Source organism: Medicago sativa, chromosome 1 (genome assembly GCF_051527215.1).
Source record: "Medicago sativa cultivar Bolivia chromosome 1, Bolivia_mono, whole genome shotgun sequence".
In the NCBI taxonomy this organism is placed as follows: Eukaryota; Viridiplantae; Streptophyta; class Magnoliopsida; order Fabales; family Fabaceae; genus Medicago; species Medicago sativa.
In genome coordinates, this window is record NC_140749.1 from 74,441,234 (window position 1) to 74,585,412 (window position 144,179).

Genomic DNA, 144,179 nt, shown 5'->3' on the forward strand with positions numbered 1-144,179 from the left:
GTGTAAAAACGAAAATGATAAGGGAAAGATAAAAATGGGTGGTTTAAGGAAAATAATGGGGGAGTTAATGTGAGTTAGTGGCCTTGGGATGTGTAACTGCCCAACTGAGCTTACTCGCCTCGCGAGCAACACTACTCGCTGTGGCGAGTGATTTGGTCGTTTGACCCATTTTGACTACCTGCATGCTCGCAGTGGCGAGCAGACTTACTCGCCTCGCGAGTGATGACAATTTTGAATTTTTGGTTTTCTTTTTGGCTCCTGCTTTAGATGGTTTGATGTATGCACATGATCCTAATAAATAATATGCCTAGAAAGCAGTAAAAAGACTTACAACGTTGGGTTGCCTCCCAACTAGCGCTTGTTTTACGTCGTTAGCTCGACGCCTTTTTGGTTAGGGCGGCCAAAATGAAACGGAAAGCACATCATCTTTTGTACTCCTTCGCTTTGGGAGAAATTCCATGAACTTTAGGAACAAATGATTTGGAGTCCATGACCTCCCTAGCTTTGGTTTATTGAACAAGGTGCAAATTTCATCAATGACTCGATCGATTTCAACCTTGTTCATCTTCTTCCCTCTTGTTACCATTAAATCTTCCTTGATTTGTAACCGTTCCTTTTCCTCAACCACCATTGCTTCTTCAATATCAACATTTGTAAATACCTCATTTTGAACAACAACTTCTTCAACAATCTCTCCGACTCTCTCAAACATGTTTGGATTATTTTCTTGTTCTCTAAGAGTGGATTGATTGTTGGCTTGGCTATCCATGATTTGTGCTTGAATCAACCCAATTTGAAGTGATAAAGTCTTCAATCTTTGGTTGGTGTCTTGCATGTTTATCATGGATTGTTGCATGAAGACATTCAAAGTATTTTCTATCACCTTGTATCTCTCATCTTCATAAGAATGTTGCTGATACTGCGGATAGGATTCATACTCGGGTGGAGTATAGAAGTTGAAGTAACCATGATCAGCCATGATTTTGGCTAGGTGGTGATCCAACGGACACAACTTACAAGAAACTTTTCTTTGTTTATCAACAAGGGGTTAATACAAACAACTATCAAATAAAGAAAACTATTTACGGATTATATACAAATACTTAAAACGATAAATCAATAGTACTATCTATGATAACTAAACACCATTCCCCGGCAACGGCGCCATTTTGATGTAAGTCATTTCTTAGCATCAAACGAGATAAGTATTTGTGTATCGTCTCCACAGGGAATAGTGCGTTATCAATGACAGATTAACATCGATTATCATTCAAAGTATTAAGAGTACTTGTTTGTTTGAATTGAAATGTAACTAGCTAAACTAATTGCAATAAGTAAAAGTTGAGATAAATAAGGATTGAAACTTGTTAGGAGTAGCGTTCCTTAACCAAGCGTCACACGTAACCTAATGATCCATACGAATTCTAGCTTTGTAAACAACATTATCACAATCAATTCTAAACTATCCTTCGTGTCCAAAGTGATATAATTATTTCTAAGTTATCGTTTAAACATTCGTGTCCAAATCCCTTAAACGATAACAAAGTCGATCGGATAACTTAATCGACCGTGTCCAGCCTGATTAAGCATCTGAAAGCATTAAACTCTTGATTAAGGTGATTATCACAAGATTAACAAAGTTGTCAAAGAAGTTAACCTAAGATATGTTGCTACCCTAGCTCTAGATTCAAGAGTTTGTGTCCAAATCATCTTGAATCTTATTGAAAGCATTAACACAAGAATAACAACAATATTGAATATAAATTGCTAGAATCATATATTGCAAGATCAAAAGGTTACATGTTTAGCAAAGATCAAGTACCTCTCATCCCAACAAAGGGTATTTAGCTACACATCATCATGGAAGCCTTGCAAGGATGGATTGAAAAGGAAAGATTCATTACACCTTGTGATGTCTCAACAAAGTATTAAGATCCAACTTCCAAAACCAATCTCACTCAATGAAGAACTACCTTACTTCTCTCTATGAAAATATCTAAACTAAAACCTAAGAGAAGCTAAGAAAATATCAAGCTAAGATATGATAAGATATTTACAAAGAATAGCAAGTGGGCTATTTATAGAATTCCCACTATGCTTGAGCTCGCCTCGCGAGCAACCTTACTCGCCATGGCGAGTGCTGTTTCCTGCACCGTTAAGATTCTGCCACGTCACCCTGGGAGGGTCAAACCGCCCTTACTCGCAACGGCGAGTAGATATGCTCGCCTCGCGAGCAAGTGGGTGCTTTCGACTTTTTGGCTTGAATTGGTGCTCGCCACTGCGAGCGGATGTGCTCGCCTCGCGAGTTGTGTAGTACCTGCGGCCCTTTTGCACTTTTCTTGGCTTTTTCATGCTTGCTTAGTGTCTTGAGGTCAAATCCTGCACAATTGGGTAAAGTAAGGCAATTAAAGCGTAATAAGGCAATTATCACTTTTATCTCGGCTTTTCCCTAAATTACTTGCAAAACAAGTAACAAAAGTGCTTAAAATATAACATGAAAATATCACTTCCTAGCACTTATCAGATTAGGAATGGATTTCAAATTGGTTCTTCATAGGACAACAACCAAATCAGGCAAAAGATCATTGGTGAAAGATCAAGCTTCACAACGTCTCTTTCACACCTCTATATAAAGGAGTGAAGACTTAGAGATTTGGTAATGCTGAACGAAAGACTCACAACATTTTTACAAGTGTCAAACCTCTGCTGAAATTGTTCTGCATTCACTTAGAATTTCTGTTCCTCAAGTTCTAGTCTTAGAAATTCTTAAGTCTTAGAGTTTGTATCTGATTGTATTGTGAGCACATCTGATTGTATATCAAGTGTTCAATCTCAAACATTATTCTTTGTAATCTTGTTTGTTTAGAAGTCTCTTGCAGTTGTGCTTGAGCATAGAAGTCTCTTGATTGTGTTCTTGAGCATAGGAAGACTCTTGCAAAGTGTGCTTGACCAAAGGAAGTCTCTTGCTGTGTGCTTGAGCAATTGTAATCAGATATTACATTCTAGTGAAATCTCCTTGGAAGTGCAAGGGGGACTGGACTACTTCCGGATTGTGGAAGGAACCAGTATAATTGTTTTGTGTCTTTCTTCTTCTTCTCTCTGTTTTATTCCGCTGCGTTCAGATTCTGTTTATCACCTCAGAAGCTGTCTCACTTAGCTTCTGATCAGTGTGTTCAGTTTTTAGAAGAGAAACGAAGAATTTTTCAAAACACAATTCAACCCCCCCTTCTTGTGTTTTTCTCACCTTCAGTGTTCCTATTGGATATAGTATAACACTGATGGTGCTCTTTTTGGGATATATTGTGTATGTAATTGACTAATCATCACTCTCTTAATCGTCAATATTATTTATATTTATGTTGATGTGCTACGAGCCTATGACTGATTTCTTTTGTTTGTTAATATATTTGCATATTAAAAAAATGGTTATAATTATATTCTACATTTAATTATATAATTTTTTTATTAACGTATTCCAACCGTATCATATCTTGATTTTTGAAATTTTTCCGTATCGACGTATCGGTGTAGTATCGTATCCGTATCGTATCTCGTATCTGGGCTTGACAGGACCACACTCATGTATATAGTGTGTATTTTTTGTTTTTTAGGAAAAAAAAACACATTATTTGTGGGCTTTCGTTTCTTCTTTTTCCCTCTCTAAGTCACCACATTTCACATGCATCCATGTGCCTCCATTTAAGAAGCCGTCTCTCTCTCTTTCCTTTTCTTGTTTTCTTCTTTCTCTTTATTTTATTGTTTAGAGATTTTTTTTCTCATGTTTATCTTTTTTTAATCTTTTACTTTTCACGACAAAACATAACTCAAATTTATGAGTTTAGATTTGGTGAATAACTTATATAACTATATTACTCAATTTTCAATCTTAGTTGTTTTTTTGTGCGATCTCAAATGTTTTATATGAAATGAATAGTCGAAATCGTTCAAAGATTGTTTTGTTACTGTTTAATCTTAACCTTCTAATTTCATATTAATTACCGAGATTGTTTAATATGTAAAAACAAATTACTTATTACTTTTCCACTTTAGAAAACCTGGATCTCACATTTAGAGGCGAGACATTGAAGGAATATTGAAATCAAGTATTTGATCATGTTTCAATTGTAGTGGAATTGTGAAAAGAACTCGAGTTCAATCTTTGATTGAAATAATTAATAAACTGACTTTACATAATCTTCCACAAGGGGAAATACTGAAAGAGCAAAATAATTTTGTTAAAATTTTATATATCTTCTAAACATTACATGGGAAGTTGAAAGTCATGTGTTTAAACTCGGGTAAAGAAAAAAAAGAAAATATAAAACAACTTATTACTAGCTAATATTTATCATTCAGCAAAATAATATATCTTCTAAACATTTTTTCTTAAACGAAATTGATAGTTAACGTGAGCCCTTAACAAAATGAACGACTCACAGCAATCCTTGGATTTTTGTCTCTCAACATTAAAGAAACGTGACTCAACCATAGAACAATTTTGAATTTATCTGTTGATTGTTTGTGGATATCAGGTGTCCATGCATTCAAGTAGATGAAAAATATGCCTCGAAAACAAGTTATAATAGATTGTTTGATAAGAAAACTTGCCCTATTCGAACAATGAATGTACACGGATCTTTTCCACATTCTAATAGTGTGGTCCATTTTGTAACATAGTTAGGTTAGGTAGGTGTGGTTTGTAACTTTGTACATTACATAAAATTTAAGCTTGTTACATCAATGTCTTTGAATTGAGTTTATTTTATGTCCTATTATACACCGGAGTAATTTCATCAAGGTATATGGACCCGGGTTTTTTATATGAATGAATCTATTCTTTTTATTAAAAGAGCTTACTCGCATCGCATGGGTATAGTGCTAAGAAATAACGAATTGCGTTTGAATTTGATTTCCAACATATCAAATGTTTCTGCATATATCATTTGAGGTATACTTATGGGGAGATTAATCTACTTTTTATAATATATATATATATATATATATATATATATATATATATAAGCAGCTTATCGGGAGGAGATTGTCTCTAGTGGTTTCTCTCTCATGTGTAATACAGGTACTCCATTAAATAGGTGAAATAATGTGTTGTAATATTAAAAAGGGAGAGAGAGTGTAATTAAAGTTGGATGATGAGTCACTGCAGAAAACAGGAGAGATCTCCACCGGAGAGGATCCACTCCCCAGCTTACCTTAATGTAATCATTGTGTCTTGGTTTCAAAAATTTGAATTGTGCTCCAAGCGTTTCACTTTAATTTGGTACCCATTATTTTCATTCAAGCGGGTAATCATATGCTAATGAGCATTTTTATACTAATTCTAAAACATAATATAATTTGAGTACTGGCCCATGGTTTTTCTTGTCTCGTCAAGGAGGATCATCAAATGACATTGTTCTCCAACTCTTTGCTTATTTAATTAAGTTAATTTTTGCTTGTGTGTGTTTTTCCCAATATCTTGCAGTCAATATTGAAGTTTTGTCCAAGGAATAATTATACTATCGTTTTTTTTTAATCTAAGTCTTTGAAATATCTTCATTACCCATATGAATAGCACTTGGGTAACATTGTGGCCAGGATAGCACTTGGGTGACATTGTGGTTGGTGACATTGATCAACTACAATGTCACAAGTTGTTTTCTTCTTTCTCTCTCACAAGGATGTTTTGATATTTTGTACACTTGCGACATTGTGGTTGGTCAATGTCATCAATATCACCAACCAGAATGACAACCAAGTACTACCCCTTCGTATATAGCTATTACTATCATAAATAATGCCGTCTAATTAATTTGTTCTTGAAAAAGTTATTGAGTTCATCAATCTACAACAACTCTATGATCTCGGATTAAATATTTTTTTGTATTTGTTTTGTGGAAAAGCACTAGATATTTTTATTTTTTTAGTTTATAATAAATTACAATGCATATGTATACAGAAAAACCCTGTTTTCTGGGGTGTCGTTTTCTGTTGAGATAATGTAACCTGAATCTGTAATTGAATAACTGGATGCATGTGTTGCCAAATGACATGTCATATTTTGATCAAAAGTGTTCGCATATTCTTCAATACCGAGCCAACCATAGAAGCAATATGCAATATTCTAACTATTTATTTATGATTCTTTTGTTTTTTTCCCAACTTCTTTGGTCTTATCAAAATCATGGCAATAGGCCAAAAGTGAAAACAAAAATACAACAATCACCCTTTCAATTCAACACCTTAATTATTGAACATCTACGTGCCTGCTAGTACAATTTAGATATATATCTTGAAGTTAGACTTAGATTTTATTATTAAATAAAAGGAATAACTTTTCAATTAGGAGAAGGTTAAGATAAACTATCAATATCGTTGTACCTAAACGTTGATAGACCCAATTAAAGCTATATTCGAATGTAGTAGTCACTGAAAAACACAGCGCAACTTAAACACAAAACGCATGCATATGATAAATCTAAATTTTTTATGGTAAATCAATTATTTAAAAGGGACATTGATAAGTAATATGTGATGCCACAAGACTTAAGAGTCTATATTAACATTAATAGAGACTATTCGTACAACTGCAACCACATATGACTTGTTTGGTTGGTTTGCTTAGTGATAAGTGGCAGTTAAGCCAAGCTTTTTAATAAAGAGTAGAATTTAGATTGTGGAAAGGAAATTAGGGCAACCACAAAACGACAATATAAGAGCTGTAGCTTTTGAGTTGTCAGGATCCAATGAAATGAATGACGGTACACTTAGAGAATTTTTTTTTTCTACCCTACTTTTATGCCAAAAATCCAAAATTACCCTACTTTTAAAAAAATTTCCATAAATGCCCTACTTTTGCTGTGTCACCTGACACCCCACAACTCCAAGTTGTGGGGTACCCTGAAAGTTGGTGAAAATTTTGTCTTTATTATACCCCACAACTCCAAGTTGTGAGGTACTTTATTTTTTTTTTTAATTTTTTAAATACCCCACAAGTCAAGATTGTGTGGTATTTTTAGGTTTATTTAAAAAAAAAAAATTAAATACCCCACAACTCCAAGTTGTGAGGTATCTTGAGGTGCCGAAAAAAAATGTCTCCCAAATTTTTTTTTCTTCAAATTTTTTATAATATGATAAAAAAAAAATCAGAAAAAACATAATTTCCTAAAAAAAAAAATATAACAAATAAAATTACAATTATTATATAAAAAATGTCCTGTTCCCAAACCTTCTTCTTGCGACTTGCCATGGATCATTACGACGCTGTTTGGGAAATGTTAGACGACGATTTTTTATGATGATTTACTATATGATCATGTTGGGCTTCGTCATTGTTATCTGTAGTTGATAAAAAAAAACTTAATTGGAATAGACTAATTAAATTATATAACATATAAAATTACAATAATATGCTTAAAAAAACAATAAAATCTACAATAATTATAAAAAATGTCCTGTTCCACACCTTCGTCTTGTGACTCGACGGCGATTTCTTTCACGATGAATTTCTTGAGGGTCATGTTGGTCTTCATCATCGTTATCTGTAGTTGGTTGTATTTGCGTACTATGACCCAACGTCAATGACACATCGTGTTCTCTTGTAGGCCATCCCAAATCCAGAAATTGCTCATTAGAGTTCATCGACAAGCGACCCAAAGACAGATTACCGTAGTCGGTTTGATTGCCAGGATTATCAAAATTAAAGTCAATACCTGGAGAAAAATGAGATAGTAGGTTTGTTGGTGTTGGTGGGCGGTTGTAGTTTGGGTTGTTGTACATTGGGTTGTCATATTGTGGGTTGTTGTTGGTGGGGTAATTAGTGTTGGATGGTCCAGCTTGGTTTGGGTCATGAAATGAGGAGTAGTTGGTGTTGGATGGGCCAGCTTGGTTTGGGTCATTGTAACCAAAGTTTAGCATTGAATTTTCTTGGCAAGTTGACTGATAATGGGGCATGTATGCATTTCTCGGGGTAGTATATGGTGGTGGTTGAATGATATTTTGTTGTGGGGTGTCGAGAAATTCATACATTATAGAACCATGAATGTTTTGTGTTGCGGTGGTTGTTGTTTGGTTTGTAGGTGGTTGGGATTGAGGCACGACTACAAGTCATTGCCGCATGTTCTAGCTTTAGGCACGACTACAAGACTTTTGTCGATAAAAAGTTCACGAATGAGTGTGTATACGCCGTATACAACATCCATTTCGACGTGGTTCACCACCAACAATATTGGCCTGAACATGTAGGACTAAAGGTGGTTCCTAACAAGTCCATGCGCAGGGCAAAGAAAGGGCGTCCACCAATTACACGCATTAGGACCGAGATGGACGATGAGGAAACTGAGAGAAGATGCGGCGTGTGTAGAATGCCTGGACATTCCCGCAAAGATTGCATTAATATTACACATCAGTAGCAAGCTAGTCTTTATTTATTTTTTTTGTATTTGGTATGTTTTTTTATAAATATTATGATTATTATTATAATTACTTTATTATAAATGTCTAAATTAACATTATTAATATATTGTCCAAAATAATGCAACAAATTATAAAAAATACTTGCTATTAAAATGTAAATAACATTTTTTTTAACTATATTAAAATGAAAATTACACATTGCAACATTAATTAGATGAAATAACATATTTTAATTTATTTATTAAAACTAAATTTCATATTTTTTGGTAAAATGGCGTGGGGCAAGTTAATGGTACCTCACAACTTGGAGTTGTGGGGTATTTAATTTTTTTTTAAATAAACCTAAAAATACCAAACAATCTTGACTTGTGGGGTATTTAAAAAATTAAAAAAATAAAATAAAGTACCTCACAACTTGGAGTTGTGGGGTATAATAAAGACAAAATTTTCACCAACTTTCAGGGTACCCCACAACTTGGAGTTGTGGGGTGTCAGGTGACACAGCAAAAGTAGGGCATTTATGGAAAAAAATTTAAAAGTAGGGTAATTTTGGATTTTTGGCATAAAAGTAGGGTAGAAAAAAAAAAATTCGTACACTTAAGCAAAGAGAGGTCACATTGGGTTGGGTCCAAACCCAGTATGCGACAAAATGCGTGTCAAACAAAGGAACTTCACCCATTTACACATTCAATGAACACAACATCATAGTTTGTCCCAAAATAAATAAGAGGATTGTGATGTTTTGAGAGTGTTCAGGACGTTTCTCTCCGCAAAAGTACCCTGGTTTAATTTTTGAAATCGTTCATTTGAGAGGTAATGTTTAACCTCATTAAAAGGAAAGAAAAAAAACAAGTGTCTCATTGTTTGTTGATTTGAGAATTAGTTTCATTACGTGTCTAATAACTTGAGATGTTTATTGAGGATCAAAACCCTAATTATGATAGTTATAGGAAAAAAATATAAGTGTTCTATCGTGGTGATGCCATGGCACTCCCAACACTGCCTATTTATAGATTTGTCTACTATAACATGATATATATATATATATATATATATATATATATATATATATATATATATATGTATGTATGTATGTATGTACACTTTATAACTTCTGATCTGTTCTAGCGTCAAACAAAAAACTTTTTCTCAACTAGACTACGAGAAACAAATGAATTAAAAAATTAACATGAAAATAAGTTATTGTACCCAAAAAAACATGGAAAAAATAAGTGTCGGTCTAACATATATATTATATAACAAAATTTTAGTTATTATATGGATTTATAGGATTATTGTTAGTGTAAATAAACTTTAAGCTGACATCTAAAATCCACAATTTTGTAACATCACCATATACATGTAAATAGCATAAGTTTTGTGAGCATTTTTTTTTTCTTCTGAAAACAAATACCAATGTCTTTTTTTTTGAGAGAAAATATTAAATAAAATAAAATACCAATGTCTATTTGTAACCAAAAAATATCAATGTCAATACCTTTACAAGATTTATATGTATATAATTTTGCATGATAACATAAGCTGCCATATGTAGTTTTATTAATTTTTGAAGTTCTAGTATAGAAACAAAACTACTAAATATTGTAAAAAAATATATTAAAATAATTGAACTTGTTGGTCGATGGTGTTGTTAATCGTAGTTTAGAAAAGGCAAAGAGAGAAAAAAGGGAAACCAATAAAGGGAAGAGCTGTTGTTGTACAGATACAACAACTACTACTTTGGGACCAGGCCCCAAATATCACTCCACACGTGTCCTTTAATGTAGAATGGACAAAAGTTCTCAAAGAAGAGGGTACCATTTAAGTTGAACCATATATATGCCCCTAGGCTGACCCGCCACCTCTGTTGATGTACCTGTCCTAATTCCTGTCATTATATGGAAGGGATTTGGATTCATTGATGCTATGATGGGAAATTCACGATGACTTTTGTGTATTTTGGTTCATTTTACGAAAGGGAGAAATTTTAAAGAAAAATGATAGATAAAGAAAGAGTGAGAACAATATAAAAGAGATACGAACATAATTTAAATCACCGTAACAAATCTAAATCCATATGGAAGGTGTCTAGTTCTTTGATCATAGTTTAAAAACATGTCTCACTGCTCACATTTTTATATAATTATATATACCAGAAGATCATTACAGTGATATTTTAGGATAAAAAATGAGGATTCAAATCAACAAACATCGATACTATCTATACCATTCTTGTATATTGATATAGCTAGGCCTTCAACAAGACAAAGGAGTAGTGGTGTCCCTTGTATTGGAGATATGAAATGACTGGTGCAAATGAATAATAAAATAAAATAAAATAAAATAAAATAAAATAAAATGGGACGTATCCAGAGCCAATGACTTCCGTTTTACATGCCAAATTAAGTATTGTCATTCTTCAATTCCCAAATTTTAAACACAGGCTGAAAATTGCTCTATTCACAAGGGGTCAAAATTGGGCGGTATTAAGCCAATGACCAATCTTTATCACAAAGAGGAAAACAAAAAAAATGAATACTGTATATTCTGTCTGAAATATGGAAAACTCAATCTATAAAAGATGTGCATGTGATAAAGATCAAAACTAATCACAATATTCAAATATCCAAATTTCATGTTAAAGGTTGCATTTGACTAGGTGAATAATCAATAAGCACTTGCAAGTTGCACTAGTAATAATGTAAATAAACACTAACAAAATAGAGGAAAAAGGATTACGTGTTTGCAAGGAATAACTAAAGAGTTTGAGTGTACGATATCTGGATCTTTCATTGGGTCTGCCGGTCGAAAATTGTTCTTCCTTTCAAAATTGCTCGTTCTCTTAATTCGCATGAGTTAGCTTATGCTCGACATTTTTCGGTGTGAGTTAATTCACCCTGACACTTTTAAGATCGGTTGAACCGGTTTAAAAAATTATCGAACCGATCTTAAAAGTGTCAGCGTGAGTTAACTCGCGCTGAAAAATGTCGAACGCGAATTAACTCACGCTAAATAAAGAGAATGAGCAAAAACAAAAGTGGAAAGAGCAATTTTCCTACCGGTCTGGCTATGACGGCCCAAATATGCAATTAGGCCCTCGATATACATCAAGCTAGTCTCAACTCTCATGGCAGAGAATTATTAAATGTACCCCCGCAAAAATATACTGGCCCTGCATTTTTCACTTTCGATAAAAGTATCCTTCTTTAATTTTTTTTTTTGCCTAACACCCTAACGTTTCTGTTCTGGCCTTCTGGGTGGATGCTCTTCCACTTAGAATCCAAGACCCAGATTTTTTTTTTTATTGAGAGCAAAATAAAAATGTAACAATTGGATTAATTGTGAGTTTAAAAATTGAAGCATCTCAATGTACAATAATCGAACTTGAGTTTTTTTTTTTTTTCTTAACTGATTCCTTTAGTATTGTGTGTTGTGACAAGCGAGTTAGAAGTCTTTCATTGAATGGAAAATGAGCGGTTGACAATATATAAGTGAGAGAACTCATAAATCTAATTTCTTAAAGTGTTGGATAAAGATATAGTGTCAAACTTATTGATGTGGTTGCTCCATCAGACTTATACATGACCAAACCAAACATTGTGAAACGATAAGGGTGTGAGCTCATTCTCTGAACCTTGTAACTTTGGCTATTCAGTATATATTGTATTTGTCTCATGTTGCATCAACACTTAAAATCACACTTTTATGTTTTAGCAATAAACTACATAGTTCTTCTTGTTGTAGCCGTCTCAAACATTTTGGAGGTCATCTTTTAATTTTGAACCCTTAAAATTTTGGATGGAGGGATTTGTTTTTGAAGGAATTTGATCCCTTGAAAATGATATATGCAAGAATTTGGACCCTTAAACATAATTAACGTTCAAATATTTACATGTTACAATTGTTGACCTAGTTAGTTATGAGTTCTCCTTTCTGCTAAGAGGATCCCGGATAAACGACAATTTTTTCTTTTGCGAACTTTAAATGTTGTTATAACGACAAAAATTCAAAATCATCTAAACCGGAAATCAAACACCCGACCTAGGTTTGTTGCGCACACTCAATATCAAGTTGAACCTCATCACTTAAGTATCTACGCCCATCCAAAAAACAAACATAGATTTTGTCAACATAGTTTTGTCCGAAGAATGAAGTACGAGTACCACAAACACAATCCAGATCCCCCTAAAATCCATGAATCTCATAAGCAGATTATTATGCCACGCCTGTACTTTAAATTACTAGATTTTTTAGGGTTGGGACAATTCAAAAATTGTTATATATGTTCCTGACAACTCCTTTTCTTTCCATAAAAATATGTACTCAAATAAAAGCCAATGTCCAATTACGTTGATACAAAATCAAAAAAATGCAGAAAATTCATAAGAATCTTTGCAACAAACAATTTTTTTAACCACTAGGTGCAAATCCTCTTCTATTATCATCGTTCAAAATTTTCAATTACAATCAACAACTAGAATACAAAAAAAAAAAAAAGAAACAATTAAGAAACTAATTCACCCAATACAAGTTATAAAGGGGAAAAACTACTCAAGAGAAGAAACGCCAGATTCACGTGCATCAACAACAACTTCTTGATGTTATGTATCAGATTCAGATGGTGCAGCCATAGGACAGGAGGAAGAAGCAGAGCATAGAGACGAGAGCGACAGACTCGAACGCCGTAACGATTCCCCACACAAATTCATCAACAATGGAGATGTTCATGAGCTCCGACCACCGCGTTGCTGATAATTTCATCATTACCCTACGGAATACTGATGCCATCACTGCCTCTCTTTTCTTTTCTTTCTGTTGTGTGCAGAATAATAGGGATGAGATATTTGGGTATTTATTTGAAGATTTCAATCACCGCCGTAATAATGGTTGTAAATGGTTAAATTATTACTACACTGTGTTGGCATTGGCATGTGATGCTAGTACTATAAGTCAAGGAAAAGGAAATGGAGTGGGGTCTACTTCCATATAGGCGGTAAAGACCATTTTTTGAACTGAAACAAGGACTTTTTCAAAATGTGATTGCGATTTTTCAACTTTTAAATAGAAAAATTCACATATTTTTTTTCATCAACCATAAATTGATTTAAGTGGTAAGAGATTTATACCTTTAAAAAAGTGATCATGAGTTTGATATATAATTCTTGCGTACAAAGAAAATCATGTTGCAAGCATAATTTGAGTTGATACTTGTGGAATTATATTATACTAGCAGAAAGACTTACATTATATAAAATTGTAGTTAGGATTCTTGAGAAATTGTAGCGGAAAGAAGCACAATTTTAACTATTAGATAAAAGAATCATATGAATTTGAGATAATGATACCAACTTTTATCTATCTTTTTTTTTTTTTTACTGTGGAATCCGTTAATTATTGAAGAGATAAAATCCTTGTATAATTGCCGGTAATTAATAAGTATTTATCTTTTTCCACCTCCGATAAAGATGTTTAAAAAGACTCCCCATTGGAGTTAGAGATGCTCCAAGGATATACTATTCAATATTCATCAAGAAAAAATGTCCTATAAAAAATTAGTTAATAAATAATAGTTAAGTTTTGAATTACCTTAAGAGCATCTACAATGGTAGTAAACTAATAACAATTTGGGTGGCATTTACCATGGGAAAGGTGAATCCTTTCCCACCATGGGAAAGGTTGCCTTTTGACCTTAGATATAATAATAAAAAATTTGAATGGTTTAGATTTGATACTTGCTACCCTTTTCTAACTTTTTGGTTTTGCAATTGAAACAAAAATTCAGACCCCACATACAAATTAAATAAAATATATTTGATTGGGCTGTTTTTTATTATTGAATGGACCTTATTTTGATAGGTTTATTAGAATCCGAAAATAATTTGAAATTTGATAAATACTAATTAAAAAATCTTAAACGCATACGCAACGTAGTTTATGTTTTATTTTGTTATCGTAGATATTGATTTATGAGTTCATGGTGTTTTTTACCTCCCATATGCGCTGATACTTCTTTGAAAAACAAAATAAATATGCGCTAATACTTAATGGTGTTATATAATTTTTTTTAGGGGAATATTACGGAACAAAAATGTTTCAATATGCGTGAAACATGTAAAATAGTAAAAAGAAAACTGATAAATAATTTTGAAAAGATTAAAAACCAATGAATAATAGATTGATGTAATATATCATATCAGAGGAGGTGTACAAAGAAATGTGTTTTAACAGAGGAGGTGTAATTCATGTTTTAGTTTAATATTGCATTTAATTTTGTTTGTCCAAACTAGAAAACCAAACAAAACCTTTAGCAACCTGTTTGATTGCCACATGTAGGTAAAAATGCATATTTTCTATGGTGGGAAAGGATTCACCTTTCCCATGGTAAATGCCACCAACAATTTGTCCCCGTGAACTTATCTTTATTGAAAAGTACTTAAACAGTTCTCAATAACTTTACATCATTATACAAATGTAATATATTTCTTATTTTAAAAGTGAGACTCACTTGTACATATTTTATAAAAGTGAGAATCACTTGTACATATTTTATTGCATTTTTAAATGTAAGATCCGTTAGTTGCTCAGAAGAAAGTCCTAATATAATTGTATGTTAACTAATACTCCCTCTGGTCCTATTTATAAGAGAAATTTAAGTCAACAAAAGTGAATGTATCTGGACTAAATTTTTAACTAGATACATCAACTTTTGTTGACCCAAATTTCTCTTGTAAATATGACCGGAGGGAGTAGATACCCATTTTTTATTCCTCCAATATATGTCATTAATAGAAAGTGGTTTGTTAAGTAAATGAACTCCGCACTACCAAAAAAAAAGTAAATGAACTCCGGCTGAACTCCACCGAAAGTGCTCTAATATAATAGTATATAAATTTTTATTTTTTTTCATTATATAGTTCTCCTTTAAAAACATGCTAATGCTAGCGTTAAATTGGACATCTACTTTGTAACAAACGACCAGCCAGAGTTCCTTTTTTTCAGCTTGCAATCACATCAAGTTGGTAATGAGACGAAGATATGAAAGGCCTAAAGTCTTTTTCATTTTGGAGGGAGTTTTAACTTTAAAATTTTAAACAAATTTATGTATAGGCTAATGTTTTAAATGCCACCAACTATATTTTAGTGATTGATTTATGGTTCATGGAGTCAGAGTTTTCAAAAACTTTAACCGTGGCAACTGTACATGTAAAATTATGTATTATTGATTTCATGCTTGATTTTCAAGTTGATATGATATGATCAAAGCTAAGGTTTTTTCTCTTCCCCAATTAAGATTGATTAAACCGGTAACAAATTGACCCATATATGACAAGAGTGTGAATTCAGTTTATAAGCTTTGTGAAACTCGTTGATAAATAATTTGTAAGTGCTTATGTTGATTTCATATGATAAATGTAGTTGAATGCATTGGGTGCTAGTGTCCCTATTTAGTTATTGAAATTTTGGATAGTTACTAATTTGTGATCCATTGCGCATGCTTTGAATGTAAATGTTGTTTAGACTAGGTATAAGTTTAATGTCGTAGTTTAACCGTCTGTTTGGAATGGGTGAAATAAGGGAGAGAGAAGTTAGGGAGAGAGAAGTAGAAGAGAAAGATTAAACTTCTCTTGTTTGGTTTGAAGAGAAGTGAGAAAGAGAGAAGACTGAAACATGGGACCCACATGTTTTTTATTTCTTCGCGGATGAGCGAAGAAAGAGCAGAGAAAGTGTCTCTTTTCCATATTTTACATTTTTGCCCTTGTCTTCTTTCTCCAATTCAGATCTCAAAATTGCAGAAGATTCTAAAACATCTCTCAATCATATTAGGCATGTCGGCTTCTGCACAACCTCCTGCTAATTAATCTACTGGAACAATTCTTTCTATTTAATTATTGTATTTGTTCTCAACTTCTCAGTAAATTTATTTGTCTCAATTGAAACTTTCATCAATGATATATAAATACATACAGATGGTGACAATTGATTTAAGGGAGAAGGGAACTCAAAACTCTTTTTTTTCTTATACGGAAAACTCAAGACTGATATTCAAGCTAAATTCACATGTGATAATAGAGTGAAAGATTATGGGGGTGGGGAACAACGGCATGAACAACATGTGGGAGAGAAGGAGAACAAAATGGGTTTTTGATTGATAAAACAAAGCTTATGAATGGGTGGGTCGGTAACTTATGGAATTAATTAAACTATTTTTTTTGTTTTGAGATTTTTTATGTCAAGGGTATTTTTGTCCTTTCAAATATAATCAACACTTCTCTCTTCTCTATTTCTCTACTCTTTCTCTTATATCAAACAATCCATTAAATCTACTCTATTTCTCACATATTTCTCTCTTCTTATATTCTCTCTTACATACTTCTCTCTTCACAACTTCTCTCCTCTACCAAACACACCCTAACACTTCGTTTGGTTCTAGGGAAAGAGGGTGGAAGGAAAGTAGCAAGGAAAGAAAGTTCATTGAAAAATGTGTTTCCATCGTTTGGATGTTCTGTCAGAGAGAAAAGAAAGTGTAATGATTGTGTAATTTAGGTGGGTCCCACGTTAAAAAACTTTCCTCCCTAAGGCTTTGTTTGGTTGTTCAAAGAAAGTAGAAGGAAAGAAAGTTAAAGGAAAGATTGTGTAAGGAAAGAATGAGAGTAGAAAGTGAGATGATTTTACTAGTTGTTTGGTACAAGAGAAAGAGATAGGAAAGAAAGATAAAAAATAAAAAACAAAAAAATGTTAGATTTAGTAAATTACATAACTACCCATATATTAAATTGATATGTATTTACTTATATGAATATATATAATATAATACCTTCCTAAAAAAATATATAATATAATACCAAAAAAAAATGTACCAAAAAAAGAACATAGGAACAGCAAAAAGAAAACCTCCACAAGAAAACTACTCACCTAAAAAAACCTAGCGCTGGAAGGGAAAAAAGAAGAAGATGATAAACATTTATAAAAGTAATAAAACAAGGGTATTTATGACTTTTCATCATATGAATGAGTTTCTCCCCCACTTTCTGCTCTAACCAGTGCGGAAACAATTTCAGGTGTGGGGCCCATCAATATTCTTCTTTCCTATGTCTTTCTATGGTATTCCAAACAATGGAAACCTCTCCTTTCCACTTTCTTTCTTTCCACTCACAATCTTTCCTTCCTCCATCAGTTGAAACAAACAGACCATAAAATAAGAAGAAAGCATGAAACAAGAATCTAATGTGGTAAAATGACAATATGGCCCTCACTTTTTGAAGTATATCCACACATGCTTATTTGCTAAAAATTCATTCACGTCAATTTCAAGGCACCTATTGTTTAAAATTTATTTAATTTCATACTGTTACTTTTTTAGCCAATATCGTCCTTTTGTTTATGAAAATCACTATTTTATTTTTTTTAAAGGGAAAATCACTAATTTATACTATTTCATTTCAATGCAGGGCATTTTTGTCATTTGATATGTATATATATCTTTATTTCCTTTCAGTTTCTTCTCACTTTCATTTGTATCAAACAACTAAAAAAATCATCTCACTTTCCATTCACTTTCTATCCACTTTCATTCCTTCAGCAATCTTTCCTCTCACTATCTTTCCTCTTACTTTCTTTGATCATCCAAACATACCCTAAAAGTTGAAATAACACAAAGAAACAATGTTATGTATTTTATATTCAAAGTGCTTGATTGAATGTTTTAATAAATTTTTTATTGTGTACATATGTCTGACAACTTATATATGCACATACTTGCCAAAGTGAAGATACTCTTTAGTGCACAGGGGGAGAGGCAACAATTGAGGAGGTATTAGTTTTAAGTATACTTGTTTTTGGATCTTTGGTGGTAAATAAATTTTATTTTTTTTACCACAAATCCCAAAAAGTTTTTAATGTTACTTGAATCTTGTTGAGGACAAAATCCTTATTTGATGTTTTAAAGATTACAAACATTTAATACTTGTTTTTTAACTTGTTATCTACTAATGAATTTTGTGAGAAATGTTTCATGAGAATATTCTTAATATAAGAAGAAGGTTTTTTGCTCACAAGACAAGTTAAAAACGTCCTTATCAAAGCAATTAAGCAAAAGGACATAATTGGACTTTTTAGAACAAATTCAAGAAGCAAAATATTCTCTATGTCTCACCAAAAGAAGATACTCTGGATATATGACATAAATGGAAGGAATATCAAATGATTACATAAAGGCCATTGCATTTAAAAATGAATTGGAAAAGCACGTGCCTTAAAGAAAGAAGAACAAAATTGTTTTACAAAGAAATAATGTTCTTGAAAACATTATGGTGAAACTACAAATATGGATAAGGATGATGTCATTCGATCACAACCAATTACAACTCATACACAACTGTACTACAACCTCACGTGGGCTGTCTCAAATGGCTAGAAAGAAGAGAATGTTCTTCAGAACATTCTTCACTTGGAATAACACATTTTTTGCAACACTTGTGCATCAAGCAACAAAAGCAAGAGCACATGGGCTGTTTTTTCGTACAAGCCTAACAACTGTATGTTCATGTACATTTCAAGTGAGCTTCAAAGAAACAAGCCTCTATAAATACAAGCACATAGCAAGGCAATTCTTAAGAGCTTACACACAAAGAATTCAATTCTCTCATTCACGTGAATATTCAAAGAAGTATTCATAAAGCTCTTCAACAACAACAAAGCAAGCTTCAAATATTTTTCTTCTCTTGTAGCTAAGATATATCTGAAAGTTTGTATTGATAATATCTCCAAGTTGGGATATTATTTAAAATATCTCTTTGAGATATTATTTTGAAATCTCTACGTGAGATACTTTAGAAATCTCCAAGTGAGATACCATATTCTACAAACACCCACCACCATACAAATTGTAACTAGATCTCAAGTCTATTGGGCTTAATAGTTTGAGATAAAACTTTTCTTGTGTGATCAAGAATCGTAGAAGCCTGCTGAGGTTGATAATACAGAGTGTAGCGGACTGATCTGGTGTGATCAACATATTATAGTGCTATTCAGAAGTTTCTGATAGCAGGATACTATAATGGATAATCTCACACGTAGTGTGGGGTCTGGACGTAGCCGGTTAGGCGAACCAGGATAAAACTCTTGTTGTTCTCTCTCTTCTCTCATCTCTTAATTTCTTGTCCTCACATATAACAAATAACTAACTATATTAATTTTCCAGAGTACTCTGGTCCTTAAACTAAAATTAAATAATTAACCAACTACTTAATAATTATCCAGAACTTTATGGTCCTCTTTATCTTATTCTTAATATCTCCTAAGTTCTCTGGTCCTTTACTGCTTTATTTATTTCAGTTATATATCCAGAGTTTTCTGGTCCTTTACTGCTTTATTTATTTCAGTATTTTATTCCAGAACTTTCTGATCCTTTTATTTATTTTATTATCGAGAGTTCTCTAGTCCTAATATTATAATTATCATTCACTTAACACTAACCAAAAATTTTCTTGAGCTTATATACTTATTTAAGTTTCAGGAATAAATTTTAAAAAGGTCACAATTCAAACCCCCCTTCTTGTGACGTTTATTGCTACTTCAAATTTTTCTTTTGATAACAAAATACTAAATCTTACCCTTCTTTTTTTTCCCGATCTTACGCACTCACACATACATACAAATGTAACCGATTCTTCACATTTCCTCTCAAAGTTATAATTTATTATATTTTTTTCCCAAAGATTTTAACCTTGTGAAAAAAACCAATGATTTTATCCAATGAATTTTTCGTGGAACATATTTGGGAATGTTTTGGGCGTTATGGTCACTAAAATTAATTAATGTTTTAATTTTGAAATTTTTTTTATTTTTCATATGCTGTCAAAAAAGAAACTTGTCATCATTTTAAATAAAATGCAATCCATGAAATTAGCATTTTTCTTTTGTAATTTTTAATTGTTAAAAAATTTTGCGAAAACAAATTAATTGTTTTTGAATACTAATGTAAAATCATTAGTGGGACTCATTTAACAATTTTTTACAGGTTGTTGGATTGAAGTGAATAAATTCTTTTTAGGCATTACCTTTTAAAATTGATTGAAGTGTACGGGTACTTTAACAATTTAGCTACATCTTAATAAGAGAATCATTGAAGATGCTCTTAGAAGCTAAATTTCTTATGTACCTTTATTTATTATGAGAGAGAATATTAAAAATACTCCCTCCGTCCCAAACTGTATGGAAAAAAAATCAAATCACATTTATTAAAAAAACTAAAACATAAGAATTTGGAGTATAGTTTTTTGTGTTTTCTTTGAAATAAGTTTCATGGAAAGATGTAAAAACAATTTTCATTGGCTATTGATTATGGAGAAAATGGAAGAGAGAGAAAATTGAATGTAATTTGCATTTAATTTTACGAGAATAAGCAAAAGTTTGTTTTTTGAAAAATATGGTTTTTTTAAAAAAACAAAATTAAATAGGATAAAAGTTTATCTTTCTCTTGACCAAAAAAAAAAGTTTGTCTTTCTTGCTTATATTTTGTGACAAAGAAAATGAGTTGTTTTTGTTTACATTTTAGGATGGAGGGAATATGTAAATTAGTGAAATATAGAGTAAGTAAGTTAATTGTAGTTAATGAAGTGAAATTTAACAAATAAAAGTATATTAGTGGCAAAAAACAATAAATACTATATTGATATTTTTTTTTAAGGAAAGGTAACTCATTTCATTTCATCTAAAATATTAGAATGAATACAATCGGGAGGATGCAAGAAAATACTGGGATTAAAATGTAATATAGACGCTCGAGCAAGGTAATGAGCGACTATATTAGCTTGTCTCCTAACATAAGCTAGAGCATAACTAGCATTAGATAAAAGCAAAGTCCTACAATTAGAGAGTAAACTTCCTAGTTCATTCATATATGCGCTATTATTAAAGACTGCATTCACAACTAGTTGACAATCACTTTTGAATACTACCCGATTCAGGCCAAGGTCAGGAGCAATTTGGACGGCTTGTTGTAGAGCGGTAGCTTCACACTCAGCTGCGGTAGTAAGAAAAGGAAAGACCATAGAGTTTACTTGGATAAGATGTCCAAGGCTGTCTCAAAAACAGATGCCAACACCAAATTTTCCTTCGACTTCGAAAAGGGCACAATCAACGTTACACTTGATCCAATCTATCTGTGATTTAGACCAAACTGGAGTAGCAGACTCCACATCATCGTTGAGACGGTGACACCACATGTAATCATGAACCGTATCAAGGGCCAGGACACAAGATGCATGTGCATTGACAGGTTTTTGCTCCCATAAACAAGCATTACGCGCGCGCCAAATACTCCATAAAATAGCAACAAATCTAGCACGATTGTCCACTTCAAGCGTTAATGGAAAAGATAATAGATGAAAATCTACCACTTGACATCATGTACGACTCTATCTTGCTCCATAAATTTGCCTCTTTCCAACAATCGGTGGCAAACTTGCAGTGCATAAACATGTGCATTTCATCTTTGAGGTCATTTCATTATTGCAAACCACACAAGATGAATGGCAATGTGTTTCAAAATAACAGTTATTTTAAATAAAAAAATATTAAAACGAAACATATGTTGTATTTTCAATGTGTTTCATTCGTCTGAATTTTCTAAAATGGGCATTAAATATTTTATTTTGTAAAAATCAGAGCTGAAATATTAGGGTGTGTTTGTTTCAAGTGTAGCAAATTTATTCCTAGGAATAACATTCCTTGAAATATAAAGATATCTTATTTCAAGGTATTCAGAAAAAAGATGTTTGGTTAACATTATAATATTCCAAGGAACCTTAAAAATAGGGAATATAATAGGTAATTACATATAATTTTATTCTCATCTCCATGAAAACTTTATTCCCACCATTTTCTTTGGGAAAACTTTTAAATTCCCAGGAATATTTTATACGGGAATAAAATTTAGTAAACTTGTAACAAAAGTAGGTATATGCATTTTCATGATTATAGTAGGAGAACTAGAAATATAACTTGAATAAAACACACCCACTCAGCTAATTATACATGACGACACCGCCTCTCCCTCAGCTGTAGAACTAAGCGATCCATAAACCCTGAACTCCAAAATCCACCGGAAACCATGTCCGACGACAAAACCACCAACCAATACGGCGTTCTCCTCTACTACAAGTATGTCGATATTCCAAACCTCAACGACCTCCTCACTTTCTACCGCTCCAACTGCTCTTCCCTCTCCCTCCTCGGCCGCGTTCGTCTCTCTTCCAACGGCGTCAATGTCACCGTAAATTCAAACCCCCACCCCCTTCTCCTTCTCCTTAATCATCTTCATTAATTTCAAATTCATTCTCACCTCCTTTCATCTGAACAGGTTGGTGGCAATTTATCCTCTTTGGAACGACACATTCAAGACCTCAAAGCCAACAGTAACTTATTTGATGGGACTGATTTCAAGCTTGCAACTTGTCATCAGCCGTTAAACGACGATGTTGCGAAGGAGTGTGGATTCACTTCACTCTCCATTCGAATCGTTAAGGTTGTTATTATTTTATTGATTTTTGCTTTACTCCATGTTTATTTGTGTACTTATATACTTACTATTGATGTGTTTGTAGGAACTGGTTACTTTGAGTTCTCATCCATTATTGAAGTCACCAGAAATATCAAATGCTGGAAGACATTTATCTGCACTTGAGTTCCATTCTACCATTCACAATGCTAGTAAGTTTCTGTAACTTGACATAAATACAATTGATTTATGTATTTTAACGATGATGTTACGATGTGTGGTAAGACTAGACATGATATGATTAGAAATTTAGAAATTACAACATTAGAAAGAGAGTTGGGGCGGCGCCTATCGTAGAAAAGATGGTGGAAACTCGACCTAAGTGGTTTCAACATGGAAAGAGAATGCCTTTAGATTCTATAGTAAGAAGAGTAGATCAAATGGAGGGTAGTCAAATTATTAGTGGCAAGGAAGACCTGGAAAAACTATTAAGAAAAAATCTAGAGATTAATGAGTTGGATAGAGATATATATAAGATAGAACATTATGATGTCGTTTGATCCATGTAAGTAACCCCACTTAGTGGAATACAGCTTAGTTGTTGTTGTTGCAATCTATTATATTGTTTTATTTTACTTTGGCCGTGTTTGGATAAACAACTTAATTCAGCTTATGCTATAAGCAATTATCATATTGGTGCTTATGTATAAACTATTTCTATAATAAAAGATGAAATAAAATGAAACTGTTTTATGTAAGCTTTACACTATTTTCATAAGCCATTCAAGAGAGTTTAAGGAAATAAGCTGAAAAGAGCTCATAAGCATGTCATAAGCTGTTTCTACAAGCTCTCCAATTAGTCTCACAAGTGCTTATACCTGTAGACAAGCTCAAATGAGCCATTTCAAACAGGGTCCTGTGTTTTGTCACTTCTACTGTTTTGCCACGTTTATTCCAATCCTCCCATTTGTTATCACTGTCTAGACACTACAGCATTTGGTTGTATTACTTGGACTGGAGAGTTGGTTTTGAAATCTAAACATTATTTTTTATGATTACGCCCTTTTTGTAGATAATGTGAGTCCAGAAAACAGCCTTGTTTTACTTGATGCAAGGAATTTGTATGAAACAAGAATTGGGAAATTTCATGCACCAAATGTTGAAACCTTGGATCCTCAAGTTCGGCAGTACAGCGATTTTTCGTCATGGATAGATGATAGGGGTGAGCAGTTGAAAGGCAAAAATATTCTCATGTGAGTTAGTTCTTCCTTTTAAACATTTTAGTTTAAAGTTAGTTTTCTTATTTTTAATATGATTTAGTAAATATGTAATTAGTGATTGAGGAGTAGTATTTTCCATGGCACTATTCATTCTAGTACTTGAGTAACCTATAATTACTTATGGTGTGCAATTTCTCTTGTTGGTTACAGGTATTGTACTGGTGGAATCAGGTGTGAAATGGCATCAGCATATATAAGGTCAAAAGGTGCTGGGTTTGAGAATGTGTTTCAGGTTAACTCCCTTTCCGCCCCTTGTTTGAAAGCAAGAAGAAGTTTTGATTAATTGCCATTGGTTAGTTTATGTTCATACTTTATAGTGAAACTGCATTTAGAAACAAATGAATGATAACAAACTCACTGTCAGTCATGTAACGACCTTGATATAACAGTCGAGTGTTGCAATCTTGTGGTAGTGTATTCTTTTGTATAAAAACTTGTTGGCAAACACGGTCAAGAGTGTCTTCCTGCTGATGGCCAGTATTTTTTGTAATTTTTTTTCATTAATTGCAGTTATTTGGTGGTATACAACGGTATTTGGAGCAATTCCCAGATGGTGGTTATTTCAAAGGAAAGAATTTTGTTTTTGATCACCGGTATGTCTTTAACTAGTGTAACGTCCCGTGCCAAGCACGGGATACATTTTATTTAAATTTTTTTAATGAATTTTACACATAAATAAGTTTTTTAGATATTATTTGATTTTTTTAGTTTGATTTCATTCCAGAATTTTGACATTATGCAAGACTTTATCCTCATATTTAAAATTGAAAGAATAAATCATCGTTTATTGAGAATTAAAAAGTTAAAATTTATAAAGATATAATTATTTTTGTGAGAATGATAAAATAGTGGGCAAAACTACAATTATGCTTAAAATATAAAAACACTATGAATAATTAATATATTATGGGAGTTCTCTTTTTTCACTCGTCTCTCTCAAACACAAAACCCTAGCCGTCGTCCACTACTTTCCATGTTGTGTCCTCTCCTTCAAGGTCATCATTTAGTTGTCGTGTGAGTGGTGTGGTCGCTTCACTGTTGCACCACTTCACAGATGAGGATAGAGTCGATTTGGTGCCCACGTTGCCGCCGGTCGATTTGGGCTCGTTCATAGTCACTGGTGCTGCACCCCGTGACTTGTTTCACAACACGGTGTCGTCGTTCTCACTTGGTGGTTCGAGGTCTTAGTGCGGGTCTTTTGACAAAATGAATATTTTGGGTCAAGATTGCTTTGGTGGTCTTGAGTTACATATCTGGCCTAGAAGGTAGAAATAAAAAACGGTCTTTAATTTTTATATATATTTTAGAATTTATGTAAAGTTTAAGACACAAGTAAATTGTAAATTAATATGAAAATTGAATTTTTTTTTTATTGAAGGGTCAATACGTGGAACAATGTTGATTTATTCAATTGAAAATAGTAATTCCATTGTCAATGACATGGACCTTATTTTGGTACGTTAAGAACAGACATGGAACATTGACATAATGGACAAACAACTTGAACGCGATAAAACAAAGTCACTTGAAGACATTATTTCTCAATCTTCACAATCTTTTTAACCGGTTGAACAATTGCGTCAGTTGTTCCACAATCTTCATTAGTTGGTAAGATTATCTTCTTAGGAGGTGCAAATGATTCACAATCCAATTAAATAACACCTTTCGGGTCCATAGATGATGGAGTTGTGTGACTTGTTTAAGAAAACTTGTCCATTAAGTCCTTTAATAAAAAATATGTCAATTTATAGTAAAATAAGTATATATTATAATCACAATTGTCATTTACTTTTCTTCCAAAAAATCAAATAAAATAAACTTCAAATAGTTATTAAATACCATGACAACATTGTCTTTCTCGAGACAAACTGTCTTCGAAGCATACTGGCTATGAATTGCAGGTTCAACCAAATCATCCTATTTGTTTAAACATGCACACAAACAATAAAAATTACAATTTTGTATTACATTAAGCAAACTAATGTCCACAAAAATTGTTTCAAACAGTTAGAATGTTATGATACCTAGAGTGTCTCAACTTTTTAAAACTTTAAAAGGATGTTTGGATCGTTGCTAAGCTTCATAACACGATAACGATAGCTAGTCTCATACCTAGAGTTGAATCTAACACTCACATCAACCTTAAATAATAACTCTGTACCAACCAATTGTGCAATCTCATTGGGTAAATCATGAGATGGATCACCCTGCCAAAATATCATAAGAATATAAGTGTCATACATTTGTTATTATTATTTGTGTACAATTATACATTTCCAAAGTAAATATTAGAGCTTTGTATTATAAAATAGGTTGAAAAAATACATATGACAATGTTGTTGGACTCGATAATGTCAGAACATGATTTATTAAGCAATCCAGAAACATCTCGATCAAATAAAATAAAAAGTACACTTCCGCTATTATCAACCACTTGAATCTTGATTTTGAACGTGCATCAAACAGTTGGATGTGTTAATAACAAACTTAAGGATATCGCTTTACGCTGATTAAAAATCTCAACAAATTTAAGTTAGCATATACCTAGGTGTGACATGCACAACATGAGGATCACACTTTTCACAAAAGTACATGTTAGAATCAGCATACACTTTTTTGTTGCATGAGCAAGCAGTGTACCACCATCCATCCCCATCAATAATCTCACTTATTGTTCCCAAGACAATAAAAGATGAGCCATGCATCACCATACAAAATAACATTATACTAAAAGGCGTACAAACTTTATCAAAATAGATCACTAATAAAACAAATAACCTTATTAACATTCTTCAACTTCTTGATAGTGGTCCTAGGAGTAAGTTTGAGAAACTCCTCATTTACATGCATGCGAGAAGAATCTGGTAACTGGATCAATCCCGATGCAGGAGAATTTGTATTTGCTCTAAGAAAGCTGTAATAAAAAATATTTGTCAATAATATTATAATTTAATAAAAATGTTATATTAATATATATATATATATATATATATATATATATATATATATATATATATACACACACATTTTCCTTAGTTCCTTTGTTTCATCAATTTCAGGATCGAAGGTGATTCTAGTGGAAGAAAATGCATTTTGCAATGCTGGTTTTCCTATCATTAAGATACAAAAGTATATCATTCAAGTGTGTGTGTGTGTGTGTGTGTGTGTACACGTATAAACAAACAATCACAATTGCGAGTAATAAATTATCACCTTGAAACAATTTATTTTTTGCCAACATAATGGCTGCAACAGCATTTTGAGATTCACAGGACGATAGAAAAGAGTTCAGTTCCTCGACATACTCTCCAAAAAGAGTACATTTAAAATGATGGAAAATGATAGTTTTTTATTCTTGTAGTCTTAAACAAACCAAGCACGAACAACTCTCACAACCAATGTCCACGATTGTTTTCTTGGCGAAACATCAGAGATGAAGTCGTGTTTCGTAGACATTTTTCTTTACATAGAAAAAATTACTGAAATAACTTAGAATATAGATATCAAAGAACCAGATAACAGAAAAAGAAGAACTATTTTTTGTGATTGTTGTGTACTCGTATCCAAAAGCGCTACTATTTATATAGAAAAATAGTACCATAACGGTTAATATCAATTAATTAATAATTTGACCGTTTTAAAATTAATATTATCAACGTATTTAATATTATAAAATGTGCATTAAACTATTATATTATATTTCATGTAACCTACAAAAAATTAACTTCATAACATTTGAAATTTAATAATATCTTATTAATATTAAGTAATATAATTTTGTAACGAATAAAAATTAATTATATAACCTTAAAAACTAATTACTATAATTAAATTTTTAATTAGTAGGTTAATGTCATAGTGTAACGGACCAAAATTCAAAATATAATTTATTCAAGTTATTTATAATAATTTTGTAACCTACCAAAATTTTAATGTACCGTATAAATGTTAATCTAATACTAATTATATTAATAATTATTTGATTGTAACATACCAATTTTTTAATGTAACATATAAATTTTAATTGAAAAAATAATTATATTAATAATTATTTGATTGTAACATACCAATTTTTTAATGTAAGATATAAATTTTAATTGAAACAATAATTATATTAATAATTATTTGATTGTAACCAACTATGTATTTTATGTACAATTTAATGTTTCCTTCAAAAAAAATGTACAATTTAATGTTAAATAAAAAACGGTTTTTAATAATAATTATAATTATTAAGCTTGTATTAAAAAATTAGGAGAGATTTTTGGAACAAATGCCAAGTAGGAATATGATGATATGGACATCTTTAGAGGAGAGGATTTTGGAATAGGCTATTTCTAAAAACTCTAAATTGTTAGTATAAAGATTCTCTAATTTCTTTTAGGTATGAATCTGTATGTATAATTTGTAATTCTGTCAGGATTGGAATATTGATATTGATATTACATTAAGGCAAAGGTCTGCAATTGAAATTTTTTAAGCTATGGGTCTCTGACACTCCATAACCACAATTGTTTTTGGACTGATGTTGCGGTTAACCTTATATGACCAGGGGGTCTGTTTGGTTTGACTTATTTGAGCTTATATACTGGCATAAACACTTGTGAGACTGTTTGGGAAGACTTATGAACAGAACTTATGACATGTTCATAAGCTGTTTTCAGCTTATTTTCATAAGCTCTTCAAGATAGCTTATGAAATACGAAAACAATCTAACACTATTTTATCTTGTGTTATAGAAATACCTTATACATAAACACTTATCATGATAAGTGCTTTTGCTTTAAGCTGCAAATTAAGTTGTTTATCCAAACAGGCCTAAATTGAATTCATGAGTTGGTTATTCAACTTGGTCCTATATATTACATATCATTCAAATTACCAAACTGTTGAAAGAAAATATTGTATTACCAATGGTGGATTCTTTATCTATGTACACTACTGAGATTATCTAGTAGTGAATAATCTTGAAAGCTGGTCTACATTGTATGGGTAGTTTTACAACAATTGGATAATATTAATCCTTATTTCATTTCTTCTATGACTGTAGCATATCAGTTGGAGGTTCAGATGCCAGTACAATTGGTAGCTGTCTTATTTGTCAATGTTCCTTTGATGATTACTCTTCACGTTGTCGATGTACTTATTGCAGAATGCTTGTCTTGGTTTGTCATAGTTGTCAGGTATGATATGATATGTATTCCGTGCCACCACTTTTGTTTGTGTACCTTTCAAGCTCGTACCATTCTAAAGGAGTCAGTAGGAGGGGGAAAATGTAAAAGGAAATAGAAGCAAATTGTTGATACATTTGTTAATATGTTATGAAAATATATACCGAATCTAGACATCTAGTGGTCTCAAACATACTGTTGTTTTGGAGAACTAAACTAAGAATTGTTTTGTGTTGTTACATACAACAATTCATGAAGTTCCCATGAAGTTCTAGCTAAGAGCTTGGTTCTGATGTTGTTTGTTGCCAACCAGCCTAACTCAAGTGTTGCTTTTGAACTGGTTTGCTAGTAATTGGTTCTAGATAATAATAATACTCAATTTTTGAAAAAAAAGATAAAAATTATAATCATCATCATCATCAAGAGTTTAAGTTTTCTATCAGGAAAAAGTTGATTTTTTCTCAACAAGAGGTTTGCATATGCCCCAAGCAAAATTGAGCATCAATCATGCTTGCATTCGAATAACATTTATGTGGAAACTTGGCACCTGAATACTTGGTTTAACTTTGTTCCTAATCCTGAATTTCTAACCTATAAAATACATCCCTTCTTACCTCTAATATTTTTACTTAGATCTTTTGCTTTTCTATTTTCTGCGCTTTTGTTTGTTGATTTCTTGCTTCTGATGTTTTTGTGGTCTACCAGAATGCATCTGCACTGTACGTTTGTGAGCTATGCCAAAAACAGGGCAAGGCTGTTGGGTCAAAGCAGTTAATTGAAAATGATGATTCAAAAAAATCACTGGAAGGTGATGAGTTCCAGAATTTTTCTTCAGATACTATGTTCTTGCCTCAAGTGCTTAGGGGAGATGGTAAGGTATGTGATCCATGTTTCTTTTTAAGATCCTGCTTACATATGCCTTCTTTTTAATCAAATTTTACTGATTGTGAATTTTACAATTGTCGCAGTGTACTCTGAAAATTTTCAAGTCTCCTAAAATCTGAAATGTTGGAAATTGAAAACCCGTCTATAATTTACCAGAAGTGTGCAATTCCTAACATCCTGATGAATAATGTTTCAGACGTAAGAACCACAAGAAAACTGAGAATCTTATGCTTGCACGGGTTTCGGCAGAATGCTTCCAGTTTTAAGGGAAGAACAGCCTCGTTAGCCAAAAAACTCAAGAAAATTGCTGAATTTGTTTTTGTAGACGCACCTCATGAGGTGCCCTTCATTTATCAAACACCTGTACCAGTGCCCCATGTCAATGGTGCATCATCCTCTTTACCAGCTAGTCCTCCTCCACCTATGGAGAAATGCAAGAAGAAGTTCGCATGGTTTTTGGCACCCAATTTTGATGGAAGTAATGGTGTTGATTGGAAGTTAGCAGATGGTCCATTTGATCCACTTCAATACCAGCAGCAAACGGCTGGATATGACATTTCACTATCACACTTAGAGAATGTGTTCTCCCAAGAAGGGCCATTCGATGGAATCTTGGGATTTTCACAGGGAGCAGCAATGACTGCTGTAATCTCTGCACAACAAGAGAAGCTAAAAGGTAAAATGGACTTCAAATTTGTAGTTTTATGTTCAGGCTTTGCTCTCCATATGAAGGAAATGGAGTGTAGCCCTATCAAGTGTCCTTCTCTTCATATTTTTGGTAACGAACATGGTCAGGACAGACAGATAGCCAACCAAGTAAGCAAGGAACTTGCCTCTCTATATGATGGCGGTTGTTCTGTGATCGTTGAACATGACTGTGGTCATATAATTCCTACCCGATCCCCATATATTGACGAGATCAAGGCTTTCCTTGGGCAATTTCTGCAAGAGGTCTAGCAAAAAACTCAAGTTTTTGGTACTATTCAAAATTTACACGTTGCTACATAAGTTTCATATGTTCTTCGTACAAAATTTGTTCAATGCCCTATGGTAATGCAATCGCCTAATTTAAATCTAGTTGAGGACACAAATCTTGATTATATTTCACAAGTGTGCAATGAGCAGTACGATCAAACAGATGATTGTTAAGAATGCTGTGTTTTATAGAATGGCAGAGGATGCACACACAGCCGTTCATCACTTCATCTAGGGGCAGAGTTGTGGTTTGCCACATTGCCTTGAATCTATTTATCATGTTTATTCTTGTCTTTTCTTGCTTGGAAATCACGGCCTTTGTGACACTAATGGACGTCAAGAATGCTGTCAATTGTATGGCATTCTACATAAAACCCCTCCGTGTCTCTTGTCTCAGTAAGCACCTACTTGGTGGCATGAACATTAGATATTTATTTGCTTATCATGAATCAAGTATTTGAATTACTGTATTTCTTATGAAGGTAAGATTACAAGACAAAAAAACACGAAAATTACATATTAAATCGCCTACTTTCAAAGTCTAAGTATTCTGACAGAAACAATCTTATCTCATTTTCAAATTAATAAAATCTGCAGTATAGGTTGGATTAGAATAATCATTTTTTTTAAAAAAAAAGACGGTTGGATTGGAATAAATTTTTTTGAAGCTAAAACCTTTGCAAGGGAATGAACAATTTAGTGTACTTGCCTCCGAATAAAACTGGGGAAATGGTTACAAGTGCCCTCGGGACACTTCTTAAGGACCTTAAAAAGTATGTTTTTATGAAAATTTGTGTATTCAATACATTGAAAATTATAGAATTTGAGTTTTTAAAAAATATTTTCATACTTTAAATTTTAAAGAGTGCTATGAGGACACTCATTAGCAAGACCCATAAAACTATTATATAGTTTTGGTTTTTATAAGAAAGGTTTTTATATTGTTGTGAGAAAGATCCAACTATGTTACAACATTGTAATATCCGTGGCTCTAGTTATAAGAGGAGAGCGAGGAAGCGTTGGGTTATGTTTGAGAGTTTAAAGGAGAAGAGAGGGGAGAGTTTTAGAGGGATAAGATTAGAGGCAAAAATAGAGAAATTTTTGAATTTTTTTAGAGAGTGATTATGTAGAGAACTGTGAAGCCCGGATACGAGATACGATACGGATACGATACTGCACCGATACGGAAAAATTTCAAGAATCAAGATAGATATGGCTGTGATACATTAATAAAAAAAATTATATAATTAAATGTACAATATAATTATAACCTTTTTTTTAATATGCAAATATATTAACAAACAAAAGAAACCAGTCATAAGCTCATAGCACATTAACATAAATATAAATAATATTGACGATTAAGAGAGTGATGATTAGTCAATTACATACACAATATATCATAAAAAGAGCATCATCAATGTTATACTATATCCAAAAGAAACATTGTTAGTACTATACTATATCGATCCAAAAAAAAGCACTATATCCAAAAATGTACACATCAGTACTCAAGAGTTAAGTTATTTTAGTTAACATTAATTGGGAACTCTCGGGGCATGTAGCGGTGTAAGATAATTATCGGATACTCTCCTGATGCGTATCGGGAAGTATCGGATAATTATTTTTTAAAAAAATAAAATTTAATCTTCGGATACTATTTTGATACGTATCGAGAAGTATCGGGCAGGTATCGGTGCAGGATACACATGGGATACAATACGTCATCCATTTTGAAGTATCGGGGCTTCACAGGTAGAGAATGATAAATAAATACTTATGATTAATGTATTTTTAACTTTGAAGTATTACAACAACATAGATTGGATTTGAAAAACTTACCCAAACCCTCCAAAACCCTACAATCTTCTCCTCTAATACAATTTTTTAGTTCTCCAAACTAGAGAGATTTTGTATTATGAAGAAAAGTAAACCCCCAAAGCTCCACTCTCACGTCTCTCCATTCTTTCCACTTCTTCCTTCCTTTTTTCACAAACCCTCCCCTCCCTTCAAAACTCCCAAAGAGAGCCAAAGGAAGCATGCCATAGTTTGCTTCGTACATAATAATACGGGTAATAGGGTCCGTTTGGATTAGCTTATTTTAGAGTTTATATAAAACAGTTTATGCAAATAATAAGTTTTTATTTATAATTTATAAGTTTTTAAGGTAGTTTATGAAAAAACCGTTTATGAAGATACAATTTTCGTTAGTGAGAGCTAATAAATTAAAATAAAAGCTTATTTACTTACATAAGCTATTTTTCATAAGCTCAAACCAAACGGGGAAATAATCTTTTTGATATCTAAATGTGTAACGAGTTGCCACAATAGTCATTCAATATATTGATATTTCAAAATAGTGTTGTGTACTATGTTAGTCAAAATAGTTTCTTATGTTAAAATGCTTCGTTAATATTGTTATATTAATTCCTCAATATACCAATTTATTGTCATATCAATTCCTACAAATACGTACCTACTGTCGTATTAGTCTTATATGAAAATATTTAATATCAAGATTGATGAACTATTTTAACGTCAGAAACAATTTTGAATAACGAAGTGTATAATCAGGGACCATTTTAAAACCTCAATACTTTAAAAGATCATTGTGACTACTCCCAGGGATTAAAATGATAGTTACTCGTAAAAAAACATTCAATCAGTTTGGGTTGGGTTGGCCTATTTTCGAGGAATAAACAAGCCTAGCTACAAGAAGCGAAGAAGAAAGAAATTTAGTTAAAAAAATGTCATAAAAAGATAATTGTGAAGGATGACGAAATTATTTAAAAAAATTAACCGACCAAAAACACAGAGAGACCAAAATTTTAAATAGGGGTGTGCATAGGCCAAACTTAGGCCTAACCTGGCCCACGATTTTTTTTTCTTTCTAAGTCTGAGCTTGGCGTGTGACCTTTCGTAGGCACGACTTGTCCTATTTTAAAGTCTGGCATAGCCTAAAAGCTTATTTCATATTAAAGTCATTAAATTGTCAATTTCACATACTTTTAAATAGGCTAAATCGACCTTAAAACGTAGTTTAGTGTAAGACTTGTCTATAAGACTTTGAAAGCCTATTTCACTACAAGACTCTAAAGCCTATTTAAAAAGTTAATTATTTAATTTTTGACAAGAAACTTAAAATAAGTTAATTATTTAATTATTGTCTTGAATTTTATGTTTAATATAAATAAAAAAATAAGTTCTAATAAAATACCTAAACATGTCCGCTTATCATACTTAAAATTTATAGACTCAAAATTTTGTTTGTTAAACAGAAACTTGTTAACAAATTCAATTAACAGAGTGAAGAATTTTAAACAACAATTAAAAATTCTTCACCACATTAAAAGCACCTGTTAACATTCTTCTTATAAATAATGTTCATAGCTCCGTGAATTGATCATAACGAAGTCCTTGTAATTTATAGCCTGAGCAGTCTACTTTGATTTAAGACTACCCGATGTGGGCTTTATTTGAAAGGCACAGAAACAAACAAGTAGCCACGAGACACAACAAATCAAGCGAGATTGCAAAAGTGCAAAAACGGGTTAAGCCCTCTTACTCTCTTAAACCCTCTCTAATTCTATTACAGATTTTAAACCTCTAGTTTAGTTTAGTTTAGTTTAGCGAGTTCAACACAAAAGAGAGATGCAGCGTGTTGTAAGAAAACTAACCAAAACATTTTCACACAAACAGGTATGTCAGTCCATATCTTCATTTCTTCAAATTCACCTAATTACTTTATTATTCTTATTTGTTTCAATTAATCAAGGAAATAATCATTTTAGTTAATTTGAATAATTAGCATTTGCAGGTTCTAGGTTTTCGTTCTTATTCCAATCACAAGGTTTCCGTTGATGTTGGACAACCAACCCCTGCATCTCACCCACGGGTACTATTTCACAACATCCACCTTAAGAATTAAATTATTATTTTGTTCTTATTTGCCATTTCGTTGTAAATTAGTTTTACGCTAATAGACATTTCTACTTTTCTATTTCATAGGATTAATCAGTTTGAAAACACACCTAAGAGTAGAATGACATGGCAAAACAACGAGTTCTTACTGAATGTCAGTGTAAAACTGGTTTACACTAATGATACATGTCTTTTAAGCTCTTAGTTAATAAGAACAAGTCTCTAAGAATTTAAACTACTCTGCATTGATAATAATTTTTTATTAGAATGACAATATAAAGAATCAAAGAGAAGAGTGACTCACAAAGGCGGCTAGAGTTTTATTAGAATGACAATATCATGACTTATCAAAATAAATGTTACAAGCCACTATATAGTAAAACCTAAAAGGGATAGACTACTAACTAACTTATAAATCCAAAAGGTCCGACAACATAGTGTACACTGTATAAATGTGTTTGGGCCCCTCGCCCCTTGAGCTAGCTTTTGGGATAAGATCCAAGCCCAGTCAACATGTACGTCCATCAAATTATATTTTAAGATGTAGATATTTGTTATGGTATTTAGGAAACATTATAGTGAAACATGATTATGAGTGTGTGTGTGTGTGTGTGTGTGTGTGTGTGTGTGTGTGTGTATTTTAAACTACCGGTACAATAAGCACAATCTTTAAATTTAGTTGAAATAGATAATTTTTAGAAGCTAACATTAGTTGGTAAAATACTACCATTGTCTAGGACTTTTGGAGTGTCTGAAGTATTCACCAAGTGTTTGACATGCTTACTATGATTATTTTCAAGCATTTAACCGAAATACTTATTTGTTAAAATTCATAACCATGTTTAAAAAAAAAAGTTATGTTGCATTGTAGCTTCTAAAAGATGGGGAGATCACACCAGGCATATCTAGTGAGGAATACATCCTAAGAAGAGAAAAATTGTTGGAGCTTCTCCCAGAGAAGAGTTTGGCTATCATTGCTGCTGCCCCAGTAAAGATGATGACAGATGTCGTGCCTTATACATTTCGACAAGATGCCGATTACTCATATATTACAGGCTGCCAACAACCTGGTGGTGTGGCCATTTTAGGGCATGACATTGGTTTATGTATGTTCATGCCAGAAGCCAAACCTTATGTGAGTCTGATACGATAGCTTATTCTTCTTTTAAAATAGAACATCTTTATTGTTTCTCCCGGTATGTATTTTGCAATGCTTACCTATGCCATAAATTCTCCTGGTATTATCATCATCATCATTATTATTATCGTTGTCATCACGATCATGATCATTGTCATCTCTGGTTAACAAAACTGTATATTACATATTAGAAATTTTGTGTGTTCGTTGAAAAAATATCACCTTAAATGTTTTTGGTCCATTAATTTTTGGGTCATGCTAACAAGTTAAAGGCACTTGTTAAAGATTTAAAATTAGAAACGATTGATGAAATTTAGGTAGAAAAAGTTACTTTTTGCTGTTTCAATGTGTTAAAATGCACAATTTCCATTAATTTTTTGTTTTGAATCAGCCCTTAATTTTTGTCAGTCCTTAAAAGATCCAAAAATCATGTGCGTATAATGCCTAAAGAACCTCTGCGAGGGACTTATTAAAACGCATTATTTTTGTGAACTAGTAGTATATAGAGACCAGGAATTCCTTTTTTGATGAAAAAAACTGATTCCAAAAATCATCTTATATTTGGGGATCAAGAACAGATTTAAGCCACATAAATACTTGAACTTTCATCCGATTATGAATAAATATATTTTCTTTTGAAATCCATGTAGTATTTCAATTGTTATCATGTTAGAGCGAACCATCCATGAATTTGGTCATCATGTGTGTGATTTTTCTTGCCATGTCTTCTAGGGTTATAATATATGAAATAACTAATTTTGATGCTAACATGACATTGAAATCTTAAATTTGTCTAGGATGTGATTTGGCAAGGGCATGTAGCAGGAGTTGATGCAGCATTGAATACATTCAAGGCCAACGAGGCGTATCCAATGAGAAAGTTGAACGAGGTGAATCACTATTATCGAGTATTAAAAACTTTTTTTACTTATGTAGCAATTATCTAGTTTGTCCTCTACACTTGAACTATTTTCATCGATACGCCTTGCTGGTGGCTTGCAGCCAATGATGCCAACTTTTCTGTCTAAAATGTGCATTTAAGTCTCCTCAATCGAACGGTTACTTCTCTTTAAAATATTTCAATTTTAACATGTTTAGTTACTTATTCAGATCCTTCCAGATATGATAAGGGGTTCCTCGAAATTGTATCACAATGTTCAGACTGCTACATCAGCATATACGGAACTGGAGGCCTTCAAGAAACTAGCTTACTGTAACAACGTAAAGGATCTATCTGTTTATACCCATCAGCTGCGATGGATAAAATCTCCTTCAGAGCTCAAGCTGATGAAGGAATCTGCATCAATTGCTTGTCAGGTACTTTCAAGTTTCAACTCTATTTGATGGCTAACTATCTGAGGACTGAAAACCTAGAACTCCTAGTGAGGCTGTTATATGCAGATTTGTTTAGGAGGTCATAGATGCCAAATGGTAAGAACTTGATGATTTGAACATTTTCTGGTTTTGAATAGGCTCTTTTGTCAACAATGATGCATTCAAAAACATACCCTTTTGAAGGTATGCTAGCTGCAAAGGTCGAATACGAATGCAAAATGAGAGGTGCGCAGCGAATGGGGTGAGCATTTCTTTATATTCAGCGACTGTCCCTCTTATGCAATTTGTTCACGCCAGACTGCTTTGTCTATTGTTATTGATAACTTAAAAAGCTTCTGCAAGAGTAACAGAGAAATTCATTAATATAGAAAACTAAATGGAAGTTCAACAATCACCCGCGTTCACAGTTAATGAGATAATTTTTATCTTTATTTCCTCTCTGTATCAGATTCAATCCCGTGGTTGGTGGTGGGCCTAATGGAAGTGTTATACATTATTCTAGGAACGATCAGAAGGTAAATTCATTTACTAACTTCTATCTAGTATGTGTAATTTTTTGTTTTCTTATCTTTATCATGTTTGGCAGATTAAAGATGGAGATCTTGTTTTGATGGACATTGGATGTGAGTTACATGGGTATCTCAGCGATCTCACGCGTACCTGGCCACCTTGTGGTAGCTTCTCTTCTGCCCAGGTTAGCATGGTTTGGTTCCTTTTAGAAATCCTATCTAGGTATTTGGGAAATCTTACGGCCCGTTTACTTTGAGAAAATGTTTTGTTTTCATTTCTTGTTTTCACTTCTAATTACAAAGTTGATACATTGTTTTCAATATGCTTTCTGTTTTCAACGATTTGTACAGAAAACACTAAAAACAATCTGTTGTTGTTTTCTGTTTCCTTGATATACTATTTACTGATGATTTAATAGTAATCCAAGACAAGCAGACTGTATAGTCCTAGTTTTCCATTGTAGTCCTCATTCGATGATAGGCTTAATTGCATCAATTTTCATTTATGGATATGCATATGCTCTCATATGTATTGCACTTCTTTTGGACTGGGATTCTGTGATGTTGACCCATTTTTAATCTAATTCCATTTTTTATTTTAGTAGTATGATTTTCTAAGCTATCGTATCCAGCATCCATACCTTGAGTAAAAAATAAAAGATATGATTCTTCTATCAACATCCTAGTTGTTTCTTGTTCCCTGACAAAATGCAGATGGTGGCATGCTAACAAGTCATTATAGCCCAAATGAATATTTTTGGACATACAAATTGTTTGAACGTGTAAAATATATCTAATTATTTTGTTCATGCATGAACATCAATTTGTGATAAATTCTGCCTCTTCATGCCCCCTTTGTTTAGGGGATCTGATGTGCCTAAAGCCTGCACATACCCGACATATGGCATGTGGGGCAGAATCTTTCTTTCCTTCTGCTATCCCAATGTCTTATAAATATTTGAAACTTGGTTTCTGTTCCATATTCATGCGAAAAGAATCTGGTATAAAATAGACTGCTCATTCAACTCGTTGCTTTACCCTTGCAGTCTTGTCACTTTTAATATGAATTTCACGATTTTTCTATATTTCAGGAAGAGCTTTATGAGCTTATACTAGAAACTAACAAGCATTGTGTGGAACTTTGTAAGCCTGGTGCTAGTATCCGACAAATACACAACCATTCGGTATCTCCTTTTTCTTATCATTTTTTCAATTTATAAAGATGCAATAAGGTCACTGTCCTTATCCTTAAATAAAAGTCATCGTCCTTCATGAGTTATTCTAATAACTTAAACTTTTTGAAGTTGATGATTGACATGGTATTGGAGTCTCTTTGATTAAGTGTGTCTGGTTTGGTTTCACATTGGGAAAGTCAAAATCAAGTTTGATGAATAAATTTTGAGTCAAGAACGGACTCCAAACTTAATTTTAACCCCTAAACATAATGCTTTTGTGGTTAGTAAAATTATGACAATTTGAATAAAATTAATTATGAATATCATCTAAAATATGGTTTTATTACTATTATTCAAACATTTACTGTGTCAAACATCGATTTGCAAATAATTATTTACAACTATAAATCAATTTACTTGAATTCATTTTTAACCAAAATTAGTTTTGCAAAATTAAGTTTCTCTAAAATCACTTTTTCAAACTTCAACTCAAACACGCTATAAGTTGTTATGAGGTTAATCCTTGCTGTTCTAATATTTATAAATAAATATTGAATTTTAATGTAAGGAAGGTTAGGCCTGCGAACGCCCATGTTTCAATATGAGGGGTGTGTTAGAGATATATAATAAACCACAAGCCTAATTGCAAATTATTTCTCAAGATTTTTAGTAAAACTGAATCAATATGATTCCAAGATTTTTAATTTACCTTATTTGGTGTGCATTTGGTTTTTCCTTTGTGTGTTTTGCATTACTCCCCCATCCCCCCAAAAAGTAAACTTTTAATATTTGCTTTGCTCTATGCATGATGAGCACTATCTCATAATCAGTAAACAACCATAGTGTGCCAGTGGCCTGAGTATCTTCTTTATAGACCCGTCTGTGCTTAGTGTCTATCTTACTAGCTGCTTGAAGCTTATTTAGCAATAAAACAGTGAACCGTGTGAAATGGTCTGGTTGCACAGGTTGAAATGCTGCAGAAAGGACTCAAGGAGGTTGGAATTTTGAAAGATGTTGGAAGCAGTTCCTACCATAAGCTGAACCCAACTTCTATAGGTAGCCTGGTCACGCCCATGTTTTAGCTGACAAAGCATGCCATATTTTTTTTTGTTACAGATATTCATAAGCTAGTTTGACATTTGAAATAAAAATATGGTGATGTATTTAGTCATGTTTTATTGATCCAGGTCACTATCTAGGAATGGATATTCATGATTGTTCAGCGATCAGCTTTGACTGTCCTCTGAAGCCAGGTGTTGTAAGTGCTTTCCCTGACTGTACAACAGTTCAATAATTAATATCAATTAATTTTCAGATGTGGGTGAGGATTATGTTCCCATAAAATCATTATATGGTAATGGTTTTTAGTCAACTGTGTCAGCGTGACTTCATAGTGTCTTCAAACTAAATAAACGTGGTTTGAAATGCACATTTTTCAGTATTTCCAAACATTGGTTTCATCTAAGGTCCTTGTAATTTGTGTCTATCCAAGTTTGAAGCACTCGTTCAGTAGTCTGCACTTTCTTTTCTTAAGTGATTTTTTAAATGATACCTTCATTCCAAAATTTCCCCTTGCAGACCTGGCAAATTATATTTCTTTATTTTCAATTTTTGTATGGTAAAGGGTAAAAAAGACTCAGCCAATCAGCTTAAAAATATTCTGCTGCATTCAAATATCATACAAAAATCATACAAATAGGGAAGTTTTAGAGTTTACATCCAGGGACACTTTTCCAGTGATCATCACCACATTTTATGTATAAAATAGGATTTGCTTCTCTAAAGTAAGGGCTGCACTTAAGAGGATAAATTGTGTAAGGATAGTGTTGATTGGAGAATCAATGGTTGAGAACTTAATAACTTCATATTTAGTGTGTTATATACATGCACATCTTTTATCACTTTCTTAATGTTAATGTCCGGCAATTATTATTGCATTTAATCCTCTAAAGTGAATCTCACACTTCCGATGAGGCAAATCCATGAAAATATAATATAGTTTCTGGCCAAATTAATATAGTTTGTTATTTTTTAGCGGGGTAGGGTGGGATGGGAAGGAAGTAGTGTTGGATTGATGTGAATGAGCATTGCCACCAAGTTCTTTTTTTTTTTTGAAGAAATCATTGCCACCAAGTTCTATTTTTCTTTCAGTTATCTAATTGGATTTTTTACTGGCACTTGTCGTTCAAATATGCTTTACCAATTCATATGGACATAATGTGTACTCATATTAACTGACAGTCTGTTCTTTTTTTAATTTGTGAGCAGGTAATAACTATTGAACCAGGAGTGTACATCCCATCTTCTTTCAATTGTCCAGAGAGGTACTTACTAAAGTTGATTGAAGAACTTGTTTTAACAAATTGATCATTACAAATTACTGGTTTACCAGCTATTTTTACAACATTCAAATTCATGGGAAGTTTCCTTCCATTAACCAGCTTCAGAAATTTTACCTCTCATTTTCCCTAGAATCTGATTGTGTACATTGGTATGTTAAAACCTGGGTTGGATAACCCTGGTTGCTTCTTATTTTCAAGGAGATTTATTATTGATTTCCCTGCTTATTCATTATCTTCTGAATTCTGTAAGTTCTTGTTTGATTCAATAAAATGGGGTGAAAGGAATGAAAATGATTAGAGTTTGTTTAATAGGAATTTTAGGAGGTTAATCATTTCCAAGGGGGAGTTCTTATTCTATTTTATGAGGGAAGATTCATTCCCTCTAAAGTTGAATGGAAATGTACCATCTATGTCCCTTATTACAAGCACCTTTGGATAATTCATGCATTAAGAAAGTTAGATAATAGATTAAACAAGCACCTTTGGATAATTCATGCATTAAGAAAATTAGATAATGGATTAAATTTGTATATTTTGTAAATTGATGTTCCGAAATTGCCTTTTAATGAAGTTTAGTTAAGCAATGTAACCACAGGGTAGTAAATTAAATTAGGGGTATTTTTTTAAGAAAATAATTTATGCATCTAATAATTATGAGAAGGGGTTATTTTTAAGCACATTTTTTCCAAGTGGCTCTTATATTTAAGGACAGATGTAGTATTTCTTTCCAACCATTAAATTGTTGCCCTGTATATTTTCTAAAAATGGTAAAAATATCATGACCTACTCCTACCTGTGCCGCATCGTCATGGCTCTACCTTTACCAACCCGTAGTTTCCACTAAACTAGCTCCACCCCAAGGGTAGGTCTGTCATAAAAAAATGTATTATTAAACTCATGTTTGCTTTGGCAGGCCATGTAAAGTATAATGGAATAGTCATTTGATCATGTTAAACATGCTATTGGAAATGACTATTCAATTCCATTCTCATTCACATTCTTATCAAAATCATTCCTTTGATTTGAACCTGCTGGGACCTGAATTTCTACAGAAGTATTGCTCATAAGCTATTCAATCCATCAAGAGACATGTATGCAGTCTTGGATCTTGAATTTTGTTTAATTTTATTTGAGAGTTATGAATGTTTTTTAAGTTGATTGGTTTCGATTGCAGAACAAGTTGTACAATTGAGCTCAACATAGTATGAAGTTCATTTTTTTTGCGTCTGTATTGTACTTGTTTTACCATTTTAGTCATTCCCTTTCCTTAACTTCAGCTACATGATTGATTGATCTCAATCTCACATTATTAGGTCACCATGTAGCCCATGTGAGCATTTAAGTTGGTTTTCAGTCTTGGCATTCAATGTTTCAGTTTTGTACGTGATCTCTAATGCAGGTACCAAGGCATTGGGATAAGGATTGAGGATGAGATTCTCATTACAGAAACAGGTTATGAGGTAGTAATTTCTTTCTCTAGAAGTAGTGCAATTGAAACTAGTTTATTTGTGACAGATAGAGGTGTGCTCATTACTCTTCTTTTAAAACTTGAAATAATGAATGAAGGTAGTAGGTCCTTTCATTTTAAAATTATGTTGATTTACCTCTTTATAAACATTCCTTTTTTCTATAGGGTCCCATCTATTTAATATTTATAAAGACAGACAAAAAATTCAATTGACAGTCATATATCATATAAAATTTTAAAAGAGAGGATTATTCAAATAACAAATCAAGTTTCAAGTAAATACTTATCCTTTTTAAAAAAAAAAAAAAAACTAAGCACTTGCTAATGAAATTTTTGCAAGCTGTTAAAGAAGAGGACGACGCTTCACTCAACAAGTCATCATCAGCTTCACTTTTTGGTTTAATCTTGATTTTAGCTTTAAACATACTAGTAAGGTTGAACCTTTCATTTGAAAAATAAAAAATATTCATTGGAAACAGCAGCTTTTCAAGTCATCAATTAATTGGAAAGTGCTACTTTTTATTTCTTGTTTTCTTAACTAATGTCTTAAGGGCATTTGTTTGCATGAGTGCATGATCCTAATATCAAATCATTAGCAGAATTTTAAAGCCAGTGCATGATTAAGTGATGGAAGTAACTGTGATAACCTTTTTCTCAAGGATAGCAGCCCCTTGATAAGTTGTTATCTGTGATTGGTTCTGGTATTACATATGGTTGTGTACAGAACCATTAAATGTGTTCCATCTTCCATGTAAGGTGAAACCAAATGTACTGTAACACTAGAAGCAAAAACACTATACAGTGACCTTTTCTTTGTGTGTGGTTGTATGTGGACAAAATTTGGGTGAAATTTCTTAGGTTCCTGCAGTGATGTTCTCTAAATATAAACGAAAGATGAGTATTACTTTTAATTTCCCAACTATGATAACTTTAGAAAAGAAAATGAAGTGGCTAAACAAAATTAATATATTATATACTTTTTTATTCAAAACAGTTCTATAAGCACCTACAGAACTTAACCAAGTTTTATGACACACACTCCTGAAGTTAATAACTAATATTACGCAATACAGGTCCTAACAGCATCAATTCCGAAAGAAGTGAAGCAAATTCAATCCTTGCTAAACAACTTCAGCCATGGAATAGGGGTTGATAGCCAAAATAACTTGAGAGCTACATCCAGCTGATACTGTCCATGTGCATTAAAGAACTGGGGACAGTGAATATGTGCATTGCATTGTCAAAACTGTTGGTAAATTATTTCCATCCCTTATTTTTTGCCTCCTTCATTTGAGCAACATTCCAACTTGTATTCTACAATCTTGGTTGGGAAGGGGGGACAAAAGAATAAGAGAGAAAGGTGGGGCAAGGTTTCATTACTTGTTTTAGGTTGTTCTTCTCTTTTTGTGAACTGATAAAGTAGTAGGTTTCTTGCACCTAATTGCTGCATATTCCATGCCTGGTTTTATTGGTGTAAATTATTGATGATCTCATAAAATGGCCAGCTCCATATAAATTTTTCACAGCAGTTGGAAATTGTAATGTAATCTTTTACACCGGCTTTACAACAAAGGAAAGAGTTTAATTTCTATATATTTTCACTGTAAATTTTTTACAGTCATTTTATAATATATCCTTGTTGAATGAGTTTTAAAAATACATGACTTGTTTATTTATTTTTACATATTTCATTACCACCTCCTGTATTCTCTCTAATGACCAAATCAAAGGTGGACAACAAATAAGGAAAAATATAAGCAATTAATGAGACTTGTCATGTTTAATCACATGTTAAAAATCTTGTTATCTTTTCGCACTTCATGCATTTTTTAGCACTGAATAGTTGTGCTGTTATGACAAAGATAGTAATACTCTGCTAATGAAATAATCAGTTTGGTCGGTTACTAAATTTACAAATCTAAATCCTAGATATAGACATTGACAACAAATTAGAGAAAAATGACATTTTATTGTAATCACATGTGTCTATATTAGACATTGTCATGTGTTAGATATAAGATATGCCTTTGATCAGAAGTGTTAGTGTTTACTGAGATCATCGGTCACAGTCAATTAGTAAACAATACATAAGGTTTTAGAAAAGTGTAATGGCTTCAAGCAGTAAACTAGAGAATCAATAACTCTTGAGAGCATCTCTAATGACAAAGTTTGTAAGGAACTCAAAATTGGCTCCCTAATGACAAGTTTGTAAGGAACTCGAAATTGGCTCCGTAATCAATATTAGGTGGCTTCCACGATTATCTGTCACACTTGTGCAATTCAAGCATAGTTTGCTCTAATGATAAAAACATTAAGAAACTTTTATGAAACTCACAGTTTTAATATTTTTTTATTTGTACTCAACTTTTTTGTAACTCACTTTTAATGATTTTTCCTATTCAACTTTGATGATACATTATCTTATTTAAGCTTCTTCAATCATTTTTTTTTTCTTACTCACATTGTCACATCATGGTTACTTCAATTAAAAAAATGATTCATTATATTATGAAATCCGCTTAGATACCTTCACTAAAGATGCTCGAAGAGTTAAAAATTGTTCGGCTTTGCTTAGGCTCTTTTTGGCGCAAATCCACCTTAGTGGGAGTATTTAATCTTTTAATGAGTCACATAATATGCATACAAGCCTAGAGTACCTATGATTTTAATCTATATTTGGGTCTTTAGTCACGATTATTGCTCTTCGATTTTCAGCAAGAGGATGTTTTGTGGAAATTGAATCGAATGGACCTCTCAAGCTCAGTTTGTGCAATCAATTAAACCACAACTTCTTGTTGCAAAATTTATTAAAAATGAAATGTTAAATTTAAAACTCGTAGCATCTACAATGAAACTCTCAGATTTCATTTGAGTGTTTAAGTAGATCTCACACATACTCATAACCTGTTTTATAATTTTTAAATGTCAGTGCCTAATAATCAAAATTTCTTTGATTTATATTTTAAATATTTTAATCACATATATTTTACTATAATCAAATATTTTTAGATAGAAAAACTCCTTGTGTAAATAAATAAGTAAAACATATACACATATATTTTACCATGCAATATATACATACAGATGAACAGTACAACTTCATGTCATAAATTCTCATTGTATATATATTTTTCTTTTACAGATTCTCTACACTTAAAATAATTATATTTGAAACACTACACCTCTCCCAACGAAAACGTGTTAATTCTTAGTATGATGAATGATATTTGTACAACTATTTTTAAAAACAACTGTGACAACTTTTTTTCTCTTTTTTTTATTGAACAAAAACAACAAAGAGAAAAAGAATGAGAGAGAAAATAAAAATACAAAAAAAGTATGAGAGATAGAATTATCCTACAAGTTATCCAAAAATACTCCTACAAATATATTTTTCTTCCGAGTATATCTTTTGCTTACCCTATAAGCAAAGGGCAACAACAAAATACCCAACATTTATTGCCCTTCCCTTAGTTACATTGTATGCTTATATAAATTTCATTTAAAAAGATACTAGATTGTCGGTCACTCGTTTTCAATATTGCTATAGGTCAATAATTTATTAATAATAATTTCGCATTTTTCATTTAAAAAAATGATATAGGTCGAGTTTCATTTTGAAATTTATCTTAATAAATATCATTTTACGTGTATTAGTTAGTACAAAAGTTACTCTAATCACATAATTAAAATTAAATCTACAAACTTCTCGATAACATAACTCAATTGATAAAGACACCACATAATATATGTTGGAGTCATAGTTCAAATTTTAAATTTCCCTCTTATTCATCTTAACGATAAATTTATAGTGATTACTCCCTCCGGTCCTATTTACAAGAAACAATTTACTTTTAACATACATTAAATAACTTATGTATTTGGTTTAGGTTCTTGACTAGATACATACATTATTCAATGTATCTAAAAAGTCAACTTTTTCTTGTAAATAGGACCGGAGGGAGTACATTACTTGTCTTAAAAAAAGTCAATCTACACGCTTAAATACATTCAACTATCAATTTATCTGCTATCTAGAGCTATTAATGGAAAATGGCAATTATTTATTTTGAGGAAAAAATGGCAATTATTTCTAAAAAATATTAAAATATGATGTGATGCATATGGTTGTGACTTGTGGTGATAGATTACATGAAGTAGAAGATGGTTTGTGGTTAACTTACCACCGTGTCCCTAAATAAATAGGCCACACCTTCCAACTACATTTCGCGTCAGGCATTCTTATTGGCTTTGCTCTCCAACTCAACTTCTCCATTATTGTTATGCATTAATTTTCAGCTGCATCATAAAGGCAAGGAAAGATGGGATAAATTCCAATAAAATAAATGGAAAAATTATTTTCATGCATTAATATTTTTTTAATAATTAAAATAAATAAAAAAAATAAAAAAGTACACACATGACGTCCACTTCAGCATTGACTTGATCAAAATTGACTTGGGGTCAAAACTGCAAAAGGGACAATACTTAGGGGGCTGAATTGTATTTTATTTTGTTGGGGGCAAAAATCGTAACTTCCTAATACTTAGGGGGCCAAAACTACTATTAAGGCTGAAATAAATGAAAAAATTATTTTAATAGATTGGATATCTTCCTTGAAAATTGCTCATATTAGATTTAAGATTTATTTTTCGAAGAGGTGTGTTATTATTTTTTGACAAAGGTGTGTTATTATTTGAACACTTATTTATGTGACAACTTTTGAGACAACTTTAAATTTAAGAATAAAAATTGATATTAATACGGAAAACAAAGTAATAGAGAGAAGATAAAAACATAATGTAAATATGAAAGAAAATGATCACAAAATAGTTGTACAAAATAACATTTCTCCTTTTCAAAATCGACTCAAATCTAACCAAACCATATACATATATTAAAGCATAAAAAAAGATAAATGATACTAAAAACTCTTTTTACCTTGGGTTTAAACATTAATTCTGATATTTAAACATTGATTCGTGTAGTTGTGCAGACTAACACGTTTAAACATTAATTACGATATTTAATCGACATTTATATCTAAATTTCTCCAATTTAGTTGGTTCCATTTAATCATGTTAGTCTTCACAACTAGACGAATCAATCTTTTAATCTCTAAAAAAAAGTCATTCATATTTCATGTTAAGCAGTCAGTATCTTGAACAAAATTATTTCCGATGAATGAAATATATGTTCCACTAAAAAAAAATTCAATGTGAATTTTAATTGTGTGGTAAATAATCGGTCATATTTATAAGGAAAAAATAATTTTTTAGGTTCATTGAATACCTAATATATCCGATCATATTATAGATCAAATACATTTGTTTTTTTGAAAGAATAGATCAAATACATTTGTTATTCAATATACATAAAAAGTTGTTTTTTAACTTATAAACGTGACTGAGGCAAGTATTTATCTAAAGTTCTGACTCCTCAAGAGTCAAGACACAACACTTGTTGAGTTGTGAACCGACTTTTTCTCGGACAACCAGAATGTATTTGATCCTAATAAAATTTGAGGATGCTTTCAAGTACTCGTCTATACTTCATCATTAATATAGCGTTTGGCCATTTGGAATTATATTTTATTTTCCATTTGACTATCATTAAATCAAATGTTTCTTAGATTGTTAAAACGAAAATAAATAAATAAATATTATGTATCAGAATAGAATCCAAACTAATTAGGCTAGAAATTTTTTTATTCTAACTTGCAAGGTGTCTATCAAGAGAATAAAATCGATGCATGCATACTGATTAATTAGTTATAATTGTGTTAGTTACAAGTTGGTTAGTCAGATTATTAAATATAGCTATATTGAGAGTGTTATGTACTCCTTTCTATTATATTTATAAGCAAATATTTTTTCCACGTTCATTGAAAAACTGATATATTTAGACTATAATATAATCTAGATACATTAGGTATTCAAACAAATTGATCAAAGAATAATCGCTCGTAAATATGATCAAGGGGGAGTAACTATGCAAGGAGCACTTGTATTCATATTTCTTCATATATCATATCTTCACTATGTGATAATACTGTTTTTCCTCTCTCTTTCTCACATGTGGTTTGAGATGACATATATTAATTTTTTTTTTACAAAGATCAGGGACATTAGACCTGAACTAGGAATAACCCAAACAGGAATACAATCATGATAAATCAATTTAAGTGGATCAACTCTAATCTATCATAACGAAAAATTCAGTAATCATATGCGCAACCCAGCGAACCCGCGTACGGGCGCGAAACCAGGTTACAAAAAAAGAATGAAAAATGAACATTCACAAGAACAGTTAGAGTATGAAAATGACGAATGGATCGACCGCCAACACGGTAACAAAATCCAAGTGCCAACAGCTCCCTGATGAACAACAAGCATAAATGCTCTTTCGAGCAAAACAACGCGTAAGAACTCAGATCGAGGGATGAGTCCAATACGTCAACAACCAGACCCTTTTGGGTTAAACGAACCAGACCCTTTCGGGTTATTGAACACACCAAACCCTTTCGGGTTTAGGAATCAGTCCACAGCAAAAAGACCAAATCTGATCTCACGAGTCTAAGTGCAACAACAACAAACACAACACCTACAACAAAAACAAAACACAACACAAAACAAAACAGAAATAATGAACAAAAGCATCCTCCAAAAACTCCGACGCGGTGGCAGCTGAACAACAACCAGCAAAACTGCAACAGATTTGAAAAGAAACCAAAAAAGAACTTTTAATCTAGCTTATTTCATTTAATTTTTCAGCATTCCACCATATATACCACCAATCTAAACATACTCCAAGTGATTATGGACCATTAAAGAACTTTTAATCTTAATGATTCATTCATGGTTGTGTGACCAAAATTTAGCACTATATTCTCGTAAAGAAAAAGCTTATATCACTACTTTACATCCTCCCCTAAAAAAAAATCACTGCATACTTTACATATGTAGTATTTATAACATGGTAATTCGAAAATTAAAATTTTATAAATACAAAAAAAATCAATTAAAATTATCTAAATTAGCCAGTCAAGTCAAAGCTTTACTCTTTTTTGCATAAGCAGTTTCACTTTTTTTAATTGCTAAACTAGTTTAGATAAACGAGTAAGTTTGAGCAACACATTTTTTTAACACGTTAAAATTTGGCTTAAGTGTTCGGCTCATAAATAAGCACCTTTAACTCCAACTCTCCAAGTGTCAATTATGTCAAGAAAAGTTTAACTTACATTCTCTATATTGTCTGAAAGACTGTCCTCTTGTACTATACCAGTGTTTATTTTGAAAACCAGAAAGAAATGATGAAAAAAAAAATGTCATATAGATAGAAAATAAGAATAACTAATGTACTAATAACCAATACAAATTGGCTAAAATGCACTTTTGGCCCTCTATGTTTGGCTCCGTAGCAATTTTGGCCCCATATTAAAAAAAAAACAACTTTCCAGCCCCCCAACTTCACCCCCTTTTGCAACTCAGTGGCCCCCTCCTATTTTGACTCGGTCAAAGCTCATGTGGCCCTTAGATGGATGCCACGTGACATATAATAAATTAAAATTAAAAAAAAAACCAATTAATTATTTATATAATTAAATAAATATATATTTAATTATGACGTGTTTAGTTACTTATTCAGATCCTTCCAGATATGATAAGGGGTTCCTCGAAATTGTATCACAATGTTCAGACTGCTACATCAGCATATACGGAACTGGAGGCCTTCAAGAAACTAGCTTACTGTAACAACGTAAAGGATCTATCTGTTTATACCCATCAGCTGCGATGGATAAAATCTCCTTCAGAGCTCAAGCTGATGAAGGAATCTGCATCAATTGCTTGTCAGGTACTTTCAAGTTTCAACTCTATTTGATGGCTAACTATCTGAGGACTGAAAACCTAGAACTCCTAGTGAGGCTGTTATATGCAGATTTGTTTAGGAGGTCATAGATGCCAAATGGTAAGAACTTGATGATTTGAACATTTTCTGGTTTTGAATAGGCTCTTTTGTCAACAATGATGCATTCAAAAACATACCCTTTTGAAGGTATGCTAGCTGCAAAGGTCGAATACGAATGCAAAATGAGAGGTGCGCAGCGAATGGGGTGAGCATTTCTTTATATTCAGCGACTGTCCCTCTTATGCAATTTGTTCACGCCAGACTGCTTTGTCTATTGTTATTGATAACTTAAAAAGCTTCTGCAAGAGTAACAGAGAAATTCATTAATATAGAAAACTAAATGGAAGTTCAACAATCACCCGCGTTCACAGTTAATGAGATAATTTTTATCTTTATTTCCTCTCTGTATCAGATTCAATCCCGTGGTTGGTGGTGGGCCTAATGGAAGTGTTATACATTATTCTAGGAACGATCAGAAGGTAAATTCATTTACTAACTTCTATCTAGTATGTGTAATTTTTTGTTTTCTTATCTTTATCATGTTTGGCAGATTAAAGATGGAGATCTTGTTTTGATGGACATTGGATGTGAGTTACATGGGTATCTCAGCGATCTCACGCGTACCTGGCCACCTTGTGGTAGCTTCTCTTCTGCCCAGGTTAGCATGGTTTGGTTCCTTTTAGAAATCCTATCTAGGTATTTGGGAAATCTTACGGCCCGTTTACTTTGAGAAAATGTTTTGTTTTCATTTCTTGTTTTCACTTCTAATTACAAAGTTGATACATTGTTTTCAATATGCTTTCTGTTTTCAACGATTTGTACAGAAAACACTAAAAACAATCTGTTGTTGTTTTCTGTTTCCTTGATATACTATTTACTGATGATTTAATAGTAATCCAAGACAAGCAGACTGTATAGTCCTAGTTTTCCATTGTAGTCCTCATTCGATGATAGGCTTAATTGCATCAATTTTCATTTATGGATATGCATATGCTCTCATATGTATTGCACTTCTTTTGGACTGGGATTCTGTGATGTTGACCCATTTTTAATCTAATTCCATTTTTTATTTTAGTAGTATGATTTTCTAAGCTATCGTATCCAGCATCCATACCTTGAGTAAAAAATAAAAGATATGATTCTTCTATCAACATCCTAGTTGTTTCTTGTTCCCTGACAAAATGCAGATGGTGGCATGCTAACAAGTCATTATAGCCCAAATGAATATTTTTGGACATACAAATTGTTTGAACGTGTAAAATATATCTAATTATTTTGTTCATGCATGAACATCAATTTGTGATAAATTCTGCCTCTTCATGCCCCCTTTGTTTAGGGGATCTGATGTGCCTAAAGCCTGCACATACCCGACATATGGCATGTGGGGCAGAATCTTTCTTTCCTTCTGCTATCCCAATGTCTTATAAATATTTGAAACTTGGTTTCTGTTCCATATTCATGCGAAAAGAATCTGGTATAAAATAGACTGCTCATTCAACTCGTTGCTTTACCCTTGCAGTCTTGTCACTTTTAATATGAATTTCACGATTTTTCTATATTTCAGGAAGAGCTTTATGAGCTTATACTAGAAACTAACAAGCATTGTGTGGAACTTTGTAAGCCTGGTGCTAGTATCCGACAAATACACAACCATTCGGTATCTCCTTTTTCTTATCATTTTTTCAATTTATAAAGATGCAATAAGGTCACTGTCCTTATCCTTAAATAAAAGTCATCGTCCTTCATGAGTTATTCTAATAACTTAAACTTTTTGAAGTTGATGATTGACATGGTATTGGAGTCTCTTTGATTAAGTGTGTCTGGTTTGGTTTCACATTGGGAAAGTCAAAATCAAGTTTGATGAATAAATTTTGAGTCAAGAACGGACTCCAAACTTAATTTTAACCCCTAAACATAATGCTTTTGTGGTTAGTAAAATTATGACAATTTGAATAAAATTAATTATGAATATCATCTAAAATATGGTTTTATTACTATTATTCAAACATTTACTGTGTCAAACATCGATTTGCAAATAATTATTTACAACTATAAATCAATTTACTTGAATTCATTTTTAACCAAAATTAGTTTTGCAAAATTAAGTTTCTCTAAAATCACTTTTTCAAACTTCAACTCAAACACGCTATAAGTTGTTATGAGGTTAATCCTTGCTGTTCTAATATTTATAAATAAATATTGAATTTTAATGTAAGGAAGGTTAGGCCTGCGAACGCCCATGTTTCAATATGAGGGGTGTGTTAGAGATATATAATAAACCACAAGCCTAATTGCAAATTATTTCTCAAGATTTTTAGTAAAACTGAATCAATATGATTCCAAGATTTTTAATTTACCTTATTTGGTGTGCATTTGGTTTTTCCTTTGTGTGTTTTGCATTACTCCCCCATCCCCCCAAAAAGTAAACTTTTAATATTTGCTTTGCTCTATGCATGATGAGCACTATCTCATAATCAGTAAACAACCATAGTGTGCCAGTGGCCTGAGTATCTTCTTTATAGACCCGTCTGTGCTTAGTGTCTATCTTACTAGCTGCTTGAAGCTTATTTAGCAATAAAACAGTGAACCGTGTGAAATGGTCTGGTTGCACAGGTTGAAATGCTGCAGAAAGGACTCAAGGAGGTTGGAATTTTGAAAGATGTTGGAAGCAGTTCCTACCATAAGCTGAACCCAACTTCTATAGGTAGCCTGGTCACGCCCATGTTTTAGCTGACAAAGCATGCCATATTTTTTTTTGTTACAGATATTCATAAGCTAGTTTGACATTTGAAATAAAAATATGGTGATGTATTTAGTCATGTTTTATTGATCCAGGTCACTATCTAGGAATGGATATTCATGATTGTTCAGCGATCAGCTTTGACTGTCCTCTGAAGCCAGGTGTTGTAAGTGCTTTCCCTGACTGTACAACAGTTCAATAATTAATATCAATTAATTTTCAGATGTGGGTGAGGATTATGTTCCCATAAAATCATTATATGGTAATGGTTTTTAGTCAACTGTGTCAGCGTGACTTCATAGTGTCTTCAAACTAAATAAACGTGGTTTGAAATGCACATTTTTCAGTATTTCCAAACATTGGTTTCATCTAAGGTCCTTGTAATTTGTGTCTATCCAAGTTTGAAGCACTCGTTCAGTAGTCTGCACTTTCTTTTCTTAAGTGATTTTTTAAATGATACCTTCATTCCAAAATTTCCCCTTGCAGACCTGGCAAATTATATTTCTTTATTTTCAATTTTTGTATGGTAAAGGGTAAAAAAGACTCAGCCAATCAGCTTAAAAATATTCTGCTGCATTCAAATATCATACAAAAATCATACAAATAGGGAAGTTTTAGAGTTTACATCCAGGGACACTTTTCCAGTGATCATCACCACATTTTATGTATAAAATAGGATTTGCTTCTCTAAAGTAAGGGCTGCACTTAAGAGGATAAATTGTGTAAGGATAGTGTTGATTGGAGAATCAATGGTTGAGAACTTAATAACTTCATATTTAGTGTGTTATATACATGCACATCTTTTATCACTTTCTTAATGTTAATGTCCGGCAATTATTATTGCATTTAATCCTCTAAAGTGAATCTCACACTTCCGATGAGGCAAATCCATGAAAATATAATATAGTTTCTGGCCAAATTAATATAGTTTGTTATTTTTTAGCGGGGTAGGGTGGGATGGGAAGGAAGTAGTGTTGGATTGATGTGAATGAGCATTGCCACCAAGTTCTTTTTTTTTTTTGAAGAAATCATTGCCACCAAGTTCTATTTTTCTTTCAGTTATCTAATTGGATTTTTTACTGGCACTTGTCGTTCAAATATGCTTTACCAATTCATATGGACATAATGTGTACTCATATTAACTGACAGTCTGTTCTTTTTTTAATTTGTGAGCAGGTAATAACTATTGAACCAGGAGTGTACATCCCATCTTCTTTCAATTGTCCAGAGAGGTACTTACTAAAGTTGATTGAAGAACTTGTTTTAACAAATTGATCATTACAAATTACTGGTTTACCAGCTATTTTTACAACATTCAAATTCATGGGAAGTTTCCTTCCATTAACCAGCTTCAGAAATTTTACCTCTCATTTTCCCTAGAATCTGATTGTGTACATTGGTATGTTAAAACCTGGGTTGGATAACCCTGGTTGCTTCTTATTTTCAAGGAGATTTATTATTGATTTCCCTGCTTATTCATTATCTTCTGAATTCTGTAAGTTCTTGTTTGATTCAATAAAATGGGGTGAAAGGAATGAAAATGATTAGAGTTTGTTTAATAGGAATTTTAGGAGGTTAATCATTTCCAAGGGGGAGTTCTTATTCTATTTTATGAGGGAAGATTCATTCCCTCTAAAGTTGAATGGAAATGTACCATCTATGTCCCTTATTACAAGCACCTTTGGATAATTCATGCATTAAGAAAGTTAGATAATAGATTAAACAAGCACCTTTGGATAATTCATGCATTAAGAAAATTAGATAATGGATTAAATTTGTATATTTTGTAAATTGATGTTCCGAAATTGCCTTTTAATGAAGTTTAGTTAAGCAATGTAACCACAGGGTAGTAAATTAAATTAGGGGTATTTTTTTAAGAAAATAATTTATGCATCTAATAATTATGAGAAGGGGTTATTTTTAAGCACATTTTTTCCAAGTGGCTCTTATATTTAAGGACAGATGTAGTATTTCTTTCCAACCATTAAATTGTTGCCCTGTATATTTTCTAAAAATGGTAAAAATATCATGACCTACTCCTACCTGTGCCGCATCGTCATGGCTCTACCTTTACCAACCCGTAGTTTCCACTAAACTAGCTCCACCCCAAGGGTAGGTCTGTCATAAAAAAATGTATTATTAAACTCATGTTTGCTTTGGCAGGCCATGTAAAGTATAATGGAATAGTCATTTGATCATGTTAAACATGCTATTGGAAATGACTATTCAATTCCATTCTCATTCACATTCTTATCAAAATCATTCCTTTGATTTGAACCTGCTGGGACCTGAATTTCTACAGAAGTATTGCTCATAAGCTATTCAATCCATCAAGAGACATGTATGCAGTCTTGGATCTTGAATTTTGTTTAATTTTATTTGAGAGTTATGAATGTTTTTTAAGTTGATTGGTTTCGATTGCAGAACAAGTTGTACAATTGAGCTCAACATAGTATGAAGTTCATTTTTTTTGCGTCTGTATTGTACTTGTTTTACCATTTTAGTCATTCCCTTTCCTTAACTTCAGCTACATGATTGATTGATCTCAATCTCACATTATTAGGTCACCATGTAGCCCATGTGAGCATTTAAGTTGGTTTTCAGTCTTGGCATTCAATGTTTCAGTTTTGTACGTGATCTCTAATGCAGGTACCAAGGCATTGGGATAAGGATTGAGGATGAGATTCTCATTACAGAAACAGGTTATGAGGTAGTAATTTCTTTCTCTAGAAGTAGTGCAATTGAAACTAGTTTATTTGTGACAGATAGAGGTGTGCTCATTACTCTTCTTTTAAAACTTGAAATAATGAATGAAGGTAGTAGGTCCTTTCATTTTAAAATTATGTTGATTTACCTCTTTATAAACATTCCTTTTTTCTATAGGGTCCCATCTATTTAATATTTATAAAGACAGACAAAAAATTCAATTGACAGTCATATATCATATAAAATTTTAAAAGAGAGGATTATTCAAATAACAAATCAAGTTTCAAGTAAATACTTATCCTTTTTAAAAAAAAAAAAAAAAACTAAGCACTTGCTAATGAAATTTTTGCAAGCTGTTAAAGAAGAGGACGACGCTTCACTCAACAAGTCATCATCAGCTTCACTTTTTGGTTTAATCTTGATTTTAGCTTTAAACATACTAGTAAGGTTGAACCTTTCATTTGAAAAATAAAAAATATTCATTGGAAACAGCAGCTTTTCAAGTCATCAATTAATTGGAAAGTGCTACTTTTTATTTCTTGTTTTCTTAACTAATGTCTTAAGGGCATTTGTTTGCATGAGTGCATGATCCTAATATCAAATCATTAGCAGAATTTTAAAGCCAGTGCATGATTAAGTGATGGAAGTAACTGTGATAACCTTTTTCTCAAGGATAGCAGCCCCTTGATAAGTTGTTATCTGTGATTGGTTCTGGTATTACATATGGTTGTGTACAGAACCATTAAATGTGTTCCATCTTCCATGTAAGGTGAAACCAAATGTACTGTAACACTAGAAGCAAAAACACTATACAGTGACCTTTTCTTTGTGTGTGGTTGTATGTGGACAAAATTTGGGTGAAATTTCTTAGGTTCCTGCAGTGATGTTCTCTAAATATAAACGAAAGATGAGTATTACTTTTAATTTCCCAACTATGATAACTTTAGAAAAGAAAATGAAGTGGCTAAACAAAATTAATATATTATATACTTTTTTATTCAAAACAGTTCTATAAGCACCTACAGAACTTAACCAAGTTTTATGACACACACTCCTGAAGTTAATAACTAATATTACGCAATACAGGTCCTAACAGCATCAATTCCGAAAGAAGTGAAGCAAATTCAATCCTTGCTAAACAACTTCAGCCATGGAATAGGGGTTGATAGCCAAAATAACTTGAGAGCTACATCCAGCTGATACTGTCCATGTGCATTAAAGAACTGGGGACAGTGAATATGTGCATTGCATTGTCAAAACTGTTGGTAAATTATTTCCATCCCTTATTTTTTGCCTCCTTCATTTGAGCAACATTCCAACTTGTATTCTACAATCTTGGTTGGGAAGGGGGGACAAAAGAATAAGAGAGAAAGGTGGGGCAAGGTTTCATTACTTGTTTTAGGTTGTTCTTCTCTTTTTGTGAACTGATAAAGTAGTAGGTTTCTTGCACCTAATTGCTGCATATTCCATGCCTGGTTTTATTGGTGTAAATTATTGATGATCTCATAAAATGGCCAGCTCCATATAAATTTTTCACAGCAGTTGGAAATTGTAATGTAATCTTTTACACCGGCTTTACAACAAAGGAAAGAGTTTAATTTCTATATATTTTCACTGTAAATTTTTTACAGTCATTTTATAATATATCCTTGTTGAATGAGTTTTAAAAATACATGACTTGTTTATTTATTTTTACATATTTCATTACCACCTCCTGTATTCTCTCTAATGACCAAATCAAAGGTGGACAACAAATAAGGAAAAATATAAGCAATTAATGAGACTTGTCATGTTTAATCACATGTTAAAAATCTTGTTATCTTTTCGCACTTCATGCATTTTTTAGCACTGAATAGTTGTGCTGTTATGACAAAGATAGTAATACTCTGCTAATGAAATAATCAGTTTGGTCGGTTACTAAATTTACAAATCTAAATCCTAGATATAGACATTGACAACAAATTAGAGAAAAATGACATTTTATTGTAATCACATGTGTCTATATTAGACATTGTCATGTGTTAGATATAAGATATGCCTTTGATCAGAAGTGTTAGTGTTTACTGAGATCATCGGTCACAGTCAATTAGTAAACAATACATAAGGTTTTAGAAAAGTGTAATGGCTTCAAGCAGTAAACTAGAGAATCAATAACTCTTGAGAGCATCTCTAATGACAAAGTTTGTAAGGAACTCAAAATTGGCTCCCTAATGACAAGTTTGTAAGGAACTCGAAATTGGCTCCGTAATCAATATTAGGTGGCTTCCACGATTATCTGTCACACTTGTGCAATTCAAGCATAGTTTGCTCTAATGATAAAAACATTAAGAAACTTTTATGAAACTCACAGTTTTAATATTTTTTTATTTGTACTCAACTTTTTTGTAACTCACTTTTAATGATTTTTCCTATTCAACTTTGATGATACATTATCTTATTTAAGCTTCTTCAATCATTTTTTTTTTCTTACTCACATTGTCACATCATGGTTACTTCAATTAAAAAAATGATTCATTATATTATGAAATCCGCTTAGATACCTTCACTAAAGATGCTCGAAGAGTTAAAAATTGTTCGGCTTTGCTTAGGCTCTTTTTGGCGCAAATCCACCTTAGTGGGAGTATTTAATCTTTTAATGAGTCACATAATATGCATACAAGCCTAGAGTACCTATGATTTTAATCTATATTTGGGTCTTTAGTCACGATTATTGCTCTTCGATTTTCAGCAAGAGGATGTTTTGTGGAAATTGAATCGAATGGACCTCTCAAGCTCAGTTTGTGCAATCAATTAAACCACAACTTCTTGTTGCAAAATTTATTAAAAATGAAATGTTAAATTTAAAACTCGTAGCATCTACAATGAAACTCTCAGATTTCATTTGAGTGTTTAAGTAGATCTCACACATACTCATAACCTGTTTTATAATTTTTAAATGTCAGTGCCTAATAATCAAAATTTCTTTGATTTATATTTTAAATATTTTAATCACATATATTTTACTATAATCAAATATTTTTAGATAGAAAAACTCCTTGTGTAAATAAATAAGTAAAACATATACACATATATTTTACCATGCAATATATACATACAGATGAACAGTACAACTTCATGTCATAAATTCTCATTGTATATATATTTTTCTTTTACAGATTCTCTACACTTAAAATAATTATATTTGAAACACTACACCTCTCCCAACGAAAACGTGTTAATTCTTAGTATGATGAATGATATTTGTACAACTATTTTTAAAAACAACTGTGACAACTTTTTTTCTCTTTTTTTTATTGAACAAAAACAACAAAGAGAAAAAGAATGAGAGAGAAAATAAAAATACAAAAAAAGTATGAGAGATAGAATTATCCTACAAGTTATCCAAAAATACTCCTACAAATATATTTTTCTTCCGAGTATATCTTTTGCTTACCCTATAAGCAAAGGGCAACAACAAAATACCCAACATTTATTGCCCTTCCCTTAGTTACATTGTATGCTTATATAAATTTCATTTAAAAAGATACTAGATTGTCGGTCACTCGTTTTCAATATTGCTATAGGTCAATAATTTATTAATAATAATTTCGCATTTTTCATTTAAAAAAATGATATAGGTCGAGTTTCATTTTGAAATTTATCTTAATAAATATCATTTTACGTGTATTAGTTAGTACAAAAGTTACTCTAATCACATAATTAAAATTAAATCTACAAACTTCTCGATAACATAACTCAATTGATAAAGACACCACATAATATATGTTGGAGTCATAGTTCAAATTTTAAATTTCCCTCTTATTCATCTTAACGATAAATTTATAGTGATTACTCCCTCCGGTCCTATTTACAAGAAACAATTTACTTTTAACATACATTAAATAACTTATGTATTTGGTTTAGGTTCTTGACTAGATACATACATTATTCAATGTATCTAAAAAGTCAACTTTTTCTTGTAAATAGGACCGGAGGGAGTACATTACTTGTCTTAAAAAAAGTCAATCTACACGCTTAAATACATTCAACTATCAATTTATCTGCTATCTAGAGCTATTAATGGAAAATGGCAATTATTTATTTTGAGGAAAAAATGGCAATTATTTCTAAAAAATATTAAAATATGATGTGATGCATATGGTTGTGACTTGTGGTGATAGATTACATGAAGTAGAAGATGGTTTGTGGTTAACTTACCACCGTGTCCCTAAATAAATAGGCCACACCTTCCAACTACATTTCGCGTCAGGCATTCTTATTGGCTTTGCTCTCCAACTCAACTTCTCCATTATTGTTATGCATTAATTTTCAGCTGCATCATAAAGGCAAGGAAAGATGGGATAAATTCCAATAAAATAAATGGAAAAATTATTTTCATGCATTAATATTTTTTTAATAATTAAAATAAATAAAAAAAATAAAAAAGTACACACATGACGTCCACTTCAGCATTGACTTGATCAAAATTGACTTGGGGTCAAAACTGCAAAAGGGACAATACTTAGGGGGCTGAATTGTATTTTATTTTGTTGGGGGCAAAAATCGTAACTTCCTAATACTTAGGGGGCCAAAACTACTATTAAGGCTGAAATAAATGAAAAAATTATTTTAATAGATTGGATATCTTCCTTGAAAATTGCTCATATTAGATTTAAGATTTATTTTTCGAAGAGGTGTGTTATTATTTTTTGACAAAGGTGTGTTATTATTTGAACACTTATTTATGTGACAACTTTTGAGACAACTTTAAATTTAAGAATAAAAATTGATATTAATACGGAAAACAAAGTAATAGAGAGAAGATAAAAACATAATGTAAATATGAAAGAAAATGATCACAAAATAGTTGTACAAAATAACATTTCTCCTTTTCAAAATCGACTCAAATCTAACCAAACCATATACATATATTAAAGCATAAAAAAAGATAAATGATACTAAAAACTCTTTTTACCTTGGGTTTAAACATTAATTCTGATATTTAAACATTGATTCGTGTAGTTGTGCAGACTAACACGTTTAAACATTAATTACGATATTTAATCGACATTTATATCTAAATTTCTCCAATTTAGTTGGTTCCATTTAATCATGTTAGTCTTCACAACTAGACGAATCAATCTTTTAATCTCTAAAAAAAAGTCATTCATATTTCATGTTAAGCAGTCAGTATCTTGAACAAAATTATTTCCGATGAATGAAATATATGTTCCACTAAAAAAAAATTCAATGTGAATTTTAATTGTGTGGTAAATAATCGGTCATATTTATAAGGAAAAAATAATTTTTTAGGTTCATTGAATACCTAATATATCCGATCATATTATAGATCAAATACATTTGTTTTTTTGAAAGAATAGATCAAATACATTTGTTATTCAATATACATAAAAAGTTGTTTTTTAACTTATAAACGTGACTGAGGCAAGTATTTATCTAAAGTTCTGACTCCTCAAGAGTCAAGACACAACACTTGTTGAGTTGTGAACCGACTTTTTCTCGGACAACCAGAATGTATTTGATCCTAATAAAATTTGAGGATGCTTTCAAGTACTCGTCTATACTTCATCATTAATATAGCGTTTGGCCATTTGGAATTATATTTTATTTTCCATTTGACTATCATTAAATCAAATGTTTCTTAGATTGTTAAAACGAAAATAAATAAATAAATATTATGTATCAGAATAGAATCCAAACTAATTAGGCTAGAAATTTTTTTATTCTAACTTGCAAGGTGTCTATCAAGAGAATAAAATCGATGCATGCATACTGATTAATTAGTTATAATTGTGTTAGTTACAAGTTGGTTAGTCAGATTATTAAATATAGCTATATTGAGAGTGTTATGTACTCCTTTCTATTATATTTATAAGCAAATATTTTTTCCACGTTCATTGAAAAACTGATATATTTAGACTATAATATAATCTAGATACATTAGGTATTCAAACAAATTGATCAAAGAATAATCGCTCGTAAATATGATCAAGGGGGAGTAACTATGCAAGGAGCACTTGTATTCATATTTCTTCATATATCATATCTTCACTATGTGATAATACTGTTTTTCCTCTCTCTTTCTCACATGTGGTTTGAGATGACATATATTAATTTTTTTTTTACAAAGATCAGGGACATTAGACCTGAACTAGGAATAACCCAAACAGGAATACAATCATGATAAATCAATTTAAGTGGATCAACTCTAATCTATCATAACGAAAAATTCAGTAATCATATGCGCAACCCAGCGAACCCGCGTACGGGCGCGAAACCAGGTTACAAAAAAAGAATGAAAAATGAACATTCACAAGAACAGTTAGAGTATGAAAATGACGAATGGATCGACCGCCAACACGGTAACAAAATCCAAGTGCCAACAGCTCCCTGATGAACAACAAGCATAAATGCTCTTTCGAGCAAAACAACGCGTAAGAACTCAGATCGAGGGATGAGTCCAATACGTCAACAACCAGACCCTTTTGGGTTAAACGAACCAGACCCTTTCGGGTTATTGAACACACCAAACCCTTTCGGGTTTAGGAATCAGTCCACAGCAAAAAGACCAAATCTGATCTCACGAGTCTAAGTGCAACAACAACAAACACAACACCTACAACAAAAACAAAACACAACACAAAACAAAACAGAAATAATGAACAAAAGCATCCTCCAAAAACTCCGACGCGGTGGCAGCTGAACAACAACCAGCAAAACTGCAACAGATTTGAAAAGAAACCAAAAAAGAACTTTTAATCTAGCTTATTTCATTTAATTTTTCAGCATTCCACCATATATACCACCAATCTAAACATACTCCAAGTGATTATGGACCATTAAAGAACTTTTAATCTTAATGATTCATTCATGGTTGTGTGACCAAAATTTAGCACTATATTCTCGTAAAGAAAAAGCTTATATCACTACTTTACATCCTCCCCTAAAAAAAAATCACTGCATACTTTACATATGTAGTATTTATAACATGGTAATTCGAAAATTAAAATTTTATAAATACAAAAAAAATCAATTAAAATTATCTAAATTAGCCAGTCAAGTCAAAGCTTTACTCTTTTTTGCATAAGCAGTTTCACTTTTTTTAATTGCTAAACTAGTTTAGATAAACGAGTAAGTTTGAGCAACACATTTTTTTAACACGTCAAAATTTGGCTTAAGTGTTCGGCTCATAAATAAGCACCTTTAACTCCAACTCTCCAAGTGTCAATTATGTCAAGAAAAGTTTAACTTACATTCTCTATATTGTCTGAAAGACTGTCCTCTTGTACTATACCAGTGTTTATTTTGAAAACCAGAAAGAAATGATGAAAAAAAAAATGTCATATAGATAGAAAATAAGAATAACTAATGTACTAATAACCAATACAAATTGGCTAAAATGCACTTTTGGCCCTCTATGTTTGGCTCCGTAGCAATTTTGGCCCCATATTAAAAAAAAAACAACTTTCCAGCCCCCCAACTTCACCCCCTTTTGCAACTCAGTGGCCCCCTCCTATTTTGACTCGGTCAAAGCTCATGTGGCCCTTAGATGGATGCCACGTGACATATAATAAATTAAAATTAAAAAAAAAACCAATTAATTATTTATATAATTAAATAAATATATATTTAATTATGTAAATAATTAATTGGTTTTTTTTTATATTTTAATTTATTATATGCCACGTGGCGTCCATCTAAGGGCCACATGAGCTTTGACCGAGTCAAAATAGGAGGGGGACACTGAGTTGCAAAAGGGGATGAAGTTGGAGGGCTGGAAAGTTGTTTTTTTTAATAAGGGGCCAAAATTGCAACGTTGCCAAATATAGGGGGCGAAAAGTGCATTTTAATCATACAAATTTGCCCAAACATTCAATCATATCGCATCTTTGCTTTTTTTTTTTTTGGGTGCAATGTCAATATCCCATCTTGCTTTATTTATTCTGTAATATTCTTTCTTGAAATACCTACACAAATATATACATCTTGGTATACTAATTAAAGATATACATACAACTAATTTACATACTTATTAAAAAAAAAACTTTTTTACACACTCATGCATCGTAATCAAATCAGAAAAAGACATCTACTTGATGAAAAGTGAAAACAATAATAACTTCACCAATAAAAGTGGAAAGAATAAATAAAAACAATGAGCCTAATATCTTTCATTCTTATGAAAATATTATATATAAATATTTAAATAAATGAATGAATAAATAAAATTGAAAGAGAAAATTATTTTCTTGCAATTTGTACTATTTTGTTCCTCACGTAGATATTTTGTTTGTTTTTTTCCCACCATTTAATGAGAGAAGATGTTGATATAATGATATGGATCACATTTCTTCCCATCTCCACAACTAAATGAAAATGAAAAAAATGAAGTATTTATTTATTTTTCTCTCACCCAACTATCTTTCTCTTATTGTGTCTTAAAGGCCAATGGCATATGTTGAAATTAATGGGAAATAGAAGGGTAATGTCATATATTCACAACTATATATGACACCACCCTTCATCCTTCATGATCATCATTCACATCAAGTACCTCACTCATTTGATTCAAACAAACCAAAAACGAAAAAAATGAATCTTCTTACCGATGAGATCAGAGCCAAATCAGAGGTATACAATGGAGATGAAATCTGCCAAGCAAAGTCCAAGGAACTTCTCTTGGAAATAAACCTACCCAATGGCCTTTTACCTTTGAAGGACATAGAAGAATGTGGATATCATAGGGAGAGTGGTTTTGTTTGGCTTAAGCAGAAAGCAAGCTATACTCACAAGTTTGAGAAAGTTGATAGGCTTGTGACTTATGGCACTGAAGTTACTGCCACTGTTGAGGTTGGTAAGATCAAGAAGCTAACTGGTGTGAAGGTGAAGGAGCTCTTGGTTTGGCTTCCACTTCATGAAATCCAGTTGGATGATCCACCAACTGGTAAAATCACATTCAGGGCTATTACAGGACTTTTCAGAACATTCCCTGCCTCAGCTTTTGAGATAGAAGGAGAAGTTAAGGATGTGAAGGAAGAGAACAAAGATCAAGTCAAAGAAGCAGAAGCACCTGCTGCTACTGCTGCTGCAGTTGAAGTCAAAGAGGTCTAAATCTGATTCTGATTCTGAATTATGCTTATTCCTTAAATAAGTTTATCCAAAAGCTACTTATGTTATGTTTCAGTACATTGTAATCCTTTCCGTTTCTCGCTCCACAGCAATGCTTGTTTGTTATGTTTCAGGGTCTTTGATTATGCTGCTCTTATGGAGCAGTTTACTTGAAGACCAAGAATATATGAAATTATAATCATTTATCATGATGTATGATCAAAGATAATTATTAAAGTTTCTCTTCAAAGATAATCCAGCTATAATTTACCATTACCATGCTATGATACTCATGATCCCAAATGAAATTAATTATATCTCCTAACGAAATAAATAAAAGCACACATTCTACAAAAATAAACAAGGACACATTCTTTAAAGCCTTACATTCATTAGAAGAATGAAAGGAATAATATGAAGTCACAAAATAAAACACAACAAACCAGAATCTTACAGTATATGAAATATGCAAGTTCTGAGAAGGTAGGTCCACCTCCAAATCCATTCCAAGATACTTAATCCGGAACCTAAAATGCTATTTAACTCATCAAGTTGAGTTGAAGTTTTAATACATGAAAATAACAAGTTCAAAGTTTTGATCCATGAGAACTACTATTAGTTCAAAGTTGACTAGTTCAAACGTTTGCGCATGGTTTTTCCCTTCAATCTCTTGCTGCTTTTGGCGTTCAAAACTTCAACGCCTGAAATAGTTTAAACCAAAAGCTTGAGGTTAGGACCATCAAATTAAAACATGTTTTTGCATGTTGAAGAGAGGCAAGACTACATCATGGTTTAGTAAATTTGAAAGGCAAGGATATATCAATTTGCTCTATACTTTTACAGCCACAAAGTAGTTGTTAAGGCCTCATAAGCCTTAGCATTCTAGCCACAAATGTGAAGGAAATCACTATTCAAAACATTGCTTGTCATCATGTCAACATTAAGTATTGCTTAACAATATCATTAATAAAATGTCACTAACATGATTAAATGCTAGAAAACTAGTAGTTGTGTGTGGTATGGCAATTTCATTGACAGACTCATTTTCAAATATTGTGTATGACGTTGACAAGATAGACAAAGATACTTTCAAACTACTCTTTTGATCAATGTATAAGATACTTATACTACAGATGATATAAACTTAATTGGAGAGTCAAGAGCGAAGATAAATAAAAAATTAGAGATATGGCAACAAGCCTAGGAAACACATGATTTCCAGTTTCCACCATGGTAGAAGTAAAACAAAATTATTATGTAAGCCGAGTTAAGAATAAAACATATAAAACCAGAAAACAAATAAAACATAATAAATGTAAATTGTAACGGTAAGAATTGGAGAACATATGATTCAGCAAATCTTAACTTTGGAGTCTATCATAGAAAGTTAAAGGGAGATAAAAGCAGGTATTAGTCACAGGATCCAAATAGTATGGATGAAATAAAGGAATGCTTTGTTATGTGATATCAAAATTCTTCTTGAGCTATAAAATGAAAATTGTGTTACACAGTCACAAAGTCACAAGACCCACAATGTTGTATTAAATCAAAAAATTAAACTTATGTTTGGTGTGTTTGGTGTATCACCGTTAGTATGTCAGAATCACGGCGATCTACCGTGATCTTTCAAAAGTTACACTTCTTAATTTCTGCATAATCACAATGAATCATTGTGATTATAGTATACTCACCGTGATCCTGAACTACACTAAATATTGAGTACTATATAGTCAACAAATAGGATCGAACGAGTGATTACACGGAAAATAGATATACTTAGAAATATAACTAGTAAAGAGTTATTTGGAATAATAACTCTCATAATAGAGAAGATGGTAGAATATCGTCTTAGGTGGCGTGGATTTGTACTCTTAGAACAACAACCAGTAATAGAAGAAAAGAAAATTTTAAGACAATGAGACATAATCTTAGTTCGTGTAGTTCAACCAATAGTTTCTACCCCTTCTACTATAGAGTAGCTATAGTTTCGTATAGTTCTTTGATGACTTGGGATTTACCGTGTCACAAATCAAATATATATAGTACTACCTACTACGGTCCAAATTACAGCAATGCCCATGAAGTGAACTCAACATGAACGGAGAAAGGAAAGGCTGTAAAGTATCGATAATGAGAGGAGACTAGATAGGGAATAATACTATAGTTTTAAAGACAAAAAAAAACTATAAATCAAAACATTAAGAGCCATTTAGTGGTAAGTAGCAATATATATTTCAACCTAGCACATGGTATATATATAACATGATTTTATGTTGTGGATTAATTCATATTGTTGATTTGCCTGGTTGTAGTTGCTTACTCAAAGAATGCGCAATTTAAAGCCAACAATAAAAGAAGCAGAGCAAGTTTGGTTAAATACTGAAGAAAAAAAAAATTGATTGTCTAGATTCTAAAATTCTAGATCATGAAAGCAAGTGACAAAACATGCAAATCAAAACCTACTTATAATCACCGACATGAATTAAAGCCCGTAACTATCTTAATGTGTTATTAAATGTAAACTATTTTTCTGAGAAGCAATCAATTTAAAAACATCAACGGGGTACCGCAGCTTCATAATAAGAAGCCACGAGTTTGAAAACATCAACCCTATACCCTGGATTCCAGTACAGATGAAATCCAACACACTCCAAAAGATTAAGTCCCTTTAAATAAGATTTTTTTTTGCGATAAACTCATGCTTCGATTAATCCAAAGGAAGACTAGATTTCCTTTTAGAAATGACGACGATAATTCAATACAAACGTTCATGACAACAAATTATTTTGACAAAATGTTACAATGCAAATTAACTCAAGACTAGTTTTAAAACTAAGGACATGTTTGGATTGACTTGTTTGGCTTATCTACTGCCATAAGTCTTGTAAGATTGTTTGAGAGAATTTATAAAAACAACTTTTGACAATTTTCATATGCTTTTTTCAACTTATTTTCATAAGTTCACCAATATAGCTTATAAAAACAACTTATAACATATACATATATATCACTCAAAAATAGTTTATGCAAGCTTATACATAAGCATTTGTGCTATAGTTGCTTATCCAAACATGCCCTAACTAGTGTCGGAGTGCATAATAAAAAGATCAAACATTGCAATCATATATAATACCTTAGAAGCCATGACCCATCTGCGATCCATCCAATCTTGATGCAGCCTCAACTGAGAATGATGAAACTCCATCTCTTCTTTGGAGCTCCTGAAAAACACAACATACTTGGAGTCCCCAAGAACTTTTGTAACAATACCAACCCACCAACCATCATTGTGAAAAGCATCAACTTCGTCGAAAAATTTGAACTCAGCAACATCATCAGTCTTTGGAGGACAGGGCCTTATATGCCTGATATCCAACTCCTCTCTCAAAGGCTTAGAATCATCATCGACCAGGGCCTCGTACTCGACGACAAACCTAAAATGTCGCTTTAATTCAACAATGGTGCCAAGAAACCAAGCCCCTCTGAGACCTTTTTCATCACTACAGACTTCAACCAATGCTCCTACCACAAAGTGAAAACCATCTTTCTCTAAAGTCACCGTTTCATCGGCTTTCACCAACACTTTATTCTTGATTTCATCATTATCAGCCTATAATATTAAGAATTAACAAACAATATCACTATTCACTTCACAACATCTAACATGCAAATAAATAACAATTCATTATAAACAATGGAAATTGAAGCTTACCTGCTGCTGCTGTTGAAGTTGTTTGGAAGGGTTTGCGGCGGCGGCGGCGGCAGAGGAGGAAGCACGGGTTTTTGATCTGGTTGCCATGGAATGGTTGGATTAGGGTTTTTGATTTCAGGAATTGTGATTGCAGAAATGGAAAAGAACACGACAGTGAATCAATATATAAGAGCGTTTTTATTTTGCTGTTTTGTTTTTTTATTACGTGAAAAGTGTGTATGGACTTTGGCGGGAATTATTAGAATGAGTTTATGATGGGCTAATTTCATTTTCAAATCCACCGTTACAAATAAGTTATTGGAAATTGGGACTTTTGTATGAATTTTAGCTTGAAATACATAAGTTAGCATGACTAACTTAGTAAAAAAAAAAAAAAAAGGTTAGCATGCATGACTAATGTGAGATATACAACGTGTATTTTTTTCTTTCAACCGACTTTTTTATACGCAAAAGTAAAAGATCGAATTTCTGATCACCTACATAAAAGTTCACGCCTTTTACCGTTTAAGTGTAATTTTAAATCAACAACTCTAGTAACATATTAAGCCACCTCAAATAAATTTATTTATAAAAAGTATAAATTATCAATTTTTTATTTTTTTTACAAAAGTATAAAATATCACTTGATTGACAAACTTATTCGTCTTGTTTGATGACATTATAAGTTGTAAGACAACACTCATACAAGATATAATCAAAGAATTTCTTTCTGTTGATGTTCCGTCTATGTATGACATCTTTGTAAGATTTTCCATTTTGTACAGCCTGGTGTGTCGTGCGCAGGTTAACCTCTAATAATATTTGTCGTTTCAAAAATAAAATTGTGTCTTATTGATACATAATCTATTGATTTTTTTTTTTTAAAAAATCAATTATGAATAAGTTTGACTATTTAAAACATTGTAGAGTTCAACTTTCTTAAAAATTATCATCAAATATTATTATTTTGGGGTGCTTTATTTATGTTTTAGGTAAATAAAAATTAATGTTATTTTTTTCTTACCGATTAAGTTTAATATATTATTTTATTGCTTTCTTGTGCCCTTATAAAAAGAAATAATGATATTTGTACAACCATTTTGTGATAACTTTTGGGACAACTTTCTTCTTCCCACTTCTTATTGGTAAAAAAGAATAGAGAGAGAAAAAGAGAAAATAAATAAGAGTACATTATGAATATGAGAGAAAAAATTATCCAAAAATTATACTAAAATAGTTGCATAAATATCATTTCTCTATAAAAAAAAAGCCAATATTATTTTGCTAACTATGCGATTATGTGTTGACTGAGTGTTTGATATCCAAAGTGACTCCGACTGTTTTTTTTTTTTTTTTAAGACTGTGCATTAAGTCCACACATAATTTCTGTCAACAAAAAAAATCCACACGTAATCGAACCAACGATGATTCAAAACATTGAACCATGAACAAGCACGTATGGTCTATATAGTTTGGTTATAGAGTAGTTTTGCCTCACTTTTTGAATAGTTTAAAGTAATTGAACTATGATACATAAATTCTTCGTGTCAATGTTAATTATACTTGTAGCTGCATGAGCCAAAAAAAGTGGAAAAATCATAGTGTGTGTTTGGTTGAATTGTGGCCAATAGTCACCGTGAATTTAGAGCTCTTTTAATGTAGTCTTCAGTTCTTTTAAAGCTAATATAGTGTACGGTTTAATGTGATTTATCTTTTTTACATCTAAGTGAACACAACATTTGATGCACATGTTCTAGCAATCAACCAATATTAATACCAAATATTAATCAAAAAAGTTACAACCATTAATGATCATACTACTTCTCATCTACCATTTGTCGCACAAAATGCATATCTATTGATACCTTGTGAGATCTATGAACCTTGCAAGTAAGATGAAGTTTGTCAGCATATTTAACATATGTGAGCTTGCCGTGAATGAGCATAAAGTTTGTAGGAGATGCAATATCTGTCTCAATCTTTTCCTTCTACTTAGGTATATGTACAAACGGTGACGCCGGAATTGGCTCCTCTAAAATGATATATTTTCACCAACATGTGTGACAGATGGTAGATGTTTAGATTTCTCAACTATTTTTCATTGAAGGGTATTTCTTAACCGTTTGCTTTAGGGTTCAATTTTTTGTTGGTGCGTATAGAAAAATGTATGTTAGAAAATGTCAACCCCTCAAATTATAATCTCATTTATCTTGATAGATCAATCGATCTTCATAATTGAAATATCTTGGTTTACCGAAAAAATGAGATACTTTTTCGAGGAGTAGATGATAACCAGCAGTTGTGTGTAATTTTCAAGTATCGATCAATAATATTAATAATTTCTCACTAACATGAGCAAATGCTACAGAACTAGTAGTTGTGTGTAATTTTCAAATATTATGCATAACATTGACAAGAAAGCCAAAGATGTTTTCAAATTACTCTTTCTATCAATGTATAATACGAGTGCATGCCAAGAATATATGAAATTATAATCTTTTATCATGATATATGATCAAAGATAATTATTGAAGTTTATTATCTTCAAAGATAATCCAGCTATAATTTATCATTACCATGCAATGATATTCATGATCCCCAATGAAATTAATTATATCTCCTAGCGAAATAAATAAAAGCAAGCATTCTACAAAAATAAATTCAAGGACACATTCTTTTAAAACCTTACATTCATTAAAAGAATAAAAGGAATAATAAGAAGTCACAAAAGTAAACACAACAAACCAGAATCTGAAAGTATATGAAATGCAAGTTCTGAGAAGGTAGGTCCACCTCCAAATCCATTCCAAGATACTTAATCCGGAACCTAAAATGCTATTTAACTCATCAAGTTGAGTTGAAGTTTTAATACATGAAAATAACAAGTTCAAAGTTTTGATCCATGAGAACTACTATTAGTTCAAAGTTGACTAGTTCAAACGTTTGCGCATGGTTTTTCCCTTCAATCTCTTGCTGCTTTCGGCGTTCAAAACTTCAACGCCTGAAATAGTTTAAACCAAAAGCTTGAGGTTAGGACCATCAAATTAAAACATGTTTTTGCATGTTGAAGAGAGGCAAGACTACATCATGGTTTAGTAAATTTGAAAGGCAAGGATATATCAATTTGCTCTATACTTTTACAGCCACAAAGTAGTCGTTAAGGCCTCATAAGCCTTAGCATTCTAGCCACAAATGTGAAGGAAATCACTATTCAAAACATTGCTTGTCATCATGTCAACATTAAGTATTGCTCAACAATATCATTAATACAATGTCCCTAACATGAGTAAATGCAAGAAAACTTGTAGTTGTGTGTGGTATGGCAATTTCATTGACAGACTGATTTTCAAATATTGTGCATGACGTTGACAAAATAGACAAAGATACCTTCAAACTACTCTTTTGATCAATGTATACGATAAACTTGATTGGAGAATCAAGAGAGGAGATAAATAAAAAGTTAGAGATATGGTAACAAGCCTAAGAAACACATGATTTCCAGTTTCTACCATGGTAGAAGTAAAACAAATTATTATGCAAGCCAGGTCTACCGAACCACAAAACAAATTAAAAAATAATAATGTAAATTGTATAGGTAAGAATTGGAGAACATGTGATTCAACAAAGGGAAAATAGTCACTTTGGTCCTTGAATGAGTGACGAGTAGTCATAATAGTCCCTCAATGTATTGAAATAGCAAAATAGTCCCTGATTGTGCACTTTGTTAGTCAAAATAGTCATTGATATTAAAATATTTCGTTAATATTGTCATATTAGTCCTTATACGTACTTACTTATTGTCATTTTAGTCCTTATATCAAAAGTGTTATTGTGAGTATTAAGGGGTTATTTAAGCTTTAGGGGCTATTTTGACTAACAAAGTGGACAATCAGGGACTATTTTGGAATTTTGATACATTGAAGGACTATTGTGACTACTTGCTACACATTCAGGGACCAAAGTGACTATTACCCCTTCAACAAATCTTAACTTTCGAGTCTATCATAGAAAGTTAAAGGGAGATAAAAGCAGATATTAGCACAGGATACAAATAGTATGGATGAAATAAAGGAATGCTTTGTTATGTGATATCAAAATTATTCTTAAACATGTGTTTGGATCAAAGTCGTAAGCGATTAAAATTTGCGATTTTGCGATCAAAGTCGTAAGCGATTTTGCGATTATGTGTCAACACCGATTCCAGATTTAGTCACAATTAATTAGCCATATCGCATGAGTCTTTCATTCATTCATTAAGATTTCAACAACCATAGCCACTTTCATTGAATTCATCAAACACGTGTTCAACATAATTAAGTAAGGCGCCAATATGCACCTGGTTTTGGTTATCAATAGTTGAGGAAATGACTGAACATAATGTACCCGACCATATATCTTTAGTCAAGGTCAATAAAGGAGCATTTACATGCCTTAACTCCTTCACGCCATTGGTGGCCCCACATGGCACAAGCGTAGAACTAGTATGCTTACCCACTAGTACCTGCGACGTGGTCACCCTCTCCACAGAAGTCGGAGACGCTTGTTGCCTACTGGACTCAGACTGCCCATTTGTTTCGGCTCTCCTCCATCCCTCCTTTTCCACATTATCTTGAGAACCCCCATCTTCCCGCAACCACTGTGATGACGCCATCCCCCCCGGCTTCCATGGATCTGCCCTAATAGCATTTGACCACCGTTTGGGAATCGTAACGTCTGGCTGAGAGAACCTAACCTCGCACTTGTTCTCGCTATGTCCTAGCACCCCACACACAAAACAGAAGCTTCCTAATCTCTCATATTTGAAATTCACTACACACCATTCACCCCCATTCGCCTTGATCTTCTTCCCTATCTTCAATGGCTGTCTGATATCAAACCTCACCTTCAACCTCATATACTCACGCCAGAAGCTAGAATTGTTATTTCCGTCATACTCCAAAAACTCTCCAATATAGTTCCCTAACCCCATTCCGACTTTCTCCTTCATCATACCGGTTGGCAAATTGTAAACCCTAACCCATAGATTCATATAGTTCAACTGTATATCCTTTAACGACACCCCTATTCGCAGCTTCTCCAGAACCAAAGAATGATTGTCATATGTCCACGGACCACCCTTCAGTACCTCCTCCATATCCAGTTTGTGAAAAAATTGGAACAAGAATAGCCCTGGTTGCGCTTCCTTCACTGCCACCCCCTTCACCGGTCGCCACACCTCAGACATCCGTATCTTCATCTCCTTGAGTCGAACTGGACGGTTGACAAGAAAACGTCCCACCAAACATAGGCGAGGATCATGTTCAGAATTATCTTCATCTTCAATATCGAAACTCAATCCCTCATCATCACTTAGTGACAAGTCTTCGAAAGTTATCTCAGTCATCGTACCCACGCTTGAAAAAACACCAACACCACAAACTCTTACAAGAAGAGAAACACAAAAGCTCTCACAACGGAGAGAAAACCGTCAGCAACCGGAAACCTTAAACGAGCAATTTAGAAAACCAGAAGCAATCGCAAAAGCCTGAAAGATTCGCAATTGCACTATGGTAATTGGACGTCACGTATTCAGCCAATGTCCCTTTTTGCTATCGGTGCACAGTAGTTGAAACCATCATGGATACTATATATTATAACATAATATATTGGAATGGCAGAAGCAGAAGCACTATCGCAAAAAGCAAAAAATTTGGAATCGCAAATCGTAAACGTAATCGCAATTGGTCGATCAAACTATCCCAATTCCTATACTTAAATCACATGAATAATGGAAAAAAGGTAGTACTAGTAAGAATGAATATAATGCAGACATGGAATATCAGTTTCAGAGAAAGCGTATGCGAGAGGACAAACAACCTGTCGAGGATTCCACAAATCAGACACTTCAGCATTTTTTATCGGCATGTCCTGGCAGCCAGGACTGCCGGGACCAATGATTATTTTGAGTTGGAACTGTCGGGGATTGGGCAGCTCGAGTGCAGTTCCAAATCTTCGAAACCTGGCCCGGGGACACAAACCAGACATTCTTTTCCTATCTGAAACGTTGGCTAATACACGAAGCATGGAAAATATTCGCATCATGTTGGGATATGATTCATGCTTAGCAGTTGATGTGGAAGGCAGGAGCGGTGGGCTGGAAGTGTTTTGGAAAGATGGTTCTAATTGTCGTGTGTTAAATTACTCTCGAAATTTCATTAATCTGATTGTGGAGGATAAAGAAGCTGGTGATTGGAGATTAACTTGTTATTATGGCTTTCCTGAACGTGCGCGTCGTCGTGATGCTTGGGATTTACTTCGGGAGCTGCGGGATATGCCATCTCTTCCGTGGTGTATCATTGGGGACTTTAATGATTTGTTGTCTCAACAAGACAAAGCTGGTATTCATCCTCATCCTAATTGGTTGTGTACGGGTTTCCGTGAAGCGATTGAAGATTGTGCCTTGTCCGATATTAAATTGCATGGTCACCCATTTACGTGGATCAAAAGTCCGGGTACCAATCGAGTGCTGGAAGAAAGATTGGATATGGCTATGGGAAACCCTGAATGGCTGCAACATTTTCCAGAAGTCAAACTTACAAACTTGCTTACTTCTCACTCAGATCACACTCCAATACTGCTTGATACTATACCTACGGTTCATCAGAGGTATAATTATTCTTTTAAATTTGAAAACAGTTGGCTTCTAGAGGACGATATTGAGGAGGTGGTGGTGGATGGCTGGAGTGGTACTAGGGGGTTGGAGCTCGGTGATAGAGTTATGAATTGTTCTACGAAGTTGCAAAGCTGGGGTAGGAGGAAGAGAGTTCGGTTCAAGGAAGAAATTAACCATTGTATTCGTATATTAGAGGAGCTTCGTACCCAGCCGAATGGTATGATGCGTACTCAATATGTTGAAACTCGGGCGAGGCATGCTCGACTACTTGTACAGGAGGAGGCCTTTTGGAAGCAAAGAGCGAAAATGCACTGGTTGAAGGAAGGGGACATGAATACTAAGTTCTTTCATACATCTGTGGTAGCCCGCAGCAAAGTAAAGAAGGTTAGTAAGCATCGAACGGATGATGGGAGGATTGCTACGTCTCAAGAGGATATGTGTATTGTGGCACAAGGTTATTTTGAGCAACTATTTGCTGCGAATGCAGGTGTGCATGAACCGGTGCTGGATTTGATGAGTCAGTGTGTGTCGATGGATGACAATATAATGCTTACAGCACCTATTACAAAAGAAGAATTGCGTCAAGCTCTTTTTCAGATGCAATCGGACAAGTCCCCAGGTCCAGATGGTTTTAATCCGGCATTTTATCAGAGATTTTGGCATGTGTGTGGTGATGATATTTTTCAGGCAGTGGTTTCTTGGTTGGATCGCGGTTACTTCCCTTCAAATCTTTCAGAAACAAATATATGTTTGATTCCGAAGTGCGAAGACCCGGATAATATGAAAGATCTTAGGCCTATATCTCTTTGTAATGTGTTGTATAAGATGGTGTCGAAGTTGCTCGCTAATCGACTGAAACGATGTTTGGATAAATGTGTGTCAGAGGAGCAGTCAGCGTTTGTTGAGGGCCGCTCTATATTGGACAACGCGTTAATTGCTACCGAGATAATCCACTCAATGAAGAGGAAGACAAAGGGATGGAGAGGGGAATTGGCTCTCAAGATTGATATTAGCAAGGCTTATGATAGAGTGGATTGGGGGTTTCTTTGTGGTGTGCTTACGCGAATGGGTTTCAATGAGAAATGGATCCAATGGATGATGATGTGTGTTAGTTTGTTACTTATTCGGTGCTTATGAACTTTGACAGGGTGGGGCCTATTGTACCCGGTCGAGGGTTGCGCCAAGGTGACCCGTTATCACCATATTTATTCATATTGGTGGCTGAGGGCCTCTCGACTCTAATACATAAGGCTATTAATAGAGGTGATATCCATGGGGTACAAGTAGGTTGCGGCGCACCAGTGGTGTCCCATCTGTTGTTTGCAGACGATTGTTTTTTGTTTTGCAGGGCCAATGTGGTGGAAGCACAACGTTTACTCACTATTCTTAAAACTTATGAGGTAGCATCTGGACAAGAAATTAACTTATCAAAGTCTGAGGTGTTTTTCAGTCGTAATATGAGTGAGGCTGCGCAGAAGGATTTGTCAAACATTATTGGTGTCCGACATGTGATGGGTACCGGAAAGTATTTGGGATTACCTTCGATGATTGGTAGAGATAAGAGGTCTGTTTTTTCTTTTATCAAGGATCGTATTTGGAAACGAATAAATGCATGGAGGGGACGCGCATTATCGAAGGCTGGAAAGGAAGTTATGATCAAATCTGTGTTACAATCTATTCCTTCATACATAATGAGTATTTATCTTTTGCCGAATTCAATTATAGATGATATTGAAAAGATGATCAATGCGTTTTGGTGGGGAGGAAGGAGTAACAACCGAGGAATTAAATGGATGGCATGGGAACGTGTGGCATGCCCAAAAAAATTTGGTGGAATGGGGTTTCAGAATTTCAAAGCTTTTAATCTCGCTATGGTAGCTAAGCAAGGATGGAACCTTCTGTCTAAACCTGAATCTCTGGTTGCTAGAATCTTTAAATCGAGGTACTTCCCGCATTCCTCGTTTTTGGGTGCTAAACTTGTACACAACCCGAGCTTTTCTTGGCGGAGTATTTGGAATTCGCGTCACTTACTTTTATATGGATGTAGGTGGACAATTGGAAATGGGCAGCAGGTCAGCGTGATGAATGATCCATGTGTTCGAGGTGGTCATGGTAGCTGGATTCAATCCCCACAAAGTCAGGATGTGCATAGTTTGCGTGTGTCTGATTTGATAGTTGATGAGGAACGAGTTTGGGATATTGATAAACTTGAATCTCTGTTTCCAGATGATATGGTGCAAGCTATTCTTGACACACCACTTTTTGCAGAAGTTCAGAATGATAAAATAGCGTGGATGATGGAACGTAACGGGAGGTATACTGTTAAGACTGGTTATAAACTTGCTATGATGGAGTTGTTACATACTGATCGGTTCCATGTTGAAGGAGAGTGGAATAGAATTTGGAATGTGAATTCCCCTCACAAAGCACGTAATTTGTTATGGAGGATATGCAGAGGGTGTGTTCCGACGCGTCTCCGACTACAATCACGACATGTACAATGTGAGGTGATATGTCCCTGGTGTGATACGGATGTTGAGGATGATTGGCATGCTTTTGTGGGTTGTACGATGGCGCGTGAAAGTTGGTATTGGGCAGGCCTTTCGACTGTGCTGCAACCGCGAGTTGGAACTGTGAGCAGTTTGACCGATTTTGTTTTTGATATATGTCGTTCCGAAAGCCGAGACATTGCTGGTCGGGTGGCTTCACTTCTTTGGCAAATTTGGGCTGCACGTAATGATGTCATTTGGAATGCCGCTCATCATACTTCAACAAGCATTGGGAGGACGACACTAGATGCATGGCAGCAATGGCAGGAGGTTCATAAACATCCCCCACAACCGGTTGTGCAACACAGACAGAATAGAGTGCAAGGTAACATCTCAGTTTGGGAGAAACCACGCGAGACATGGTTGAAGTGCAATGTGGATGCCGCGTTCCATGACCGTAACCATATTACATCTTTTGCGTGTTGTGTTAGAGACTCCCGCGGGCAATTTATTCGGGCTCAAACAAAATGGCAGCGGGCAAATATGACAGTTTTGGAGGGGGAGGCAGTAGCCTTACTCGAGGCTCTTCACTTTGCTGATGCGAACATATGGGACCGGGTTGTCTTCGAGTCCGACTCATCTACTCTAGTGCAAGCTCTATCGTCTTCGTGCAAGGGTGATTCAGAATTCTATGCTATTGTTTCTAGTATTATTTATCAGTTATCTTTACATTCCAACTTCGAGGTGAAGTTTGTTAGGAGACAAGCGAACATGGTTGCTCATAGTTTAGCTAGGGCGGCCTGTTCTTGGGCTAGTCACCGTATTTTTGATTCTTATCCTTCTTGTATTGAACATTGGATGATTAATGATAATAGTTAACTTTGTTTCGGTCAAAAAAAAAAAATTCTTCTTAAACTAAAAGGAAAATTGTGTTACACAGTCACAACGTCGCAAGACCCCACAATGTTTGTATAAAACCAAAAAATTTAACCTATGTGTGGTATCACGGTGAGTATGCAAAAATTACGGCGACCCACTGTGATTTTCCAAAAGCTACATTTTTTAGCTTTTGCAAAATCACGATGAATCGCGGTGATTCTGATATACTCACCGTGATACTAAACATACGTTAAATATTGAGTAGTATATAGTTAACAAATAGGATTGAACGAGTGCTTACGCAAAAAATAGGTAGACTTAGAAATATAACTAGTAAATAGTTATTTGGAATAATAACTCTCATAATAGAGAAGATGGTAGAATATCATCTTAGGTGGCGTGGATTTGTACTCTTAGAACAACAACCACTAATAGAAGAAACGAAAAATTGTAAGACAATGAGATATAATCTTTGTTCTTGTAGTTCAGCCAATGTCTATTTCTTCGACTATAGAGTGACTATAGTTCTGTATAGTTCTTTGATGAATTAGGGTTTAAAGTGTTACAAACAATATATATATATAAAATCTAGTACTAATACAGTTCAAATTACAACAATACCCAAGAAGTGAACTCAACATGGACAGAGAAAGGAAATGCCGTAAGATAACGAGAGTAGACTAGATGGGGAGTAATATAATACTATAGTTTTAGAGACAAACAAAAAACTATAAATCAAAACATTAAGAGCCATTTAGTGGTAAATAATAATATATCTTTCAATCTAACACATTGTATATATGACATGATTTTATGGTGTGGATTAATTCATATTGTTGATTTGCCTGGTTGTAGTTGTTTACTCAAAGAATGCGCAATTTAAAGCCAACAATAAAAGATGCAGAGCAAGTTTGGTTAAATACTGAAAAAAAAAACTTTGATAGTCCAGATTCTAAAAATCTAGACCATAAAAGCAAGTGACAAAACTATCTCAATAACTAACATGAATTAAAGTCAATTTTTTTTTTTGAAACGGCAAAATATTATTAACTGACGAGCCCGTGCGAGGAGCACTAACAAGCTCGGGTGGAGAAAAAAAAACCATTACAAAAAGGGGAAATCGGTTGCCATTCAATCACCAGGCTCGAACAAAAACCCCTTTAAAAAACCACCCAAAACAAAGGAATCAACCCAAAGAGTAATGACGCAAGGATATACATTTGACGCATGCACAAGCATACCCCTGCGTCAACACCAGCTGCCTAAAAGCCACTCCAGCCGAAACCAAAACTGCCAAGACACCCGAAATCACAACACCCCACCAGACAATCGACGCCAAAACTGCCCCCCTGCGGCAGAAGCAAACCACACCACCACCAAACCCACTAATAGCCCCCACATAGCGCTGGCAGCAAAACAACAAATAGGCAGCCACACAGCTGGACAGCTGAGTGCAAGGAGCAAAATACCAGCACCACCAACCTGCAAGACCGAAACAGTCGCAGCAAAAAAACCAAGGAAAGAACATCAATTACAACCGCACACACTTCCTTTGGAGGCACCATTGAGGATTCCAACACCATTCAAAAAAGAGACAAACCGGAATATGCAACCTACATAACACCCATCTCCACGACAACACTTTAACCTCCTCCACTATATCATCAACCGCAACATTAACTTCCTTAAAAATCTTGTCATTCCGAGCTTTCCACATAACCCAAATCGTCGCATGCCAAATCATCCATAAGCCCTTTTTAACGAATTTATTACTTGCCCCCCCACTCCAACACTCCCAATGAACAAAGAGGTTATGGGGGATTAAGAATGAATGGTCAATCCACAACATCAATTTGCGCCACACCAAAGAAGCCACCTCACAATGAAGGAATAGGTGACGGGATGACTCTTCCACCATGTTACACAACACACAAACCGTAGAATCTTCCGGACCAAGAACACCCCTCAACGCTAAATTAGCTTTAGTTGGAACTCGGTTTAAAAGAACCCTCCAAGCAAAAGCCACCACTTTTGATGGCGCCGGACTCTTCCACATGTTATCGAACACATCTTTCTCCTCCTCCGTCCACATCCCTTCGGTAGAAAGTAAGGCCTCCAATTTCATATATGACGATCTAACCGAAAAAACCCCGGACTCTTCTAGTTTCCACCTCCACATATCATCTTGTGAAGACAAAATTGATCCCTCCAAATCCTCCTTAAGACTAATAAGCACCTCCTCCTCCCACATAAATAAGTGCCTTCTCCACAAAAACCTCCATTCCGTACCTTGCTCTACCACCATCCCCACTTCCCCCCACCTTAGCCTCCTTTTGGTTTGAAATCAAATAAAGTCTTGGATATTTATTCCGGAAACAAACATCCCCTTTCCAAGTATCATTCCAAAAGCTTGAGTTCAACCCATTACCAACCTTTCTAGCTACTTCCAAATTCAACCAATTCAAGCCACCAAAGTCACCCAACTTAATAAGGTCCTTCCACCACATAGATGTATATCTAGGCCACCCACTAGTTGCATTCTCCAACAAGCTTCCCACACCATGACCATACTTCACTCTCAACACATCTTTCCACAACGCCATCTCCCCATCTAACAACCGCCATCTCCATTTAGCCAAAAGACTAATATTCATCACCCGAATATCTTTCACCCCCACACCCCCATTTCTTTTAGGTTGACACACCAAATCCCATTTAACCCAACTAATCTTCTTCCCCCCTCCCACTCCTCCCCAAAGAAATTCTCTTTGAATTCGCACTAACCTCCGCCAAACTTGCATCAGCATCTTCAAGAAAGACAAGAAAAAAATGGGAATAGCATTAAGAACCGCATTAAGAAGAACAATTCTACCTCCAAAACTAATATATTTATGACCCCACGTATTCAACTTTCGCTAAGTTTCTCCACCAAAGGGTCCCACGTTGACAAGCTCCTTGAATTCGCACCCACCGGAAGCCCCAAGTACTTGAAAGGCACACTCCCCCTACTACAACTAGATCGTCTACCCGTGCTGCCGCACGGGCCCTAAATAGCTTAAAACATTACTTGCTATTCATTCTGAATTGTCGACGGAATGTCTATGACACACGCAATACATTATAAACGTAATGTGAATAAATAATTAATGTGGTTATTATTACATATGTTCTTATGGATGTAAAAATAACATAGAACCGCAACCATTAATGGACATCATAACGTACTGCAGTGTCCACCTTTCCATTAGTTCCAAGACATTGGAACATCAAGATGAGTTTTATATAACCAAAATTAACGTCAAAAATGTTCTTATGGCACCAATACATATATTATATGATGTACATTAATCCAAAGATAACAACATAACCAGCCAAACCTGCTATGGCCTTTGTTAGCAAAACCAAGTCCCAAGCCTTACAAACAGACAATGATTAAATCAACAAAGATGAGAATTGTAGATTCACTCTATATAATTTACATTACATAGATAGCAACACAAAACCAGGTGAACCTACTATGGCCAATGAGGAAGATAAATGAAGAAGAACATGGAGTGCTGGAACAATCGAGGAGACGAATTGAAGGAAATGAAAGTGTGTAGACTAAAGAGATACATGTTAGTAAACGAAAGATAAGAGGGAATAACACATAGCATTCACAAATATGCTTCAGGCATGACTGGAATATGCTAGCACTATATCTTTCTAAAATGCTATGATCAGCTAATTTATGCAATTCAAACAAATTCATATGCTTCATATTAACATATACTTGTGGAGCACAGGTGGCTTCAACTTGGAGGACATTAATTTTTGTCCCATTTGATGCAAAAAAATAAAATAAAATGTCAGAATAACTTTGTTAGCTATCCTACAACCGTAAAGCAATTACATTTAAGAGGCTAAAAAATTTCAAACCATCAAAACTAAATATATTAGCAATATCCAGCTCACCAAAAAACTGTATAAAATTAAATTGACATTTAAGTGTCCAAAACTCAGTAGACTTCCATTATAAAAATTACAAACAACAAATAGTTCCAAACTTATACTCACAATAAGCATACTCTTGACATCAGCAAATAGTCCTTCAATGTACATTTACTAATACTATGCATTGATTTGCTTCCATGATATACTACTTGCAACAACTAATCCACTAAGGTTCAAAACTGACTTTTGTAAGGACGGCTTGTAGTTTTGAGATTACATAACATTAATATGAACATCATAAAGAGACAAAAGGAAATGCAGTAGTTATGCAAGAGCACTAAAAAAAGGAAATAAGAACCAAGAGGGCATAAGAAACCATTCCAACGAATTCTCTAGTACCCACTTGCTTGGTAATAGTATGTTGTGGGATGTTTTGTGCCTGTCATGCTTTTAACTTCATTTGACTCAAAATCTAGCTGCAAATCATCAAAAGATTTCAGTTACATTAATCAATTCACATATGTCAATCCACAATATCAAAAGTAAGCGGCAAATAATCTTTTATTTTCTTCATGTATGGCTAAGAAATCACTTGTACATGCTTAAATAGTAAAGACCAATATAGTTTCTGATATACACTGATATAGTAAAATCATGCTTTTTATTTTTTGAAATCGAGTTGAAATAGAACAAAAATACCTCATTGATGACAAAATTTACTGTAAAATAATGCTTATGTTAGACAATATTCCTCCGCAATCCAACAGCACATTCAGATAACATAAGGCGAATAAAACTATATAAAGCAAAGGAATGCTTGAAGCCATAAATTGACATTAAAATAGTTTTTTGTTCTTTCCTTCTAAACAATTGCCAATAGCAGTGGCCACTGCAGCAAAAACCAAGAACAAAAACACCTGAAATAAAGAACGGCCAAATCCAAGCAGTAGCTTAAAACAAACCCAAAGCTGTAACAAAAATAATTGTTGTAGCATACCTCAAAAAACCAAAGCGAAAGTGCCATGCTACTAACTCGTAGACCTAAAAATTAAAACCAAAATGTAAAAAAGAACAGTAGCAGAAAATTAAAACCAACATATGGCAGCAATGAGAGACTATACTTCAAGTATACTCTAAATCATAACCGAACCGTTGAATCATACTTCAATTATACTTTAACCAAAAACACATCAGACTAAAAGCACATCAAGTATAATTTAAGAAGGAAGAAGAGACTAATTTAAACTATTTATAAATGTAGAAATGAATACTGGCCTTCCCCTAGACATAGATAGCTATGAGACTATTGTCTTACCATCAAATGATCAATTTTATCTGACTATAAGCATACTACAATAGTTTATTTATTATTACTAATATCCTTTCATAGGAGCTACAATAAATCATGTCCCTATATAACATAGGACATGGAGGTCGCTCATGGTCATTCAAATGACCAAATGAAAAATTTGAGTCAAGAAAAAACTAAACATTTAGTATCAATATCACTTTCTATTAGGTACTGGTTGAGAACTTGGTCCAAATAGTCCTTAATAGATAGATCTCTTTCTTTGCCAATAAGTTTTCAGAGGCATTTTTACCTTGACATTGTTCTCATCCTCAACCAGTACCTGCAAGTTTCACCACATAGTTAGGAGAAAAAATAAGTTATTTTCATTGTTGATAGTATGAATACTTAGACTTGGCTTAATTAATTTTCTTGATCACATAGTTAATGTATTGTCGCAGTCGCATTCTAAACTGAAAGCATAAATTGTTGATAAAATAAAATATGAAAGATGTGCTTAGCAGTGCTTAGTAGAGAATGTTCAAGCCAGTCATTTCCTTCATTTCCATTTTAGAGAAAGAAGTTCCCTAGGTTCAACAGATGGAAGATGCAACTAATTTCAACTAAGAACCTACAATTTAATTTCATGACTAATGCCAATGTCTGCACTCATTCTCTTTATGCTTCTTTTCAATCAAACTTAGAAGAGAGTTTGGGAAGTTATTCTCCCAGAAACAACAAAATATATCATATCATAATAAATTGGAATACAACATGTGTTACAGACAATTCCTGCTGAACATGAGCTGCAGGCCAAGAATTTCAGTTCTAATAATGATGAAAACAAATTATAACATTACGCTATTCTCGAATCATTTTTTCTATTTCATTCAGAATGATAATTTACAATAAATTCTAAAAGAAAAGACATAAGTCAGAACACACATGTCACTAACTTTCAGCCATAACATTATGCATACTTATCAAGTAATTACAATAATTTCACAGATTATCAAATTTTAATTGCATTTGGTCATTATTCAGCATAAATAGAAGTAACGTGGAATCACAGGTAAAGTTAAGAATCATAAAGCACACAACCACCAGGACCACAAAACAAAAGCATGAAGCTTGCTAGAGTGAAAGAAAACAAAAAGTCAGGAACTGTATAATCAAATTGAAGTTGTCGACGGCGACGTTTTAATAATACTATATATAACCAATAAAAGAATTTGGGGAAATGAATAAAAAAATCAATAGCTACAGAGATGCAAGATGAAACTAAAGCATGGCTAAGTTGAAATCCAATTGTTATAGGGAAGTCACTTCTGATTGCTTTAGGGATGAATCCATCTTCAACCATGAATAAACATAATCTTTAATTTTATTGGACACATTTTTTTTACACTATTATTTTAGTGCCACTGAAAAATTTAATTAGTTCCAATTTCCAAATAAACTGAACGAATCAGTCAAAAGAAACAATCAGGAATCACAATAGCTAAATTGATAGTTAAACTGATATCTATCATTATCACATATGAAGTATGAATACATGAAACTTTTTCAAAACATAGACAGAAACACTGTGATTTGGTTTTCAATCAACCAACATGCAGAACTAACAGAAACACTAATAGATCTACGGGAATCAGGTGTGGTTAAAATCAACACAGATATGAATTCATCTAAACTCTATAGAAAATACCTGGGGTCAAAGCACGATTTGCAGAAAATCCCTAGGATTGAAGAACAGACTTTCGGCACGAATATCGGCGGAAGAACTTCGTTCTTCGATTCTATTTCAATTGGGTTCTCCAGCTTCATGACTTATATTACATTCATGAGGAAAAAAAATATGAGATTAAAACTATATTATTGGAATAAAAAAGAAACAATCGTGAGAGAAAAAAATCATCAAAGAAAAAGCATAACAGTGATTTCAAATCTAGCATAAGTTGAACCTTACATTTCATAGAGGTAAATAAGGGAGAGACGACAGCGAGGTTGACAACGGTGGTTTCCAGTGAGAGGGGCAGAATTAGAGACGATGAGAACGAAGAAAAGTAGCGAAATCAGCGATTGAGAGAGGAAAAGAGCAGCGAATGAGACAGAAGAGCGATTATTTGTCATTGAGAGAAGAGCGATTGAGAGAGGAGAAAAACTGCTAGTGTGATGGTGGTGATCGATGGTGGCACTGGGAGAATGAGGTATGAGAGAAAAGGGAGAGAGGGGGGTTAGGGAGAGTGATGGTTATTGAAAACATATGAAATTCATTTTTGTCATTTACGATGCAATTGGGTGCTGAGTCGTGTGTGGAAGATGTTAATAGATGGCTGTCAAATTTGAAATTCAAACATTAAGCAAAATAGATTCATCTAACGGCTGAAATGATTTGGAGCCAAAATATTAGGATTAGGGTTTGGAACTTAGGGTTAGCATGTTTGCTAGGATTAGATATAAAGGATTTAAAAAATTACACGCCATCTCCATAAACTCATTTTCAACATTAACCCCTATCAAGGAACTCTTGAAAAAAATTAATCTTCAACCCCGACACCAATTCAAACCCTCTAAGAAGTGCTTTCATCGCCCAAAGGTTCTCCACCGTAGCCTTCCCAATACAAAGCGTATCATCGGCATATTGTAGATGGGAGACCACCAAATCATTCCTTCCAAAAGCGAAACCCTCAAACAAATTACGATCCACCGCATTTTTCATTAGCCCACTAAAACCTTCCGCCACTAAAAGGAACAAGAAAGGAGCAAGCGGGTCGCCTTGCTTAAGACCTCGATGGATACTTATCTCCTCCGTTGGGCTCCCATTTACAAGAATAGACATACTTCCCCCAAACACACAAGCTTTCATCCACGCCACCATTTACCACACATGCCCACTCTACCCATCATATACTCCAAAAAGCCCCAATCTACCGAGTCGTAAGCCTTTTCAAAGTCCACCTTGAAAATGAGACACTCTTTCTTCGCTTTCTTTGCATAATCCACCAATTCATTCACAACTAACACCCCGTCCACCAAGTGTCTACCTTTAAGGAAGGCCGATTGTGATGATGAAATAATAGAGTTCATAACACTTGCCAACCTCCTAGCTAAAACTTTCGCTAATAATTTATATAGACATCCTAGCAAGGAAATAGGTCTATAATCCTTTAATTCCAACGGGGAAGAGACTTTAGGAATCAAAGTAACAAAGAAAGCCAACATACTTTTAGGCAACACCTCATTCACATGGAATTGATCAAACATGATTCTCACCTCATCCTTGAGCAAATACCAAAAAGATTTGACAAAAGCAAAATTAAAACCATCAGGACCCGGACTTTTCCCACCATCACTCTCTTTCACCACCGCCTCTATCTCCATTAACGAGAAAGGAGCCACCAAAAAATCATTATCTTCAACGGTTAGTCTCTCAAAATTCACCCCATCCAACTTCGGACGATTCCAACTAGTATCCACAAAATGATTAGTAAAATAATCCACCACCTTCCTACGCACATGATAAGGGGACATCACCCAACCATCATTATCCTTAAGCGCCTTGATAGCGTTCCTACTCTTTCTCAATTTGATGCATTTATGAAAGAATTTGGAATTTGCATCGCCCTCCTTTAACCACTTCGATCTAGATCTTTGAGCAATCAAAGCATCCTTCGCCTTAAGGAGTCTCTATAATTCTTCAAACTTGTCCTTCCTAACCCCCACTTCTATCTCGGTCAACATCCCCTCCTCCCCTTTTTCATCCAATTCTTTAATCTCACTAACCAACATCTCCAACCTCTCCTCCATACCATACTCCTCCTTACTCCACTCCTTGATTTTCACTTTAAGGCCCTTTAATTTTTCTTTTAAAACAAAACTCATCCACCCGGTAATGTTTTGACTTCTCCATGCCTCCTCGACAACCCCCTTAAAGTCATGATTTTGAAGCCAAAAATTGTTAAAGCGAAACGGTGTAGGTCCTCAACTCCAACCATCATTTTTTAGCACCAAGGGGCAATGATCCGAGACATCCATAGGCAAAACCCAAAGAGCATTATCCCCCCACCTTTGAGTCCATTCTTCCGAGATAAGCATCCTATCAATACGGCTCATCAACCTCCCATTAGGATGAAACCAAGTAAAGCGACGACCCAATACATTTAAATCCTCTAACTCCATCTCCCCTATAAAGGCATTAAACAAGAACATCTCCAAAATTTGAGTTGAAGAAGCTTCATCATTCACTCCTCTCCTTTCATCTCTTCTTCTCACAACATTAAAATCTCCAAGCACACACCACGCCCCCCACCTCTACTACTCCGCTCACCTTGAAGATTACCTCATAAACGTCTCTTGGCCGGCAAATCACATTTAGAATAAACATTGATAACAACACATTTAACCTTCTCCACCCCACTCCAAACACACCCCCACAAAACCCTCCTCTTGAAAGGAAGACACCAAATGTGCATACGATTTTCTCCAAATAGATAATATACCACCACTATTCCCTTCCGAAGCTCTAAACGCCCCTCACAATCTTCACTACCCCAAATAAAATAACATAAAGAAGGAGTTACCTCTTCAAGCTTTGTCTCTTGTAACGCCAAAAAATCAATGTTATTTTGTCTCACGAGCTCACGAACCTTACTCTTCTTGATTCTCCCACCTAAACCCCGCACATTAAAGGAAGCCACTATCATTGGCGCATCCTAACCTCCTCCTTAGTAGCCTTAATTTTCACCGCCGAATTTTCAAGTTCGACAAGTTTATCAATGATTCCACCCTCCTTTGCCGCATGGGAAACTCCCGCCTTCTTTTGGATACCTAACTCTTTTTTAGCCGCAAGCAATTTCAACTTCTTCCCCCTTCCTCCTCCGGAACCCCTATGAGAGTCCTCCACAAAGTCCGCATTATTTTTGAATAAAAGCCCAATGCCCGACCCTTGGGGAGTTCTCACCTCCATGGAACAAGCCTTCCCACCTCCCCTTCCATAGCCACTAACAAAATCCTCCTCATCACTCCAAATCTCCTCTCTACATCCCGGTTGGGATGCCGTTCTTCTATGTGTTGCATCAATTTGATACTTTTTCTTTGCACTTTTACACAATTTGGAGCTACCGTCAAAACAACCTTCTAACGCCGGACCCAAGTGTTTTTTCTCTAGAGACAAAGATTTCTTCTTCATTCTATTCCTCTGCCTCGGTTTCAAAATGCATTGTTCATCCTCCTCAAAATCTTCTATAGAATCACTATAATCCGAGCCATCCGATTCTTCCGAAAAGAATCTAATGTGTTGATTGATAGGTTTTTTTGCCTCCAAATGAACAACCTCCAGATCCTGTGAGTGACCTTCCACACCCTTTGAGGAAACCATCTTTGCAGGCTGGCCAGAGAAACCCACGTTATTTCTGGAAAAATTTGAGGAAGATTGCTCTTCAGATGGTATCTGCACCCCCTGTTTACTCTTGTAGCACGCCTTTTCCACCCCAGCTAACATGCCTTGAAAAGTACTAGGCCCAACAGGATCCAGCACCAAGACCGGTCCCACCTGCCCAGCATCATTGCTAACATCTGCCCCATGTGTAACGTTCTCCCCATCCAGCAACATGTCACGCGCGTGGGGAGCTTGCAGATCCACACTCTGCACGCGCTCCAAGTTATCCCCCACGTGGTCCCCAAGGTCCCCTTCATTTCTAATGCATCTCTCCACTTCCTCTCTCCTCACATCAAGTCCCAAACCCCTAGCTTCCACTTGTCCACTTGATATGAGTTGATTCAAAAAAGCCTCCCCTTTAAAAGATCCTAGATCCTGACATTCCTCTAAAGTATCTTCCTGCATATCCTTTCCTTCCATTGATAAAAATTAGTAGCCTTTTCAACAGTGGTCCCCACTTGTACAATTTTCAACCCTCTAGGACTGTCCTCAGCATCAGAAGACAGGTCTACCTCCCCACCAACCACATCCCCCTCACGTGAAGCAGTAGAGGACGCATCTCCACCCTCCACCACCATCTCTTCTGTTGACCACCGCCTACCTCCCCTCTCCTCCACAACCCATAAACAAAAATGAGCCCCCATGACCTTCAAGTTAACTAACTCCTCAATCAATCCTTTGTTGACAGTTGAGACCTGAATGCGAGCAACATCAAAACGATTTCTAGCAATGGTATCATCATCAAAATCAATAAAAACAACAAACAAGGAAGCAAGCTTTTTGAACAAAAATTCATCCCACACATGGAGTGGGATCCCATAAACAGTTAGCCACACCATTCTACTATCTGCAACCATTTGAGGACTCTACCTTCTAACCCTCTTAAAGACAGCATTCCACCATTGTTTATGACTCTTGCTGACAGCATGAATAATTCATGGACCTTCCTCCAGCAACAACATCATTCTCTCCCCCATAGCAGTGACTTTCACACCATGAATACCCTCCATCTATAGGCCTTGTTGGACCGCATAGGCTTCCATATGCTGATGCAAATCACCTACAAAACCCAATTTCAACATATCCAGCATCTCCTCTGAAGGAAGGATATCCAAGCAAGGAACACCCTCCTCTGACATGGGAGCCGATCCACGTTCCAGTGACAAAGCAGATTTGAATGATTTGCCTGGTACGCTGATTCCACGCCTGCTTTCGTCAACCTCCCTAACCCTTATCACCTCCACTGCCTTCTTATCCTCTCTCCCAAAACGAGCCCTATTCACTTGCAACCTGAAGTTCCATAACCATACATCTTCCAACCGAGCTTCAAGATCGTCCAAATCATCCACCTCCTTGAACTTGACGAAACCAAACTTCCTCCCCCATCTATCCACCTTATTACGAATAAAGACTTCTTCAACATACCCATACTCCTCAAACAGCCTCCGAAGGACTGTGTTAGAAGCTTTCTCTGGAAACTTAGTGAAGAAGAACGATGTAGTTGAGTTATCAAGGTGATGGAAGTTCATCCTCCTCCCTGCTACCACCTTGCCTTGTCCTGCGTGACCCTTACCCTTGGAAACCTCTCTCACTTTTGTCCCAGTGGACCCACTCCCCCCCACAGCCTCTCTCTCTAGTTTCTCACTCATCCTTTCTATATTTGTGGGAACTAATTAAAGTCAATAACTATCTCTTAATGTGTTATTAAATGTAAATTATTTTTCTAAGAAGCAATCAATGTAAAAACATCAACCCTATACCCTGGATTTCAGCACGGATGAAATCCAACACACTCGAAAAGATTGAGTCTGTTTAAATAAGATTTTTCTTTGATACAAACTAGAAATGATTATGTCATGCGGCGAAGATAATTCAATACAATATTCATGAGAATAGTATTGAAGTCAATCCTCGCCGGGCAACAAATCATTTTGACAAAATATTACAACGCAAATTAAGTCAAGGCCAGCTTTAAAACTAAGGTCATGTTTGGATTAACTTACTTGAGTTTATCTACTGCTGTAAGTTTTGTGAGACTCTTTGAGAGAATTTATGAAAACAGTTTTTGACAAATTTCATAAGCTTTGTCAACATATTTTTACAAGTTCTCGATATAGCTTAAAAAACAATTTAATGTTATCTTACGCAAGCTCATACATAAGGACTTGTGCTATAAGCTGCAAATATATTGTTTATCCAACATTGCAATCATATATAATACCTTAGAAGCCATGACCCATCTGCGATCCATCCAATCCTGGTGCAGCCTCAATTGAGAATGATGAAACTCCATCTCTTCCTTGAAGCTCCTGAAAAACACAACATACTTGGAGTCCCCAAGAACTTTTGTAACAATACCAACCCACCAACCATCATTGTGAAAAGCATCAACTTCGTCGAAAAATTTGAACTCAGCAACATCATCAGTCTTTGGTGGACGAGGCCTAATATGCCGGATATCCAACTCCTCCCTCAAAGGCTTAGAATCATCATCGACTAGTGCCTCGTACTCGACGACAAACCTAAAATGTCGCTTTAATTCAACAATGGTGCCAAGAAACCAAGCCCCTCTGAGACCTTTTTCATCACTACAGACTTCAACCAATGCTCCTACCACAAAGTGAAAACCATCCTTCTCTAAGGTCACTGTTTCATCGGCTTTCACCAACACTTTTTTCTTGATTTCATCATTATCAGCCTATAATATTAATAAGTAACAAACAATATAACTATTCACAATAACAACATTTAACATGCAAATAAATAACAATTCATTATAAACAATGGAAATTGAAGCTTACCTGCTGCTGCTGTTGAAGTTGTTTGGAAGTGTTTGCGGCGGCGGCGGCGGCAGAGGAGGAAGCACGGGTTTTTGATCTGGTAGCCATGGAATGGTTGGATTAGGGTTTTTGATTTCAGGAATTGTGATTGCAGAAATGGAAAAGAACACGACAGTGAATCAATATATAAGAGCGTTTTTATTTTGCTGTTTTGTTTTTTTATTACGTGAAAAGTGTGTATGGACTTTGGCGGGAATTATTAAAATGAGTTTATGATCGGCTAATTTCATTTTCAAATCCGCCGTTACAAATAAGTTCTTGGAAATTGGGACTTTTGTATGAATTTTAGTATGACTAACTTAGTCAAAAAAAAAAAAAAAAAAGGTTAGCATGCATGACTAATGTGAGATATACAACGTGTATTTTTTTCTTTCAACCGACTTTTTTTTATACGCAAAAGTAAAAGATCGAATTTCTGATCACCTACATAAAAGTTCACGCCTTTTACCGTTTACATGTAATTTTAAATCAACAACTCTAGTAACATATTAAGCCACCTCAAATAAATTTATTTATAAAAAGTATAAATTATCAATTTTATTTTTTTTTACAAAAGTATAAAGTATCACTTGATTGACAAACTTATTCGTCTTGTTTGATGACATTATAAGTTGTAAGACAACACTCGTACAAGATATAATCGAAGAATTTCTTTCCGTTGATGTTCCGTCTATGTATGACATCTTTGTAAGATTTTCCATTTTGTATAGTCTGGTGTGTCGTGCGCAGGTTAACTTCTAATAATATGTGTCGTGCGCAGGTTAACTTCTAATAATATTTGTCGTTTTCGGTCAAAAAAAAATAATATTTGTCGTTTCAAAAATAAAATTGTGTCTTATTGATACAAAACCTATTATGATTTTTTTTTTTTTTTAAAAAAATCTATTATTAATAAGTTTGACTATTTAAAACATTGTAGAACTTTCTTAAAAATTATCATCAAATATTATTATTTTGGGGTGCTTTATTTATGTTTTAGGTAAATAAAAATTAATGTTATTTTTTTCTTACCGATTAAGTTTAATATATTATTTTATTGCTTTCTTGTGCCCTTATAAAAAGAAATAATGATATTTGTACAACCATTTTGTGATAACTTTTGGGACAACTTTCTTCTTCCCACTTCTTATTGGTCAAAAAGAATAGAGAGAAAAAAAGAGAAAGTAAATAAGAGTACAATATGAATATGAGAGAAAAAATTATCCAAAAATTATACTAAAATAGTTGCATAAATATCATTTCACTATAAAAAAAAAAACCAATATTATTTTGCTAACTATGCGATTATGTGTTGACTAAGTGTTTGATATCCAAAGTGACTCCGACTGTTTTTTTTAAGACTGTGCATTAAGTCCACACATAATTTCTGTCAACAAAAAAAATCCACACGTAATCGAACCAACGATGATTCAAAACATTGAACCATGAACAAGCACGTACGGTCTATATAGTTTGGTTATAGAGTAGTTTTGCCTCACTTTTTGAATAGTTTAAAGTAATTGAACTATGATACATAAATTCTTCGTGTCAATGTTAATTATACTTGTAGCTGCATGAGCCAAAAAAAGTGGAAAAATCATAGTGTGTGTTTGGTTGAATTGTGGCCAATAGTCACCGTGAATTTAGAGCTCTTTTAATGTAGTCTTCAGTTCTTTTAAAGCTAATATAGTGTACGGTTTAATGTGATTTATCTTTTTTACGTCTAAGTGAACACAACATTTGATGCACATGTTCTAGCAATAAACCAATATTAAGACCAAATATTAATCAAATCCATACAAAAAAGTTACAACCATTAATGATCATACTACTTCTCATCAACCATTTGTCGCACAAAATGCATATCTATGGATACCTTGTGAGATCTATGAACCTTGCAAGTAAGATAAAGTTTGTCAGCATATTTAACAAATGTGAGCTTGCCGTGAATGAGCATAAAGTTTGTAGGAGATGCAATATCTGTCTCAATCTTTTCCTTCTACTTAAGTATATGTACAAACGGTGACGCCGGAATTGACTCCTCTAAAATGATATATTTTCACCAACATGTGTGACAGATGGTAGATGTTTAGATTTCTCAACTATTTTTCATTGAAGGGTATTTCTTAACCGTTTGTTTTAGGGTTCAATTTTTTGTTGGTGCGTATAGAAAAATGTATGTTAGAAAATGTCAACCCCTCAAATTAATCTCATTTATCTTGATAGATCAGTCGATCTTCATAATTGAAATATCTTGGTTTACCAAAAAAATGAGATACTTTTTCGAGGAGTAGATGATAACCAGCAATTGTGTGTAATTTTCAAGTATCGATCAATAATATTAATAATTTCTCACTAACATGAGCAAATGCTACAGAACTAGTAGTTGTGTGTAATTTTCAAATATGTTAGCTTTTGTAATGGCAGCAGAAGCAATAAGCTCAAAAATCGAAAACAGAAATTAGAGAAAAGGAAGTGGAAGAGAAAGACACAATAACAATGTTTAGTATGCTGCAATTTCATTCATACTTCAAAATAAAAGCTTCTGGTACAATATATAGGCAAAACAGAAAAAAGGGGACAGCAACATAGTCACCCAACTAAGCTTACAAAGTCTTAAACAATTCAACAAGTATGGGACACCATACTTCTGCAGAACTGCTACATTAAAATAAAGATGTTGCCATACTTATGCAGAGGCAACTACTACATTAAAATGATTACACACATAAGCAATTAAGTAACATAACAATAGAATATTCAGAAAAGTTTTAATGGTCAATTAGTCAACACTCCTCCTTAAAACTTTTCTGGAATACTCCCAGCTTGCTTCTTAGCTCCGTGAACTTGGCACTAGGAAGTGCCTTAGTTAAAATGTCTGCTAATTGTTCTTCAGAACTGCAGTGCTGCAATTTTACATCTCCATTCTGTTCAGCTTCTCTTATAGCATGAAATTTGACATTGATATGCTTTGTTCTTCCATGTTGAATGGGATTTTTGGCAATTGCTATAGCTGATTTGTTGTCACACCATAGCACAATTGGTTCCTCTTGTACATGATTCAGATCACTCAATACCTTTTTGATCCAAATAGCTTGATTTGATGCAGCTGCAGCAGCAATATACTCAGCTTCAGTTGAGGATTGAGCAACCACATCTTGTTTTTTTGGAATTCCATGAAAATACACCACTACCAAGTGAAAAAACATAACCACTTGTGCTTTTAGAGTCATCAACAGATCCAGCCCAATCACTATCAACAAAGCCTTCAATCTTACCATCACCTTTGTTGTACCAGATACCAAAATCAGTAGTACCTTTTATGTACCTCAACACTCTTTTGCCCACACCTAAGTGTGTTACACTTGGTGAATGCATGAACCTTGAAAGCAAACTAGCAGAGAACATCAAATCTGGTCTAGTTGCAGTCAAGTAAAGAAGACAACCAATCAAACTCCTATATTGAGTAACATCTGCCTTAGCATCTCCATCAGATTTTGAGAGTTTTTCATTTACAGCAAGAGGTGTTGAAACAGATTTACAACTCTCCAATTTGAATTTTTTCAGCACATCATTAGCATATTTCTTTTGTGAAAGAAATATTCCATCATCAAGCTGATGCAATTCCATTCCCAAAAAATACTTCATCAATCCCAGGTCCGTCATTTCAAAGACCTGCAACATGCTCTTCTTAAACTTGTTAATCTCATCAATGTCATTACCGGTAATCAACAAGTCATCAACATAAAGAGAAACTATAATCCTCTTCCCATTGCCACAATCTTTAACATAAAGTGTAGGCTCATTTTGACTCCTCCTGAAATCATTTTGCAGAAAATGTGAGTCAATTCTGCTGTACCAGGCTCTAGGCGCCTGTTTCAGCCCATACAAGGCTTTGTGAAGCCTATAAACACTGTCTTCATGACCTGCAACAATAAAACCAGCAGGTTGTTCAACATAAATTTCCTCCTCCAGGATTCCATTTAAGAATGCCGATTTGACATCCAAATGAAAGATCTTCCATCCATATTGTGCTGATAGAGCAACAATCAACCGAATTGTTTCATGCCTAGCAACCGGTGCAAATGTATCACCATAATCAATTCCAGCCATTTGAGAATATCCTTTCACAACAAGCCTTGCTTTGTGTTTGTGAATGGAACCATCAGGATTTAACTTGGTTCGGTAAACCCATTTAACTCCTATCACATTTTTATCTTTGGGTCTTGGAGTGAGTTCCCATGTACCATTTTTATTAATGGCTAGCAGCTCCTCCTTCATTGCATCTTTCCATTCTGTTATCAATGAAGCTTCTTCAAAACTAGAAGGTTCATTCACAACAAAATTGCAATTTTCATAAACTTCAGCCAGAGATTTGCTCTTTAGAATTGGGGAATCAGATTCAGCTATCTGATTTTCATCTTCATTTGTTGTGTGCTCTTGTTTGTCAGGAGCACTTTCAGCAGATTTTGTACTTCTTTGAACCTCACCATTTTCCCAATCCCAATATGCATTTTCATCGACATCAATGTCTCTGCTGATCACAATTTGTTTTATCTTCAAGTTGTACACTATATAGCCTTTGGAGCTTGCTGCATAGCCCAAAAAAATCCCCATTTCAGCTTTGTCATCCAATTTGGATCTTTTTGCTGCTACAACATGAACATAACATATTGATCCAAAGATCTTCAAATGTTTTGCTGAAGGCTTCACACCTATCCATGCCTCAATTGGTGTTTTTTCTTGAACAGCCCTTGTTGGCAGCCTATTCAAGAGATACACTGCTGTATAAACAGCTTCAGCCCAAAAACCTTTTGGTAATTGCTTTTCAGCAATCAAACATCTTGCCATCTCCATAACTGTTCTGTTTTTCCTCTCAGAAACTCCATTTTGCTGAGGTGTGTAGCTCACTGTCAGCTGATGTACAATGCCCATATCTTCACAAAACAAATTAAATTCATTGGAAGTATACTCCTTTCCGTTGTCAGATCTCAAAGCTTTGATTTTGCAGCCACTTTGAGACTCCACCATAGCTCTAAACTTTTTGAAGACATTAAAAGTTTGAGCTTTACTTGTCAGAAAATACACCCATGTCATCCTAGTCAGATCATCAATAAACAATAGAAAGTACTTGTTGTGGCTAAGAGAGGGCATACTCATAGGACCACACAAGTCGGTATGAACAAGCTCCAATTTTTCCTTTGCTCGTGTAACATTTGTGGACTGAAAAGACTTTCTATGCATTTTTCCAAGTTGACAAGCATCACATAAATCATTAATGCAATTAATTTCTGGCATGTCTCTCACCATATCATGAGATTGCAGAAATTTTAATGCATTAAAATTAAAATGACCATATCTTTTGTGCCATAGTGCAGAATCATCATGTTTGGAAACAAGTGTTGTTTGATTCACTTGATTCAATCATAATGGAAAACTATTTCCACACATTTCAACCTTCACAACTTCAGAATCAGTTGAATCCATTATGACACAAACATTATTTTTAAAGGAAATTGAATATCCTTTCTTCAATAACTGAGCAACACTTAGCAAATTTTGACTCAGATCTCGAATCAACAAAACATCATGGATATATTTTGGACCTTTGCTAGTGTGAACATAAACAGTACCTTTTCCTTTGGCCTGAACAATTTTTCCATTTCCAAGCTTCACTCTGGTTTGTACAGCTTTGTTCAAAGAGGTGAAGAGACTTGGTTCTTTTGCCATGTGGATTGTGCACCCACTATCAACATACCATACATCTTTTGAAGAAGAACTAGATGTATGAGTGGCCATAAACAAGTGATCTTCATGGGCTTGTTCATCAGTGAAGTTAACATGATGTGCATGTTGTGGTTGAGATTGGTTTTGTTTTAATCGACAAAACTTCTCTCTATGACCCCATCGATGACAGTGATTGCATTTAATTTGGGGTTTTCCCTTATAAAAGCAATCTTTTGACAAGTGATTTGTTCTTTTACAAGTTAGACAAGGAGGGAACCTGTCCTTTGCTGCAGATCCACTTGAACTACCATCATCTTTGTTCTTTCCTTGTTGATAACCACCATGTTTGTTGTTCCTTTTCTTCTGCCCAGACTGCTTGTGGTTGGCCTGAAAAGCCCCATCAGAAACAATCCATTCTCATAGAGAATCTTTGTTCATGAGCTGACAATTTGCTAACCATCTCAGAAACAGTTAGTTTCTTGAGATCACATGACTCTTCAATAGCAGCAACTTTGGCTTCAAATTTGTCGGGTAAGCTGATCAGCATCTTTTCCACTACTTTGCTGTCATCTACAACCTCACCATGAAGTCTCATTTGATTCACCAAGTGAGATAGTTTTGAGGTGTATTCTTTGACAGATTCATGTTCCTTCATTTTCAGCATTTCAAACTCCCTTTTAAGAGTCAATAACTTTATGGATCTTACCCTTTCATCACCAGCATACCTTTCGTCCAGCTCATCCCATATTTGCTTGGCTGTTTCGAGATGCATGATTCCCGTAAACACATCATCTGCCAAGGCTGAATGAAGAACTGAAACTGCTTTCTCCTTCTTCAATTTCTCCTCCTCATGGTGTTTCATTTGAGCTACTGTGGGATTAGCTTGCAGTGGTGGAACCTGCTTGTCTTCATCTACATAATCCCATAAGCCAAAAGACTTCAAACATGATTTCATTTTGACAACCCATATGTGATAACTTTCCCCAGAAAATTGAGGAATAGAAATTACAACATTACTACCAGAAGCCATTTGATTTCTAACAAATTTTCTGGGTGTGTGTGTTTTTTTTTTTCTTTTCACAGCCTCTAAGAACACTGCTCTGTATACCACTGTTAGCTTTTGTAATGGCAGCAGAAGCAATAAGCTCAAAAATCGAAAACAGAAATTAGAGAAAAGGAAGTGGAAGAGAAAGACACAATAACAATGTTTAGTATGCTGCAATTTCATTCATACTTCAAAATAAAAGCTTCTGATACAATATATAGGCAAAACAGAAAAAAGGGGACAGCAGCATAGTCACCCAACTAAGCTTACAAAGTCTTAAACAATTCAACAAGTATGGGACACCATACTTCTGCAGAACTGCTACATTAAAATAAAGATGTTGCCATACTTATGCAGAGGCAACTACTACATTAAAATGATTACACACATAAGCAATTAAGTAACATAACAATAGAATATTCAGAAAAGTTTGAATGGTCAATTAGTCAACAAAATATTATGCATAACATTGACAAGAAAGCCAAATATGTTTTCAAATTACTCTTTCTATCAATGTATAATACAAGTGCATGCCAAGAATATATGATCAAAGATAATTATTGAAGTTTATTATCTTCAAAGATAATCCTGCTATAATTTATCATTACCATGCTATGATACTCATGATCCCCAATGAAATTAATTATATCTCCTAACGAAATAAATAAAAGCAAGCATTCTACAAAAATAAATTCAAGGAACATTCTTTAAAACCTTACATTCATTAAAAAAATGAAAGGAATAATAAGAAGTCACAAAAGTAAACACAACAAACCAGAATCTGAAAGTATATGAAATGCAAGTTCTGAGAAGGTAGGTCCACCTCCAAATCCATTCCAAGATACTTAATCCGGAACCTAAAATGCTATTTAACTCATCAAGTTGAGTTGAAGTTTAATACATGAAAATAACAAGTTCAAAGTTTTGATCCATGAGAACTACTATTAGTTCAAAGTTGACTAGTAAAGAACTGAGTCCAAAACATACATAACGTTTGCCCATGGTTTTTCCCTTCAATCTCTTGCTGCTTTCGGCGTTCAAAACTTCAACGCCTGAAATAGTTTAAACCAAAAGCTTGAGGTTAGGACCATCAAATCAAAATATGTATTTGCATGTTGAAGAGGCAAGACTACATCATGGTTTAGTAAATTTGAAAGTCAAGGATATATCAATTTGCTCTATACTTTTACAGCCACAAAGTAGTCGTTAAGGCCTCATAAGCCTTAGCATTCTAGCCACAAATGTGAAGGAAATCACTATTCAAAACATTGCTTGTCATCATGTCAACATTAAGTATTGCTCAACAATATCATTAATAAAATGTCACTAACATGAGTAAATGCTAGAAAACTAGTAGTTGTGTGTGGTATGGCAATTTCATTGACAGACTCATTTTCAAATATTGTGCATGACGTTGACAAAATAGACAAAGATACCTTCAAACTACTCTTTTGATCAATGTATACGATAAACTTGATTGGAGAATCAAGAGAGGAGATAAATAAAAAGTTAGAGATATGGTAACAAGCCTAAGAAACACATGATTTCCAGTTTCTACCATGGTAGAAGTAAAACAAATTATTATGCAAGCCAGGTCTACCGAACCACAAAACAAATTAAAAAATAATAATGTAAATTGTATAGGTAAGAATTGGATGTGATTCAACAAATCTTAACTTTGGAGTCTATCATAGAAAGTTAAAGGGAGATAAAAGCAGATATTAGTCACAGGATACAAATAGTATGGATGAAATAAAGGAATGCATTGTTATATGTGATATCAAAATTCTTTTTAAACTAAAAGGAAAATTGTGTTACACAGTCACAACGTCGCAAGACCCCACAATGTTTGTTTAAAACCAAAAAATTTAACCTATGCTTGGTATCACGGTGAGTATGCCAGAATTACGGCGACCCACTGTGATTTTCCAAAAGCTACACTTTTTAGCTTCTGCAAAATCACGATGAATCGCGGTGATTATACTCACCGTGATACTAAACATACATTAAATATTGAGTAGTATATAGTTAACAAATAGGATTGAACGAGTGCTTACGCAAAAAATACGTAGACTTGGAAATATAACTAGTAAATAGTTATTTGGAATAATAACTCTCATAATAGAGAAGATGGTAGAATATCATCTTAGGTGGCGTGGATTTGTACTCTTAGAACAACAACCACTAATAGAAGAAACGAAAAATTGTAAGACAATGAGATATAATCTTTGTTCTTGTAGTTCAGCCAATTAATGTCTATTTCTTCGACTATAGAGTGACTATAGTTCCTTATAGTTCTTTGATGAATTAGGGTTTAAAGTGTTACAAACAATATATATATATATATATATATATATATATATATATATATATATATATATATATATATATATATATATATATATATATATAATATAGTACTAATACAGTCCAAATTACAACAATACCCAAGAAGTGAACTCAACATGGACGGAGAAAGGAAATGCCGTAAGATAACGAGAGTAGACTAGATGGGGAGTAATATAATACTATAGTTTTAGAGACAAACAAAAAACTATAAATCAAAACATTAAGAGCCATTTAGTGGTAAATAATAATATATCTTTCAATCTAACACATGGTATATATGACATGATTTTATGGTGTGGATTAATTCATATTGTTGATTTGCCTGGTTGTAGTTGTTTACTCAAAGAATGCGCAATTTAAAGCCAACAATAAAAGATGCAGAGCAAGTTTGGTTAAATACTGAAAAAAAAAAAACTTTGATAGTCCAGATTCTAAAAATCTAGACCATAAAAGCAAGTGACAAAACTATCTCAACAACTAACATGAATTAAAGTCAATAACTATCTCTTAATGTGTTATTAAATGTAAATTATTTTTCTGAGAAGCAATCAATGTAAAAACATCAACCCTATACCCTGGATTTCAGCACGGATGAAATCCAACACACTCGAAAAGATTGAGTCTGTTTAAATAAGATTTTTCTTTGATACAAACTAGAAATGATTATGTGATGCGGCGAAGATAATTCAATACAATATTCATGAGAATAGTATTGAAGTCAATCCTCGCCGGGCAACAAATCATTTTGACAAAATATTACAACGCAAATTAACTCAAGGCCAGCTTTAAAACTAAGGTCATGTTTGGATTAACTTACTTGAGTTTATCTACTGCTGTAAGTTTTGTGAGACTCTTTGCGAGAATTTATGAAATCAGTTTTTGACAAATTTCATAAGCTTTGTCAACATATTTTCACAAGTTCTCGATATAGCTTAAAAAACAATTTAATGTTATCTTACGCAAGCTCATACATAAGGACTTGTGCTATAAGCTTGTTTATCCAACATTGCAATCATATATAATACCTTAGAAGCCATGACCCATCTGCGATCCATCCAATCTTGATGCAGCCTCAACTGAGAATGATGAAACTCCATCTCTTCTTTGGAGCTCCTGAAAAACACAACATACTTGGAGTCCCCAAGAACTTTTGTAACAATACCAACCCACCAACCATCATTGTGAAAAGCATCAACTTCGTCGAAAAATTTGAACTCAGCAACATCATCAGTCTTTGGTGGACGAGGCCTAATATGCCGGATATCCAACTCCTCCCTCAAAGGCTTAGAATCATCATCGACCAGTGCCTCGTACTCGACGACAAACCTAAAATGTCGCTTTAATTCAACAATGGTGCCAAGAAACCAAGCCCCTCTGAGACCTTTTTCATCACTGCACACCTCAACCAATGCTCCTACCACAAAGTGAAAACCATCATTCTCTAATGTCACTGTTTCATCGACTTTCACCAACACTTTTTTCTTGATTTCATCATTATCAGCCTATAATATTAAGAATTAACAAACAATATCACTATTCACAACATCTAACATGCAAATAAATAACAGTTCATTATAACCAATGGAAATTGAAGCTTACCTGCTGTTGAAGTGATCTGGAAGTGCCTGCGGCGGCTGCAGCGGCTGCAGCGGCAGAGGAAGAAGCACGGGTCCTGGATCTGGTAGCCATGGAATGGTTGGATTAGGGTTTTTGATTTCAGGAATTGTGATTGCAGAAATGGAAAAGAACACGACAGTGAATCAATATATAAGAGCGTTTTTATTTTGCTGTTTTGTTTTTTTATTACGTGAAAAGTGTGTATGGACTTTGGCGGGAATTATTAAAATGAGTTTATGATCGGCTAATTTCATTTTCAAATCCGCCGTTACAAATAAGTTCTTGGAAATTGGGACTTTTGTATGAATTTTAGCATGACTAACTTAGTCAAAAAAAAAAAATAAATTAGCATGACTAATGTGAGATATACAACGTGTATTTTTTTTTCTTTCAACCGATTTTTTTTATACGCAAAAGTAAAAGATCGAATTTTTGATCACCTACACCTTTTACCATTTAAGTATAATTTTAAATTAACAACTCTAGTAACATATTAAGCCACCTCAAATAAATTTATTTATAAAAAATAAGTATAAATTATCTTTTTTTTTTACAAAAGTATAAATTATCACTTGATTGACAAACTTATTCGTCTTGTTTGATGACATTATAAGTTGTAAGACAACACTCGTAAAAGATACTATCGAAGAATTTATTTCAAACAACTTAATTGTTTATATTAAAAAAGACATCGTGTCTTGTTAGTTGGGGTGTCTATATTGTCCTCTTCGTTTTTAGCTGCTTTTCCGTTGATGTTCCGTCTATGTATGACATCTTTGTAAGATTTTCCATTTTGTACAACCTTGTGTGTCGTGCGCAGGTTAAACTCTAATAATATTTGTCGTTTCAAAAGTAAAATTGTGTCTTATTGATACAAAATCTGAAGGTGAGAAAAACACAAGAAGGGGGGGTTGAATTGTGTTAGCTTTTTCTTCGATTTCTCCTAAGATGAAAACAACAATCAGAAGCAAAGTGAGAACTGCTTCTGAAGTGAAATTCAGAACTAATATGTAGCGGATAAAAACAGAGAGAGAAAGAAGAAAGACACAAAGCAATTATACTGGTTCCTTCCACAAACCGGAAGTAGTCCAGTCCCCCTTGCACTTCCAAGGAGAGTTCACTAAAATGTAATGTCCAATTACAACTGCTCACTGCTAAACTTAGCAAGAGACTTCAAATTGCTCAAGCACACAAGTAAGAGACTTCCTATGCTTCTGAACACAATCAAGAGACTTCTAATGCTCAAGCACAACTGCAAGAGACTTCTAATCAAACAAAATTACACAGAAAAATGTTTGTGGTTGAACACTTGATATACAATCAGAGGTGCTCACAATACAAAACAGATACAGACTCTTAAGATTCTAGAATTTCTAAGATATGAACTTGAAAACAGAAATTCTGAGTGATCTTTGAATGCAGAACAATTTCAGCAGAGTTTTGGCACTTGTAATTTGTAGTTGAGTCTTGTGTTCAGCATTACCAATCTCTGAGTCTTCACTCCTTTATATAGAGGTGTGAAAGAGACGTTGTGAAATTGCCAGCACATCAAAAAGAGTCGTTTGAAGCTTTGATCAATCACCAATGATCTTTTGCCTGATGTAACGCCCACTTTTTCATAATTAATATTTAAGTGATTTATGACTTTTTATTAGAATATTATGTGAATTATTATATATATTTATAATGGTAGAAGATATGTTAATAATATAAGTATTTTCTTAAGTGGGGGAGAAATATTGTTATTAGTAGAAATAATTAATTATTAGGGGAAAGAGTAAGTTGTGGTGAGAAGAGCAATTAGGGAAAGAATAAAAGTCTGTAATTGGGAGAGAAAATTAGAACGCGTACAACTGAGAAAAGAGGAGAGAAAGAAGAGAAGTCAGAGAGAACCTTAAAGAACGAAAACGCGGCTGTTGGATTTCAGAAACATAATCTAAGGTATGGGTGAGACTAACTCTCATTATTAACAAGTTTTGATTCATAGAAGTGGTCAATCGTTGTAGGTTTAAGGGATTGGGATCAGGTCAAAAATCATTAAAAGAGGTAGAATTAAGTGAATTTTGATGTAGTTAGATGTAGACAGATGTTAATTAGTCATAGAAAACGTTTAGATGTTGATTAGTGATGAATTTGAGGCCTGGGTAGTGAGAATTCGAGTGCTGAGATGAGAGACAGAGCTGCGACAGAACCCTGTTCTGTCATCGCTCGCCGTTGCGAGTAAACCCCAACTCGCAATTGCGAATAACCTTGCACGTCGTTGCGAGTTTCCCCGTTCAGCTCGCCGTTGTGAGTAGAATAGCTCGCTGTTGCGAGCTAGTGCTGTACAGACCTGCAGTTGTGCGAAATTGTGTCTTTTCGCCCGTTTCTTTGATGAATTAGTTTCTGATGTTTATAATAATGATGATACTGCTAATTATGATGTTCCAGTGATGCTGTTTTGATGTAATGAGTTTTTGTGAATTATTTGTTAATTAATTTAACATTAAAAATGAAGATTGTTACATTTAGAGTCGAGTTGTTGCATAGTCGGCGATGGGGGCTTAATGCCTGACAGGTTCTTATGACCTTAGCGATGGGGGCTTAATGCCCGACGGTCCAAATATGACCTTAGCGATGGGGGCTTAATGCCCTGGTGGTACCACATGCATGTTGAAGTTGTCTAAGTTGTTGTTGATGTTGTTGTTGCATTGTAGAGTCATCATAACTTAAAATAAATTATGAATGTTGTGATGATGTTGTTGCCTTGATGCTGTTGTTGCTGTCCCAATAATTATAATGATGTAAATGAAGTGAATTAAGACGAATATGCTACCTTTGAATAACTATGAAGTTGTTGATTACTTAACCTTGTTAAATGATGATATTAATGTTAGATATATGCTGTTGGTTATCTTTTATGAATTATTATTTGTTTTTAATGAATGTGAAATCTCACCCCTTCTGCTTGAAAATGTTGCCCTTCGTATGGGTAACTTGCAGGTAACCAGGACTAGCTGTGTTCGTGAGTAGACTCCTCACATCGTGTCCAGGATGCTCTGATACGTAACGGGATGGGGGTTGTCTGATGCTTGTTTTTCCTTGTTACGTATTTTATTTAATAAAAGTTGAACAATTTTTGAAGACTATTTGAGATGTTAAGTTGTGGCCTTTCAATGCCAAAGATTTTATGTGACGTTGCAAACTAAATTTCCGCTGCTTTTGATTATTGAATTTTATAAAGACAGGTTACTTAAATAATAGTATTTCCTATTATTATATTTGTTGGAAATGATGTATTGATGTATGTGATGCTCCGTTATGTTGATAAACTCTGATAATTTGTATGAAATTTTTAAGTTGGGAAAAACGGGGTGTTACAATTGGTATCAGAGCAGGTCGGTCCATCCGGCCAAGTAGATGAGTCGATGTGTCGTTTTACAGTTTTGCACTGTATTTGAGTTGTCTTGTTTGTTGTTTGTTGTTTAACCCTTTGTATGGACTGGTTGGAGTACAACCATGTCCATATTAATTGTTTTAGTAAGTCGGTGCATTTCTCTTCTGCTGAAGAGGAAAGTGGAGCAGAGTTTTTGTCAACTAAGCAGCTGAAGCAATTGGAACGCGATGGAATCTTAATGTTTTCTTTCATGGCATCCTTATCTTTGGAGAATCAAGCACTGATTGATAAGTTACAAGTGGTGTGCGATTTTCCTGAAGTTTTTCCTGATAAAATTCCTGATGTACCGCCGGAGAAAGAGGTTGAATTTTTTATTGATCTTGTTCCTGGAACGAAGCCTGTGTCTATGACACTTACCGTATGTCAGCTTCTGAGTTGGCGGAGTTGAAGAAACAGTTGGAAGATTTGCTAGATAAGAAGTTCATAAGACTGAGTGTTTCACCTTGGGGAGCTCCAGTGTTGCTGGTTAAGAAGAAAGATGGCAGTATGAGGTTGTGTATTGACTATCGACAGTTGAACAAAGTAACTATAAAGAATAGGTATCCACTTCCAAGAATTGATGACTTGATGGATCAGTTAGTGGGTGCACGTGTGTTCAGCAAAATTGACTTGAGGTCGGGTTATCACCAGATTAAAGTAAGAGATGAAGATATGCAGAAGACGACTTTTAGGACGCGATATGGACATTATGAATATAAGGTGATGCCTTTTGGTGTTAGTAATGCACCTGGTGTATTTATGGAGTATATGAATCGCATTTTTCATGCATTTTTGGATCGCTTCGTGGTTGTGTTCATTGATGATATTCTGATTTATTCTAAGACGGAGGAAGAACATGCTGAGCATTTGAAGATTGTCTTGCAAGTGCTGAAAGAAAAGAAGTTGTATGCTAAATTGTCTAAGTGCGAGTTCTGGTTGAAGGAAGTAAGTTTTCTTGCCCATGTTGTTTTTGGTAGTGGTATTGCAGTTGATCCATCTAAAGTTGAAGCGGTATCACAATGGGAGACTCCAAAGTCAGTTACAGAGATTAGAAGCTTTTTGGGTTTAGCGGGTTACTACCGAAGATTTATTGAAGGATTTTCTAAGTTAGCACTTCCGTTAACGCAGTTGACGTGTAAAGGTAAAATCTTTGTGTGGGATATTCATTGCGAGAACAGTTTTAATGAGTTGAAGAAGCGTTTGACGACGGCTCCGATTTTGATCTTGCCGAAACCTGATGAACCTTTTGTAGTGAATTGTGATGCGTCCAAGTTGGGCTTAGGAGGTGTACTTATGCAAGATGGTAAGGTGGTTGCATATGCATCAAGACAGTTGAGAACTCATGAACGAAACTACCCTACTCATGATCTTGAATTAGCTGCAGTTGTATTTGCACTTAAGATTTGGAGACATTACTTGTATGGTTCGAGATTTGAGGTGTTTAGTGATCACAAGAGCTTGAAGTATTTGTTTGATCGGAAGGAATTGAATATGAGGCAGCGAAGGTGGCTCGAATTATTGAAGGATTATGACTTTAGTTTGAATTATCATCCGGGTAAAGCTAATGTTGTTGCAGATGCCTTAAGTAGGAAGACTTTACACTTGTCGGCAATGATGGTTAAGGAGATGGAGTTGCTTGAACAGTTCAGAGACTTGAGTTTGGTTTGCGAAATGTCGCCAAGGAGTGTGAAATTGGGGATGTTGAAGATCAACAATGAATTTCTGGATAGTATCAGAGAGGCGCATAAAGTAGATGTGAAGTTGGTGGATTTAATGGTTGCAAGCGATCCTGCTGTAGACAGTGACTTTAAGGTTGATGACCAAGGAGTGTTGAGGTTTCGAGGAAGAATTTGTATTCCGGATAATGATGAGATGAAGAAGATGATCCTTGAAGAAGGCCATAGAAGCAGTTTGAGTATTCATCCAGGAGCTGCTAAAATGTATCAAGATTTGAAGAAAATGTTTTGGTGGTCAGGTTTGAAGCGCGACGTGGCACAATTTGTGTATGCATGTTTGACTTGTCAGAAGTCGAAAGTTGAGCATCAGAAACCTGCCGGGTTATTGACACCGCTAGAGATTCCGGAATGGAAATGGGATAGTATATCCATGGATTTTGTGACGAGTTTGCCGAATACCAACAAAGGGAATGATGTAATTTGGGTGATCATAGATAGATTGACGAAGTCGGCTCATTTCATTCCGATTAATATTACTTTTCCTGTGTCCCAGTTAGCAGAGATTTATGTTAGAGATGTTGTGAAGCTACATGGTGTCCCATCGAGTATTGTGTCGGATAGAGATCCGAGGTTTACATCGAGGTTCTGGAAGAGTTTGCATGAGGCCTTGGGCACTAATTTGAAGTTAAGTTCAGCGTACCACCCGCAGACGGATGGACAATCGGAAAGGACAATTCAGTCGCTGGAGGATTTATTGAGAGTTTGTGTGCTTGAGCAAGGTGGAACTTGGGATAGTTATCTACCTCTGATAGAGTTCACGTACAACAACAGTTACCATGCTAGTATTGGAATGGCACCCTTCGAAGCATTGTATGGTCGGAGATGCAGAACTCCGTTGTGTTGGTTTGAATCCGGTGAGAGTGTGGTATTGGGACCAGAACTTGTCCAACAGACTACCGAGAAGGTGAAGTTAATTAGAGGAAAGATGAAAGAGTCACAGGATAGACAGAAAAGTTATCATGATAAGCGCAGGAAGGATCTTGAGTTTCAAGAATGAGACCATGTGTTTTTGAGAGTCACTCCGGTGACGGGTGTTGGACGTGCATTTGATGAGTCATAGATAGTCTTATTTATTGCCTTATTTAGTTTAGTTTTATTTTAGATTTGATTTTATTTTATTGCATTTTATTTTAGTTTAGAATATTTTACTTCAAATTGTCTTTTATTTTATTTTAGGAATAAATATATGGTGGAAGGTGCCTTGGAGCAAAAGAAAGAGGACTGGAGCAAAATACAGCGCAAGAATACGAAGATACGGGGCAAAACTACATTTCCCCTTACCAGAAGCTTGGCACGGCCCGTGCCAACATGTGGCACGGCCGTGCCCGTCCCCAGGATCCTGTTTTGCTGCTTTTCTTCGGGCCCAAGTTACCCTGTTGCAGCTTTACTGTTTTATCCCTTTAGTTGCTTAGTTTCTAAGTCGAATGTAAAGCTATAAATAGAGTAGCTCTCCACCATAAACAATCATCCTTTACTTTGTTTATTTCAATTGCTATTTTAATAAAAGTCTTTATTTTCCTTTTTACTTTCTTCGCAATTTACTTTACTGTTATTTTCTCTCTTCTTCCCCCATGTCTACGATGAACATGAGTGAGTAGACTTCTTCGTCTTAGGATTGTTGGGGAGTCTAATGACTCAATCCTACACAAAACATGTCTAAACCCTAATTTCTATGTAACCCTAATTTCTAATCTAGATTCACCGTCTTAACGTGGATTAACAATTATCAAACTGTGGAAGCGAAAGCGGAGGGTTTGATAATCGTTAATCCATCATCCCAAACATCAATTCATAAAGCGAGAGCGGAGTCTTGATGTTGGAACAAGTGAATCTAGACAATAATTGCAAAACAGTGAAATAGTCTTTGCAATTATTGAGACAAAGAGTAGTTTCAATCCTCTATGCATCTTCTAGTAATCATGTCAGTGAAATAGGCTTGGTTGCTAGAAGTAAACTCTCACCGGACTTTCATCGGAAAGGTGAGGGGCTAAGGGAAACCGGTCTTTAGAAATTAGTGTGTAAATCATGAAATTAGATGTTTAGGTTTTGTCTAGTGAAGGATTAGTCATTATGATGAACCAATGATCCTAAGGCTCTTTATTATTATTGTTTTTACCTTCAGCAATCAAACTCTCTTCTATTAACTTTCTCTCCTCTAATCATTCACTAAAAGTTAATTAAGTTGAACAACTCCCTAGCGGAACGATAACTCTACTTACTACTATTACTTCGATAGGCCGTGCACTTGCGGTTTGGCCCTATCAGCATTGAAGTCAAAGAAGTTGACTCCGAGGTTTATTGGTCCGTATAAGATTTCAGAAAGGGTCGGAACAGTTGCTTATAGGGTGGGTTTGCCACCACATCTTTCGAACTTGCATGATGTGTTTCATGTATCGCAACTTCGGAAGTATGTGCCGGATCCATCCCATGTGATTCCAAGAGATGATGTGCAGGTAAGGGATAACCTTACAATCGAGACCCTACCGGTGAGAATAGAGGATCGAGAAGTGAAGAGGCTTAGAGGCAAGGAGATACCTCTTGTGAAGGTCGTTTGGGAAGGAGCAGCTGGTGAAAGTTTGACTTGGGAATTGGAGAGTAAGATGCGGGAATCTTACCCGGAGTTGTTTGAACAAGGTACGTTTACGAGGACGTAAATATTCTAAGTGGGGGAGAGTTGTAACGCCCACTTTTTCATAATTAATATTTAAGTGATTTATGGCTTTTTATTAGAATATTATGTGAATTATTATATATATTTATAATGGTAGAAGATATGTTAATAATATAAGTATTTTCTTAAGTGGGGGAGAAATATTGTTATTAGTAGAAATAATTAATTATTAGGGGAAAGAGTAAGTTGTGGTGAGAAGAGCAATTAGGGAAAGAATAAAAGTCTGTAATTGGGAGAGAAAATTAGAACGCGTACAACTGAGAAAAGAGGAGAGAAAGAAGAGAAGTCAGAGAGAACCCTAAAGAACGAAGAACGCGGCTGTTGGATTTCAGAAACATAATCTAAGGTAAGGGTGAGACTAACTCTCATTATTAACAAGTTTTGATTCATAGAAGTGGTCAATCGTTGTAGGTTTAAGGGATTGAGATTAGGTCAAAAATCATTAAAAGAGGAAGAATTAAGTGAATTTTGATGTAGTTAGATGTAGACAGATGTTAATTAGTCATAGAAAACGTTTAGATGTTGATTAGTGATGAATTTGAGGCCTGGGTAGTGAGAATTCGAGTGCTGAGATGAGAGACAGAGCTGCGACAGAACCCTGTTCTGTCATCGCTCGCCGTTGCGAGCGATTCAGCTCGCCGTAGCGAGTAAACCCCAACTCGCAATTGCGAATAACCTTGCTCGCCGTTGAGAGTTTCCCCATTTAGCTCGCCGTTGCGAGTAGAATAGCTCGCCGTTGCGAGCTAGTGCTGTACAGACCTGCAGTTGTGCGAAATTGTGTCTTTTCGCCCGTTTCTTTGATGAATTAGTTTCTGATGTTTATAATAATGATGATACTGTTAATTATGATGTTCCAGTGATGCTGTTTTGATGTAATGAGTTTTTGTGAATTATTTGTTAATTAATTTAACATTAAAAATGAAGATTGTTACATTTAGAGTCGAGTTGTTGCATAGTCGGCGATGGGGGCTTAATGCCTGACAGGTTCTTATGACCTTAGCGATGGGGGCTTAATGCCCGACGGTCCAAATATGACCTTAGCGATGGGGGCTTAATGCCCTGGTGGTACCACATGCATGTTGAAGTTGTCTAAGTTGTTGTTGATGTTGTTGTTGCATTGTAGAGTCATCATAACTTAAAATAAATGATGAATGTTGTGATGATGTTGCTGCCTTGATGCTGTTGTTGCTGTCCCAATAATTATAATGATGTAAATGAAGTGAATTAAGACGAATATGCTACCTTTGAATAACTATGAAGTTGTTGATTACTTAACCTTGTTAAATGATGATTAAATGATGATATTAATGTTAGATATATGTTGTTGGTTATCTTTTATGAATTATTATTTGTTTTTAATGAATGTGAAATCTCACCCCTTCTGCTTGAAAATGTTGCCCTTCGTATGGGTAACTTGCAGGTAACCAGGACTAGCTGTGTTCGTGAGTAGACTCCTCACATTGTGCCTAGGATGCTCTGATATGTAACGGGATGGGGGTTGTCTGATGCTTGTTTTTCCTTGTTACGTATTTTATTTAATAAAAGTTGAACAATTTTTGAAGACTATTAGAGATGTTAAGTTGTGGCCTTTCAATGCCAAAGATTTTATGTGACGTTGCAAACTAAATTTCCGTTGCTTTTGATTATTGAATTTTATAAAGACAGGTTACTTAAATAATAGTATTTCCTATTATTATATTTGTTGGAAATGATGTATTGATGTATGTGATGCTCCGTTATGTTGATAAACTCTGATAATTTGTATGAAATTTTTAAGTTGGGAAAATCGGGGTGTTGCACCTGATATGGTTGTTGTCCTATGAAAAACCAATTCAAATCCATTCCCATTGTGAAGGAACATTGTTGCAGGCAGAGCTGTATTTCAGAGCTGTTTTCTTGTCTTGTAGTGTGGACACTGCAGAGTAGTGGAGATAGTGGTTGTACACTTCGTACAGTTGTACTATGTCAACGCTTTTTGAAGATAAGCATTCAAAGCCTTCAAATCTTCACAAAATGATTGTTGCTTTGTATTCCCAGTCTTCTGCATTGCTTTCGAATCCATTAGACAGCTTTTGAAGTATTAAATCTTGAATCTTCAGCTTCTTGTGATTTTCAGCTTCTGATGAAGTCGCTTCTGATGAACTTGCTTCTGATGAACTTCAGCTTCTGATGACGTCATCATCTTCAGGAACGCTTTGTCTTCAGGAGCACTTTTTGTCTTCAGGAGCACTTCTCTTCAGACGCTTTAAGCTTCCTTTTTGTTGATTTCTAAGCTCTCTTTTGTTCTTCAGAACCCATATATGATGTAAAAAAATTTACTATGGTCCTGTACACTTGAACAAATATTAGCTAGTCCAATTGACAATTTTTAATACCTTGTTATCATCAAAACTCTCAAGGTTTATTGTTAAACACATTTTGTTCCAACAAAATCTATTACGAATTTTTCTTTTTTGAAAAAAATTATATTATGAATAAGTTTGACTATTTAAAACATGAGTTCAACTTTCTTAAAAATTATTATCAAATATTATTATTTTGGGGTGCTTTATTTATGTTTTAGGTAAATAAAAATTAATGTTATTTTTTTCTTACCGATTAAGTTTAATATATTATTTTATTGCTTTATAAAAAGATATAATGATATTTGTACAACTATTTTGTGAAAAGTTTTGGGGCAACCTTCTTCTTCTTACTTCTTATTGGTCAAAAAGAATAGAGAGAAAAAAAGAGAGAGTAAATAAGAGTACAATATGAATATGAGAGAAAAAATTATCCAAAAATTATACCAAAATAGTTGTATAAATATTATTTCTCTATAAAAAAAAAGCCAATATCATTTTGCTAACTATGCGATTATGTGTTGACTGAGTGTTTGATATCCAAAGTGACTCCGACTGTGTGTGTTTTTTTTTAAGACTGTGCATTAAGTCCACACATAATTTCTGTCAACAAAAAAAAATCCACACATAATCTAACCAACGATGATTCAAAACATTGAACCATGAGCAAGCACGTACGGTCTATATAGTTTGGTTATGGAGTAGTTTTGCCTCACTTTTTGAATAGTTTAAAGTAATTGAACTATGATACATAAATTCTTCGTGTCAATGTTAATTATACTTGTAGCTGCATGAGCCAAAAAAAGTGGAAAACCCATAGTGTGTGTTTGGTTGAATTGTGGCCAATAGTCACCGTGAATTTAGAGCTCTTTTAATGTAGTCTTCAGTTCTTTTAAAGCTAATATAGTGTACGGTTTAATGTGATTTATCTTTTTTACGTCTAAGTGAACACAACATTTGATACACATGTTCTAGCAATAAACCAATATTAATACCAAATATTAATCAAATCCATACAAAAAAGTTACAACCATTAATGATCATACTACTTCTCATCTACCATTTGTCGCATAAAATGCATATCTATTGATACCTTCTGAGATCCATCATCCATGAAGCTTGCCAGTAAATATTTGATAAATTTTGTCAGCATATTTAACAAATGTGAGCTTGCCGTGAATGAGCATAAAGTTTGTAGGAGATGCAATATCTGTCTCAATCTTTTCCTTCTACTTAGGTATATGGACACATATTCACGAAAAATGGTTTGGGTAATCCTGAATTTGATCGTGAGGTAAGTATAAATTAAGTCATCAAGAATTGTTACACTTAAAAACCGATCACAATTCTTTCAAGAGAAATTCTTACATGAACTCTTACCTAAGAGATCATTCTTACACCCAACCAATTAAAATCAAACATCTCATTAAAATAATAAAAATAATTAATATCATAATTTTTAATATTTCTCTCTCATTTTTCCACTTTCTTTAACCAACAAAAACCACCCACCACCATTTATTGTTTCCATTTCCTTAATTAAAATCACATTTTTTTTTAAAGTTAATAACATGTGTCATATTTTTATTGGTTGGGTGTAAGAATAATCTCTTAGGTAAGAGTTCATGTAAGAATTTCTCTTATTTCAAATGATTCATTATTTGATAAAGCTTATTAATCACTTGTGCATAATTATATATCATTTGATTTCAATATCCTATCTATTTATTACAAGTTTGATGAGACTAAGACTCTCTCAATTGGAGATGTTTTGATCCGGCATTTGTTAGCGCTCTCCGTGAATAAAATTGAACAACAATGATTTTTTTTTTTGTGTGAAGACAAACAATGATTTATGAAACGTAATAAACTAATTAATGTAGATAAAATACATATATGTATCATATAATTAATAACAAAAATAATTAATTTTGTCACAAAAAAAAACAAAAATAATTAATTATATGACGAGCGGACACATATTAAAAAAATAATATTGTTCTTAATTTATTTAAAGCTAAAGCTAAGGGAATTAAAAGCTCCCATGCAATTGAGAAATAAGAGAGATTGATTTAATTAATTAAGAAAAGAAGCCTAAGCAAAAACTATATTCAATATTGAATCAAGATGCCAAGCATGCTTCCCAGAACCTCCTATTCTTTTCCATCTCATCCATCGATTCATGCCCTAAATCAAAAGACACATAGCATTTCTTCTTATGTTGATCATGTATCTCATTTTTCTTATCATCATCATCATCATCATCTTCACTACAATATGATGTTCCATAAACAACATCTTTCTCCTCCTTATTATCTTCTAATCTCTTCTCATCTTCATCATCATCATCACAACATGACTGATCATGCTCATTGACAGCAGATCCATCATAGCTGCAAGACATAGAATCGTCATTATCATCATCATACACTGATCTGGCTATGTCACAATCCATATTGATATTAGGATCACAAATATCAGCTTCAGAATCACCCGTGGCTTCATAAAGACCACAAGAGAAAAAATCACCACTGTTTTTCTTCCTATCCATCGATCTAGTAGTTATCAATATGAAACTACTTTTTTGTTTTAGTATGATGTGTTAGAATCCTAGAATATAATAAGTGCTCTATAGTATTGTTTGAAAAAAGGAAAGAGAAGAAAAAAAGAAACAAAATAAACGTGGGGGTCTATTGTTTGACACTTTTTGTTGACAAGAACCGACTAATGTCCCTATGCTTTAATTTATACTAGCCTCCTCCAAATTGGACTCAATTTTGTTTAGTTATTATTAAAATTAATAAGGAAAAAGATGCGGCTATGTATGAGTAAGTTGGTGAAGATTTTCTAGAAGCATGGTAACAAATGCATGCACACATTAATAGTGTTAGCCAATACACGCTCTCTTCTAGAAGACTATAAATGGTAACCACTAGAATACATGGGTAATGCTTTAACGTGAATGGATTCTCCATCCTTATCCTAACTTATCCATATTTATTTCTGCATCTAAATAGATGTTGTTGGTTACGTGATTTAACTTGATTTGGGTGGGGTGAAGAACCTTATTTCACAATATATTAATATGCGACGGTTAGAACGGTGAACTTAAAAGATTGGATGTTAAAAATAATCATTGATCTAATAATAAACAAAATTAATAGTCAAGTTTATTATGGTTTTTGTCTTTATATTAATTAATAGATTTTTTTTTGGTACATTTAATAGATTTCTTTTATCATATTAAAAAATATATAATAAAAAATTTAGATGAGTAGAGTTTCGAAGTCTATCAAATTGCGATCATTCATTAAAAATGTTTTCTCATGGATAATAAATATTGAACACATAATATTGCAAACCGACTTAACCAATCTTCATTGTTTCATATCACATTGAATCGTTGATCATTATATTTGTTTATTATTAAATTATCGATTACTTTTTAATTTCACCATGATGGATCGATGTTTTTCATTTGTGCTAATCGTAATATATATTAAAAATGTATGTTAGAAAATGTCAACCCGTCAAATTAATCTCAGTTACCTTGATAGACCAGTCTCTACAATTAGGATATCTTGGTTTACTGAAAAAATGAGATATTGTTTCGAAGAGTAGATGATAACATATGCTTTGTTGGGAAAGTGAAGATGGATGATGATTACATATCAATATCAAAGTGAGCTTTGGATAAGGGTCCTTCGTGAGTCATGTCTTTTTGGTAGAAACTGGAAAGACATTTGCGATTTGGATTTAGGCTTAGGAGAGTCATCTCTAAACTGGTGAAAACAACTTCATAATTCCATGGCAGTATTAACATTGTTGATTCACATTATTAATTGAGAAAATGCAACATGTGTGAATGAAATAGGTTTCAAAATTTGAGTCACTTTCTCTACATATGTGCATAGTGGAAACATTTACTACTCATAGAGAAGGGTTTGTTAAGTTGAGTGTGTCTGCAGACCAATCGTGGTAACATGTATGCTACTTCAAAGCAGCGGGTTACAGGTGACCCATATTATTTACGTATGAGCATTCCTAAGACATTTGAAAAATATATATTTGTTGGATGAATTCTAACTTAAAAGATGAGCCTCTCCAGCTGTCCAATCATGGACTCTCCCATGGTATGGGATGTAAAGATCTTAATTGTTGATTCACATTTGTTAATTGAGATAATGCAACATGTGTGAATGAAATTCAGGTAAACTTCGTTCGTGTAGGTTTCAAAATTTAAAACACTTACTGCACATATATGCATGGTGGAAAGATTTACTGTCGATAAAGAAGGGCTTGCTAGGATGACCACGTCTGCATGTTGATCGTGGTAACATTTATGTCACTTCTTCGGAGTTGCGGGTTACGGGTAACTCATGTCAAGATGCAGAGAAACCTAATCTTGATGTTGTTCATGATATGGGAGGCAATGATGCAGTGGAAGATGAATTTTCTGGTCGTCTCAGTGACACTTTTGTTCCTGAGACATGTGCAGGCCACATTGCCTAGGGGTGTTCATCGATCTGGATAACCCATTCAACCCGGTGATTCAAACCAACTCAAGCCACATTTTTTTCAAAGTGGTTCAAGTTCGTGTCTAATCTAATCAAACACAATGATTTGGTTTGAGTAACGAGTTTATGATTCCAAATTTGTGAACACACGAAACCAACCTGTTCAACACAAAAATTGTTAAATATTTTATTTCTAATAATATAGTTTAAGATTTTTATGTAAATTTAAATGTTAAACTTTAAAATAGTAAAATTTATTCTAAATGTTAGAATTTTCAAGAAATGGAATGTCATTTAAGTGTCTTTGCGAGTTTAACTCAATTGGTAGAACATTGCATAACATATGCAAGGTCAAAGTTCGAATTCAGACACTCCACTTATTCACTTCAGACACTCCACTTATTCACTTTAAGAGGTGAATTTCTAGTCAATAGACTAATTGGCAAAAAAAAACGTCATTTAACTTTTTAAGTATATATTTTTTAGGAATTTTAAAAGAGTTATATCTAATGACTTGTTGATCAAACACAACCCGCTCATCTTCGTATTGGGACCCAAGTTGATCCGCGGACACTCCTAACGTGGACAGTCGACTTTGAGATGAAGTGATAACATATTGTTAAAATTTATGTTGTGTTTCTTGTCAAAATAACTTAACATATATATTTACATTTATTTTAGGATTAAGGGGAACTACAAATCTTTAGCGACGGAAAAAGCTGAATGATGTTGTCATTCATCATGCAAAGGTTGGACGATTAGTCGAAGTATTGGGAATCCCACGGATGGTGAAACTCAGCTATGAGTTGATCGGTGAGAGGCCAATTTCTACTTTCAAAGATTGGTGGCACTAGGACACCAACACTTTCTATCTTCAGGTGGGAACAATGACCGTTACGCTTGGGGATGTATAATTCGTGTCACATATACCCATCATGGAGGCATTCTTCATAATCACTGGCTTTGACAAGGAACAGGATGGAGGCATTCTTCATAATCACTGGCTTTGACAAGGAACAGACTACAACGTATTAGCATATCTATTGGGAGTTTCCTTACATTGTGCTCACTGCTTAGGCTGAGTTTGGTGTAACAAACTTGTTACTCTTGGCAACTAACGGAGTCGCATTGTAGCGAGCAACATTGGGAGGAGGTTTAGGGATGCTTTTTATATATTTTTTTCTGGTTGGGTCCACACTCTTCATTGACAAGAGGGCATTCACAGTAAAAGTTGCATGTTTAGAGTGTTTTTGAGACCTTGTTAGTTGTAAAGATACAAGTGTTGGTGCCCTGACACGCTTGTATAAAAAATTTACGCAAGGCAATCCTTCATCAAATTGGTACGCTTTCGGGTTACCTAACCCTTTTGTAGGTATCAATGTTGTTACTTTTTTTGTTGTTGTTTTGTTTAGATAAGTAATACAATTAAGTGTAAACGCGTGTGTGTTTTTTGTCTCCCATATATTTCGCTCAACTGATTTCAACTAAGAGATAAGGAGTTAGAGTTCCTAGGTTTAAACCCGGAAGGAGTAAATATCAATCTAACAATTAATTACTAACATTTACCATTCAAGAAAAAAAAAATATATCTACAATCATAAGTCTACCAACATTTCCCTACTTATACCCTGACTGTTGTAGACTACAGCTGAGATATGTTGAGCTATTACCCGGATCCATTTAAATGGAAGCAAAGGAAGGCCAATGGTCTAGTGATTTCTATTCAGATTCTTGACAATGGTCTGGTAATTTCTTTTCGACAGACTATTGATAATTTGACCGATGATACAAACAGAATTTTATTTTCATGATTCCAGGGGGGCTGGTTTTCCTTCAATCTCTTGCTGCTTTCAGCATTCAAAACCTCAACACCAACGCCTGAAATAGTTAAAAACCAAAAGCTTAAGGTTACAACAGTGAAGTCAAGATACATTTTTGCATGCTGAAGAGTCAAGACTACATGGTTTAGTAAATTTGAAAGGCAGTGATATATCATTTGCTCTTTATTTTTACAGTCACAAAGTGGTCAGTAAGACCTCATAAACCTTGACATTCTAGCCACCATGGCAACAACATATCATAATTCAAGTATCGATCAATAATATTAATAATTTCTCACTAACGTGAGCAAATGCTACTGAACTAGTTGTGTGTAATTTTCAAATATTGTGCATAACATTGACAAGAAAGCCAAATATGTTTTCAAACTACTCTTTCTATCAATGTATAATACAACTGCATGCCTTTTATTAATAGAGATCGTATAAACTTAATTGGAGAGTCAAGAGAAGAGATAAAAAAAAGCTTAGGAAACACGATTTTCGCATATAACAAAGCCTAGGAAATACATAAAATTCTTCTTAAGCTTGAAGCAAAATTTTATTACAGTCACAACCTCGTAATAGAGTATGATGGAATATCGTCTTCGGTGGTGTGGTAATGTATGGATAAAGGAAAGACTGTCAAGTATCGATAATAAGAGTAAAGACTAGATAAGGGATAATAAAATAGTTTTCAGAGAAAGCTAAAGAAACTACAAACAAAAAATCAAGTGTAATTTAGTAGTAAATATCTTCCAACCAAATACATGGCATATATAACATGATTTTATAGTGACGATTAATTCATATTGTTGATCCCAACCAATAAGAAAAGACTTAATAAAAGGAAAAGACTTTGTTGCAGCTGTTTACTCAATTTCTACTAAGCTCTACTAGTATCTTTATGTTTACCCCATTGTATTACACAAACTCCCCCAAAAACCATTATCTCAACCCACACATCATTCTCTGCAGAGAATGCACAATTAAATCCAACAATAAAAAATGCAGAGCAAGTTGGGTAAGTACTGAAAAAAACTTTGGTAGTCCATATTCCAGAAATCTAGAGTGTAAAAGCAAGTGACAAAACAGGCAAATCCATATATTTACCAACACATTAATAGAATTTGTCCCAAGACGTGGCAAGGATAATTCAATAAAAACATTCCATGAGTAGAGTATTGAGGCAATCCTCACAAGCCAACAGATTATTTTGACAGTATGCTATAATGCAAATGAACTCAAGTCTAGTTTTAAAAGAAAGTGTCAATGTTGATAATCAAAAGAACAAACATTGCAGTCATACCTTTGAAACCATGACCCATTTGCCATTCATCCAGTCCTGATGCAGCCTCAGCTGGGAATGCTGAAACTCAATTTCCTCATCGGAGTTCCTGAAAAAAACAATATACTTGGAGTCCCCAAGAACTTTCGAAACAACACCAACCCACCACCCATCATTATAATAAGCATCAACTTCATCAAGAACTTCAAACTGAGCAACTTCAGCAGTTTTTGGTGGACGAGGCCTCATTTGCAGGATATCAACATCCTCTCTCAGGAGACTTGAATCCTCATCCAGCAGACTATCATACTCGACAACAAACTTACCTTCTCCCTTCACCTCAACAAGTGTGCCACAAAACCAAGCTCCTTTAAAACCCTCTTCATCACTACAAACCTCAACCAATGTCCCTGGCTTAACCTCAAAATTCACATTCTCTTCCGTCACAGTTTCATCAACCTTCACCATCACCTTTTTCTTGATGTCACTATCATCCTATAATATTAATAATTAACAAACAATATCACCATTCACAACATTTAATTGCAAGCAAATTAAGTTAAATAACAATAACATAGGACCTTGTTTGGATTGTCTTATTTGAGCTTATCTACTAGCATAAGTTTTGTGAAACTGTCATGGAAAACTTATGAAAACAGCTTCTAACATTTTTCACAAGCTTTTTTCAGCTTATTTTCATAAGTTCTCCAATATAGCTTATAAAAACAGCTTATAGCATATACAAACACAATTTAGCTTCACTTTATCTTTTTCTATAAAGATAGCTTATGTAAGCTTATGCATAAGCGCTTATCATAATAAGCTGTTCATCCAAACAAGCCCATACTAAGTCATGCAACCCTAAAATTCAATCTAAACACGATAAACAACAGAAATTAACCCTAGAATTCAAACCCTAGCATACCTGTTGTGGAAAAGGTGGGACCCATTTTTCATGCATCCATTCACGGTGAAGTCTGAGCTCCTCCTTGTTGAACACGATCTGCTCCTTGGAGACTCTGAAATACACAGCAAATCTTCCATCCTCCAATTCCTCGGTAATGTGACCCTCCCACCACCCGTCATTGTGATACGCATCAACTTCATCGCCGAATTTGAACACCCGGTTAGTCTCCGTCGGAAGAACTGGTCGGAGCTGGTGAAGCTTGAGTGATTCTTTGAGACGCTTTGTACCTGCTTCATCTTCCATCAAGTTATCGTACTCGACCATGAACTTGTTGTTGGCGAGACGGCGGAAGATCTTGCCGGTGAACCATGAGCCGCGGAAACCGTCGTCGTCGGAGCTGATTTCGACTAAGGTGCCGGGTTTGAAGAATTCGGAGGCGGCGGAGGAAGAACGGGTTTGGGATTTGGGTGCCATTGGATTGGATTGTGGGATTAGGGTTTGTTTCACGATTGCAGAAATGGAAAAGAAGAAGAGTGAAGTGTGAATGAGTAAGAGTGTGTGTGTCTTTCTTTGTATAGTGTTGTTTAGCGGGAATTAAGAATGTGTTTATGGCTTTATTATGCTTGTTAATTTCATTTTCAAATCCACTGTTACTAATCTACCCTTGTTTTCATTTTCTGGAGAACGACTACCACTGCTAAATCCACTCCTTAACAACATTTTTTTCCAAATTCATTATATATCTTTTTCATTGGTTAAAATTTACGTGGGCCTTGTAACAAAAAATATTATAAGGGCCCTACCCTACCAAAATGTATGAGTTTCAAAAAAGAGAATTGCTTTTCTGATAATGAAAGTTTTCTATTCACACAAGTAAAATACTAAAATGCCTCCAGTAGTTGTTAACAACCGCTCTGCAAACCGTCGGCAGTTAACTGCCGCTGAACTCAGCGGTAGTTAACTACCGCTGGAAACCTTCTCAAAGTCATTGTTGTTCAAGACCTTATCCTTGTTCTTAAATATAGATATGATGCCTTTTTTACTCAGGAGGCATTAACATAAGCTGTTTCTTCATTATTCTAGTATTTATATTCATGCAAAATCCTATTTTCTAGAGGATGAGTCTTTGCGCTTACTTAATTCTGATTTGGGGTTTGTCAAATATGAATTTTTGTTAATAATTGTTTTAATTCCTGTCAAGTATCGAATATTCCTATCAAGTATTGTTTTACTCCAATGTTTTCCCCACCACTATGTGGTCTATAATGTATGAATAAAGTATTTATAGTGTGACCAATGTTACTAGCCAAACAACATTGCCTACAGTGTGTAATCTATATTCGGCTAATTTTCACGAGTGTTGCGTGATAACTCCCTTGGTAGTGGAATCGAGGCGCCCTACGTTAGACTTCAACTTTCTCTCCTCGGCATGATCTGTTGACAAGGTCACTTTGTGTGCAGCTCCACTAAAGATTATGCCTCTTCCCTACTTCCTTTAAATGGTTATTGGCGTTGAGAGCAAAGATTGTGGGTAATGCGGCATAGTATCGTCCCAATATGCTTTTAACTCAATTCTGAGCCTTTGATGATCCACATTCCGAGTTAGTGGCTATGAGAAAGAATCAGATGTCTCACTTGGCTGCTCTGACGTCATATATCCTTCACTAGACTGAGGGACCTCCTCGCCTAGTTGCTTAATCGCTTATTTGTCGAGTTCGGCTAACAATATAATTAGTTTTAGGTGCAAACGAAAACTTATAGTCCTTTTATTTTTTGAATGACAAATATTAATTGTTATATTAATATTTTTCACCCTTCTCACGATTCGAACATTGGACTGTTAACTCCTTAACTCCTTAATCTCTTGGCTCAACCAAGTAAGCTACACATTCCCCCCACATGTAGTCCCTTAAGTTTTCCCACACGTGCACATATGTAGGATCTTTAATATGTCTTAGAAACTATTAGTCTCTTTAGCTTTCTCAAGTTTACTTCGTTGTATAATATGACAGTTCAGCCCTTCAGTATAGAAGCTGAAATGATATTAGAGTAGGGATAGTGTAAGTCAAGGTAAAAAAATTGGCATTTCATATACCCTTTGTAAAAAGTGAAAACAGACATGTAAAAGTTATTGGAGCAGGGACACTTAAATAACTTTGGTAGTTACTTGATTTCTTAGATATATATATTTGATTGATTAAAAGCTAATTTTTTAAAGATAACTTTAAGGGAAATGTTAACTTGTGCTCTCAAGGCACAAGTTAATGATTCAAATATAGAAAAAACTTATTGGAATTTGTGCATTGCATTTAATATTTAACTTTTTAATCATTTAAATGCACAAAATTTTAGAGAAAGTTTAACTTTAAATATGTTGAAATTAGTGAAAATTTACATATATTGAAATCTACCAAATATGTCTTGAATTTTTTTCATTAGTTAATTTTTTTTTGTTGACAAAAACAAAATGATATTCATTCATTTAAATCGAGAGATTACATCATTCAACACCGCTAAAAACGTAAAGGTTGAATCAGCGAACAAACTCACAACATCCAAGTTAATAACATATAACGGCATAATGCCTACAAAAATATATGATAAAATTAAAGTGACCGGAATATCCATGACATCCGGATCTGCAACGTTGACGCTCAAATCTTTGATTGAATCATCGATCTTTCAATATGAATCAAATGAACACCGCAAGAAGACGGGAAATCAAACAACGCCGTACAAGACGACGAACAACAAACCACCACACTTAGATGATGAAATCACAAAGAAAAAATCCAGATCTATGTGAAAATCACTTATTTAGATTGAAATAGAGAGAAAAATATGAAGAGGGGTGATTTCAGGTCAAGAATTGACCCAAAACCACCCCTCAATGAAGAAACTTGAAGAGAAAACTTAGAGAGAGAAAACTAGGACCGACTTGTTGGAGAGGGAGTTTTTTTTTTTTTTTTCATTAGTTAATATCACTCGCTTTATATTATAAAGTGAAATGTCTACTTTATAATATATCAACTATTATGATAACGTAAAGATTATTTGGATGCTTTATAATCTAATGCTTTTTTTTCAGAGACTAACAATCTAACGTAAAGATCAATCTAATGCTTTTTTTTTTTTTCAGAGATAACGTGTGTAACGTAATATCACTTCGCTTTATATTAATTTTTCAGAGACTAACGTGTGTAACTCAAATATTATGATAATAGTTTTTTTTGAGGGAAATATTATGATAATAGTTGATATATTAGACTTACAAACAAAATTTTCAGAGACTAAACTATACTAGGTGAGCCTAAACCGAAGGCTAGTCGGTCATCCAATTAATTGTTAGCAAATGCATACTGTTGAAGTGCTAGAGAATGGTGCTGTAGCAGTGACATAAAACACATAGTAGAGAGGGAAATTATACTCACCTCCCTTGAGGTTTTCTTAAAAGGCACCAACATCCCCTCTAGTTTTTAATTAAACACCAACCTCACTTAAATTTTATCCAAAGTGACAAACACATCCTTTTGGATTAACAGAGTTAGATTACCATTAGTCGCCTTTCCATTATCATATACCTTCACTTTGCATCGTACCAGTGTGCCACACTACCTACATAAATAATTCAATGTGACTCCATCGTCACAACGTAAATTGTATGTGATCTATTTCTGAACTCTTCTTAATACTAACTTCGGAGATATTTCACCTTGGTAATATTTGTTTAATGTTTTTCTTGTAAACGTCGTTGCAGATTCAAAAAAATTATGGGAATTTACAATTGCTTCATCTTCTTAATATTGCTTGGGAGGGCTGCATTTGTCTTTCTCTTTCCCCTCTCTGCACTTGCCAATTATATGTATAGGCGGCACTGAAAAAACACTGGGTATTACATTCGAACACCATGTTTTATGACATACTTTTAGTTTCACAGTTGCTTGAGAAAATAATTTTTTGTTGATTCTAAAGTTGGAAAATGAAAAAAAATGGTAGGACTAAGAGAGAGAGAGAGAGACAATGACCGAAGCCTGGAGGTGAATGAAAATGGAAGGACAACTAACGGTAAACTAACTCTGTTAATTCAAAGGGGTGTGTTTGTCACTTTAGATAAAATTTAAGGGAAGTTAGTGTCTAATTGAAAACTATAGGGGTGTTAGTGCTTTTTAAGAAGGTCTTGTTAATGAGTGCCCCCGGGGCACTCTTTAAGAATTCCAAAAGAAGAAATTAATTTATAAAAAAGTCAAATATTTCGATTTCTGAAGCATTGATTACAAATATTTTCATGATAAGTTACCATTTAAAGGCCTTAACTAATTCCCGGGGGCACTGGTTAACATTTCCCTTTTAAAGAAAACCTCAAGGGAGTAAGTGTAATTTCCCCGAGAACATATAGAACAAGACACTCTAAAAACTATGGTGGTCATGGAGGTGTTCGAAATGAGTTGTGGCGCCATCAATAGGACGTTTGTGTATCGATACACCAATGTTTTGGTTGTGTACCTTAAATGAAACCAGAGTGCAGCTCCTTACCTTGCTCATGTTGTAGGCCCTTGAACTTCGTTTGTTTGAAGAGAATGAATCATAAATAAATAAGAAAGAAAGAGGGGAGAAAGAGATAGGTTAAATAAATAATGAATTTTTGTATTATTTTGTACAAGAAAAATAGAAGTAAAAAAAATGAGAAAATGTTTTATATTCTCTTCATTTGTTAAAAATACAATTATACAAAATATATCAAAAACTTTTTACCAAGCATGACAATATGAGACAACCTACTCCATCTCGCCTCACCCTGCCATTAAAATGTCGAAAAAGGGGCGAGGCAGGGTGGGTCGAACATCTCATCCCGTCCAGCCACAGGTTGGTGTGTTGAATTTGTATCGATGGTTCAATCCTCCTTGTGCCATCTTTCAAGTCATATGTATATATGAGTGCATGTATTGGTAAGCGAACAGAGAGGCTTTTAAAGGTTCACAAGGTCATGTTATATATGAATGCTTGTATTGGTTTATGAATCTGCAACAAGCATTTATAAATCAAGTACATATCCTGCATCTTTCTTATATTCAAGTCTCATCTTCCAAGTCATGTGCAGAGCAATCTAAATCAAGTACATATCCTGCATCTTTCATATGTCTAATCAACAATTCTAGAACTTCACACACCTCCTTGTTTGAAGAATCAAATATATCTCCAACAACAAAACTGTAAACCTGATTTTTCAATTCAATCCAGCTCCTCCCCACCTCTTTCTTACTTTTAGTACTTCTCATTAGTTTCCTCAAGCTGGCAAAATCAGCCCAGTTACCTTCAGCAGCAGAAAAATTAGATAAGAGCACGTAAGTTCCCGCCTTATTTGGCTTCATTTCCAAAACCTTCAAAGCTGCTAATTTCTGTATACTTGGTTGTTTATATTTTTTACAAGCTCCGAGAAGGGCTACCCATATAGACTCGTCAGGCTTAAATGGCATATTCTCTATTAGTTCATAAGCTTCTTTTACCCTTCCTGCACGACTGAGTAAATCCACCACACACGCATATATGTCTCGATCCGGTGCAACGTTATAATAACTGGTCATTAACCTAAAATATCTCAGACCTTCGTCCACTAGTCCGGCGTGACTGCAAGCACTCAGAACTGCCATAAACACTATCTTATCAGGTTTAATACCTGATCCAACCATCTCATTGAACAAATCAACAGCCTCTTTTCCATGTCCATGAGCACCATACCCAATCATCATGGAAGTCCATGAGACCAAATTTGTGTGCCGCATTCCGCTAAATATTTTATTTGAATCAACTACATTTCCACATTTAGCATACATATCTATAAGGGCATTGGATAATTCCAAGTTGTTATCCAGGCCTCTATGAATGATTCCACCATGAAGCTGTTGTCCACAATACATAATTGCTAAGTTTGCACATGCAGCTATGACACTAGTAAATGTGAAGCAATTTGGACTAAAACCTTCCGACACCATTTGTGAAAATATGCAAAGAGACTCTTCAGAATCCAGTGTTTCAAATCCAGCTATCAAAGTATTCCATGTGATCGTATCTTTCTGAGTCATTTCACCGAATAATTGTTTTGCCTCAGATGTGCAACGACACCTGCAATACATGTCCAGTATGGCATTCATCACAGGAAGATTGGACTCAAATCCATGATTAATTACTGCAGCATGTACCTGCTTACCCAAGTTACTTGACCCAATTGAGGCACAAGCACTAACAGCAATTGAGAAGCTGAAGGGACTCAACTCTCCTTCCTCCTGTTCCCCATCAAAAAAGAAAACTATGTTAAACATATTTCATCTCGTGCTCGTATCAATGATTTTTTTCATTCTTTCATCAATGACTCAAACAATAAAGTATTTACAATATAAAACAGAAGCTTACCATAAACATTTGGCGAAAAACACGAAGACCACCAAACGAATCACGTCGATGAGTATACCCAGTAATCAAAGTAGTCCAAGAAACAGCATTTTTAGTTCCAATATCCTCAAAAACCAATCTTGCATTATCCATACTATCACAACAAGTAGCATACATATCCACAAGTGCATTATCAACATATATCGACGAACCTTGCGTACCAATCTTAATCGCCAACCCATGAACCAATTTCCCACACGAAAGAGCTTTCAAACTTTTACAAGCCTTCAAAACCGCAGAAACAGTGAAAGCATTCGGCTTCACCCCATCTCTAAGCATATTAGTAAACACATTCCAAGCACGGTTGTGATGATTGCAGGAGGTGTAGCCAGTGATCATGGATGTCCAGGCAATAACGTCTCTGTGAGGCATTTCGTCGAACAGTGTGTGTGCTTCTTCGAATGAGCCTTTGTCGAAATAGGACTTTATGAGATCGGTTGTTAAACCGGTTAAGTCTTTGGGATTAAAGGGTGTGTCATTTTGGATGCAGCGAAGAGAGTTTTGGACTGATAATGGAATGGGTCGGAAATTCGTTGAGGATAGTAACTTTCTGCTACATGCCATTGGCATTAACCTTGTTAACAAATGCTCAGAGCAATATTCACCAAACAAAAATGCTCAGAGCAATAACTATGATTCCCTCGTGTCCTTAATCCTATACGATAATTTTTGGAGAAAGTTTTTGTCGGAAAATTCATATTTCCACCATCTCATATTAGTCATTACGTAGTTGTGCGCGGTTTCAAATAAGTCAAACCTTGCATATATTATACATAAGCTCACGAGCACCGAATTTTGATAGGCTTGAGTACGAGTTTAATCTAAGAAAACATTTGTAAGTCCTTAGTCTCGCCTATGGTTTATCCTAAACCTATTATTTTAGTCTGACCTGTTTAAAAGTACATGGTCAAAGCCCATTTACAAACCTAATTTATATTAAATTTATTAAATAGTATCTTTTATCTACTTTTAAATAGTCTAAATCGGCCTTAAAACATACATATTTCACTGTAAGGTTAGTCTATCATCACTATAAAGCTTAAATCATTATTTGAGTTGTTCTTGTTTTTTATGTTTAATATAAATTATATTTTTATATAAATAAAAAACAAGTTTTAATAATATGAATAAACAAGTTGGTCTGTCACGTTTTGTAGGCTTTTTTGATAGTATAAGTCTGACCTATTTGCTTAAATAAGTTTTTTCAAAAGCTTAAACCTATCACTTTTTTTCAAAAAAAAACAGGTCAGGTCATGCCAAAACAAGTCATGTCATAGGTCCCGGTAGATCGACATGGCCTATTCTCAACCCTAATTGTAGTTGATGAAGTATTTAAGTCAAGTGAAATTCAATAATTAAAGTCATATTAGTGGAAAAAATGTTACATTGGTATTCTAAACTGACAACTAATTTGAGACAAAAAAAATGCTAAAGTAACAATTAAAATGAGAAGAATGAAATAGCTTTTAACGTGTATTTATTGTTTAATAGATACTCACACCGATCCAAAAAAAAACCTGCCATTTGCACACAAAAAAGTCTCAAAATAATTAATTCATTTCACTTTTCAATATAATATTGTCATACCCCAATTTTTGACCTAAGACCCATTTCATTTGTCTTTCGGCCCGGAATATTTTTTGCCTGTTAATGTACTCTCTTTAATGCTCAAGCTCTCATGAACTGTGTGGTTATGCTCATGCTCTCATGAATATCGTGATCATGCTCAGGCTCTAAAGGAGAATCTTGATGAGCAAGCAAGCAAGCAAAATATCTTAAAAAACAAGACTTGGTGACCAAGTATGCTTAAATAATTAAATAATGGTGTCTTAATGGCTAAGAAATGCAAGAACATTAACAGCAATGCATCTTGGAGAACAAGCATGAAACAGCTGTAAAAAGATAAGATATTTTTACTGTTCATGTACTTTTCACTGTTCACACACGCTCCTGGTACAAAGACAAGCTCAAGCTCATAGTGTTAAATGTTGAGGTCGAGGCTGACAAGCTCAAGCTCAGTGTACAAAACTATGGGACAATGGCAGTTTTGTAATTCCTATCAACAGCAAGGGTCTCTACACAAGAATGAACAGCTGCAGATGTTGAAGGATGAAGGTTGGCTATAAATAGAAGCTTTCTCTCAACAAAGAAGGGGAGAAGGAAAAAGGAAAAGATTTGGAGATACACTCTCAAGCCTACAATCAAGCAATAAATTCATCAAGCAATCTCAAGATCAAAAATACTCTCACGGTACAAAATCATATTTTCACATCATAAAACCAGTCACACAACCACCACTTAAACCACCACAAATCCATAACCCATCACACCCTAAACCAAACCACATCATAAACTCTATCCAAGTCCACCAAACCGATTAGAAACCTGCACAAAGCCGGTCACAGCAGAATCCATTTTCAAAAAAGGTAGTATTTCATTTTCTTAGATCCAGGTTTGACTCTAACTCTTTCAAAAATCTTGAGCTTGTCTTGCTCCACCTCAGCTTTAATTTCTAGAGCTTGAGCTTTGTCTTGCTCGACCTCAGCTTTAATTTCTAGAGCTTGAGCTTTGTCTTGCTCGACCTCAGCTTTATAACCAGGAGCTTGAGTGTGTCTAAATCATTTTCATAAATAAAATCAATCAACACAAAAAACATTTTCTGCCTAGAACTACGTAGCTTTGATTTCTCCATCGCACCTGGAGATACGTAGGAGCAAGATGAAACTCTTGTCAAGCATAATAATAAAAAACCTTTTTTTTCTCTACATTTAAACATGCAAATATATCAAATCATAAAAATATTTTCATAAACAAACCTTGATCTTAAATCAAGTGATCGCTCATTTTATTTTCTTTCTTAAACAAATCATCAATCAATTTAATTCTACTTAGGGTCATTTTTCTTTCAATATAAAAAATACAAACAAATTCCAATTTGCCACTTGGCTTTCCTTTTTAAAACCTTTTTCAAAAACTAATAAAAAACACAAAACCAATCAAACGTCAATTTCTACCCCGAACTACGAGGTTTTGATCCTTCACGGGTACGTAGGCAAAGGACATGCGTCCTTCCAAATCAATAAAAATGTAGATAAATTAGGTCTCTCTTTTCTTTTATCATTTCAAATTCCATTTTTTAAAGCAAGCAAGTTTATAGCACAAAAGTTAAATAAAATCAAGAGGTTCTCGTAGAATACTACGAATATTTAGGGTGCTTAACACCTTCCCTAAATATAACCAACCCCCGAACCCTTAATCCCTAAAAAATGTGGTATTTGAACCTTTTCCCACTTTCTTTTGAAAAGAATTAAATGTTCAATCGTGAAATCAAAAACGGGCATTCGACCGTCCGAAAAATGACGCGACAGAAATGGCGACTTCACTGGGGATTAAAAGTAAGAGGGTTAAGCCTAACTTGGCTTTATTTAAATTTTGTGCTATAAACTTGCTAAAAAAAAAATTAAATAAAAGATGGAAATCCATGTATATTTGTTCTTCTTTCTTCTTTTCTTTTTAATGTGAGTGGTGAGATAAGCTCTATACCCGAGCTTGAGGGAAAATTAAGATAGGACGGTGGTATAATCATAGTGCTTTGCCAAGAGTGAATTTTGGTTATAGCACATGTGATAACCCCACTCAACTCAGGTATCTTGGAAACATACTATGTTGGCATGAGTATTCGTGTTTGACATGTAATTTTCAAAGTGACCGCTAAAAGTTGAGAACCTTTAGTTACCTTTAACCCATCTTGGCTTTTTAGGACGTAGTGCGGTGGCTAATCATGAGTCAATCTTGGTTTAGTCGATACGCGATACTACACTCGGACGAGACTTTCTTACGAACGTTGTTGGACCGGAAGTATTTCCGCAACCCGATGACATTCGGAAGTGGTTGATAACTTTGGGAACTTGGTAGAACCCGTGATACAAGTACAAATGAAACCATAGTCCTTACCAAATGGCGTTGTTACCCTTGACTCCAACATTATGGACTTAAACCTCACCACGTTTTCACTGTTTGTGTAGCATAATCATGCATACATGCATAAAAACTTTTCTCATCAAAACATCGAATGATTTAGATAAATTTTTGTAAACGTCAGAGATATTCCACCTTGTAAAGAGGAACACCAAGAAATACAAACGTTAAAATCTTAACTAAGCTTTTGGCTTTTGTTAAGAACTTCTTCCTTGGTTTCGTTCTTACCTTTTGGAAATAGAACCGATTGCAATATCTTTACAAATTTTCAAATGAAATCATGTTTATCTGCGATGTTTACAATTCATCTTGACAAATCCTTCGATGAAAAAAAAAGGGTACATTTTTTTCATAAGCATTTCATACATCATGTGCATTCATAGTTTCTGGTATGTGTCTCACGTCTTGTCTCTGTCTACCAAAGGTCAATCCGTCAGTAAAGTGGTTCGATGTCTTCATCCAAGTTCGGCTCGCATATGCAAACACTCGTGCAAGCACATTAACTTGATCAGCTGAAGCAGGAAGTCCATGAACTTCGCGGAGAGGTAACAACACTTCGGGTTGAAGTAGGGAAGTTAACTAGTCTAGTATCTTCATTGATGGCTACAATGGAACCACCGTTTGTCAAGCAAAGGCTTCAGCCACCATATCAACCAATGTGTATGCAACAGCCTCAACAACAGGCTCTGCATCAGCGCACTCCTCCGAGTCCGGCCCCTCAGTCGGTTACTTCTCAGAATCAGGCTCAGAGAGTATCGCAATTCAACCCAATTCCTATCAAGTATGCGACTTTGCTTCCTATCTTGCTTAAGAAGAGACTTGTTCAAACCAGGCTACCGCCTCGTGTGCCAAACCCCTTACCATCATGGTATCGCGTTGACCACACATGTATTTTCCATCAGGGGGCGCCGGGTCATGACACGGAACAGTGCTATGCTTTGAGGGATGAAGTGCAGAAGTTAATCAAAGATGAATCATGGTCCTTTGAGGACCCAGATATAAAAGTACTACTTCAACCACATCATCTGGCTCCTCACTCTATTGCCGCTGTTAGGCCCACCATGGATGCTGTTCAAAATCCGGGTCATCAGCCCCAGTTTCAACGACATCAACAACAGCCTCGGCAACAGGCTCAGAAAGCTCTGCAATATGACCCGATCCCTATGAAGTACGCCAAGTTGCTTCCGTATTTGCTTGAGAGGAACCTTGTTCGGACAAGGCCACTTCCTCTAAAACCAAAGAAATTGCCAGCTCGATGGAGACCTGACCTCTGTTGTGCCTTTCATCAAGGGGGACTAGGTCACGACACTGAGCAGTGCTATCCTTTGAAGGAAGAAGTCCGAAAGTTGATTGAAGACGATCTCATACCTTTTGAAGAGTTTGAATTGGAATGTGCAAGTTAATCCGCTATCGGATCTTGGAACCTGATGTTGATGCATTAGCTGCAATTGGGTTTTTGTTGATGTTTATTTCTACTACTCATTTGTTCAAATAATATGTTTGTTTGTTGCTTTATGTTTTTTCAAAACAAAAAAAAATCCTCCCGTCCCACCCGAAACGGAAGTGAACTTGTTTAGGGCTTTCTGCTTTATGTATTTTCATCATTAATAAAAAAGTCGCTTCGATCCCGACTTTGTTTTATTTTTGTGCTTTTCTGGAAAAAATGGTAATACAAAAAACCAAAAAAAATATTTTCCTTTAATCATCTCCACATATTTGCATAATCATAATGTTTATATCAATAATCAAATCATGCATTATTAAACCCGTTGAACACTTAAACCCTGTACTCTCTCTCGACTTTGAGTTTCTTATATCCAAGACTGAAGAGGAGGATGATGAAGAAATTTCCAATGAGATTTCTCGCATACTGGGGCATTTTGGTCTTCGAAGCCGCAATTATCAAGAAAGATTTGTCCAGGAGAGGACATTCATGTACAAAGACTGACACAATTTGCCTCACATGGGTATTGTACTTCAGTACACACTTCAACAGGGGCAATCCCCCTCTATCCCTCAATATACAACGTAAAGGCAGTGCTTCTCGTGGAAGTCAAAGTCCCGTCAACAGAAGTTCCAGTGATATAAAAGTGTTGCCACTGTATGTCTTGGACAGTTATGTCAAAAGGATAAAGCAAGTATGCGACAAATAAAGTTCGTCCCCGCGAATGTCAAAAAGTGACTTTGTGCTCAAAAGTGTTTTACCCAATTCCGGGGGCAAATGGATGCCAAATTACAATCCATGGTAGCAAACTTGTATGTCCAGATGCAGTCAAGAAATACTTTGTCAAAAAATGAAAGCTCGATGAGTCGCAAACATGATAAAGCGACTCAGGCAAAAATGAGCGTCTCGGTGGACTGAAAACCTGAAAGGGCAGTCCAGGCAAAAATCAGAGACATAAACAAAAATGATTATCCTGATAGATTGAAAACCTAAAAAGGCGATCTATGCAAAAAAATTAAGGATCAAATGACAAAGTAACTGCATCCAATCAATAACAATCCGCTTGGGGCATGCCTGCTATCAAAGAACATCCAATTCGAAGCTTGGGGCATTTCAGTCGTAAAAAGTCCTCCAATTTATGGCAAGGTAACTGCATCAAATCAGACATGGTTCATCTGGGGCATTTTCAACTGTCAAAAGGATCTCCGCTATGAAGCATCTGCAAATCAATGACTCGGAACAGTGGAATTCAAAGTTGTCAGGGAGTATAACGGTTATTGTGTTCAACGTACCTTTCCCTTTATAATTACCATTTTCCAAATTTTTTAAAATCTGTGGAGCCACGCCTTTGGCATGCTACCACTCCATTACATTAATTTGAGCCTATGCCTATTTATTTGAAATTCTCGTTTATTTGGTGTGCAAAAGTTTTCTTCTATTTTTTGATATGAATACTTAAAGCAAAAAAATTTTAAACTTTTTCATGCCTTTTGGAATGCATAAGCAACTTGTACATTTTCTTTGAACTTATGAGTGGAGGAAACATACATCAACATCCGTCTCAAGGACATTTAAACTCTGCAAGTCTGACCAAATGTTGGATGATGCCTCTGTCAAAAAAAAAGAAAAAAAAGAATCAAAAAAAGAGAGAGCTCGCTATGTTTAAAAACCCGAAAGGGCGACTTAGGCAAAATTGAGTTTCCCGGTGGATTGAAAACCCGAAAGGGCGATCCAGGCAAAAGTTAGGGATTTCAAAAAAAAGAAGAAGTGAAAAAGAAATATACAAAAAAAGCAATGACTATTTGAAGCAGGAATTCGAGAAAGTACCTCAGCTTAGAAATGGCGAATTCTGCCAGTATTTATTCAAAGGGCTTTATCCCGACAGTGTTTGATTCAACCCCAAGTAATATTATCCCCAATGAAGAGTGTTGAATGCCTGTAGCGTGATGTCGGGCCATTTTCCTTTCGACCTGCCCAGCTGTGTCTCATCAACCTTACCATCATATTGTCATATGAGTCTCATGCATATTCATACACTCATACATTCATACATTAATACTTTCACATGTTCATACATTCATACATTAATACTTTCACATATTCATACACTCATAACATTCATACACTCATACATTCATGCATACACAACATATACACAAAGTCATTCATACATGATTGCATCAGTCACCCAGAGTCATGTTCGGCCGTATCTCTTCAGTTCGGTCTTTATTTATCATTGCATCAAGCCACGAGTTTCTACAAATAAACATCTTACATTTACCTTCTTATCATCAAAAGTGTCCTCCTAGTGTGTCTGGCCCAGAGATGTCACTCATTATGAGCCCGGTGGGTTCCGGCGAACTCTTACCTGGCCCGTTGGATTCTGGCAAGCTTTTATCAAAAACCGAGTAGATTCTCGCAAACATCAGCAAGAACATATATAAAAAAAAAACGGGGGAACACATTTCTATTCTAACCGCGATTTCTACGGGAACAAATCTCCATAGTCCAAGCCAGGACCAGTAACGGTAAACCAAGCAATACCGCTATTGCGACTTCAATCTCTCTTAGAAACGCCATTTCCTCATCTATTTGTTCATAATGGAAGATGCCAATGAGTAGAAGAACGAATGCAAGAAGAGTGATAACAATGAGAATGAAGATAGCCATTTTAAGAAAAATAAGGATGAAGGTTGTGAAAAATGAGAGATGAATGTGAAGTATTATAGCCGTTAGGTGGAAAGAAAAAGGGGTTTACTTTTCACTATTCATAATTGTTAAAGGGGGGAATGTAGCCGTTATTTAGCTATTGGGAGGCTCAAACGGTACACACAGATAAATCACCTCATGATAATGAACAAAAATTAACACTTCACATATCAATCACGTCCAACTGCCAGCCCACCAACGGACGCTTAAGTTTACCTTTTTATCTCATTTCAAGTCACAAAGTTTATCAACGGACCACTTAAGGTTACCTCTTATCATGTCTCAAACGGTTAGTCCTAACCGAGGAACAGGTTGAAATCACATTTTGTTTTTTCAAAAAAAAAAAAAAAAAAAATAAAAGGTGTCATCCCCAATGTGTCTGTTTCAAAAGTCTACCACCGTTTAAAATTACTTCAAGGGGCAGGTCCCTCCAATTATTTCACATTTTTCCATTGTCTTCTCGAATTTCCCCAGTAATTGTTCAAACCTTATCTTGATTGTCCTTTACTAATTCAAAAGTAATTGACAAATCTACTTCTTGCACGTCTTTACTAATTCAAAAGTAACAGACATTGTCCTTTACTAATTCAAAAGTAATTGACAAATCTACTTCTTGCACGTCTTTACTAATTCAAAAGTAACAGACATTGTCCTTTACTAATTCAAAAGTAATTGACAAATCTACTTCTTGCACGTCTTTACTAATTCAAAAGTAACAGACATTGTCCTTTACTAATTCAAAAGTAATTGACAAATCTACTTCTTGCACGTCTTTACTAATTCAAAAGTAACAGACATTGTCCTTTACTAATTCAAAAGTAATTGACAAATCTACTTCTTGCACGTCTTTACTAATTCAAAAGTAACAGACATTGTCCTTTACTAATTCAAAAGTAATTGACAAATCTACTTCTTGCACGTCTTTACTAATTCAAAAGTAACAGACATTGTCCTTTACTAATTCAAAAGTAATTGACAAATCTACTTCTTGCACGTCTTTACTAATTCAAAAGTAACAGACATTGTCCTTTACTAATTCAAAAGTAATTGACAAATCTACTTCTTGCACGTCTTTACTAATTCAAAAGTAACAGACATTGTCCTTTACTAATTCAAAAGTAATTGACAAATCTACTTCTTGCACGTCTTTACTAATTCAAAAGTAACAGACATTGTCCTTTACTAATTCAAAAGTAATTGACAAATCTACTTCTTGCACGTCTTTACTAATTCAAAAGTAACAGACATTGTCCTTTACTAATTCAAAAGTAATTGACAAATCTACTTCTTGCACGTCTTTACTAATTCAAAAGTAACAGACATTGTCCTTTACTAATTCAAAAGTAATTGACAAATCTACTTCTTGCACGTCTTTACTAATTCAAAAGTAACAGACATTGTCCTTTACTAATTCAAAAGTAATTGACAAATCTACTTCTTGCACGTCTTTACTAATTCAAAAGTAACAGACATTGTCCTTTACTAATTCAAAAGTAATTGACAAATCTACTTCTTGCACATCTTTACTAATTCAAAAGTAACAGACATTGTCCTTTACTAATTCAAAAGTAATAGACAAATTTATTTCTTGTTCGTCTTTACCATTTTAAAGGTAACAAACATTGTCCTTTACTAATTCAAAAGTAATTGACAATTTTATTTCCTGTCATGTTCGTCTTTACCAGTTCAAAGGTAACTGACTTTGTCTTTTACTACTTCAAAAGTAATAAACACTTTTATTGCTTGTTACGTTCGTCTTTACTAATTCAAAAGTAATAGACAGTGTTGCGTTCGTCTTTACTACTTCAAAAGTAATAGACGGTTTCTTTCCTCGTAATGTTCACTATTACCACTTCAAAGGTAATTAGCATTCTTTCATCCCCAGCAATCATTATCAGTGTGTCCCCCCAGTCGGCATATGTTTGCCGTTGTTGCATTCATAATTGCATTTGCATGCATTCATATCATTATATTCATAAGTATTGCATTCATAACATCTTAGGTCAAAATTGGTGCACTTTTGTATTTAAGTCTCTTCGGCCCGTCAAATCAAAGATTCCATCTTCAAAACCTCCGGACGAAGAAAACTTAAATAGGGGCATCTGTCATACCCCAATTTTTGACCTAAGATCCCATTTCATTTGTCTTTCGGCCCGGAATATTTTTTGCCTGTTAATGTACTCTCTTTAATGCTCAAGCTCTCATGAACTGCGTGGTTATGCTCATGCTCTCATGAATATCGTGATCATGCTTAGGCTCTAAAGGAGAATCTTGATGAGCAAGCAAGCAAGCAAAATATCTTAAAAAACAAGACTTGGTGACCAAGTATGCTTAAATAATTAAATAATGGTGTCTTAATGGCTAAGAAATGCAAGAACATTAACAGCAATGCATCTTGGAGAACAAGCATGAAACAGCTGTAAAAAGATAAGATATTTTTACTGTTCATGTACTTTTCACTGTTCACACACGCTCCTGGTACAAAGACAAGCTCAAGCTCATAGTGTTAAATGTTGAGGTCGAGGCTGACAAGCTCAAGCTCAGTGTACAAAACTATGGGACAATGGCAGTTTTGTAATTCCTATCAACAGCAAGGGTCTCTACACAAGAATGAACAGCTGCAGATGTTGAAGGATGAAGGTTGGCTATAAATAGAAGCTTTCTCTCAACAAAGAAGGGGAGAAGGAAAAAGGAAAAGATTTGGAGATACACTCTCAAGCCTACAATCAAGCAATAAATTCATCAAGCAATCTCAAGATCAAAAATACTCTCACAGTACAAAATCATATTTTCACATCATAAAACCAGTCACACAACCACCACTTAAACCACCACAAATCCATAACCCATCACACCCTAAACCAAACCACATCATAAACTCTATCCAAGTCCACCAAACCGATTAGAAACCTGCACAAAGCCGGTCACAGCAGAATCCATTTTCAAAAAAGGTAGTATTTCATTTTCTTAGATCCAGGTTTGACTCTAACTCTTTCAAAAATCTTGAGCTTGTCTTGCTCGACCTCAGCTTTAATTTCTAGAGCTTGAGCTTTGTCTTGCTCGACCTCAGCTTTAATTTCTAGAGCTTGAGCTTTGTCTTGCTCGACCTCAGCTTTATAACCAGGAGCTTGAGTGTGTCTAAATCATTTTCATAAATAAAATCAATCAACACAAAAAACATTTTCTGCCTAGAACTACGTAGCTTTGATTTCTCCATCGCACCTGGAGATACGTAGGAGCAAGATGAAACTCTTGTCAAGCATAATAATAAAAAACCTTTTTTTTCTCTACATTTAAACATGCAAATATATCAAAATCATAAAAATATTTTCATAAACAAACCTTGATCTTAAATCAAGTGATCGCTCATTTTATTTTCTTTCTTAATCAAATCATCAATCAATTTAATTCTACTTAGGGTCATTTTTCTTTCAATATAAAAAATACAAACAAATTCCAATTTGCCACTTGGCTTTCCTTTTTAAAACCTTTTTCAAAAACTAATAAAAAACACAAAACCAATCAAACGTCAATTTCTACCCCGAACTACGAGGTTTTGATCCTTCACGGGTACGTAGGCAAAGGACATGCGTCCTTCCAAATCAATAAAAATGTAGATAAATTAGGTCTCTCTTTTCTTTTATCATTTCAAATTCCATTTTTTAAAGCAAGCAAGTTTATAGCACAAAAGTTAAATAAAATCAAGAGGTTCTCGTAGAATACTACGAATATTTAGGGTGCTTAACACCTTCCCTAAATATAACCAACCCCCGAACCCTTAATCCCTAAAAAATGTGGTATTTGAACCTTTTCCCACTTTCTTTTGAAAAGAATTAAATGTTCAGTCGTGAAATCAAAAACGGGCATTCGACCGTCCGAAAAATGACACGACAAATATTAATTACTTTTTTCCAATTATAACGCCAAAAAAAGAGTGAAAATCACTAACGTTGGTAAAGGAAAAAACCACTCAGTGTCAATGAAGAAAAAGATTAAAATATTAAAGAAAAGAAAAGGGGTTAACAAATTATATCACTAAAAACAATTTATAGAGATTAAATTAAACTTTAAAACATTAAAAGACAAGTCTGATACAATAATAGAAGGAATTTGAGGAAGGCCATGGTGCAGAAGCAAAGGGTGCATGGTGCAGTATTGAAGGCGGAGGGCAGGGTGTGGTTGCTGAACCTCGGGCAACAAAGGGTCGCACAATGAAGAAGTAATATTTTTGTTTTTGAATAAATCCTTTTTAATCGATGTGTAATAAATAAACGTGAACCATCGATTTCATAAGTCGCCACATGTTTTTATCAATGGAAATTGTGATTGCCATTTTCTCCTAAATGGAGAGGATATGCGTCTTTTTAGATTGATAGTTTAACATGTCCTTATCGCTCATAATTTTGTATTGTGTGGTTGCACAATTGCGAAATGTGGCGATCCGCCTTATGCATGTACCTGATATACCGACTGTCGGTTAATACTCAATCCACGACCGTTTTCAAACTAAAAAATACAACACGGGTCGTAAATTTGACCTTTCGCACCGTTTGTTAAACACCTCTGGAATGTTCATAAATTTGTATCTTAACCGTTTGTTAAATTTACATACTATTTTTTTTTTCTATTTTAAGTAATGTATTTTCTACACCTTTTATACCTGTATATAAAGAATACATGATTTTACGTGACTTCTTCACTTTTAATTTTACCCTTCATTTAAACTATACTATTGTATTTACTAGCAGAAAGACAAACATTATCGTATCCGTCCATCTGCATTTTTCATTGTATTTTGTTGTACATATATATAAGGCTTAATATATCGTTTGGTCCCTTAACTTATTTTTGGTTTTCACTTTCGTCCCCTAACTTTAAAGTGTTTCAATTTGGTCCCATAAATCTTTTGCCGTTACCTCTTTTGCTCCTCTCTGTTAGTTTTTAACATCAAAAGTCTAAAGTGAACCATATTTAAAGATGGTTCACCATAGACCATATTAAATTTTTTAATTTTAACCATTTGATTTTTTCTTTAAAAGAGGACCATTGAATTATGTAGGGTCTATTGTACTTTACTGTGAACCACTAACACCTAATATTTTTCTCACTTTCTTCATCTTCTTCTCTCATCCTCTTCATCTTCATCTTCATCACCTTCATCAATCCTACCCAGAAAAGAAAAAAAATAAGTAGCACAAAACTTCATATCAAAAACTCAAAACAACAATAAACTTCATCAAATTAAAACTCAGATTTTTTTTATACAAAAATCCCCATAGCAACAACACATCAAGAAATTAAATTCAACCTTTTTTTATTATTTTCATCATCATCATGAATTAAAAAATATGGATTTCTCCAAATTCAGCACATCACCAACACAACAACAACAACAACACGGTGCTTTGAAACAACACCATCAATTGAATCCAAATTCAAATTTGAATCTGAATTCCTTCTCATGTTCTTACAACTCTGAATCCGAATTCAAAGAGAAAAATGGTGTAAGAGGGTCAAAGAGAAAAAGGGTTGAATTTGGGAATGATTATGGTTCTGGGTAGTAATTTTTTTTTTTTAAGAATGTGAAGGAAAATTAAATCAAGATGACAATGAGTCTGGTTCAGGTTGTAGTAGATTTTTTCCCCTACCGTTTAGATCTAAGAATTTGGAAGCTGTAACATGCTTCAAATTAGCAAGTGATTGTATTTGTATTTAATTGGATATTCTCTTTGGAATATGAATTTACATGATGTTAATTTTTTGGAACTGCAACTGCTGTACTCGTATTCAATTCAATTTTGAGGTCTTCTAATCCAATTATTTTATATACATGTATGTTGCTATTGTATATGGCTGTGATTTTCGATTGATTTTATTTTGGTTTGTGGGGTTATAATGCAAGTCTGTGGAAGTATGGAGGTGAGGGAGAGACACGCTGAAGAAGAGAAAATAAGGGAGAAGACCCTTATCACTTCTTTAGGTGGGTTTGGCTTTGAATAAAATTTTCCCTTTGTAATCATTATGTATGCTATTTTGTAAATAAATCTAGGTTTTATTTGTTGTGTTGAATTTGTGGAAGCCATGAATTCATGATGTTGAAAGGGTGAATTGATGTTGAATCTGAGTTTTTTTTTTCTGCGATATTATATGAATGTTGATGAATTTTGTTTGAATATGAAGAAGTGGTGGAAGAAAGAAGATGAAGAGAGGGAAAAAATTATGTGGTGATGGTTCACCATTGTATACAACGGACCTGCAATCGAATGGTTGAAATCCTATCAGAAATGTTGGACATTAAAAAACTAACGGAGAGGACTAAAATAGTAAACGACATGAGATTTATGGGACCAAATTGAAACACTTTGTAGTTAGAGGACCAAAGTGAAAACCAAAAATAAGTTAAGGGACCAAATGATGTATTAAGCCTATATATAAACTCGTTTATTTCCATTTTTAATATTAAGTTTTTATATTTTTAAATTTAAATTTAAACTATTTTTTTTATATTTATTTAAATTTGAACTATAAAATTATGTTTAACTAAAATAGATGGTTAGTTTTTAAATTACCTATAATTATGTTATAGAGTTTAATTTAAGTTTAAATTTGATAAACAAATGAGTTGTTGAGGTAAATTTGTCCAAAAAAATGCCTAATAAAAAAGAAGTTAACTATAGATGACGACGATAATGATAAAACAAAAACAAAATAATTAAATTAAAGTAAATGAACAAAATATGTATTTAACAAAATACTATAGAAAAAAGGCATATAGACGAGCACGTTAATGTGTGTCTTTCCGTTAGTAGGGATAATGGCAAAGGCAGTAATACTCATATGAAAAAACAGGTTTGCAGATGTTTGAACGATCAGGAGGCGAAAAGGACTTTTTTTTTTTTTTGACAAATGAGGCGAAAAGGACTTTATTTCACAACTTACACTCCTACCTAAATATATAGGACACAACTTATGTGTATTTTTTTAGGTGCTTTTTGTGTTTCTTAACTCAACTACTCATGGTTTCTAAAATTCATAATTTTTTCAAAGTTTTTTTTATAACCACAAGATATGTATTTTAAGCTAACAATCATACTAAAAGCACCTAAAGAAATACATCTAAATTTTATCCAACTCTAAAATTTGTTTTCAACAACTTTTTCAATGCAGATCTTTATTTTAAATTTGAAATCATATTTTTATTATCAACTATTGTATTTTTCCAGTGTTGTTCGGGTTAGAAATATACAAAATTATTGTTCGTGTTATGCATGATATATGTTATACATTCTTTTTTTTTTAAAATACAAATTATCCTATCGAAATTGACACCAAGAAGAATCAAACATGAGACTTTAAGAGGAGCATACTTTAAAATCTCAACCCTACACGATAGACCAACCAAGTGG

At 34.1% G+C, this 144,179-nt stretch overlaps 11 protein-coding genes and 2 long non-coding RNA genes across 17 annotated transcripts; 5 read left to right on the plus strand and 8 right to left on the minus strand.

Moving 5' to 3' along the window:
* Positions 1-14,041: 14,041 nt before the first annotated feature.
* On the plus strand, positions 14,042-14,680 carry LOC146957345 (uncharacterized). Its single transcript, XR_015018392.1, has 2 exons — positions 14,042-14,614; positions 14,646-14,680. It is a non-coding gene; the product is annotated as an uncharacterized LOC146957345 (long non-coding RNA).
* Positions 14,681-22,439: 7,759 nt separating this feature from the next.
* LOC146957346 (rhodanese-like domain protein) lies at positions 22,440-31,693 on the plus strand. The gene is made up of 9 exons (XM_085735971.1): positions 22,440-22,687; positions 22,775-22,939; positions 23,019-23,124; positions 23,985-24,165; positions 24,343-24,424; positions 24,703-24,785; positions 29,243-29,375; positions 30,069-30,234; positions 30,445-31,693. The coding sequence occupies exons 1-9, from the start codon at positions 22,526-22,528 to the stop codon at positions 31,203-31,205; spliced, it is 1,839 nt and encodes a 612-aa protein (XP_085592097.1). The 5' UTR covers positions 22,440-22,525; the 3' UTR covers positions 31,206-31,693.
* Positions 31,694-34,628: 2,935 nt separating this feature from the next.
* LOC146957347 (intermediate cleaving peptidase 55, mitochondrial-like) lies at positions 34,629-44,768 on the plus strand. Of its 4 annotated transcripts, none has more exons than XR_015022985.1 (14): positions 34,629-34,922; positions 35,032-35,118; positions 36,016-36,279; positions 37,080-37,172; positions 37,393-37,599; positions 37,755-37,858; positions 38,066-38,132; positions 38,204-38,311; positions 39,218-39,310; positions 40,267-40,357; positions 40,489-40,554; positions 41,570-41,625; positions 43,043-43,103; positions 44,185-44,768. XR_015022985.1 is itself a non-coding variant. In XM_085735985.1 (14 exons), exons 1-14 carry the CDS (start codon positions 34,875-34,877, stop codon positions 44,296-44,298), a joined length of 1,464 nt encoding a protein of 487 aa, XP_085592111.1. In that variant the 5' UTR covers positions 34,629-34,874; the 3' UTR covers positions 44,299-44,768. The 4 variants fall into 4 exon arrangements, 2 of the variants coding, with proteins under 2 accessions (XP_085592111.1, XP_085592120.1); XR_015022987.1 differs by having other exon boundaries at positions 35,041-35,118; XM_085735985.1 differs by having other exon boundaries at positions 40,489-40,559.
* A 5,974-nt stretch (positions 44,769-50,742) lies between these two features.
* LOC146957348 (intermediate cleaving peptidase 55, mitochondrial-like) lies at positions 50,743-58,071 on the plus strand. Of its 2 annotated transcripts, none has more exons than XM_085736008.1 (10): positions 50,743-50,965; positions 51,121-51,224; positions 51,432-51,498; positions 51,570-51,677; positions 52,584-52,676; positions 53,633-53,723; positions 53,855-53,925; positions 54,936-54,991; positions 56,409-56,469; positions 57,552-58,071. In XM_085736008.1, exons 1-10 carry the CDS (start codon positions 50,771-50,773, stop codon positions 57,663-57,665), a joined length of 960 nt encoding a protein of 319 aa, XP_085592134.1. In that variant the 5' UTR covers positions 50,743-50,770; the 3' UTR covers positions 57,666-58,071. The 2 variants fall into 2 exon arrangements, with proteins under 2 accessions (XP_085592134.1, XP_085592141.1); XM_085736015.1 differs by lacking the exon at positions 50,743-50,965 and adding an exon at positions 50,994-51,079 and having other exon boundaries at positions 51,167-51,224.
* A 6,930-nt stretch (positions 58,072-65,001) lies between these two features.
* Positions 65,002-65,782, plus strand: LOC146957349 (uncharacterized). Its single transcript, XM_085736020.1, has one exon. The coding sequence runs from the start codon at positions 65,058-65,060 to the stop codon at positions 65,574-65,576; it is 519 nt and encodes a 172-aa protein (XP_085592146.1). The 5' UTR covers positions 65,002-65,057; the 3' UTR covers positions 65,577-65,782.
* A 2,867-nt stretch (positions 65,783-68,649) lies between these two features.
* Positions 68,650-69,372, minus strand: LOC146957350 (protein AGENET DOMAIN (AGD)-CONTAINING P1-like). The gene is made up of 2 exons (XM_085750297.1): positions 69,286-69,372; positions 68,650-69,183 (listed from the first exon to the last, which is right to left on the minus strand). The coding sequence occupies exons 1-2, from the start codon at positions 69,370-69,372 to the stop codon at positions 68,650-68,652; spliced, it is 621 nt and encodes a 206-aa protein (XP_085606423.1).
* A 2,830-nt stretch (positions 69,373-72,202) lies between these two features.
* Positions 72,203-93,014, minus strand: LOC146957351 (protein AGENET DOMAIN (AGD)-CONTAINING P1-like). Its single transcript, XM_085736054.1, has 3 exons — positions 92,747-93,014; positions 92,167-92,643; positions 72,203-72,265 (listed from the first exon to the last, which is right to left on the minus strand). Exons 1-3 carry the CDS (start codon positions 92,831-92,833, stop codon positions 72,251-72,253), a joined length of 579 nt encoding a protein of 192 aa, XP_085592180.1. The 5' UTR covers positions 92,834-93,014; the 3' UTR covers positions 72,203-72,250.
* Positions 83,354-86,950, minus strand: LOC146957352 (uncharacterized). Its single transcript, XR_015023017.1, has 3 exons — positions 86,475-86,950; positions 86,214-86,334; positions 83,354-84,848 (listed from the first exon to the last, which is right to left on the minus strand). It is a non-coding gene; the product is annotated as an uncharacterized LOC146957352 (long non-coding RNA).
* Positions 93,015-98,188: 5,174 nt separating the features above from the next.
* LOC146957353 (uncharacterized) lies at positions 98,189-99,521 on the minus strand. Its single transcript, XM_085750318.1, has 2 exons — positions 98,949-99,521; positions 98,189-98,878 (listed from the first exon to the last, which is right to left on the minus strand). The coding sequence occupies exons 1-2, from the start codon at positions 99,519-99,521 to the stop codon at positions 98,189-98,191; spliced, it is 1,263 nt and encodes a 420-aa protein (XP_085606444.1).
* A 718-nt stretch (positions 99,522-100,239) lies between these two features.
* On the minus strand, positions 100,240-103,574 carry LOC146957354 (protein AGENET DOMAIN (AGD)-CONTAINING P1-like). The gene is made up of 3 exons (XM_085736046.1): positions 103,485-103,574; positions 102,911-103,387; positions 100,240-100,588 (listed from the first exon to the last, which is right to left on the minus strand). The coding sequence occupies exons 1-3, from the start codon at positions 103,572-103,574 to the stop codon at positions 100,574-100,576; spliced, it is 582 nt and encodes a 193-aa protein (XP_085592172.1). The 3' UTR covers positions 100,240-100,573.
* A 12,142-nt stretch (positions 103,575-115,716) lies between these two features.
* LOC146957355 (uncharacterized) lies at positions 115,717-116,379 on the minus strand. The gene has a single exon (XM_085736061.1). The coding sequence runs from the start codon at positions 116,215-116,217 to the stop codon at positions 115,789-115,791; it is 429 nt and encodes a 142-aa protein (XP_085592187.1). The 5' UTR covers positions 116,218-116,379; the 3' UTR covers positions 115,717-115,788.
* Positions 116,380-119,682: 3,303 nt separating this feature from the next.
* LOC146957356 (agenet domain-containing protein) lies at positions 119,683-122,741 on the minus strand. The gene is made up of 3 exons (XM_085736037.1): positions 122,214-122,741; positions 121,310-121,783; positions 119,683-120,061 (listed from the first exon to the last, which is right to left on the minus strand). Exons 1-3 carry the CDS (start codon positions 122,667-122,669, stop codon positions 120,041-120,043), a joined length of 951 nt encoding a protein of 316 aa, XP_085592163.1. The 5' UTR covers positions 122,670-122,741; the 3' UTR covers positions 119,683-120,040.
* Positions 122,742-126,799: 4,058 nt separating this feature from the next.
* Positions 126,800-129,509, minus strand: PGN (Tetratricopeptide repeat (TPR)-like superfamily protein). The gene is made up of 2 exons (XM_085736068.1): positions 128,604-129,509; positions 126,800-128,476 (listed from the first exon to the last, which is right to left on the minus strand). The coding sequence occupies exons 1-2, from the start codon at positions 129,210-129,212 to the stop codon at positions 127,265-127,267; spliced, it is 1,821 nt and encodes a 606-aa protein (XP_085592194.1). The 5' UTR covers positions 129,213-129,509; the 3' UTR covers positions 126,800-127,264.
* Positions 129,510-144,179: the final 14,670 nt, after the last annotated feature.

Excerpts from the sequence above, each read along its gene's own strand:
- LOC146957351 (XM_085736054.1), bottom strand. The coding sequence starts at position 92,833 with ATGGCTACCAGATCAAAAACCCGTGCTTCCTCCTCTGCCGCCGCCGCC. Across the intron at positions 92,644-92,746 it reads AACTTCAACAGCAGCAGCAG|GCTGATAATGATGAAATCAA; the intron begins GTAAGCTTCAAT and ends TTAATATTATAG.
- LOC146957353 (XM_085750318.1), bottom strand. The coding sequence starts at position 99,521 with ATGGCTTCTGGTAGTAATGTTGTAATTTCTATTCCTCAATTTTCTGGG. Across the intron at positions 98,879-98,948 it reads AACTAACTGTTTCTGAGATG|GCCAACCACAAGCAGTCTGG; the intron begins GTTAGCAAATTG and ends GGGGCTTTTCAG.
- LOC146957348 (XM_085736008.1), top strand. The coding sequence starts at position 50,771 with ATGATAAGGGGTTCCTCGAAATTGTATCACAATGTTCAGACTGCTACA. Across the intron at positions 54,992-56,408 it reads TCTTTCAATTGTCCAGAGAG|GTACCAAGGCATTGGGATAA; the intron begins GTACTTACTAAA and ends TCTCTAATGCAG. Across the intron at positions 56,470-57,551 it reads TTACAGAAACAGGTTATGAG|GTCCTAACAGCATCAATTCC; the intron begins GTAGTAATTTCT and ends TACGCAATACAG.
- PGN (XM_085736068.1), bottom strand. The coding sequence starts at position 129,212 with ATGCCAATGGCATGTAGCAGAAAGTTACTATCCTCAACGAATTTCCGA. Across the intron at positions 128,477-128,603 it reads TTTTTCGCCAAATGTTTATG|GAGGAAGGAGAGTTGAGTCC; the intron begins GTAAGCTTCTGT and ends GATGGGGAACAG.
- LOC146957350 (XM_085750297.1), bottom strand. The coding sequence starts at position 69,372 with ATGGCAACCAGATCAAAAACCCGTGCTTCCTCCTCTGCCGCCGCCGCC. Across the intron at positions 69,184-69,285 it reads AACTTCAACAGCAGCAGCAG|GCTGATAATGATGAAATCAA; the intron begins GTAAGCTTCAAT and ends TTAATATTATAG.
- LOC146957354 (XM_085736046.1), bottom strand. The coding sequence starts at position 103,574 with ATGGCTACCAGATCCAGGACCCGTGCTTCTTCCTCTGCCGCTGCAGCC. Across the intron at positions 103,388-103,484 it reads CCAGATCACTTCAACAGCAG|GCTGATAATGATGAAATCAA; the intron begins GTAAGCTTCAAT and ends TTAATATTATAG.
- LOC146957355 (XM_085736061.1), bottom strand. The coding sequence starts at position 116,217 with ATGGATAGGAAGAAAAACAGTGGTGATTTTTTCTCTTGTGGTCTTTAT.
- LOC146957347 (XM_085735985.1), top strand. The coding sequence starts at position 34,875 with ATGCAGCGTGTTGTAAGAAAACTAACCAAAACATTTTCACACAAACAG. Across the intron at positions 34,923-35,031 it reads AAACATTTTCACACAAACAG|CATTTGCAGGTTCTAGGTTT; the intron begins GTATGTCAGTCC and ends TTGAATAATTAG. Across the intron at positions 43,104-44,184 it reads TTACAGAAACAGGTTATGAG|GTCCTAACAGCATCAATTCC; the intron begins GTAGTAATTTCT and ends TACGCAATACAG.
- LOC146957349 (XM_085736020.1), top strand. The coding sequence starts at position 65,058 with ATGAATCTTCTTACCGATGAGATCAGAGCCAAATCAGAGGTATACAAT.
- LOC146957356 (XM_085736037.1), bottom strand. The coding sequence starts at position 122,669 with ATGGCACCCAAATCCCAAACCCGTTCTTCCTCCGCCGCCTCCGAATTC. Across the intron at positions 121,784-122,213 it reads TCCCACCTTTTCCACAACAG|GATGATAGTGACATCAAGAA; the intron begins GTATGCTAGGGT and ends TTAATATTATAG. Across the intron at positions 120,062-121,309 it reads AATGGGTCATGGTTTCAAAG|GCGTTGGTGTTGAGGTTTTG; the intron begins GTATGACTGCAA and ends TAACTATTTCAG.
- LOC146957346 (XM_085735971.1), top strand. The coding sequence starts at position 22,526 with ATGTCCGACGACAAAACCACCAACCAATACGGCGTTCTCCTCTACTAC. Across the intron at positions 23,125-23,984 it reads TTCTACCATTCACAATGCTA|ATAATGTGAGTCCAGAAAAC; the intron begins GTAAGTTTCTGT and ends CCCTTTTTGTAG. Across the intron at positions 30,235-30,444 it reads TCAAGTGCTTAGGGGAGATG|ACGTAAGAACCACAAGAAAA; the intron begins GTAAGGTATGTG and ends ATAATGTTTCAG.